Source organism: Acomys minous (genome assembly GCF_964271855.1).
Source record: "Acomys minous genome assembly, chromosome: 14".
NCBI classification, from domain to species: domain Eukaryota; kingdom Metazoa; phylum Chordata; class Mammalia; order Rodentia; family Muridae; genus Acomys; species Acomys minous.
Window position 1 is genome coordinate 49,739,586 of NC_140496.1, and position 140,300 is coordinate 49,879,885.

A 140,300-nucleotide genomic window follows, 5' to 3' on the forward strand; every position below is an offset into this window, starting at 1 on the left:
AGATAGATAGATACATACATACATACATAAAAACAATAACAACAAAAACCAAAGAAGATTTTTTCCACTCAGATTGCTTTTTAAGAGAGGTTGAGATAGGTGTCTTCCCAAGTTTCTTAGCCTCAAGCAATCCTCTTGCTCCAGCCCCCGAAGTAACTAGGGGGACAAGCATACCCCCCATTCTAGCTTCTTCTCTCTCCTCCTCCTCCTTCTTCTTCTGGGCTGGTGGGGGTTTTGAGACAGGCTTTCTCTGTGTTAGCCTTGGCTGTCCTCAAACTCACTTTGTAGACAAGGCTGGCCTCGAACTCACAGATCCTCCTCCCTCTGCCTCCCAACTGCTGGGATTAAAGGTGTGCGCCACCACTGCCTGGCTGTGACAAGCCCTTTCTATCTTGCTCTTGCAAGCATGTTAGAACTGATAAGAAGCTCCTGGGAAACTCCAAAATACGGCTCAGCCCAGCCTCCTGACCTGGCAAAGACTAAAGGACCTAAACCCCTGACAGCACATGAGGAATCTTCTTCCTATTTGCAAAGTATGATGTGTAAGAATGATCGTCAAGCAGGTGTCAAGCAGGTGTGGTGGCGCACACCTTTAATCCCAGCACTTGGAGGCAGAGGCAGGGGGATCACTGTGAGTTCAAGGCCAGCCTGGTCTACAAAGTGAGCCTAGGACAGCCAGGGCTACACAGAGAAACCCTGTCTTGAAAAACCAACCAATCAAACAAACAAACAAAGCAATCTAGCTATAACATAATTTTTTAGTTTCCTACTGTTACACATTTAGACTATTTCCAATTTTTGTTTGTTTTGAATTTTAAGTGATTTATTTTATTGTCATCATCGTCATTATCATTATCATCATCATTGAGACAAGGGCCCTGACTGGCCTGGAACTGCTATGTCAAGAGCAGGTTAGGGCTAGAGAGATGGCTCAGTGGTTAAGAGCACTTGATTGCTCTTCCAGAGGTCCTGAGTTCAATTCCCAGCAAGCACATGGTGGCTCATAACCATCTGCAATAGGATCTGATCAACTTTTCTGGTGTTCATGAAGACAGACAGAGTACTCATACATAAAATGCATGAATAAATAAATCTTTTTTTTTAAAAGAGTACAGCCAAGTACAGAGATAACAGAGAGTGTAAGTGGAGTGTAGCCACGTGTGGAGATCACAGAGCATAAACTATGACACCATTAAGTCACAGTAAAATACAAGGTTAGCTTTGACCCTCTGGCAGGTCTGTTAGTATCAGTTATGAATAACTCTTTCTAGGAAGCAGAGTTGAAAAATGTTGAACTTAACTTCACCTTATGAACAAAGATGGGTAGAAAATGGCTTCAGCTGTGTAACAAAGAGCAGGCCTCAACACTGGCGAACCAGCTGGGCATGGTGGCTCACACCTTTAATCCCAACACTCGGGAGGCAGAGGCAGGCGGATTGCTGTGAGTTCGAGGCCAGCCTGGTCTACACAGAGAAACCCTGTCTCAGGGGAAAAAAAAAAACAAAACAACAACAATAACAACAAAAAACACTGGTGAACCACCTGATGTGGGTGCTGGCAATCAACTTAGGTCCTGTGTGAGAGCAGCAATTGCTCATAATTGCTGGCCCATCTCTCCAGCCCCTTGTTTTGGAATCTTTGAGACGGGGTTTCCTGTAGCTCAGGCTGGCCTGACCTTGCTATATAGGTGAGGTTGGCATTAAAATCCTGACCCTACATCTACCCCTGGAGTGCTGGGATTGGAGGCATGTGACACTGTGTGTGGCCTTCGTGCTGTTCTTGGAAGCGTGCGGTGTTCTCATTGGTTCTTGGAAGGGTGGACATACAGAGGTGAGTCACTCATTCTTGGTTATGTTTCCGGTCATCCCTGTCCACGAACTCTGTTCACTGTCCACCTGTCTCAAATGCTACTGGACAAGTTGGAAATTCAGACTAGGGGCCTAGCCAACTCATCCAAGCTTATTTTATTTATGTTTATATGTATGAGTGTTTGCCTACATATATGTCTGTTACACCAACACATGTATGCAGTGCCCCTTGGGGTTCAGAGGAGGGAGTTGGATGCCCTGGGTCAGGAGTTACAGGAGGCTGTGAGCCACCACGTGGGCCCTGAGGCTCAAACTTTGTTCCTCTGGAAGAGCAGCCAATGTTTTTTAACTGCTAAGCCATCTCTCCAGCCCCCAAATCTTTTGGTTATGACCATTATGGTGACATTTCGTTTAAAAATGAAAACTCTACAGGGGAATGATAAAAAAATACTAGGAATGTCCCCCTGGATGGGGAGGCCTGGTGGCACTCAGAAGAAGAATAGCAGGCTGCCAAGAAGAGACTTGACACCCTATGAGCATATTCAGGGGGAGGAGGTCCCCTCAGTCACAGTCATAGGGGAGGGGAATGAGAGGAAAATGGGAGGGAGGGAGAAATGGGAGGATACAAGGGATGGGATAACCATTGAGATGTAATATGAATAAATTAATAAAATTTATGTTAAAAAACAAAAAAGAATACTAGGAATAAAGCAGCTGAACTCTAGGCAGAAGGGAAGGACGATCTGGCTGCTTAGAGTGAGTGATCATGGTGAGTGACAGCTGGGTCCTGGTTTCTGTGTCATACCCATAGGTCCCGAGGGGCTCCTCTCACAATACAGATAGAATATCGCTCCGTTTTGCTATGTTTATAGCAAGATAACCAATTGAAAATGCCTTAAGTTTTCCCTGAAGTATACTATTTCCCTAAAGTATATCTATTGATATACTTCAGTTGCAAGGTAAAAGCCACAGATTTTGAGGCCAGGCATGGGGTGCACGCCTTTAATCTCAGCACTCAGGAGGCAGTGACAGGTGGATCTCTGTCACAAAACAAAAAACAAACAAAGACATAGATTCTGGTCACTAAAGCAGAAAGACCGTTTTTATTCAGTTTGTGAGGGGCTAAGGAAGCTTTTGGAGCGGAGCCTGCCTGGAGGAGGCAGCCCGGGAAGAAGCAGGTCTTTCTTTTTCTTGTCTTTTCTTTTCTTTCTTCTTTTTTTAAAATTAATTTATTTTTATTTTATGTGCATTGTATGTCTACAGGTGTCAGATTTTGGAGTTACAGACAGTTGTGAGCTGCCATGTGGGTGCTGGAAATTGAACCAGGGTCCTCTGGAAGAACAGTCAGTGCTCCCAACCGCTAAGCCATCGCTCCAGCCCATCTTATCTTTCTTTCTTTCTTTTTTTTTTTTTTTTTGGTTTTTCGAGACAGGGTGTCTCTGTGTAGCCTTGACTATCCTGGACTCGCTTTGTAGACCACGCTAGCCTCGATCTCACAGTGATCCACCTGTCTCTGCCTCCCGAGTGCTGGGATTGAAGGCGTTTGCCACCACCGCCCGGCTAGGGCTTTCTTTTTCAACACGCTTGGCTGGAGTACACGAACTTTGCCTCTCTGCCAGGCTTGTATTAGGTTCAGAAGTCAAAGTCTTGGGAATGCAGGGCTGGTTCGCTCAGGTTAGGTCACACTCCCAGAGCCTGGCTGTGGCACAACTCAGAGCAAGACTCACAGCAAAAGAGTCTCCAGAGAGCTATTTAGATCTCCAGCTGGAGGCGGGCACGGTGTCTGAGAAAATAGATACCGGGTGGAAACCAGGTTGCTGTTGGGAAGTGGAAATGACGTGGAGCGCACAGCAAATGCCAGCATCCCCCGCTGAGAGCAAGGAGTGGGAATTCCATTGGATCCTTGTGAGTGTTGGTGGGTGCAGGTTGGTTTAGGGCTTTTCAAATGTTAGGTGGTGGCAGCCACCTCCTTCTGTCTTTCCTCCCTTTTCTGCCTCCTCTTCCCTCATGTGTTTCTCCTCTTAAGTATACACACTAAAAACACTGTTCCACTAGACAAAGTGCAGATCTGAAGTTAATCCTCTTCGCGTGACCGAAGGCCGAGAGTACAAGTGCTTATTCTTTTTCTGTTTTCTGTTTCCCGGAAGTGCCAAGTGGCTCTCAGAACATGCCTTCAATTGCTGGAGGTTGACTTCCAGGGTGTGGTAATTTGCCCATTTGAAGGTCTCGCTACGGAAACCTCTCTAGGTCATACCAGCGACACTTTGGGTGCTGGGGAACGCATTCTTTGCAGACGCCTTCTTTTTCCTTTCTGACGAGCATATGCATATAACCTTAGTTATATGCCCATTGTTAGAAATCCCTGCTGTTAGTAATATCTGGACAAACAAACTCCAAGGTCACCTCTTAGGCTAGTTCATTCCTGTGTCACAGGAAAGAGGGCAGCATTCGCCTGGGGCAGGGGGGTGTCTGTGGGCATCGGAGGAATGGTTGCTGATTTATTGTTCAGACAGTTTTATGACGTGCCTAGCGAGTGCCCTCTCCTACCTTCCTAGTCTTTCTCAAAGCCCGGCATGGGTGGAGGAGCCATACCTATTCTAATGACAGGGGCCTCCGCCTGGGGAGGGAAGGTGCTAGTGTGTGCGCCTTGACCTACATCTCCTTCTGCCAGGTTCTTGTATATTCAAATTTGAACAGGTCAGGAGTACCAGATTTTTTTTTTCAGAGGATATGAATTTAAGTGTGGGTGGGGTGAGAAAGTCTGGCTCCCTTCACCCAGCTCGTTTCTCCACCCCACCCGTCAGCTTCCTTAGGAGCGGTCACTTTTTAAGCCAGGCTGCCAGGCTACCAGGCTGGTAGAGCAAGCAGCAGTGTGCTGTTTACCCATGGGGCAGCTTGTTCCTCCTGGTTCAAGTGTACCAGATGGTACTTCCAACCAGCTAGGGACTTTGTGGTGCTATGGTGCTTTGCCTGCTTCATGTCCTTAGTATGTGCTGGCTTCATTGTTTTCAGGGTCCCAAGCTCTCTGAAGCTGTGATGTCTGGGAGTTGTGGAAAAAGCACTCTAGATTGCTAGAAACAATCAGGGCAGCTTGAAACCCACGCTCCACTTCTTCTGGAAAGCAACAAGCCTGATGCAAAGCACATGGGCTGTGCCGCCCCCTTGTGCCACTTGCTCTTGAGTCCCTCCTCAGCCTACAGTGCTCCAGCCACAAGGCCCTTTCCAAAGCTGACTCCTCCGTGTGAGTGTTTGTCTCCATGTAACATCTGCAATTCGCCCGCTAACTGCAATCCTACAGGCCTCCTGAGGCTGACCGATCTGTCACATAATCACTGATGTCTCTGCATAGCACAAAGTCCCCTCCGTAGCACCATATTCAGTCTCTCAGCTCTACTCGGAGTTTCACTTAACATTTGCTCAGTTTATTTATTTATTTATTTTTTAAAAAAATTTTTAATTCGAGACAGGGTTTCTCTGTGTAGCCCTGATTGTCCCGGGACTTGCTCTGGAGACCAGGCTGGCGTCAAACTCAGGAGATCTGCCTGCCTCTGCCTCCTGAGTTCCGGGATCAAAGCGTATGCCACCACCATCTGGCTTTCACTTACACTTATACTCGAGGTTGCTTGACTGCTCTTTTTTGTATGTTGAAGGTTATTGGCCCATGAAGGTGGGAGCCATGCTTGCTTGGCTCACTGTTGCCATTGAGAACTCACACAGTGTCTCTCAAGTCCTAGGTCGTCAGGCACTTCTGGCAGCAAGAACAGCAGCGCTGCATGTTTCATGGTGCCGCCTCTGCAATCCTGGAGGTCCAGAGACTGGGGAACAGTGCCTTGAAATAACACTTAGCCCAGCATTATGCTTTCAGCACAGTCTTTCTCAAGCTGAGGTCACAAACTCTAATTAGTATTTGGTGAAGAAATACAGATGTAATGAGGATTGCTAACAGTAGTTATGTGTAGGGAGGAGAGGTGGGGGGCGGTCCCTCAATCTCCCCTCACTATACTTTTCTTTATGTTTATAAGATAAACGTAACAAAGTGTACCACCTCTAATGATTTGTAGGTATGCAGTTCAGCGCAGTTAAGTATATTTACATCCTGTGCAAGCATCACCTTTTTATTGAATGGTGATAATAATTCAGTGCTGCACACGTTGGGGGGGGTTAACCTGTCCTCTGGCCACATAATGGCTCCAGAGTGTCGGCTGTCAACACTGTCTCAGGGCCTGAGGTTTTCAGTGCTGCGCTCCACTGATTTACCCAGAAGCCACTTTGGCATTTTCTTCATTGCTGTTGTCCGTCTTGTGAGAAGCCGCCTCAGGTAGATTGACCGATACCCAGCAATCACACCTTCATCTCTTCCTGCTCTATCGCTTCTTTTTGGCATGGTTGTCGCTTAAGTACGTCACTCAAAAAAAGTGTCAGCCTGTGTTAGAGACTGTTGTTTTTATTCAATATTTATCTTCCCTTACCTTTCTGTGGCCATCTAACTGATAAAGCCACATTTTTTTCCCCATTGCAGCAAAATATGTTGTCTATATGACTAAGTTCTGGCCAAAGACATAAAAAGGAAAAACCTTTTTTATGATATGCACAGGAATGCTGAGAAGCTGGCCCGGGGTGGCTGGGGCTGAGGTCCTTTGGTCTTTTCACCTTTTTCCCTCCGGAGGCTCTTTGGGAGCCATGTTACACTGTAAGGTCGTATAAGGTGGAACAACACTTCCCAAGGCATCATGGCATCCTGTTAAGGCTGTTGTCTTCTGGACTAGAGAGGGAAGGATAGGGGGACCTTTCCCGGCTGCCTTACAGAGAAATTCTTTTGGCTAAAACCATTCTTCATTTGGATTTTCTGCTAGTTTATCTGAGTCTAGTTCCGACTCCCAGCCTGAAACCCTGTGTGCAGTCCAGGAGCACTTGCATTTGGCTTTACGGTGGCGGCAGTTCTGGGCCTCAACCTGGGATACGCAGTCTGTACTGGAATCAGCACAGAGGTAAGGGCTCCGTCCTAGTTAACCTCTCTCACCCCGGCTGGAACCTGAGCAGGTTGAGTCTGTAACTAACCAGGCACCCAGCAAAGCCTAGCAACTCTGTTCTAGATCGTGTCATTGTCCTCACATGCTGCAATCTTCTCAGATGCCTCTGAGTCACAGTCATGTTCTGACGCTGGCCCTGTCCTCTCCAGGTACCACCGCTCTCACTGGCACACTGCTTTCAGTAAGTAACATTTCCATCCACCTATCCTGACAATTTTGCCGGGAACTTGGGTTTTTTTTTTTTTTTAAAGATTTATTTATTGTATATGAGTGCTTTATCTGCAGAAGAGGGCATCAGATAACATTATAGATGGTTGTGAGCCACCATGTGGTTGCTGGGAACTGAACTCAGGACCTTTGGAAGAGCAGGCAGTGCCCTTAACCACTGAGCCATTTCTCCAGCCCAGAGCTTGGGTTCTTTTTTGACACTTTCCTCACTTCCAATGTCCAGACAATTCTCAAGTCCCAGAAACTCCCTGTAAGACCTAGCTGTGTCTTCAGTGTCACCTTGGAGAGCTCGGTTATGCCATTTCTTTTCTAATGGCTTTCCTACAGGACTCTCCTCCTCCACACAGCTAAGAGAGACATCTCAATCAAGCCAGACCATACTCCTACCACGCCTTTACGGCTTGTACTAGCGTGGAGATGAGACCGCCAATGCTAACACAGCCTAGGAGGCTCTTTATATCTGGGCCCTGTCCACACTTCTCCACAACTGTGAATGCACTCCCTGTCTCTGGGGGTTTTTTCTGTTCTGGGCATGCCATATGAATGGATGATATCACATGTGGCCTTTGTCACTGCCCTCTTGGCATCATGAGTTCAGAGTTCATTGTTCTGCAGGGCATGTTGTCCTGCCTTCTTTCTCATGGTAGCTTAATTTGCACTGTGCTTACTTTCTCAACTACGGGTGGTTATTGGGTTGACTCATTTTAGGGTGTTATAGAGAATGCTGCTATGAACATTCATGCACAAGCATGCTGTGGGTGCATGTTTTTATTCTTTATTTACCTTCTCTTGGAAGTATCTATGTCCAACATATAATATATATGTATAAATATATAAATATACATATATATTTATATATTTATGTTGGATTCTTTGTGGAAGCCTCCACAACCTCTCTTTTGGAGGGTATTCTCAGTTTATTTTTAAAAAAGTATTTCTCGTGTCTCTGTGTGTGTGTGTGTGTGTGTGTGTGTGTGTGTGTGAGAATGCGTGCGTGTGTATACGAGTGCATATAGGCATGCGTGTGAATGAAGGTCAGAGGACAACTTTCCGGAGTGGTTTTTCTTTCCACTCCCATGGGTCCTGGGCATTGAACTCAGGTCATCTGGCTTGGAGGCAGGCATTATTTCTACTGAGCAATCTACCTGGCTGTCTTGGTCATGGTTCTACTGCTGTGACACCCATTTGATCGGGGGTGGGGGTGGGGGTGTTTACAGTTTCAGAGGGTCAGTCCAGGTCCGTGTCAGAGGGTTATCATGGTGGCAGGCAAGCATGGTGCCAGAGCAGTAGATGGACAGCTCACATCTTACTTCACAAGCATGGGGCAGAAAAAGAGAGACTGGGACAGGTTTGGAATTTTGAAACCTCAAAGCCCACCTCCTGCCGTAAGCCACGCCTCCTAATCCCTCCCAAACAGTTCCACACTGGAAATCAAGCATTCAACTGTATGAGCCTCTGGGGGGGGGGGGGTCATTCTCATTCAAGGCAATTCACTGCCCTTGCTTCGCTTGTGAGGCAGGATCTTGCTATGAAGCCCTGCCTGGCCTCTCACCAGGCTGTCCAGGTTGGCCTTAAACACTCAATCCTCTTGCCTCAGCTTATGGGATTCTGGGATTATGGAGGCTCAGGCACTATGTCTGGCTGTGGTGCTACAGTGTTTGGCTTTAATTCAATCTCCAGTTTTTCCTCCCCTTTGCCTTTCTCTCCCTCCAGTGTAGACTCCCTTGCTGAGTAGGGAGTTCAGTAGGTAGTGAACCTTTCAAAGTGCCTAGAAGTTATTTGGAAAGGCTTTTGAACCCAGAGGATGGATACTGAAACAATGTTTACCTCTGGGTTAGGCACGCAAATGGTGCCATTTCTAACAGGAGCACTTACAGATTTAGTTAGCTGTTCCCAGGGGGTTAGCTTACAGCTTTCAGGCCAAACAGTCTCTTAATTACTGCACTCAGTCTGAACGTTTTAAAGAATCACTTTTAAGTTTCCCGGTGGTACTACAACCATCATTAAGCCTTTACATGTAAACATGTGTTGTGAGTTTGCATGCCATGTGTGCACATTGTAATTGCTTTATAAACTGTTGGTTGATGAAAGTGTCTCCCAAGTGTATGATCTGCTGTACACATGGGGGAGATACTGAGTTCTGCTTTAGAACGCATGGAATAGGAAAGGATTTCTGTGGGCGCCCGGACACGAATTCACACTTGTCTTTGCCGCCTCCCTCCCATCAGGTGAAAAAAAAACCACTTAAAGTCTGGCATCTACTTAAGGCGGCGGCCTATTTTTAGAATAAAGGTCGCCTCCTCTACCCGTGTAAATTTAATCTGCGGAACAGGACAGAAACAGGGTCAACGCGCTTTAGCTACACGCTCCCTTGCCCTAAGTCATTCGGCACAGAGAGGATGAACAATGTTCTAGAAGCTGCCAAGATAACACCGAGGTGGAGATGTTGAGCGCTCGGGCGCAGGCGGCGGGTGGGATGAGGAGAGCGAGCGCCCGGCGTGCGAGCCCTTGCACCGCGAGGCGCCCTCCCTGGGTACACAGATAAGTGAGTCAATCATTTCCGCCCGCCCGCCCGCCAGTCCGTCCTGACTTAAGACGTCTGACCGCGGGGACCGAGGCCTGCTATTAAGACTCCTTCCCGTTCGGTCCAGAGCCCACTTCGAGGATCCGCTTGAGTCACCTGGATCGGGCGAGCCGAGACCAGGGAGGCGCAGGCGCCCGAGGGTGGAGGGCACCGACTACGTTCTCCACGGCGGCCGCCTCGGAAGGAAGAGGAGGGGCAACAGCGCGTGGAGAAGAGAAGGAAGAGGCGTCCGGGGAAGGGCAGGGAGGAGAGCCGAAGGCGCTGGGGAGGGAGAGCAGGGGCGTGGGGGCGGGGGCGGGGCGGGCGCGCCCGGGGCGGGGCGGGGCGGCGGGCTCTGCAGCTGCTGGGGGCTGCCGGGATTGGGGATCCGCGCCGCGGTGCAGTCGCCTGGCTCGCTGGGCTCGGCGGGACATGAGCGAACTGCTGTCGCCGCGCGCTCAGCCCAGCTAGCCGCCCGCCCGCCCGCCCGCCTCCTCGGAGCCCCGCACCTTGCCGCCGCCTCGGAGCCCAAGCTCGGCCTGCGCCCGTGCGCTCCGCCGCAGTCATGGGGCTGCAGCCCCTGGAGTTCAGCGACTGCTACCTCGACCGCCCGTGGTTCCGGGAGAGGATCCGCGCGCACGAAGCGGAGCTCGAGAGGACCAACAAGTTCATCAAAGAGCTCATCAAGGACGGCAAGAACCTTATCGCTGCCACCAAAAGTAAGCGGGGCCCTCTCGCGTTCGGGCTGCGGCGTGGCGGGGGAGGCGGGGAGGAGCGTCTTCCCGGCCCGTGTGGGATGGCTCTGTGCCCCTAGACCAGAGTAATTGGAGATTCCTTAGGGGGAGAAGCTCCAGGACATTCCTCTCCTTAGGCGCTTCGGGCGCGTCCTCCTTCCCGCCCCGGCCCCTCGGTGGCGCGGGAGCCAGGAGCGGTGCGTGGGAGCTGCCCCGGGGCTCCCGCCTGGCCGGGCGGAGCACGCCTAGGCGCCGGCAGGACCCAGAGGAGACTCGGCCGGAGTCAGGCTTTAGTGCGCCCTAACGTTGCCCCCAGCCTCCGGCAAATCCGAGACATCAATCAGCTAAGACAGTTTTGTCTTGTAACCTTTCCAAGGAACTTTCTAGGAGATTCTTGGGAGACCCTGCTTGTAACTGAGTTCTTCAAAAGTTCCTGAAGTTACACTTAACTCTTAGATATCCCTTTTCTACCCCGTGCGACTGTCCCGACCTGAGTCCCTCATGTGCTAAACCAGAAAGTCTACTTGGCTTTGTGCTGCCTTGTGCACATTCCTTCTGTACTGTGCTGAAGCGAGTTCAAAGATTGGGGATTGAAAGGGTCAGTGGGCAGACCGCCCCCTGCTTCTAGCCGGCAGTGCCTGTGAGTAAGTAGGAAATTCCACTCTCTTCAGGCTTGATGCCTTCCACCACAGTCCAGTATTCAAACAGACAAGCAAGCAAGCAAGCAAACAAACAAACAATCCAACAACCCAACAAGCCACCTCTGAAGACAGCAACAGAAAGAGCAGTGTTTTGGAGTCCTAATGAGTCTAGGAGTAGAGGCCGGTGCAGAAACAGTTGTAATGCTCCACAGACGGGGAGAAATTAGTTTTCCAGGGCCAGGCACTGGCATCCAGGCCACGCTGGAACCCCAAGTCCCTTTCTTGAGTCACTGTGAGCACCCTGTTTCCCCTTAAAACACCTGAGCGGGCAGGAGCCAAGCCCCAGGGGTACTACTCCCCAGCCCCTCGGGTAGATGGTGCTTAGGTTTCCTGGTTCAGTAGTCGCCGCCATCCTCGGGAATTTATTCCGTGTGCTTGTAGACACGTACACTCTCACCACACCGTTTTTGCATCTAGGAAGATGAAAACGTACTGAGGCTTCCTTCCATCCACCCGGTCAAGTGCCTGGCCCAGTTAATATGCACTTAATGAATGAGTTGAAATGTTTTTTAATGGGAAGAATTTAGTGGAGCCATCCCTGTAATTTGGGAAGCAAGTCACTCAACTTCCCTGGACCTTCTCCAAGGCACCTTTGGGTCTGTGACCTCTTAGTGTTGCGGAGCTGGCTTGGGAAGCCCTTTGGGATGAATGGGTCATGTGCCGGGTGGCCGTGCAGGCCTTTGCCTTTGAGTTTTTCCGTGCTAGGCGGGACACGGGAGGAAAGTCTGTAAACAGGGAGCAATGACCACAGACAGTGAGAGGGGTGGGGAACACCAATGGCCTGTGACGTCTTCGTGTTCCGGTTTCTGTGGCCCACTGTTAAGTAGCATCACTACATGGGGACATACGTGTACCTTTTCAAAAAGGTGTTTGTGTGCTCCTGTACCATTGTGCACGTGTGAGGTCAGAGGTCAGAGGTTAGGTCTGTGGAGCTGAATCTCCCTTTCTGTGTTTATGTGGGCTCTGGGGTTCAGGGTTTGGTCATCTCTATCCAGCTTGGTTTGTTGGCTAGTAGGGACACGAGGAGAGGGGCAGATGGCAGAGTCAGTTTGGCCATGGGTAGGAAGCTATTTCTGTGACTGTAAGCTGCTCCGCTGGCAGGAAGCATGCCTCATGTTCCTGAGGCAGCCAGTGTGTGTGTGTGTGTGTGTGTGTGTGTGTGTGTGTGTGTGTGTGTGTGTATGTGTGTGTGTATGTGTATTAGCTTGCCTCCTCAGAAGGGAGACCCTCTGGAAATTGTGGCTTGCTGTCTTAATCCTTGTGCTTGGGGTCAAAGGTGAGAAACAAAATGGATGATCATTGTCTTTAAGAGGGCAGCTAGACAGTAGTGTCTTTTTATCCTCATCCATAACCTTAGGTTCTTTCCCACAATAAAAGCTTTAGAGGATGCTCTTTTTGGCAAGTTGGAAGGACCCTGGCCTTTTCCCACTTGGCCCATGAAAGTGGTCCTCTCGTTCTTAGCAGAGATTAAGAGGGCAGAGCATAAGTAAGGACACCTGGTTTGGGCTTCTCTCTATGGGGTCTGGCTGGGTTGGGTGGGTCATGCAGCTCTTGCCCCGCCTCCCGCACTGCACCACTTGGCAGCATCAGTCAAGTTCCCTAGCATTTGGAAACATGCCGATGAGGTCAGGTAACCAGTTGTCTTTCCGTAACTTTGGATTCTAGGGATGCAAGGAAGACTATTAAGGGGAAGGAAGGGTCTGCAGAGCAGTCATTGAGCTGGTCAAGACTGCCAGTTTGCCTCAGTTTCTTTCTGTTCTATATATCGGTTTGCAGAACAAGGCCTTTTGTGCTTTTCTTTGGAATTTGTGTTTAAATGATTTCTGTTCTTCATTGTCTTGCAAGAAGACATCTTGTCTTGACTTTTGAGTATCTCGAACCATTTTTTCAAGATTCATTTGTTTATTTATTAATTATGTATACAGTGTACCTTAGGTCATATTATAGATGGTTGTGAACCATAATGTAGTTGCTGGGAATTGAACTCGGAACCTCTGGAAGAGCAGACAGTGCTCTTAACCACTGAGCCATCTCTCCAGCCCCTCGAACCATTTTTGAATCCTTCTATAAATGTTCCAGGAAGTTGGAGGCCCAAAGGCTTCTTGGTGAGTTCTCTTCCATGGCTGCAACAGGAAGTAATACTGTAGTTTAATGCTGTGTGGGCACCCCAGAGAAGTCCTGGCCTTGCTTGTACTTTCTGCAGCGAATTCACTCCAGTCTGAGGGACATTTTTGCATTATTTGTACTCTGCTGAGTTATTCAAATAAAGGATACGAAATAAGACAAGTGGCAGTGCCCTGCTGCCATCCTAGTGGTCTGGAGGCTGATGCAGGAGGATTGCAAATTTGAGCTCACTTTGGGTTACAAAGTGAGACCCTATCTTAAAAAGCTAAACCGTGGAAGGCCTGGAGAGCTGGGTCAGCAGGTAAGAGCAGCACACACTGCCCTTCCAGAGGACCAGACTTCAGTTCCTAGCACCTCTATCAGATGGCTCGCAAGCACCTGTAACTCCAGCTCCTAGGGGATCTGACACCTCTGGCCTCTGTGGCACCTGGATTTGCCTGCACGTACATTCCCCCTCCCCCCAGACACATACGCATAAGTTAAAAAAAAAAAGAAGCTGAAGGGAGTAAAAAGAATAAGTGGCAGTAAATACCCTGACGTTTGTTCCCAGAACAAGTTTGTGGCAGGGCACAGCAGGGGAAAGACTGCTAGAAGTGTTAGAACTCATCGGTGTTTTATATAAGGAAGAGAACCATGTCGGATTGGAAACAGCTGAGAAGAAACCGAAACATCTGCAGTGGGGGAAGAATGAGGTGGCCAGTTTGACTGACAGGAATGAGAAGGTCAGCGTCTGATTGCAGATCAAGGTGGGGATGGGAGTGCTCCCCCCGGAAAGCCAAGGTGGGGATGGGAGTGCTCCCCTGGAAAGCCACAGATGGGGATGGGAGTGCTCCCCACCCCCCCCCCGTAAGCCACAGGCGAGGATGGGAGTGCTCCCCTGGAAAGCCACAGGTGGGGATAAGAGTGCTCCCCTGGAAAGCCATAGGTGGGGATGGGAGTGCTCCCCCCGGAAAGCCACAGGTGGGGATGGGAGTGCTCCCCTGGAAAGCCACAGGTGGGGATGGGAGTGCTCCTCCCAGAAAGCCACAGGTGGGGATGGGAGTGCTCCCCCCGGAAAGCCACAGGCCTTTGACAGAAGCGCTGCATAAGGGGAGAGATGGTTAGAGTAGGGGCATGTGGTGTGTGTGTGTGTGTGTGTGTGTGTGTGTGTGTGTGTGTGGTGGGGGAGAGACTTGGACACAGCATGGGGGGTGGGCTGGAGGAGCTCCAGAGAGTCAGTGACTTATGTGGGAGATCAGGAGATCATCCACTCACTTCAATGGACTCTTTGTTCCAATGGCTTTTTAGTTCTTGCTTTTGTCATTCCTCCCCTCGTGTAGCGTGACCAGTGTCCTCTTTCAGAGCACTGTAAAGGACCGTGAGCTTTCCAGGCAGTGCCTGGTTTTAGGTGCTTGTAACACTTACGTTCCTGTGTGTTTAATGGAGAGTGCCTGGCCTGTAGGGAGAACAGCATCAGCCAGCAGCCCCAAGGCATTGGTGAGGTGCTCCGCAGCAAGCTCGGATGGTCTGGTTCAGTGTGAGCTGCCCACCCCCACTGTGTACAACGGGTCTGCCTGGGCTGGCATCTTTCTTTCTGTGTGCTGGGTTGGGGAAATCTCTTATGTTGCCCGTACATGTTATGCTGAGATTTGAGAGATTGGAAAGACAGTCAGCTCTCTGTGTGCACGTGAGTGTCAGTGGATCGCAGGAGGCTGACTGAAGTGGCGTGGAAGGTGCTGGAGCCCATGAGGTGCTTGTGCAGAGGCTCCCACTGACCCAGGAGACACTTTCCCCTCCACTGGTCCCGATTTTGTCCAGGTGACTCAGACATAGGAACTTAGGGGATGGTTTTGGTTGATGTCACTTGCTTCTGGCTCAGTCCCGGCCCTAGGACATAGGCAGGAGAGGCCGGGCTTGTGGAAACCGAGAGCAGGCTGAGGAGCGCCATCCATTCTCTTGGTCTGGCAAGTTGTCTTATTGTTGAGCATTCCAAGGGCTGGGGATGTAGTTTAGTCCGTAGAGTGAGGTTTTGTCCCCAACACCAGTGAGTCAAGCTTAGTGGCATAGGCCGTAATCCCAGCACTTAAAAGATATAGGTAGGTGGATCAAAAGTTCCTGGTCATTCCCTGCTACACAGCAGGTTTTAGGCCAATGTGAGACACATAAAAGGGTGGGGATTCCAATTCTGGTGCAGGTGACTGACAGGAAGCCTGCTCGGGTGGGGGTGGCGGGTAGGAGGTTGCCTTTTGTCAAGAGGACCAAAAAGCCACTTTGGACCATGAGTGGAACCCATCTGAGAGTACTGAACTAATTACATCTGCGTTCATGGTGCAGTCAGTGTGGGCCATGGATTGTTTTAGGCCTGAGGCCACATCTGAATATTTGTTAAATCCTAGTAGGACAGTTTGTGTTGGTGTTCTCCTGTTTGTTTTGTCGGGATTGGTTTTGTAGATTTGTGCTAATGCGGCTACTAAGTGGAAATGAGAGCAGTATAGAAGTAAAGTATTTGAAAAGCTCATAAAATTACAAGTTATGCCAGGCGTCGTTATGCACGCCTTTAATCCCAGCCCTCGGGAGGCAGAGGCAAGTGGATCACTGTGAGTTGGAGGCTAGGCTGGTCTACAAAGCCAGTCCAGGATAGCCGAGGCTACACAGAGAAACCCTTGTCTCGAAAAAGAAAAGAAAGAAAGAAAAGAAAAAAAAGTTTAACTTTTCCCTGAATAGAAAAATGTTCATGCATGGTTTTTGTCCTGAAGGAAGAACTCACCAAGGACCCCCCCACCCCACCCCCATTTCGCACTGTGGTCAGGGCCTCGCCTGGGATAAGCCTTCAGCTTGCCCTGCCCTTGGAGTCTATTTCAGCAGCCTGGTCCATTGTAGGAAAGTAGGGTGGCTGGGAAAATAATTAGGATGGGGTTTGAGCTGGGAGAAGGGCAGACTGGCTAGGAAGGCTGTTCTCATCACAGGTGGTCTTTGATTCCTTTTAGAGTGGGTCCACCAGTGGCAGGGCATTGCTCCCTGGGAGTGTGGGCTGTTCGGTGAGCTGATGTCCTTGTGCTTTTGTGAACCGGCCACTCATCAGTCCCATTCCCTGGGGCTTCTTTACCTTTGCTTGTTTATTTGAGACGCAGTCAAGGTGAGCAGCCTGGCTGGCCTCTAGGCTATGACCTTTCCCCCAGCCTTGTGAGTGCTGGCTCCTCACAGGCTTTCCTCTGATGACCATGGCAGGGAGGGAGGGAGGGAGGGAGGACCTTGCTTTGCTTTTTGGTGTTTATTCTTTTTTTTTTTCTTTATTTTATTTTTTTAAATTTATGTGTGCTGGTGTGAGGGTATCAGATCTTGGAGTTACAGACAGTTGTGAGCTGCCATGTGGGTGCTGGGAATTGAACCCGGGTCCTTTAGAAGAGCAGGCAATGCTCTTAACAACTGACCCATCTCTCCAGCCCCCTTGGTGTTTATTCTTTAAAGCAGCTGTTGAGCCAGGTGTTGGTGCTGCTGTGCTTTTCTTCCCAGCGCTCAGGAGGCAAGATTGACTCAGGTGACCCTTGAGTTTGAGGCCAGCCTGGCCTTCTTAGAGAGTTCCAGGACAGCTGGGGTTACCCTGTCTCAAAACAAAACAAAAGTAACCAGAACCGGCTGAAAGAATCAAACACAGACAGTGTGGCCTGTCAGTCCCGGTCCAAATGAAGCCACCTGGTAACAGCGGGCCCGGGTCCAGCTCAGTATAGTTGTGAACGTGTTTCATTAGGTTACTACAGGGGCTGGGTTGACACATGCAGAAGTGTTCAGAATAAACTCGAAGATAAAAACCAGGTTATATCATCTATAGGGCCTTTTTCTTCGGGTAAAGAGGAGCACTTAGCTAACTTTTTGGTACTCACTACTCCTAAACAATGTGTTTGCCCAAATCACTGTTACTGCTTAACAAGAACATAGAACTGTCAGACTCTGGAAGGAACCACATTCTGACAATGCTGGAACGTTCTAGAAATAAAATAAGTAAAGCTCACTGATGCCTTGTGGGAACCCGATTCACAGTGATGTGAGTGTCAAGTCGGAGATGTCACAAAGGCTGTGGTTAGACCCCGAATGGACCGTGCACAGCCGAGGTGCCAGCAGCCAGGTAGGGCTGTCCCCAGCTGCTGAAGGTTGAGATGGTGACACCAGTGACCAGAACATTAGATACTTCACATCACTGGGCTGTGCTTGGGGACATTAAGTCATTCTCTCTCATGCTGGAAGACCATAGCCCATTAGTGGCAGTATTTGTCTTTGCTAAAGGAATTTCACAGAGGAGAGAGAGCTGGAGACTTCTGGGAGAGAGCTTGTCCTGGGAGCTGTTGGGCAAGCCTGGCCTGCACCAGGTGTGTGCTCTTACTGTAAATCAAGGTTTGAATGAGTGCGGATGTGACCTTGTATAGATTCATCAACTTTACATCTGACCACACTTTAAGGTAACAGTGTCTTTTGTCATGTCCGAAGTCTCTTGTTAGAAATTTAAATGTGAAGACTGTGTCTTCTGGCATTCAGTGTCCTTCAACTTCGCCTTTGATTTTCTAAAAGCTTTTTTTTGTTGTTGTTTTTTAAAGGAAAATTGCTAAGTTGGCTTTTGTTTCAATTTTGGAGGAGGAGTGTTGAACTGCCCGGATTATTCTGAGTAAAAGTGTCTTGAATGTCTTACTTGATTCCTTTACAAATGAAACCTCGGGGACAAGGTTTATTTTTATTTATTTATTTATTTTTAAAGATTTATTTATTATGTATACAGATCTCATTATAGATGGTTGTGAGCCAACATATGGTTGCTGGGATTTGAACTCATGACCTTTGGAAGAGCAGTCAGTGCTCCTAACCTCTGAGCCATCTCTCCAGTCCCGACAAGGTTTATTTAAATGTACACTTAAAAAACTTTTCCTTGGGCTCAGTAGAACACATGTGACTTTTTGCAGAGGACGCAGGCTAGGTTCCCAGCGCCCACATGGTGGCTCACAACCATCTGAAACCTCAGTTCCAAGGGATCTAACATCGTCTTTTGATCTATGTGCACACCAGGCATGCACACGGCACACATATACACACAAAGACACACTCATACATTAAAACAAAAGAAAATCTAAAAAATCCAAACATTTCTTATTTAAATGTGCATGGTAATAGCTAATGGTTACTTATTGACTATCTGCTGTACTTGATGCTAACTCGTGACTATTATATATTAACACTTGTGCTGTGTTGTCATGACTTAGAGGCTAGGAAACAGTTTAGAGAGGTTTAGCTGCATATCCAAATGACAGTTGCGTGGAGGTGGGATGTAGCCGTGGCTTTGTCTGATTTCCCCAGCCCAGACCACAATTAACAAGGCATCCCAAAATAAGGGGATGTAACTCGTGTGTAACTGTGGTCTTTAGCAGGGAATGTTACAGTGATAAACCCTGGTTATCTGAAAGTGCACATTTAATAATCTATAGAATATCCTTATTAGCTCAGTACAGTGACGATGTAAATTTCAAATTGTGACCATTGTGGTCATTGTTGTAAATAAAATTGACAGTTTATAAGTGTAGATATTCAGAAATTATTTTGGTTCAAGATCCATTGCAAAGCACAGACTTCCACTCAAAATTCTTTTTTCTTCTCTTTATTTGCATCTTTTCCCTTTTTGTTCCTTCCTCTTTTTTTTATTTTTTATTTTTTATTTTTTTTTTTGAGACAGGAATATCTTCTTTTTAGACAGAATTTCTATTATCTAGCCTTGGCTGTGCTGGAGCTCATTCTGTAGACCAGGCTGACCTCGAATCCACAGAGATCTGCTTGCCTCTGTCTTCCAAGTGCTGGGACTAAAGCCTTGCACAACCATAGCCAGATCCTCCTGTTTCTTATTTTACCTTTTAGTTGAGAAAATTTTAACACTTTTTTTTTTTTTAACTTCAAAATTTCAAAATAGACCCAAGGACATGGCTTTTTGGCAAAGTGCTACCTGGTGTGCGTGAGGTCCAGGGTTTAATCCCCAGCACTGGAAATAAAAGTTCAAAATGTTCCCGAAGTATAAAAAGACAAAGAACTTTATAATTGCCACCATATATTTGTCTTCCAGCTTCAAAAATAAATAAATAAACAGACGAATATATAAATAGGGGTTGGGGATTTAGCTCAGTGGTAGAGCATTTGACTAGCAAGCTCAAGGCCCTGGGTTTGGTCCTCGGCTCTGGGAAAAAAAAAAGATAAAATAAATAAATACCAGCTGGTATTTATCTCCCTGAAAAGCAGAAACTAGCCAGGCGTGGTGGTGCATGCCTTTAATCCCAGCACTTGGGAGGCAGAGGCAGTTGGATCGCTGTGAGTTTGAGGCTAGCCTGGTCTACAAAGCAGTCCAGGATGGCCAAGATAACGTAGAGAAACCCCAGACGGGGACTCTCCATGCAGCTGTGGATGGCCTGAAGCGTTCTTTGTAGAGGAAGTTGTCCTTGAACTCACAGAGGTCCTCCTGCCTCTGCCTCCTGATCAAAGGTCGACACACTATGCTGGCCGCTAGACCTTTAGTAGTTTAATACCGCAATTCCGTCATACTTGCGTGATGGTCTTATACATAGATTCCATTTGGGAGATTTAGCTTACTGATAGTTTTGTTGTATTTTTGAACAATGAACAACATTCATACAGTTTTACTGTTTTTGCATCCTGTATCTGCTTTATATTTATGTATCCCAGCCCCAGGCCTTTACCTGTAGAGAACGTTCATTACAAAAGCCTTAGTGTGAGAAATTGCAAACACTACCTTTGCAAATGATCTGTAACTAATGAATCCATGGAGTTCTTAAGACTTTTGAGGCGGTCAGGCTCAGACCCTGGGCCTGTGTGTGTGCGCAGGGCTAGTGCTGTACTACTTAGGCACAGCTCTAGGACTAAATTGTGTTTTCCATATTTTGAGTTATTAGCCCAGTGCTATAAGCAGAGAAAACCAGTGTACATTTCATGACTTAAGAAATGACTGACTGGTCTGAACCAACAATAAAAAACCTTGAGAACTTTTTTTAAAAATTGAACTTGGACTTTGAGCATTAGAATGTAAAGGCAAAATGATAGTTGTGTTTCTTTTTTTTTCTATATTTATTTATTTACTTATTATGTATACAGTGCTCTGCCTCCATGTACACCTGCAGGCCAGAAGAGATCATCAGATCACATTATAGATGCTTGTGAGCCACCATGTGGGTGCTGGGAATTGAACTCAGGACCTCTGGAAGAGCAGTCAGTGCCCTTAACCTCTGAGCCATCTCTCCAGCCCCTGTTAGTTGTGTTTCTAAACACCTTGTACATGAAAAACTTTAGCTTAGGTGGAAGGCGTGTGAGGGTGAGTCGCTCAGGTGGGAGGTGCGTGAGTGGGAGGCGAGTACAAACAGAAGCCAAGTAGAGAGCCAGGAAGATGACGGAGACAGGAGAAGGAAAAGGAGCCCCTCACCTGGAGCCCAGCTCAAGTCTCTTGCCTGCAGCAAAGCAAGAATTGCACGTAGCACAAGATAGAGGGTCTGTCTCCCTTCTTAGCTGTGAACCTGGAGCCCCTGTACGGCCTCAGTGCCTCCTGCGTCACGACATACCTAGTTTATCTCACTTATATATAATTTATCTTAAGGGAAAAAAAAAAAAAGAAGGGAGAAAGGGTTCCTCTGCACCTTTTTGAGATGTAACCTGAGAGTCACCAGAGTGGCACACGTAAATGGCTAGTATTGAGAGAGTTAATAAATTGCTTATCCGTGCCTCCTCCCCCTCGTTTTCTGTTCCCCACCTTTCTGCAGTCTCGTTTTCTGCAGTTCTCTTGGAGAAGCCCACACCCTTGCCAACCTTCTGTCCCCGAGTCACGTCTTAAGGCTTGGCGGGCGGCACATTACAGTAGTTCTACTGAGTCCCGCCTCTGCTTCGTAACCTCTCCACGGGCCTGCAATTTTTTTCCATGTTGAAGTCATGAGTCAGGGTCACTGCATGACTAGAGACGACCCTCAGGCTGCTGGAAATGGCTGCCGGGAGCCGCATCCCCTCACGGCTGATAGACCCATGTCCTACTCAGCTTGGTATTCCAAATGTGGAAACATAGTTCCTCGACTGGCCACAAGACTGCTTCTGCATCAGCGCCCTTGTTCCTGAACAACCAGACAGAAACTTCCGGATGCTCACCTTCTGAGAAACAACCGGACAGAAACTTCGGATGCTCACCTTCCGAGGCAGGAGCCACGCCCATCTCAGCTGCCTCTGACCTAGCTAGGTTGGCCTCCCCGGTCCAACTAGAATTTCTTCCCTGTTTCCTGAGGAAGATAACTAATCCTGAGCCACTCGGTATTTCATCTCGGAGTGTGGTTCCTCCTCACTCACTGATTTGCTCACCCACAGGCACCTCTGCCCTTGGGTGCTGAAGCAATGCTGTCTGGGAGCAAGTGGTGTTGAGGTGGGTAGCTGGAGGAACTTGATTAGCTGGGGCGGTGTCCCCTCAGGCCTGCATGCAGGGTGTGTAATGGTTTCTAGACAATTGAGTGCTTTTTACTCAGGCTGTGAAGTTGGCGTCATCACATAGCAGCTGGTACTTAACTTAAGCCCTCAGCACCTAAGGTTTTTTTATTAGTCAGAACTCTCATTGGTTGGTCATTCATTCATTCATTCATTGATTCGCTGGCACTCACTGTGTGGGTCAGGCTGGCCTCATCGGTCCCCCTGCCTAAGCCCCCTCACTACCTTGGCTGCAGGGGGCCCTTCTGAGCCTGGTGAGTGGTAGTATTTAGCGCTCACATCAAACATTTAAAAAAAAAAACTTTGGGTAACTGTTTATAATCATTATTAAGAGAACTCGGTCTAGCCAAGTGTGGTGGTGTAAGCCTTTATTTAATTCCAGGACTTGGGTGGCAGAGGCGGGAGGATCACTTCGATGAAGAGGCTGGTCTGGTCTACACTGTGAGTTCCAGGCCAGCCAGAGATGCATAGTGAGACCCCAGCTCAACAACAACAAACTGTCCTAAATTACCAACAAAGATGATGACATGGTCATGGGCTTGTTTTTTCTTTTAAGCTGACAACGTTTTGAAGTGTAGAGCTGAATACAGGCCTCTCATTGATTAAATAGGAAAGCCCAGCTGAAGGGATTTCTGCCTAGTCACAGGTGAAGGTCACACACTGAACCCCCTGTATAGCGCCAGCGCCTTCTGGTTTTCAGATTATATGGTCGCTGCAGCCTGTCTAGCAGCCACTGTACAATCTCGTTCTATCAAAGGGAGGAGAAGAAAAAAAAACCAAAACCAAAAAAGAACTTGGAGTGGGGCATGGTGGCGCACGCCTTTAATCCCAGCACTCGGGAGGCAGAGGCAGGCGGATTGCTGTAAGTTCGAGGCCAGCCTGGTCTACAAAGTGAATCCAGGATAGTCAAGGCTACACAGAGAAACCCTGTCTCGAAAAACCAAAAAAAACAAAAACAAAAACAAAAAACCAACCCCCCCCAAAAAAAAAAAAAAAAGGAAAAAAAGAACTTGCAAGATTTGAGGATAAAGCCTAAAGTGCCTGGGAATGGAGTACCATGGGCATGTTAATATAATTATTTGAGAATCTGACCGATAGTACTTTTGTCACTGTGACAGATGGCTTTGCTGTGTTTTGTGACATTCAGGTCAAAGGCAGCAGAGGTATTAAGTCACAAGTCACAGTGACAGAAGCCAGCTTTGCTCGCTGTGTGGCCTCAGGCAAGTTGCCTGGTCTTCCTCTTCTGTAGTATACGGACGGTAGGTAAAGTGAACGGATTCGATCCGTGCAGCGTTTTAGTCTTCTTTTTTAACTTTTGGGAAAAGTAGTGAACTTGGTATGTGTTGCCAGTATAAAAAAGTTTAAGGGTCGGGCGTGGTGGCGCACGCCTTAATCCCAGCACTTGGGAGGCAGAGGCAGGCAGATCGCTGTGAGTTCGAGGCCAGCTTGGTCTACAAAGCGAGACCAGGACAGCTAAGGCTACACAGAGAAACCCTGTCTCAAAAACCCAAAAAAGTTTAAAAGCGGGCTAGAGAGATGGCTCAGAGGTTAAGAGCACTGCCTGTTCTTCCAAAGGTCCTGAGTTCAATTCCCAGCAACCACATGGTGACTCACAGCTATCTATAATGAGATCTGGTGCTCTCTTCTGGTGTGCAGGGGTACGTGCAAGCAAAAAAACTGTAAACTTAATAAATAAATAAATCTTTTTTAAAAAGTTTAAAAGCTCGTTTATCCTATGTATTTGTGTCGATAGGGGAGAGGTGTCACCTGGCGTTGCTGAGGCCTGCTGGTGCCACCTCCTTGCTAGAGGAGACTTTACACACAAGGTAGAGTTCCAGTGATGCTTACTGAAATTATCTAAAAGGTCACTTCATTTATGTTGAAGTATAGAATGCTCTGCCGTAGTTAACAGGACTGATTGGTTCCAGGGCATGAAAGGAGACAGCAGAGACACAGAGCTTCCTAACCAGAATCTGGATCCTGAAATATTTAGAGTGCTGACAAGGTTCCAAGTGGAAAATTCTACATTATGAAACTTTTTTTTCTGCATAAAATTATTTAAAATTGTCTTCTGCACACATGCATAGGTTTTTTGTTTTTGTTTTTTTAAATATGGAACTAATGAATTTGGTGTATTTTTTTTAAAGATTTATTTATTTATTATGTATACAATGCACATCAGATCACATTATAGATGGTTGTGAGCCACCATGTGGTTGCTGGGAATTGAACTCATGACCTGTGGAAGAGCAGTCAGTGCTCTTAACCTCTGAGCCATCTCTCCAGCCCCGAATTTGGTGTTTTGAGTTGGGTCTCAACCCAAATCTAAAAATCCTGAAACATTTTTGGTCCTATTTATTTATTTATTTATTTATTATTTAGAGACACAGTTTCTCTGTCCTGGAACTTTCTTTGTAGACCAAGCGTTTTGAACAGGGCCACCCACTCATTCTGCAGTAACTCAGAAGACCAGAGGAGGGCTAGGGGGTTCTGCTGAGTGGGGAAGAGGAATTCTTCAGGTAAAGGGCGAGTGTGGCTGCCTGTTCCTGAGTGGCTGTGGGAGCGAGGCTGCAGACAGGTCAGGGCGTCTGTGAGGGCATGTGGGGTAGGTGAAGGCAGAGGGAAGTTTTGAGCAGGGCACTGACAACGTATGCATTCAGTCCTCTGTCTGTGAGACCAAGGATGGAGTTTGGCTGGAGGTCAAACCTGGGACAGGATTAGTGGCAGGAGGAGTGCCCCAGTTTAGGGGTTGGTGACTGGGTGTGGGGATCCAGGCGAGGTGAGGTCTTTGGTTCCGGGCTGTGGGCGGCGAGTTCTGGCTGCTGGCAGAGGAACAGTCTTGGCAGGAAGGATGGTGGGTTTTAGTTGTTTTGTGTTGAGATGGTTGTGTGTTTCGGGGAGAGAGAGCAGAGCTAATGAGTCTAGAGATACTAGAGTTGGAGACAGGAAATGATGCTGGGAGCCTACCGCGGAATCTGGGAGAACGACAGTATTGGTTCAGGGCAGACCCTGAGGCCCCTGCCTTGAGTGTTGTAGCTATTTTATCATCGCCGTGAAAAAAAACTCTGACAAAAGCAACTTACAGGAGAAAGGGTTTATTTTGGGTCACAGTTCCAGAGGGACCCAGTCCGTCAGGGTCAGGAAGACATGGCAGCAGGCAGTAGGGAGCAGGAGGCTGGCCGGCCATGTTACATCTATATTACATCTATACTTAGGGACAGAGTGAAGAAGTGCGACAGGCTGTAAAGTCTCAAGGGCCATCCCAGTGGCTTTGTTCAGCAAGGCCCTTTTATTTATTTATTTATTTATTTACTTATTTACTTATTTATTTTTATTTTTATTTTTTTAGCAAGGCCCTTTTATTTATTTATTTATTTATATTTTTATTTTTTTAGCAAGGCCCTTTTAAAGGTACCTCAGCCTTGGCAAATGGTGTCAGTAGTTTGGGAGCAAGTGTTCAGACCCTGTGGAGGACATCATGCATTTAAACTACATTATCGTAGGAGGAAGTTTAGGAAGGGCAATAGAGGGGTCACACTTAGAGACAATGGGGTGAAGAGTAAATGAATAGGAATGAGGAAGCAGATGAATTTGGAGAGAGTCACAGACGCCAGGCGAGAACAGCCAAGGCCGGACTTCAGAGTTCAGGTGTCATTTCACTAGTAAGATGGGGACTTTTGGGGAGTCTAGGTGAGCCTAGGTGCCTGAGCAGGAGTGGAGAGCAGGATTCTTGGAGACAAGGACATCAGGTATCCTGACATACTGCTCTTTGCCACACCCCCTCAAGGCAAAGTCTCTCCTTGAGATAACAGTGCTCTTCCTGTCTCTGCTCCCCGTAGTCCCCATGACAGGCATGTGGTGCCACATCTGGCTTTTTACAAGGGTATGGGGGATTCGAACTCAGGTCCCCATGTTCTCACAGACAGCCTTCTACCCACCGAGCAAGTCGTTACGTCATCTCTCCATCCCCCGAAGGCAACTTATAACGAGGAAAGGTTTGTTAAGGCTTATGGTTTCAGTCCATAGCCACTAGCCCTGAGGTAGGAGTGTGAGGGGGAGGAGCCTTCCTCCTTTTCTCCTGAGGTCATGCTGCCGTCTTTTGAGAATCCTTTCATCAGCTTTCGTGTTGAGTGTGCTGCGTGGCATCTGAAGTGAGGACTGGGGAGAACGGAGAGCCCGAATAGCTGTTATGTAAACTCTGGGCTCCTTTAAGGTTGCCACTTGTCGTCATGGCTGTCTAAAGGGCTTGTATGGCTACGCAGCTTAGCCACACGTGAAGAGACCGGATATACCCTGTAGCCACAGTTAACAGGGCTTTGTTTGCTGTAACACTGTTGAGTGCCTTTTTGGCAAGTGCCTACCTGCTTTATCCCGACCCTTGTAAAACCAAAAAGGATCTAAAGAAATGCTTTGGTGTCTAGAAAACAGAGGCGAGCTTGCGAAAGAATTTTGAATTGTTGTGGTTTGAAATTTAAGTTCCAAACCTTAAGACTGAGTGTCATTTTGAGTGGAAACACCTAAGTTTAATACACGAAGTGAGGACAGAGTGGGGAGTTGGTACCACAGTGGAAGGCAGCGCAAGCGTCGCTGTGCATGCGACAGTGCAGGAGGGTCGGTGACAGTGAAAGGCGCTGTGCATGCGACAGTGCAGGAGGGTCGGTGGCAGTGAAAGGCGCTGTGCGTGCGACAGTGCAGGAGGGTCGGTGACAGTGAAAGGCGCTGTGCATGCGACAGTGCAGGAGGGTCGGTGACAGTGAAAGGCGCTGTGCATGCGACAGTGCAGGAGGGTCGGTGACAGTGAAAGGCGCTGTGCATGCGACAGTGCAGGAGGGTCGGTGACAGTGAAAGGCGCTGTGCATGCGACAGTGCAGGAGGGTCGGTGACAGTGAAAGGCGCTGTGCATGCGACAGTGCAGGAGGGTCGGTGACAGTGAAAGGCGCTGTGCATGCGACAGTGCAGGAGGGTCGGTGACAGTGAAAGGCGCTGTGCATGCGACAGTGCAGGAGGGTCGGTGACAGTGAAAGGCGCTGTGCATGCGACAGTGCAGGAGGGTCGGTGACAGTGAAAGGCGCGGGTCGGCTTGGCCAGCTTGTGGCCTCTGTTTGATAAGTATGCTCGGACTTTTCAAGTTTATATTAGAAAGAAAAGTTAGAATAACATGGAACCCATGGGTGCTATCGACGGCCTTCACTGGAAGGCTGCTCGTCTAGCGTTCACTGTGTCCAGCACTTCATGAAAAATAGGATGTGTTGGCATTCCAGAGCTGAGGTTGCGGGGGCGGCGGTCAGAAGTTCAAGGTCAGCCTTGTCTGTGTAGTACATTTGAGACCAGGCTGGGCTGCTTTTAAAGTCAAGACAGGATTCCTCAATGTAGCCTTGGCTGTCCTGAACTTGCTTTGTCGAACAGGCTGGCCTTGAACTCAGAGATCCACCTGCCTCTGCCTCTCTGAATGCTGGGATTACAGGCATGTGTCACTGCACCTGGCTCATAAATCATTGTTTATACAGGTATAGAATAAAAATAAGCAATACTGTGTAGTGTATGTGTACGCAGAATTCTGCCCCAAATAGCTGCTTTCTAGTTCATTCATTCTCGGAATAAGAGTTTTAAAAAGTTAGCCAGTGATGGAAGCAGTGAGGAGTTGGGATGTTTTTTTTTTTTTTTGGTTTTTCGAGACAGGGTTTCTCTGTGTAGCCTTGACTGTCCTGGACTCACTTTGTAGACCAGGCTGGCCTCGAACTCACAGCGATCCGCCTGCCTCTGCCTCCCGAGTGCTGGGATTAAAGGCGTGCGCCACCACGCCCGGCGAGTTGGGATGTTTTAGGGTAAGTATTATTCCTAATATTTTTGGCTTTCCTGCTCTTGGCTGGATCCCCTCTCTTTGGCATGCTGAGCTCATCCTCATCCTCTTTCCTGCCCAGTGAGGCTGACTTTGGCCCCCAGCAGCAGGTTCCCTCATCCTCCGGCTTCTGCAGGGCAGGAGTGGGTGGGAAAGGGGGGAGAATTAACTGTCTCCACTCCCCCTGGAGGGCGTGTCCACGTACAGCTCTGTGCTGACGGTCTTGCCCACAGCCTGTCTAACTCCACAGTCTAGAGACTCATTACAGAATTATCCCAAACGGCTTCTGTGCTCCTCATTGACACCTGCTGTAAGTGGTCCCTCTGTTGAACTCTTCCTTGACGCACTTGACTTAATTTATCATGTGTTTTTAGCGAAACCCTGGCTAGATTAGTCAGAAATCATGCTTGATGCTGTGTGGCAACCAGTGTTCACTCAAAAACTGTTGTTTGGCAGTAACAAAAAAGTGTGACTGTTTGTCTTTACCCTGCAGATACCCTGAGAAGCCTGAGAGGACTGTGCCTCTGGTGTCTCTAGACTCTTCTTTAAGGCTATGTGGCCTCAGTTTTATTAATGAGGAATGGAGAGAAAGCAAGCAACTCTGACAGATTGGCTCAAGTTGGCCCTGTATCCTCCAACTGTGGTGTGGAAGGGGAGGGGGGATTGGAGAGGGAGTCGGAGAGAGATGCAAGTAAGTCTGGTTTTCTTTCTTTCTTTCTGTCTTTCTTTCTTTCTTTCTTTCTTTCTTTCTTTCTTTCTTCCTCCGAGACAGGGTTTCTCTGTGTAGCCCTAGCTGTCCTAGAACTCTCTTTGCAGACCAGGCTGGCCTTGAACTCACACAGATCCGACTGCCTCTACCTCCTGAGTACTGGAATTAAAGGTGTGTGCCACCACGCCTGTCTGTAGTCTGGTTTTCGAGTTTAATATTTTAGCTCACGCCAGGCGGTGGTGGCGCATGCCTTTAATCCCAGCACTCGGGAGGCACAGGCAGGTGGATCGCTGTGAGTTCAAGGCCAGCCTGGTCTACACAGTGGGTTCTGGGACAGCCGGAGCTGTTACACAGAGAAACCCTGTCTCCAAAAACAAAAACAAAACAAAATATTTTAGCTCACAAATTACAAGATGGATTGGACAGACCCATAAAATTTAGGGCCTCTGGCATTCCTATCAAAACAACCTCACCAGGATGCACAGGGCGCAGAGAACAGTTGGTGTCGTGGCCGAGAAGCAAAAGACAAAGAGGAAGGGGACGCTTGAGAGCACGCCCCAGAGACCCGAGGACCAGCCGCCATTCCCAGTGGAACCATCCTAGAGGCCAAGGCCTTCAACACACAGGCCTTCGGGGTGCGTTCACCACTCAGCTATCCTGGCTTACACACAGGGCCAAGTCCGCCCCAGACTAATGGAGTCCTTTGACTATTTTCCGTGCTGAACTTGGGTCATTTTGTATCATGTCTGTTGCCTTTGTGCCACTGTAACCACTTTTCCTCTTTCAGTAGCAGCTACAACCACAAGAAGTGGCCCCGAAAGCAGTACAGAAGCAGTAACACTTCTTTTACGAATGCTTTTCTCTGGCACCACTTAGGGAAATAAAGCTTAGAGGGGAGTTGGATGCCTCTCTAAGCAACACGTGAAAAATCCACTCCCACGCCCCTCCCTTCTAAGTCTCTTGAGTTCTTTGCTCTAGAGCTCCCAGTAACCACACAGCAGCTCACCACCATTCATAACTGCAGTTCCAGGGACTCCGATACCCATGGGCAGCAGGCACAGGCAGGATGCACAACAGTCATGCAGACAACACACCCCCACACATAAGAAATAAAATCAAATAACTCCTCCCCTCTACGTTACGTGAAGGAAATGTCAGGTCTTGACTTTCCATGCGGAGACACCTGCTCCAGTTAGCGTGGCTTGCTGGAGTCAGGGAAGAGGGTACTGGGAGGGTCAATTGGTTATTGTCACATGGCTGTGACCACGAAGCCTGCTGGAACTGAGGTCAGGAGGAAAGGCTTACTTTGGTTCATGAGGGTTTCTCTCCATCCGGGTACAGAAGGCATGGTAGGATAGTTTAGTTTTTGGCATCAGAAATGTGTGGTGGGAACCCCAAAATGCAGGCAGAAGTCAGCATTGGGTAAAACCTTCAAAGACCCTCCCCTGTGACCTGCTTTTACCGGGGAGACTCTACTTCCTACAGGCTCCACGAGTTCCCAACAAATACCGCCACCAGCCAGGAGCCAAACACCCAAAACTGACATCAGACTCAAAGCAGGACAGAGGCTTACACCTGCAATGGAATACTTTAGCCTGAGGTAACACCTGCCATTTGCACTAGATCCAGTGGCCTGAACCGCACAGCACAGCACAGTCCCTTCGGGAAAGAACCGCATATTCTGGGAAACCGCACCTGGGGTGATTGGATGTACAGGAGCACAAGGAGTGGCGCTACTAGGAGGTGTGGCCTTGTTGGAGTAGGTGTGGCCTTGTTGGAGGAAGTGTGTCACTAGGGGGTGGGTATCAGAAGCTCAAGCCGGTTTTCTCCTCACTGCCTGCCCTCACAGGTAGAACTCTCAGCTCCCTCTCAGGCACCACGTCTGCCTGCACGCTACAATACTTCCTGTTATGACAATTATGGACTAAACCTCTGAAACTGTGAACCAGCCCTCAATTAAATGTTTTCTTTTATAAGAGTTGCCCGTGAGAGCTAGACATGGTGGTACACACCTTTAATCTCAGCACTTGGGAAGGCAGAGGCAGGCGGATCGCTGTGAGTTTGGGGCCAGCCTGGTCTACAAAACGAGTCCAGGACAGTCGGGGCTACACAGAGAAATCCTGTCTCAAAAAAAAAAAAAAAAAAGTTGCCATGGTTATGGTGTTTCCTCGCAGCACCTATGAAAGGTGGAGCTGCGCAGTGACAAAGGGCCACAGTATCACAGATACTCACGGACCCTGTCGGGGAGCACAGAGTTCCTGGGGCATGCCACCTGGAGGATTGGAACAGCCACGGTTTATGCTCTTCGGCTGTTTCTTTTTCTCTCTTCCAGCTTGTATGTAATGTCAGCCTGCAGTGACTGACATTTTAAGTCAGTCTGTATCAGTTCCCAACAAGTCACAAGTTTATTCATTTGCTTGCGCGTTGTTATATGCTACTTTTTGGGTCTGCCAGGGTTGCCCTATAATGAAATGTTGGTGAGTGTGCCCAGTTGTATGGTTTAGTTACCATAAAAGCACTGTTTATAATGGGCAGTTCAGGATGCCTAATCACTTATTGTCCCCAAGTCTGATGTTTCCCTTCTCTCGGGACCCAGCAGTGAAGTTAAGGACAGCTTTTCAAATAAGAATAGTGACAATGTGGCCTTCTTCCAAGCCTGCTCCCAAAGCCAGCAGTGCTTTCTCTGTGGTTTGGCAGTCTACAAGCAGCACTTATGCAGCATGCACACCCACTGAACTTACGTGGGCTGGGTCAGACACTACAGTGTCTCTTTGCGTCAGGGCTCATTGAAAGCAGGCCTGTCATGTGGCTTTATAGCTCAGTGCAAAGCACCCAAGCTGATGAGAACGTGGTCTCTGTTCTGAAGCCCGCCACCTGCTATATCTCTTTATGGTAGATTGTGGGAGGTGCTGCTACTTGCCTTTCTCCATAGAAAGGATTTCCCAGGGTTCCCCAGACTACTGGACTCCTGGAAACATCCGAGAGGTCGGGCCCTGGGCTTTTATAGCATTTATTTCCTATCATCTTTAAGTGTTGTTATTATTGCTATTCTAATTATGGTCATATGTGCACATGAGTTGCCCACAGAGTCCAGAAGAGAGAGTTAGTTCTTCTGTCGCTGGAATTATTAAGCTGGGGACTGAACTCTGGCCTCTGCAAGAGCATGCACTCTTAAGCACTGAGTCACCTGTCACGTGCCAGGCCCATCAGTCTTTTACTGTTTGAACAGCACATTCTAAGCAGATGCAGGTGTCACCCTCCCTGCTGGCAAGGCTTTACAGCAGCAGCAATTACTACAACACAAACATTTTGGGGCTTTCTGAACTGAACTGCTGGAGGTGTGATCTACACACACTGCTTGGATTAGCAGTATCAGCAGAGCGGAACATTCTGCCGCACAACAAGAATTGTATAGTTGGACCCAGGTACAGTTCCCAGCACCCACACAGCAGCCCACAACTGTCCGTAACTCCAGTTCCAGACTGGGTCTGACACCTCTCACAGACATAAATGTAGACAAAACATCAGTTCACATGAAATCAAAATAAATACAAATTTAAAAAAAAAAAAAAAGAATGGCCTGGTGGGTTTTGTGGCCTTTTGGCTCCCACAGGTGGCTGGGGTCAGGCCCTTGCATCTCATTGTGCTTTTTGGCATCCAGGCTGCTGGTCCACTAGGTGTCAGGAACTCTTCTTCTAGCTTTCTGGACTCCAGCAATGAGAAGAAGCCCAAAGAGTCTACACCAAGAATCCTCACCAACACATGGAGACTTCCTGATGCTCAAGCTTGCTGTAGGCTGCACCTCTGGAGACTAGCAGGTCACTGCCGCATGGTGCACTTGAATCCCGATGGGATTTGCCTTTATTTGCCTGTCCTTTCCAGTCTCACAGTTCATCTGTCTGGGCAGAGTGAGAGCCCTGCAGAGTACACAGAGTACACAGTTCCTTAATGCTCTTGTCTGTGTAGCTGCCACCAAACACAGAGGAAGAAGCCTTTCTCCACAGGCCCGTATTGGCTAGCTCAATCCATCCATCCGTCGTATGGAAGGATTTTTAAAGGCCCTGGGACATGGCGTTCCTTTCAGAGTACCCGTCCCTCCCTTCATTACTGAAATCTCTTGGGTGACACAAGACACTCTGTTGCTTTTCTTGTGAGGAAACTGGAGAACCTGAGAATCATCAACTGGATGACTCTGGTAACACATCTTTGCGAATAAGAGTAAGGGCGATTGAAATATTCATGTAAATGTTGATCTCAGTGGTTTAAATGAGGATCTTATAAAGTGAACCCATTGATCCCTCCCTCCTCCCCCCACCTGATCCCTCCTGCTCTCATCCCCACCCCCATCCATTCTATTTCCCCTTCACAGTGATTCTCATGTGGCCTTCCTTGTTACTTAGCTTCTTCGGGTCTATGGATTATAGCATGGTTGTCCTGTACTTCATGGCTAATAGCCACTTAGAAGTGAGCATATATCAAGCGTGTCTTTCTGGGTCTGGGATATTTCATTCAGGATGATCTTTTCTAGTTCCACCTATTTGCTGGCCAATTTCATAATGTCCTTGTTTTTAACAGCTGAGTTCTATTCCATTGTGTAAATGTACCACAGCTTCTTTATCCATTCTTGGGTTGAGGGACGCGTAGGAACCTACCTTTGACACTGCCTGGAGGGCCAAGAACCAGAGGCTAGATAGCCCAGAGACCTAGGATAGCACCAAATACAACTGGGGGAGGGGGAAGGGAAGGAAAAGACAAGATAAGAAAGACATTTCTTTGCTGAGGATATTGAGGGGGAAATGAGAATTTCTCCATTAGGAACTTGCTAAGCAGAGGCAAAGATGTAGCTACCCAGGAGAGAGTTAGAAGAGTTCACGGAAAGCAGAAGAGAACAAAGGCAAGGCCAGGACCTCCAGCCTCTGTGGACCTAGTGACACAAGTGAGGTCTTCATCTTCATCCTTTGGCTTTCCAGACCCTTGTTCTCTCTCTGGATTCACTGCAGAGCCCTTTAAACTCAGTGGATCTTGCTTTTAAACCATCAACTGTGGGGTACACAGCTTTAATGCTAGCACTGGGGAGGCAGAGACAGGTGGATGCCTGTGAGTTCCAATCGGATCTTGACAGGGAGACTCTGTCAAGAAAGAAAAGGAAGCAAGGAAGAAAGGAAGAAAGGAATTGAAGGAGGGAAGGAAGGAAGGGAAGGGAATGAAGGAGGGAAAGGGAGGAAGGGAAGGAGGGAAGATAGGACAGAAGGAAGGAAGGAAAGAAGGAAGGCAGGGAGGAAAGGAGGGAAGAAAGGAAGTGAAGGAATGAAGGAAAGGAGGAAAGGAAGAAAGGAAAGAATGAAGGAGGGAAAGAAGGAAGGGAAGAAGGGAAGGAAGAAAGGAGAGAAGTAGGACATCTTCAAAATAAAGCAGCATCTTTATGAGTGAACAAGTTTAAATGAAAAACTCACTGTTTCTAATTTCTCTGTGTAGAAGTTTCATCAAAAATGAATTCCAGCTCACAAACATGTGCAGTCATGTCTGCATTTGACTTGTCTTTTCATTGCCTTCATAATACTATTTTTTGTTGTTTCTTTTGGTTTTATTTTTTTTTAAGACAGGGGTCTCTCTGTGTAGCCTTGGCTGTTCTGGACTTGCTTTCTAGACCAGGTTGACCTTGAACTCACAGAGATCCACCTGCCTCTGCCTCCTGAGTGCTGAGAATACAGGCACGCACCACCACTGCCCAGCTAATAGTGGTTCTTAATGGTTCAAGGATTTTAGTTTTTTCTGGGGGAACTCACAGTATAAGAAATACAAACAAACATTCAGGTTAATGGCAATAGCGAAACATAAAGGATGGTGCTACTAGAGTACCAAAATAGATTTCAGAAATTAAGTCAAGACTGGTTTCCTATGAGAAAGAATAGGGAAGACAGCTGTAGGCAACAATAAGAGCGTGGCTGGACACGCAGAAACAAGCCATGCTAGACAGCCTGTTTAAAAAGACTGTTGTTGGCCAAGAAATAGTGATATGGTGATATCTAGTTGTAAAGCAGGAGTTTTCTCTTGTTCTCTGAACTTTAACAGTATGCCAGGATACGCATATGCCAGGATAGTGGTCAGGAATTTCCCTAAGACCAATTATCTTAATTTAAAGTTGGCATAGACCAAACAAAAGTCCTACAACCTCTTTAAGGAAAGTTGCAAAACGGAGATCAGGACAGCATGGGGCAAAGACTGCAGACATCAGAGTCCACGCTCGGGGTTACAGAGGAAAACAATATATGATTCGTCTGATCTCAGTGAGACTCTGGCCCATGCCTTGGCCCACCTGCCTTATAGGCAGAATTCCCCTGGTTGAAGGTAATGGCAAATATTTCAACAACCAAGCAGAGTCCATGGTCAGAGAACACAATTGTGTTGCTTAGTAGGCCAATATTTGAGTGAATTAATCACTTGAAGTTTTTCTCATCTGTGAAATTTTTCTCATCTGTTGAGTTTTCAGTACTTTTAAGTTAAGTGTTACTTCAGAAAATCACAATATAGTCCCTGTTCGTGTGTTTAATCGGGACACAGATGTTTGCTTGCTCCCTTGATTTAGAAACACTTTAAGGTTCCATTTGCCACTTGTTTGATCTGTAAACCTTTACAGCTAAAAGCATTCCGAGTCAGAAAGCTGGCCTTTTGAAACTTAAATCATTAACGCTTTTCCCCCCAAATGTGAACATTTCATATTGTCACTTTCAAATAAGCTATTTTTAGAACGATTCTTCTGCCGGGTCCAGAAATTATGCAAAGAAATCCCTCCGTAAGGCCCTAAACTCTAGCAACTGACTGACATCTAATCGGAGGTTTCCTGTTCTATCTTTTTCCAGCTGGCTTCCAATTCCAGCCATAAAGACAAGTGAGGAGCATTCTAAGAAAAAGGCTGTTTTGAGTTCCGCTCCACATCGATTGCCCCTCACTAAGACTTTAGGTAGAATGTAGCAGGTGTTTTTGAAACGTGCCCAGTTCCTCCAACTTCCAGAACCCTTCTCCGAGACGCTAAGACTAGGTAAGTTAGCGCGGCCAGCAATCCTGAAGTCTCCATTTCCCTCGCCACGCCCCCTGAGTAACCTAGGTTACAGACACACCCATCCTCCGTAGCTGACCAATCACAAAGGTGAGCATTGCCGGACAAGGTTTGCCCAGCGTGAACCTCGCTGCAAATCATTCGCTTCCTGGACCTGAACGGAAACGGAAGTGAGCTCCTATATTTTGAAGATGAGTTCCTCTAGCGAGGAAGATTTGAATAAGTGAGTGAGGAAGTGCGGGACCGGGTCTTCCGGGGGGCGGAGACTCGCCTGCCAGAGCAGGAGGGAGGGAACCGGCCGGCTACCCGCCGCAGGTCAGAATCCCCGGGTCACCCCGCTGTCCTCGGAAGCATGGTGCAGCCGAGACTCTGGGTGACCCCCAGGTGAGGCGGCGACTCCGCCACGGCAGCACCGAGTGCACGCGGGTTGGCCGGCGAGGATGCAGCCCGCACCTGCGAGCATCCCGAGCGGCCACCGCTGCGGCAGTCGGCAGCACAGTGCGACCCGAGGACGGGGCGCCAGCGGCTGGTAAATTTTTCTTTATAGTGAGTCAGTTCAAGAAACAACCGAAGAACCGAACCAGCAAAGATCTTGGTTTAGTTCGTTTACTCAGCTGTTGAAAGCTGGTTTGTTTATGAAAAAGCCTTGCGCATGCAACCGGAACAACTGGAGGAGATGGATCCGACCCCTGTTAGTACTTATTTACGGAGTTTCCATCTTGATAGCCATTCCTGTATGTGTTTGGGAACTAAAGAAATTGAAGGTAAGAGGGTCCAGCACCTCTCCTCTTTCTTAACGCTGCTTGACAGAGTCCCTTTGTCCGCCTTCTTGGTGGTCTGCGAAACATTTCGTCTTTGGTCTGATTTTATTCTGCCGCTACAAGTGGAGTTACCTCCTGGTGGAGAAAATAGTTAAGGCAGCTGCTCAGAATGGACTGAAAGAACTTTATTCCTGAAATAGTAGCTGCTGTGCAGACATTGGGGCTTGACCAGATCAAATAAACTACCTTGGAAGTTACGTTCTGGGTTTTATAAGCTTTTAGCCCGCCTCCTGTAACTAAAGGATTCCTGTTCATTTGACTTTGTTAATTGTTTTTACGTTTGAGGTTACATCTTTTTCTTTGTTTCTTTCTTTAATGAGATAAAGTCTCTAATGTAGATGCTTTGTAACCTAGAATGGTCCTCCTCCGTCTACATTCCGAGCGCTGGGCTTATAGATGTAGCCATCATTCTGTTTGTTTAGTGCTGGGGTTGAACCCGGGGCTTTGTGCATTTGAGGCAGGCAAGCACTCTACCAACTGAGCTACATTTCCAGACCTGAAGTTACTCCCTAATCGAAGCACACGTTTTTACAAAGTCTCTCCGGTCTGTCTCTTGTCTTTCTCTCAGTCTCTCTCCCTCTCTCTCCTCCCTTCCCCTCTCACCCCCCCCCCCATCTCTCCCTGTCTCTGTCTCTCTCTCTCTCCTTCCTTTTCTCCCTCCCTCCTTCATTTCTTTCTTTCTTTCTTTCTTGTAACTCACTCTGTAGACCAGGCTGACCTCCACTCACAGCAATCTGCCTGCCTCTGCTTCCCTGAGTGCTGCCATTAAAGGCATGTACCACCACAGCCAGTTGTATTTCTTTCCTTACTTAAAAAAAAAAAGTATTCGTTGCTGTGTTCATGGGATGGCCCAGTTGTGGAGGGACAACTTAGGGGAGTTGCTTCTGTGTTCCCAGGATGAGGAGTGCGGAGGATGGAGCTCAAGTCGCCAGTGTTGGAGGCGAGCACCTTACCCGCTGAACCCTCTCTGGCCCACTTTCTACTGTTTGTTGACGTCATGTGACAGTAGTGAAGTATTACAAACTGAATAACTACCATAAATCTACAATCTATGCATAAAGTGAATTTGGATTTATCAATTAATAATAACCAGAAATACTTTTATTGAGAAACACTTTATCTCAGAAGAGTTATGACCATGCCGATGGCCCCCTTTTTGATTGTGGAAAATATTTTAAACAATGTGTCAGACATTTGTAGGATCCTTTTAATCACTAAATTTTTTGTTGGCTTTTTTAATAATTATAGGTTTTTAGGTTATTTGAAATTTGTCCACCCAAACTTGGGTATAGCAATCTTAACATAAATATAATGTCCTCACTTAGTGTTCCTTAGGATATAGTATAGAAAGGTAAATGAAATGTGTATCATTTCTGCTTAAGAATTCCCTTAATTGTGAGCTTCAACTGTAGTTTTAAAAAACCATTTCTAATCTTCAGTGTGAACTGCTAACATCCCAAGCCCCTCACTTTCTGATAAGGATATTTAATGGGGCGTGCAAATAAACCAAAGTAATGCATTTGCCAAGTCTAGACCTCAGAACAACTTAAACTGCAGAGACAGGTATGAGAGTATTGCTTAATGTACTTTCTCTGCCATAAGAAAATGCCACGCTTTAGCTGAAGAAAGGGTTCAGTGGTAAAGCAGTACGCACGCAAGCCTGACCACCTGAGTTCCATCTCTGACCCTCGTGAGTGGTGTCTAGGCAAGATGGAAGGCAGGAACAGAACTGTCTGCACGCTAGCCGGCCAGCTGGCCTGCTGTGTGACATGTAACAGCAGAAGCTGCAGAGACCGTGCCTCACAAGATGGAAGGAGAACAGACTCCACGCATGTGCACCTGGGCTCACACACATAGAAGAACACATTTAAGTATACATAAAATAAACTGAGGGCCTTCAACAAGACTTTTTTTTTTTTTCACAGTGTTGAAAACTATTTTGGAGTCAAATATCATGGGGGGGGGGACACCCGCGGGGTGGCAGTCTAGGGAAGGTCCTCTCACGTTGCAGGAGGCCATGCTCTTGAGCCCTCAGATGGCTGACAGACAATTCTGAGACCACCAGGGCTGTGAGATTATGACCTCATTTCACCTACGTCATTTCCCATCAGCCTTTTCTCCAAATATGGCCATTTGCATTAGGGGTTAAGTTTCAGCAAATGAGGAGAGAACAACCTAGTAACTAGTGGTCAAACTTCAGACAGGCTCCACAGTTAAAAGAATGCTTGAAGCCAGGTGTGTTGTCGCACACCTGTAATTTCAGCTCTTGGGTAGCAGAGGCCGGCAGATCTCTGAATTCAAGGCTATCCTGTCTAGGAGGGCCAAGGCTACACAGAGAAACCCTGTCTCAAAAAAGCTTTAAAAAAAAAAAAAAACCCAACCAACCAAACAAAAACAAAAAGAACTTGAGACTAAGGATACAATAGCAAAAGACCCAGCACCTGTATTTCACAGGGATTTACAAAGAGGGCAGATAATGACCTCCCTGGAAAGAGGGTTTCAGGGGAAACATTTTGAAGAGTGTTCACTGTTGCCACCTGGTCAGTCACTTTTCACAAGTAGGAAGGTCATTGGGGAGCTTAGTGAGCGCACTGGAGGGGGACAGAATTGTTTAAGTAGGAGTGTGTGGGGGAAACATAGGCTCAGGAGAATAGATGAGGGTTTTTTGGTTTTTGGTTTTTGGTTTTGGTTTGGTTTGGTTTTTCGAGACAGGGTTTCTCTGTGTAGCTTTGACTGTCCTGGACTCACTCTGTAGACCAGGCTGGCCTCGAACTCACAGAGATCTGCCTGACTCCACCTACCAAGTGCTGGGATTAAAGGCGTGCGCCACCACTACCCGGCTGAATAGATGAGTTTTGAAGATTTTGACTCTGAAGGAGGCTGGGAAGTGATAGCACATAGGTAGAGAGGACTGGGAGACAAGGAAAGATTTTGATCTTATGTCATTTCCTATTAAGGTTAGAGGCATTAACTAGAGCACATTCCTAAAATGGCTTTATTTTTTTTAATGTAACTATAATTTTACTTAATTCTTTAGAAAGGCATAATAGAGCAAAGTCCCTCTTCATACAGATGAGGGGACATTGAAGCAGAGAGACAAGTGGCCATGGGGATATGACTACAGGAGTGAGTCATTTTTCTGGTCACTTTATGAACGACTGAAATGAAACTCCCCCACAGCACCATGTGAGGATACATGGCCTTCATGAGTTGTCAGCACTAGGCCCCCACTTCACAAGAATCAGAGAGAGAAAGAAGTAACAGGCTAGGAATGGGTGAAGGCACTACGGAAATGTCTCGGGTTTTGTTTCGTTTTTGGTTTGTTTGTTTGTTTGGTTTTGGTTTTTCGAGACAGGGTTTCTCTGTGTAGCCTTGGCTGTCCTGGACTTTGTAGACCAGGCCGGCCTTGAACTCACAATGACCCGCCTGCCTCTGCCTACCAAGTGCAGGGATTAAAGGCGTGCGCCACCACCGCCCGGCTCTTGTTTCGTTTTTGAAGAGGGTTCATTCTTTTGTGAGGCAGGGTCTCATATATGTAGCCTGGGCTGTCCTGGAACTCATCGTAATCCACCTGCCTCTACCTCCAAGAAATCTAGTACCCACTTCTGACCTCACACCCACACATGCACATATCCACACACAGACACATACAAAAAAAATTTTTTTTTTGAGACTTGGCTGTCCTGGACTCACTTTGTAGGCCAAGCTGGCCTCGAACTCACAATGATCCACCTGCCTCTGTCTTCAGAGTCCTGGGATTACAGGTGTGTGCCACCATGCTCGACGACATAATTTTTAAGTAAATATTTTTTTAAATTGTTACTAATTATTTGGAAAATACCAAGCAGTGCTAATAATCAAATGAAAATAAAACAAATGTTGATTTTTATAGTCATAACATGAGAGTCTAAGCTCACACGTTCTTTTCTCTTCTAAGGTTGGGATCCACACCAAAGCTTGGTTTATTGCTGGAATATTCCTGCTGATGACCATACCTGTGTCCGTGTGGGGGATTATCCAACATCTAGTGCATTATACACAGCCCGAACTTCAAAAACCCATCATAAGGTCACTTCCTCACACATCTCTATTACTAGTATTGACTGACTTAACTCATAAACATCACATTAAATGGTTTTTATGTTTTACTCTCCATAGGATTCTTTGGATGGTTCCGATATACAGTTTGGATAGTGTAAGTATATTTTGTTGTATTCTGTTAAGAATTCTTTTATGACACTTAACTATGTTTACTAGAGAATGCTTAATAAGGTAAAGAGCACACAGTATTGACAAGGAGAGATTAATAGTAAAAATGTTTCACCTTTTTTTTTTTTTAAACAGGGTTTCTCTGTTGTAGCCCTGGCTGTCCTGCTGTAACTCACTCTGTAGACCAGGCTGGCCTTGAACTCAGACATCCACCTGCCTCTGCCTCCCAGTGCTGGGATTAAAGATGTACACACTTCCATGCCCCCCTACTGAAGACTTCTTTTTTCCTTTTTGGGTTTTGTTTTGTTTTGTTTTGTTAAAATAGAGTCTATGTAACCCTGGCTGTTCTTGAATTTACCATGTGGACCAGATTAGTATCCAGCTCACAGAGTTCCATCTGAGGGCAGGGATTAAAGGCATGCACCACCACCACACCTGGTTTTTTTGGTTTTTCGAGACATGGTTTCTCTGTGTAGCCTTGGCTGTCCTGGACTTACTTTGTGGACCAGGCTGGCCTCGAACTCACAGAGATCCGCCTGCCTCTGCCTCCCGAGTGCAGGGATTAAAGGCATGCACCACCACGCCCGGCTAGACATTTTCTTTGTCTAATTATCACAGTAGTTGTATTCTCTGTGGAAAGTGTCTGTCTGTGCATCCACCCTACTTTCCTGCATTTCTTCTTTTTCTTTCTTTCTTTTTTTTTTTTGGTACTTGATAACTAAAATGTGTGATAGTGAGCAATCTGCATCCTTATCAAAATCTGCGCCCATGGGTTCAGCCAAGCCTGGAGCAGATCTATTTTAAACAAGCCCCGACCCCAGGTTTGCACTCTGGATATCCCATCAGGTGTCATAAGCCGTCTGGAGATGACTAAGTCTAGGAGAGCTGCACTTGGGTCGTGTGTTGCACCTGGTCTGTGCTGATGCTGCCCCTTCTGTATAAGGGACCTGGTGGCAGCAGTCTGTGCCTGGGGTGGCCCATCCCTTAGAGATGAGGGTAACTTACAGTATTACAGTCTTTAACAGGTGAAAAGCCACTAATCTGAGAATGTAAGCAGCCAAGCAAGGAGAGTAACTACACACTAAAAATGTTCCAAATATCTGCATTTGTCATTACAGTCATATTTTGTCTTAACAACATTAAAAAACAAGTGTAGTGGTACACATGCCTTTAATCCTAGCACCTAGGAGACAGAGGCAGGAGGCTCTCTATGAGTTCTGGGTCAACCTGGTCTACATAGTGAATTCCAGGATAGCCAGAACTACATAATGAGACCCTGTCTCAAAAAATACAAAATATCCAGGCTTTAGTGGCCTTTAATTCCAGCAGAGACCAGCCTGGTCTACAAAGCAAGTTCTGGACAGCCAAGGCTACACAGAGAAACTGTGTTAGGAAATAAAACGTCTTCAGTAACATTTTTTTCTGATCATATTTTTTTCTTAATTTCAAATTATATTTGAGAACTCACTAACTTTCTTTTTTATGTTCATCACTTCCCCAAACACTTGCCCTTCTGTTTACCTGTATCAGAGAAGTTCGTTGCATTTTAAAGCATGCTTTGCAGAGGCTAGGATGTAGCTCAGTGGTGGACTTGCACTGTTTAATCCTCAGCAGTCCCTGCCTCCCTCCTCGTAAATCCACTCAGAGTACTTCAGAGAGTTTGCTGCAAGTCTGTGACGGGATCCCCAGGTTCTGTGTTATTGTCCTGTGAATCTGAGCAGTAATTCATTTTCCTCAGGCTACAACTCTTCTTTAATGTCTGTGCTTTTCCATAGTGGATAGCTTTGAAATTTCCCAAAATTGCCATCTACGTGGACACCTGGAGGGAGTGCTACGAAGCGTATGTCATCTATAACTTTATGATCTTCCTTACCAACTATCTCACCATCCGATTCCCAAACTTGATGCTGCACCTAGAAGCTAAAGACCAGCAGAACCACCTCGTTCCACTCTGCTGCTGCCCGCCATGGGCAATGGGGGAGTAAGTAAATCGGGTTTTCATGTGTCTGTTTGGGTTTTACAGAAGCAGAATTATTCAGTTTGGGCCAGCTCTCTGCAAGACAGTTCTGTAAACAGAAACAATAAGTAGACTTTAGCATGGAGTACAGTTTGAAAGACAACAAAATACATTTTTGTTTGTTTTTGTTTTTGAAGACAAGGTTCTCTGTGTAGCCCTGGCTGTCCTGGAATCGCTCTGTAGACCTGGCTGTCCTTGAACTCACAGAGATTCACCTGCCTCTGCCTCCCCAAGTCTGGGATTGCATTCATGTGTCACCATGCTCAGCTAACAAAATACATGTTTTGTTTTTTGTTTTCGAGACAGGGTGTCTCTAGCCTTGGTTGTCCTGCATTCTGTACACCAGGCTGGCCTCACCTTGATAAACTTTTTATTGGGTGAGCAATGTAAAAATGAAACAAAAACAAAAAAAACCCACAACATCTATATTTTAAAAATGTATTGCCTTTAATCCTAGCACTCTGGAGGCAGAGGCAGGGGGATCCCTGTGAGTTCCAGGCCAGCCTGGTCTATAAAGTGAGTCTAGAACAGCAAGGGATACACAGAGAAACCCTGTCTCGAAAAACAAAAACAAAAAGCAAAGACCCAGGTTGATTTCCTAGCCATTCCAGCCATCCAAAACCCCAGTTCCAGGGGATCCAACAGGCACATGTGTGGTGCACACACATATATGCAGGCAAAACATTCATACACATAAAGGAAAATAAATGAGCCCTTTTTAAGTGGGATTTTTTGTTGGGTGAGGTGGTAACAAGCCTGTGGTCCCATCACTCAGGCAGGGGCAAGTGGATCTCTGAGTTCGAGGCCACCCTGGTCTACAAAGCAAGTCCAGGACAGCCAAGGCTGCAAAGAGAAACCCTGTCTCAAAAAAAAAAAAAAAAAAAGTAGGATTTGTTTGTTTGTTTTGCTTTTTCTCCCCCTTTTCATTTTGGTTTTTCAAGACAGTGTAGCTTTGGCTGTCCTGGAACTCACTCTGTAGACCAGGCTGGCTTCAGACTCACAGAGATCCACGTTGCCTCTGTTTTCTGAGTCTTTTATATATATATATATATACATTTATTTTATTACACATGTATAAAACAAACTACATACAGCACAGAGAACCATGTGACAATCGTGAGAATAATGAGTTCTATACATGTTACATTCATAGTGAATTGGCCATCTGCATTCATCTAGTTTGAAGTAAATGTAAAAAAAAAAAAAGTCTTTAAAGAGTTAAGATTGCATATTTTACCCAAAGAACTTTAGTTACTTTTCTCACTACTGTGATAAAATAACTGACAAAAGCAACTTAAGAAACAAAGGGTTTATTTGGCTCACAGACTCATTTCACTTGGTCCTGTCGATTTGAGGTGAGCATGGCAGGAAGCCCCAGTTCCCAATACTGTTCTGTGCTGTGCTTCAGTGGAGCTAGGCAGGGGTGTCTTTCAGAGATAAAGTTACTAAATAACTTCAGGGGCTGGAGAGAGGGCTCAGAGCACTGTCTGTTCCGAAAAGGTCCTGAGGTCAATTCCTAGCAACCACATGGTGGCTCACAACCATCTATACTGAGATCGGGTGCCCTCTTCTGGCCTGCAGGTGTATATGCAGGCAGAGCACTGTCTAAGTAATACATAAATAAGTCTTTAAATAATTTCAAAGTGGGCTTTAGATTTCCTTGCTGCCATCCACACTCTTATCCACCTGTCATTTAGGACAAAATTGGCTGAATGAATATAGTTGTCATCTGACCGAGTCATTTCCATTTGGAGGCTTTGAGATGTTTTGATGCCACTGAATAGCTAAGATGGTCTCTTTCTTTTGCAGAATGCTGCTCTTTAGATGCAAACTAGGAGTGTTACAGTATACTGTGGTCAGACCAATCACCACTGTTACTGCTTTGTAAGTATGACTCTCCTTTATTTTTTTTATTGTTTCAAATCTTCATGCTACATGCCTGGGAATGTAGCTCAGTTTGGTAACTGCTTTGTATGAACAAAGCCCCGTGTTTAATCCCCAGCCCCTCAGAAGGCAAGTGTAGTCGTTCATGAGAAATAATCCAAGCACTTGCAAGGTAGAGGCAGGAGAATTGAGAATTTAAGGCCACCTGGGGCCCTGTCTTTAAAGATCTGTGTTCTTACATGGGAAAGCAAGTAGGAAAAGGGTATTGATTAATAGCGTAAGTCTAGCCTGCTACAAAACCACATATATAAAAGCTGGGTTCCGTAACAACAAACAGTGCAAGGCATTGCCACAAGATTCACATCCTTTTGAGAGCAGACATGAGAAAAATCATCAGAGGAAAACACTACTTTAGTTGGGTTAATCACACAGATTTTATGTGTGTGTGTGTGTGTGTGTGTGTGTGTTGTTAATTTAAGAGTTTATTAATACTGTTTTAAACAGGTGCAGGTCTTTAATCCCAGCACTGAGGAGGCAGAGCCAAGTAGATCTCGTTCAAGGCCTGCCTGGTTTACATAGAGAGACTACATCTCTCTCTCACACACACAAACTGTGATGCCAAAATATTAAAGTTTCAATAAAAATTCCAAAATGTGAGTTTCTGCAGACCACAGCGTAGAATCAAGCCATGTAACAATACTTCTTATCCTGCCTGTGCCAGAAATACTTATAGAAGTATGTTTTATTGCTTTGCTGCTTAGAAACTAGGTGAGCATATAACTTAATACTTGTATTAGAATTTACTCGGGGGATCTGAATCTTCAAATATTTACCGCTAAGTTAATTTAGAGGGAAAGTGAGCTGTAGTCATGTTTATCAACCAAGCTTTCCAAAATGAGGAAAGTCATGATTGTTCTGTGGTTTAATGGTTGTTTATAATTTAAGTTAAAAGTAACGATCATACCATGTATTTCTAGAAAGATGTGACTCGTGTCAGCTTTTCAACCATCTGTGACCAAAGGCAAGTGGTCGTCCTTAGGCTTTCTGAGATAAACTGGTTATAGATTTTAAGTTTTACTACCGCTGTGCCCTAAGTGTGTGTATTCAGGGCTGGAAGGTGTTTGGTGATTGAGAGCGCTTGGTGCTTTTGCAGAGATGTGGTTCCTAGAACCACCATTGCTGCTCACAACAATCTGTTAATTCCAGTTCCAATTCCAGAGTATCCAGTGTCCCCCTCTGGCCTCCAGGGACACTGAATGCACATCACGCCAGGCGTACATGCAAGCAAAACACTCAGACGTAAAAATATAAATCTCTAAAGGATATATATTAAGATACAGGTCTCCTTGGTTCGTCATAAAGTTGCCTGACTTTTGTCACTTTTCAGGGTATGTGAGCTCGTTGGAGTATATGATGAGGGAAACTTTAGCTTCTCCAATGCTTGGACCTACCTGGTTATAATAAATAATTTGTCACAACTGGTGAGTAAATACTCTTTTGTTTGTTTGTTTTGTTTTTTGAGACAGGGTTTCTCTGTGTAGCCCTGGTTGTCCTGGACTCACTTTATAGACCACGCTCAGAGAGATCTGCCAGCCTTTGCCTCCCGAGTGCTGGAAGTGAAGTGTGTGTATGTGCCACCACATCCTGCAATAATCATCTTAATTGTACTGAATCAGTTTCTGTTACTAAATATTATCAGGCACTATTTCTTAAGAACAAATATTACCTTTTAATTTGTACATGGAATCTGAGGCAGCTTTAATGTATAGTTTTATACAATATAAACATATAGTAGTATGTTTATGAATGATTTAGTGACTTACACACAGACCTGTTGTTTGCTGTCGTTTCTGCATGGCTGTGAGTATATGCATTGTGTGCCTCCTAAATAAACAAAAGGTACAGAGACTTACTCCGTAAGAAGAAAAGGTCTAATTGGCATATTGATAGGATAGTTTCTAAGTAAAGGAAGAATTTTCTGGTTGTGGCACACACTTTTAATCCCAGCACTTGGGAGGCAAAGGCATGAAGATCTGCGTTTGAGGCCAGTCTTGTCTACAGAGCAAGTTCCAAGACAGCCAAGGTTACATAGTGAGACTCTGTCTTGCAAAAAACAATTAATTGTTTGTTTTTCAAGACAGGGTTTCTCTGTGTAGCCTTGGCTGTCCTGAGCTCACTTTGCAGACCAGGCTGGCCTCGAACTCGCAGCGATCCACCTGCCTCTGCCTCTTGAGTGCTGGGATTAAAGGCTTGCACCACCTGGCATTAGTTAAATAAATTAAATAAACTGTGTGGTATAAATGTTACGCAAGAGACTAGCTTATAAAAGTAGTAGTGATTTGTCTTTAAAAGCATAATAGATGTGTTTGCTTTTATTTGACTGAAGGAAACCTTTTGTCCCATTCATATCATTTGTATATTGCTTTAGTTCCAGTAAGTGAACATGTAGAAACATATTTAGGGGAAACATTACATATCTCCCTTGCGAAATTCCACTTCTGTGCATCTGCAGCAAAACACTAAAAGCCTGTTGTTAATCTAAACCACTGGCCGAGTAGCACTCAGCTGTGCCTGGAGCGCCACTGTAGAGCAGGCTCTGGTTTCGGCTTCAAGAGTTCTGCTACTGTCTTCTACTGCAGAATGTTAACTGTTGCTTTTGTTTCCAGTTTGCCATGTACTGCCTTCTGCTGTTTTATCAAGTGCTAAAAGAAGAGCTCAGCCCTATAGAACCTGTGGGCAAATTTCTCTGTGTGAAACTTGTTGTTTTCGTTTCCTTTTGGTAAGTATTGCTTTCTCTTACGAGAATATTTCAATATTAAATGCTAATTAAACTGTTGGTTAAGAGAGTTTGAGAGGCACGACTACCAGTTCAAGGCCAGCCTGAGCTATGAAGCTACAAACTACAAGTGTTAATATAGGAGGAGAACTAAAATGCTATTACTCACACTTTTAAAAGCTAGCCCTATGTCAGGGTAGTGGTGGCACACACCTTTAATCCCAGCACACAGGAGCAGAGGCAGGTGGATCTCTGAGTTCAAGGCCAGCCTGGTCTGCATAGGTTCCAGAACAACAGAAGCTACACAGAAACCCTGTCTTAAAAAACAAAATCAACAAAAGCTAGTCCTTAGGGCTAGAGAAATAGCGTTTCAGAGACTTTGCTACATATCCAGAGGTCCACAGCACCCGGCTCACATCCAAGGAATCTGGAACTTTCTCCTAGCCTCTGGGGCACATGCACATATTCAGATTATCAGACACACACATACACATAAATAAGAAAATCTTTTTGTCTTCTTTTGTTTTGTTTGTTTGTTTGTTTCTGAGACAAGGTTTCTCTGTGTAGCCCTGACTATCCTGGACTCACTTTGTAGACCAGGCTAGCCTCAAACTCACAGAGATCTGTCTGCCTCCCCTTCCCTAGTGCTGGGATTACAGGTGTGCGCCATGTCTCTCAGCTAAGGAAAAACTTTTTTTTTTTTAAATTTGTCTTTTGTAAGATTTATAATAACAGGACTGGGAAGGTGATTCGGCAGATAAGAGCTCCTTTTGCAGAGGACCTGGATTTAGTTTCCAGCACCCACAAGGTTGGTGGCTCAGGACCTTGTGTAACTCCAATTCCAGGTGGTTCTAATGCCCCTCTGACATCTGCAAATACTGCACATGTGTCATAGATGCAGGCAAAGCTCACACACATAAAAATAAATGTTACCATTTAAAAAGATTTACAAAAACAAATATTCTTAGCCATGTGTTGGTGGTACGTACCTGTAGTTGTGGCACTCGGCAAGAGTATCTCAAATTATGAGTGTGAGGACATCCTGGGCTATATAACAAGTTCTAATCTATGTGATCTTGTATCTGATCAATCAAAGAGAGAGTCAGATGATGGCTGACATTTAAAAGATGAAGATCATTTGAGATAGCCTAAATATCTTGATAGTATCATTAAAATGAAGGTTCTGCTAGTTGTGGTGTTTTTAATTCCAGCACTCCCACGGAGACAGAAGCAGGCAGATCTTTGTGAGTTGAAGGCTAGCATGGTCTATAATAGCAAGTTTGAGGCCAGCCAGAGACCCTACCTCAAAATGAAAACGTTACTTAATATTATGATTCTGCCGTAAATAAAATAGTATCAATTTGGGAGAACATTTAATGATGTGAGGAAATGTTTATCAGTGAGTAAGCACAAGGAGATACAGCCTTGAGGTAGAGTGTGTGTTTGCAGTGTTACAGGCCCTACTGTCTGTCCTCAGTGTCACAAAGCAGAACTAGACATGGCCTTAGGTTAGTGACAGGGTAGGTAACAAGTTATGTATATTTAGCTTAGCAAAGCAGTCAGGAGAAAAAAGAATTCATGAAACTGCACTGCCAGAAGTTATGTTAGCATCTGGGGGCACACATCATACACAGTCCTCTATAGAAGTAGCTCATATTATAACAATTTCTGGGACTCAGCAGTATTATAGTTCAGATAATCTGTGCCTGGCAGGATAGCTCAGCAGGGAAAGGCACTTGCCCTGCAACCTAATTAACTGAGTTTGATGCCCAGAGCCCATGTAAAGAAGTAAGGTTTTAAAAGGGGCAGAGGAAAACAATGGCGCCCATGAGGTGGCTCAGTAGGGAAAGATGCCTGCTGTCACCAAGTGTCAACAATTAGAGTTCCATCTCAGAGCCCACATGGTCAATGAAAACTACTGACTCCCACAGGCTGTCCTCTGACCTACATACACACACACAAAGACATGTTACATGTGTGCACGTAAACAGCCGAAAATTAATTTCTTTGAACCTAATTATCTAGATATGGTGGCACACACCCTTAATCTCAGCAGTTGGGAAGTGGAGGCAGTCATATCTCTGAGTTTGAGGCCAGCCTGGTCAGCATAGCAAGTTCTATGAGCAACCAGAGCTATATAGAAAAGCCCTGTCTCAAAATAAGTAAATGAATAAATAAATAATAAAATAAAAATCCTAGTAATTGATACACGTGTAAACATACTGGAGTATCAGGCTGAGAGACTGACAAGCTGTTAGAACTTGGAATCTGATTCTTTGTACATGGTTCCAAAGTGGGAGGAAGGGTAAATAAACTAAATAATGTAGTTCCAAGAACATATCATGGAAGTTAATACATTTGTAAGGCAAGGTGAGTATACTTAACATAAACACAACTGGGAGTATGCCCTGAAGGCAGGATAATGGGGAGTCCTAGGGTGCAGTGAGGCATTAGCTGTTTTAAATCTTTTTTGTATGATATGTGTTTATTGTGTGAGTGGCAGCATGTACATGCTGTCTGTGCTTGTGGAGGTCCGAGGACAACTCTGGGGGTCAGTCCTTGCCTTTCATTTGAGACAGGGTTGTAGTGAGAATCCAGGAATTTTGGGTTCCTTTGAAACAGAGAAATATTATAAGAATATGTTCTCGTTTAGCCCCAGGTGTGGGGTATGGGGCTGCTTCTCAGCAGCGGACTCATGTGTCTGGTGCGCTGGCGACAGACTTCACTTTGCCAACTGCAGATAGTGTCTGTGATTGTGTGACCTTTGGAATTCTAGGGGCTTTTCAGAGGATATATAAATGCTGGGGGTGGGGATGGGGGTGCTAGTCGCTGTTGGTGTGAAAAGAAACAAGAAGAAATTAGATATCCTGATGGCAAAGACCAAATTGCCCCAAGGAGCTCAAAGCCCCTAATCAGCAGGCAGTCGTCTAATGATAATGCCGCCCCCTTTCCAGCCCTTGGCTTTATTCACGGGTTTCTTCCTTTCCTCTCCCTCCTCCCTTCTTCCTAGTGTTAGGGGTTGAAAGGGAAGAAGGAAAGGGGTGGAGAAGGGTGGCAGAAAGAAGCAGCCACAAAGTAGCAAACACAGGTCTCCTACACAGGTCTCCTAAGTGTTCATCTGCAGACATACATCAGGCTTGCTGGCCTGCGGCCGGCCTGGGAGCCTCTCTGCTACTTCCCAGCTCAACATGAGGAGCACTGGGATTGCAGATGTGTGCTACCACAGCCTTACCTGGGTTCTGACACCTCCCGGCCCCTAGTTGCCTATTTTTAGAACACTTGGTCGTTTCATTATTTAGATTTGACACTGACCTTTTCTTGACATACAGGCAAGCAGTAGTTATTGCTCTGTTGGTTAAAGTTGGCGTTATTTCAGAAACGCGTACCTGGGAATGGCAAAGCCCAGAAGCTGTGGCCACAGGACTGCAGGTAAGTAGTGTTGTTTCTGAAACTCAAGGAATTTTACTGTGAAGGCATTTGATGCAGTATTGCCCCTGAGCGGGCCAACGTGCAAACAATGGGGGCAGGAAACTGAGAGAAATGAGCTATAGGTACTGACTGGTAATTATTCTGTTCCTGGTTCACTTATAACTGCATGTTACCTTGCAGCTGTTGGGTAACAGATTGAAAAATACTTGAGCGGGGCTGGAGAGGTGGCTCAGAGGTTAAGAGCACTGCATGCTCTTCCAGAGGTCCTGAATTCATTTCCCAGCAACTACATGGTGGCTCACAGCCATCTGTAATGAGATATGATGCCCTCTTCTGGTGCGCAGGTGTACATGCAGGCAGAGCACTGTATACTTAAATAAATCTTTTTTAAAAACAGAAGAAGAAAAAATACTTGACTGAGAAAATGCAAGAGGTATAAATCTTGGCTTGTCATACTTTGAAGAAATGAAAAAATGTTTGAAAAATGAATATAATCTGAAACTTTTAAAAGAAATTTATACCCTAAATAACATTGAAGAAGTTCGTAGTTTGGAAAACTAGATTTAATCCCAAAGATGCCTGGTGTGCTTGTTACTGTTTGCAGGACTTTATAATCTGCGTAGAAATGTTCTTAGCAGCCATCGCCCATCACTACTCGTTTTCTTATAAACCGTACGTGCACGAAGCAGAGGAGGGCTCCTGCTTCGACTCCTTCCTCGCTATGTGGGATGTGTCGGATATCAGACATGACATCTCTGAACAAGTGAGACGTGTGGGTAAGTAACAGCGATTCAACTTCTGTTAGTGTGAGGCGGGGGCGCGGCAGGCATGGGCCTCGAGCAGGGCTCCTCAGGAGCTGTTCAGCTTGGATTTTAGAACAGGGTCTGGCTGGCCAGGGAGCCTCAGGGACCCTCCTGTCTAACCACACCACAAAGCCAGGCCAAGCTTCTTACTTGTGCTGAGGAGGAAACTCAGGTGCTTCGTGTTTGTGTGGCAAGCTCTTTACAGACTGCAGTGTTACCCCTGCCCAAATATGCAGGTTTTGTACGTCTCCTGCTGTGGCCGTTCAGTAGTTAAAGTAGTAGTATCATTGTGCAGGCTCTTCAAACTCGGGGAAGACAAAGGGGAAAGGCGGAGCTTTTTAAAGAACCATATGTTTAGAATAGAAAAAATAACTTTTGGCTAATAAAATTATATTGTCTTAAAGGGAGGACAATGCGAGGTTATCCGAAAAAAAAACTTTTCCCTGGCGACCCGGACCATACAGAGCATTCAAGTCTTCTTCCTTCCTCCCCGCAAGATAGAGTTTCTAGTAGTTCAAGAGCATCCTCGCCAGTGGGCCAGTACCAAGGCTTCGGACATACAATTACATCACCACGTCCACTTTCTATAGACCGCCTATATGAAGATTTCATGAGTGATATCCAAGAAAAGAACAGAAAGGCTCTTGCAGCAGGCATCAGGATTAACATGCCTGAAGAGGACCAGTCTGAACAGGACTCAGACTCTGACACGGACTCGTCACTGGTCATACTTGTTCCAGCCAAGCCAAGTCACCACATTATCTTAGACATGTCAGAAGATCTGTCGGCACCTTCTGAATCATCCACAGACCCTTAAACCTGCCACAATACTTTTTTCAAAATACGAGCAAAACCAGTATAACTACTATATATAATATACAACTATAACACTAATACATACAGGTTTTACTAATACATATATGTTTTCTATATCACAACATTTAAATTTCTTAGCTTTAGCTTTCTTAAACTTTTAAGAATATCATCTATTCAAATAGTAGGTAACAACTTTAGCAAAATTCTCTTGAATTTCTCAAAAGTACAGACTTAAAAAAACAAACAAAAAAAGAAAGAAAAAAAAAAAAAGAAAATCAGTGCTTCTTGCCACTGCATGAATGCAATGCTCTGGACTGAAAATGTAAATATAAAATTCAGATTAATTGAATTTAATGTAATCCTAACCATGTGCCATTTAAGTTTATGTAATTATACTTTCAAAAATCTAAAACTCTTAACGTGTCTTGCTCTTTTGTTTTCTCCCATCACCACCCCCCACCCCCTGCCAAGACAGGGTTTGTAGCTCTGGTTGTCCTGGACCCACTTTGTACACCAGGTTGGCCCCAAACTCAGAGATCCACCTGCCTCTGCCTCCGCCATGCTGGGACTAAAGGTGTGCACCACCATCATCTAGCTGTGTCTTACTCTGGTGTGTGTGTGTGTCTTATTCCTTAAACAAACTAAATCTTAATACTTTAACAAAAATAGCTTGATTAGAAATCCAACAAAAATTTTAAAAAGATTTGAACTAGACTTAGTGGTGTATACTACCTTTATACCCAGCACTCAGGATGTAGAGGCAGGCAGATCTCAATGTGTTTCAGGCCAACCTGGTCTAGGCAAAAAACAGAATCAGGAAACACTGATCAAAAAAACAGAAAATGAAAATAAATGAAAGGATGTCCTGTGAATCAGAATCAATCATTTTATTAGAATGTTCAGACTACTCATATGAATATATAGACATCAGAATCCTAGTGGCATTATTTAGATAAAGGACAATCCTAAATTCATATAGAAATATAAAAGAATGGCCAAATCACTTCTGAGGAAATGCTGGACCACTGCCTCATTTGAAATACAAGCTGGGTGCAATCCCAGCTTATGAGGCACAGGCACAAGAGTCATTTGAGCCCAAAAGTTTGAGATCAGCCTAAGCAACAGAGAACCCTCTGCCTTAAGAAAAAACTGATTACAATATGGCAGGCTGGAAAGTCAGCTCAGCATTTAAGAACACTAGCTGCTCTTCAAGAGGACCCAGAATTGATTCCCAGCACATGATAGTTCACAACCCTCTGTAACTCCAGGTCTGGGAAATGTCCTCTTTCGACCTTAGGCACCAGGAATGCACACTGGTGCACAGACATACACATAGGCAAATCACCCAACCAAATAATAAAAACTGAATATTTTAAGGGAAAAAAGTGTGGTGCTAACAAAAATAAAGGTACAGAATGGGAAATTCAGAATCGTTGACCAGAGTACCAAGTGGGCATACTAATGCAACTAATAAACTTCCATTGCAAATAGGGCTCAAACAAATTTGAAGTCCCCAAGACTTTCCTGGATGAGTGACATTCTGGTTGGCAAGTTGAGACATGAATGCTGGGCAAGGTATCCCAGGACAGTTGAGCAAACCAATGAGAACAGGATAAGTGCACCACAAAGACATGTCCCCAGCAAAGTCCCCTATCCCTGAACCCAATTGGTGGAAAATGTAACTAACCTGGCACAGATGACTGTGGCTTTTGTGACGTCTGTGCTTAAAGGCTCTACAGCAGTCTGGCTTGGGGTCACAGTTTGGCTACTGAGTCTGTTCTGCATGTGATCCACTAGTGGCTTGATTACAATAAACTTTTATTTTCTGCATTGATTTGGTGTTTGAGTTGTGTTGGATCCAAGCGGACCCCAGAACACTAAGAAAAAGCAGCTTGCAACAAGAGAATTATCCCAGGAAATCTGAATTCCACATACCAAAACATGGAACTTGACCCCTATTTTACACCAGACACCAAAATCAACTCACTGCGCAAGAGACACAAATGGGAAATCGAGAAGAGAAGCCCTTGGACCACTGGCCTTGGCAGTGACTTTCAGACTATCACACAACCAGAAGGCACCATGCAAGCTTCCAAAGTCCTACACAGTTAGGACAGAACTACATCACTAGCTAGCATGCCAGGATAGCCCAAAGGGTGCAATGGTGGCATGCACACCTTGGCGGTAACCAACAGCTCTCTAATTAGACTTAAGACCTGCTCAACAAGAGGAAAACCTACCTTGGACTGGAAACCTAACTAACTGCTTAGTGCTCGGGATTCTTGGAGGAGAATCTACACTAATTTACTAAGCCATCATATTCCCTAAAAAAAAATAAAAAATAAAAAAATATATATATATATAAAATATATATATATATATAAAAACTTTCTCTTTACACCCATAGATCAGGGTCCTTTTTACCTCTCAAGGAAACTTCTCTCCAATTGACAGAGACAATTACAGAAAACCATAACCAATCAAAATGCAGAGCTGTAGAGCCCAGTCCCAAAGGATATATCTACAAAACACCTAAGGCTCAGGGAACATAGTAGAATTGTGAAGCAGAGACTGTAGGAAGCAGAGGACCGGGGAGTTCACTGTGCGATTGTGTCTCCTAATAAGTGATGTCAAGTCTCATCAGCTTGACTGCCCGAACATGAATTGAGCAACAACAGACAAAACTGGACAAGGAAAAGCCCATAAGGCCTCAATCCTACACAAAGAACTAACTACAAGCAGCGGAGGCAAGCTGGGACTGGGGCTGGTCTAACGCAATAAGCATGCTGCACACTGGATAGACAAGAACAGGGTCAATATTGGCAACCAGGTTCCCGAAGGCTTGACCAGAGCATCTGTAACCCAGCCTGCAAAAGGGACGCCCAGAAGCAAGAGCAGCACTCCAAACAAGATCCCCGCGGGTGAGGGTGGGGGTGGAGGGCAACACGCAGGCCTGTGGCCAACAGCTAGGACTTAGCAGTGAAAGGACGCAGGAGCGCAGCAGGCTTCTGCAAACAGGACAGAAATGCCTAGACGAGACTGGATCCAGCCAACGGGACAGATGGCGTTCATCCATCCTCTGCCCCCATCGCGCACCGCACCATTTATCACTTCCTGCCAACTCTGCTGTTGTTCTGCATCTACTCCTTCCCCCTTCCTATGTATTTTCCCTTCTCACAGCACGGCCTGAGCAGGTTTGTGGGGCCTCTGTGTCGGCCTCCTAAGAGCTGGGGTTGTCCTGTTACCTCATACAAACCTTGTCATCTCCCCCTTCTTGTTCTCATCACCCTCTCCCCTACCTCTACTGACCCAAATCTCAACACTACTCTTGCTCTTTTCCGCCCGCTTCATACTGATGGTAGCAAATATCCGTGCCGCTCTACTTCATAAAATGGCGTTTAAGGGATGGTTGGTTCTTATTTGGCTGTTACAGTATTTTCACAGTTGGCCTACCCCTTGATAGCCATTACTGTAGACACTATTGTCAGAGGACTACTCTGGGGAGCAGGCCAGCAACAGCAATCTAGCAGAAAAAGATAGCACCTAGCTTTTGTTCGTTTGTTTGTTTTTGAGACAGGCTTTCTCTGTGTAGCCTTGGCTATCCTGAAACTCACTCTATAGACCAGGCTGGCCTCAAACTGCCTGCCTGTGCCTCCTGAGTGCTGGGAGTAAATGTGTGAATCACCACACCCAGATAAAGACATAATTTTAAAAAACTTAAGCTTATTTTTATGACGGTACATATGACTGTGCACCACCTGTGTGCCTGGTGCTTGATCTGATGAGGGGGTCAGATCCCCTGGAACCTAGAGTTACAGATGGTTGTGAGGCACGTGTGGGTGCTGGGAACCAAACTCAGGTCTTCTACAAGAACAGCACATGTTACTGCAAAGCTGTCTCTCCAGTCGTACTTTTTATTTTATGTATATGGACATTTCACCTGCATGTAAATCTAAGCACATGCACGTGCCTGGTGCCCACAGAAGCCAGAAGATGACATCAGATCCTCGGGAACTGGAATTTCAGACTGTTGTGAGCTGCATGTAGGTTCTAGGATTGGAACCAAAGTCCTCTGCAAGAACCCCAGTGCTGTTAACTGCTGGACCATGTCTCCAGCGCAAAGGCAATACCAAAAAAGGAAAAGATCAGCCAACCACCTAACAACAGTGGTTTAGGTTCAGGCAAAAGCACAGGAAACTGGAATACAAGGCAATAAAGCTATGTAAAAACTACCAAACCTACAGTAACTGCACCTAGTGAGAGCACATTAACTGAAACCTCAAAGAACTCAAATGAATAATTACAAATACATTATCAAAAAACAAAAAACAAAACAAAAAACAAAACAAAACGGAAGACACAAATTCCTGAATTCCGAGAAAACAGTGAGTGAAAGAAGGTCAGTATAAGCTATGAAAATGGAACCTAGTAAACAGAAACAGTGAAAAAACCCAAACAACAGAAATGAAAATGTCAGTAACTGAAATAAAGAGACTTGTGGAAAGAGCAATACAAAGGGCCATGCAGTGGTAACAATATCAGGTCCTGAGGACAATGAGGAACTGGACATTCATTTAGTAACAAAGATACATTAATTTTTAAAATGTACGTGGGGGACTGGAGAGATGGCTCAGCGGTTAAGAGCACTATCTGATCTTCCAGAGGTCCTAAGTTCAATTCCTGGCAACTACATGGTAGCTCACAACCACCTGTAATGTGATCTAATGCCCTCTTCTGGCATGAAAGTGTATATGCAAAAGCAGCACTCATATATATATATAAAAAATAAATAAAATCTTTTTTTTTAACGTGTCTAGGCTGGGCAGTGTTGGCCCATGTCTTCAATCCCTGCCCTCTAATCCTAGCATATGGGAGGCAGAAGCAGGCAGATCTCTTTGAGTTCAAGGTCAGCCTGCCCTCCAATGATAGTTCCAGAACAGCCAAGGCTACCTAGGAGAAACTGTCTCGAAAAAATATATATAAACTTCTCACATATATATGTGTGTATGTGTGTGTGTGTGTGTATATATGTATATGTGTGTATGTATGTATGTGTATATGTAATGTATGTAATGTGTGTATGTATGTAAGTGTATATATATGTAATGTATGTATGTGTGTATATATACGTATATGTGTGTGTGTATGAATGTATGTATGTATGCCTGAGACACTCAGGATGGTGAACTATGAAAAGACCAAATCTATAAATCATGGACACTGAGTAGTTTTCATGGCCAGGCAAGGTGGCATGCACGCCTTTAATCTCAGCTCTCAAGAGGCAGAGGCAGGAGGATTTCTGTGAGTTAAAGGCAAGCCTGGTCTATAAACCGAGTCCAAGATAGCCAGGTCTGTCTCAAAAAACAGTTTCATGTCAAAGGCACAGGAAAATATTTTTCATAAAATTATAGCAAGAAACTACACCACATCTAAGGAAAGATGTTCATACAAGTACTAAAGGCATTAGAATACCAAACTTCCTATGTTATAGTCAAAACACTAAATATAAGCTGGGCGTGGTGGCGCACGCCTTTAATCCCAGCACTCGGGAGGCAGAGGCAGGCGGATCGCTGTGAGTTCGAGGCCAGCCTGGTCTACAAAGTGAGTCCAGGACAGCCAAGGCTACACAGAGAAACCCTGTCTCAAAAAAAAAAAAAAAAAAAAAAAAAAAAAAAAAAACACTAAATATACCCAAGGGAAATATATCTACAGCTGAGAAAAAAAAAGAAGAAGAAAAAAAGAAAAGAAAAAATTCATATTATAAGGCTGGCTCATTAAATTAGCATATTTCTTAACAAAAGTTTAAAAGAGAAAAGTTAGGAATAAAGTTTTCAGTGTCTGAAAGACAATACTCTCCATCTCAGACTACTATTCCCAGTGTGCTAATATGAAGGAAGATGTCCCCACAGGCTCGTGGGAACGGCATGATTTGAAAGGATAAGGATGTATGTGGCCTTGTGGAGGCAGGTGCCATCTGACAGGACGAAGTGTGTCGCTGGGGGTCGCTGAGGTCTCAGAAGCCCAAGTCAGGCCCAGTGGCTCACTCTCTTCCTGCTGCCTTTGGATAAAAATATAGGACTCTCAACTCCTTCTCCAGCACCATGCCTGCCTGTGTGCCACTGTGCTTCCTGCCATGTCAATAACGGACTAAGCCTCTGAACTATAAGCCAGCCCCAATTAAACGGTTTTCTTTATAAGAGTTGCCATGGTCATGGCATCTCCAGCAATAGAAACCCTAAGTAAGACACCCAGCAAACTGCTGCTGCTGAAGAGGGGCAGGGGAGAGACCCAACTTCCCCAAGACTGCTAAGCCATGTTAACAGAAGACACTGGGGAGAATTTTTTTGTATTGAGGAAAACAAAGACCCCCCCAAGAGGCTATGGGAAAACTGTATGCTGCAGCTGTAGTCAAATAAGATTTGGAAAACACCAGCCAGTTCAAAGTGATAGGACCAGTGTGTCTTCTCAATAATTCTGAATAGTAAGGCTCCCAATTCCCCCATCAACACACAGATGAGCAGTTTGTCTCCAAGAAATGTGCCTCCACTATAAACAGATGGTACCATAGGGTGAAAGGAAAGAAAAGGCATTCCAAACAAGCGGGACTGGAAGCAAGCCAAGTGCCATTGTTCTGATGCCTGATAGAATCAGACAGTCAAAAGGCGTAAGGCATAAGGCATTAAACTGTAGACTTCTATGCACCCAGCTGACATGTGCACCCACTCCACAAACAAACATTGCAAAGGGTAAAGTCAAGAATTAGGTGATACAAAGAAGGCAGAGCGGATAAAACACTTGCCATACAGGGAGCAGGACTGAAGCACGGAAGCCGAGTACTGACATCAAGCCAGTCAGATGTGCTGCTTGCCTGTAATCCCAGCACTCTGGAGGCAGAGTCAGGATCCCCAACACACATTGGCTAGACAGATTAGACGTAACTGGTGCTCTCTGGATTCAGCAAAAGAACAAACCTCAGTAAGTGAAGAGTGAGGGATTGAAAAAGACCAGTATCAATTTCAGGGTCCAGCATGCATGTGTATGTATGTGAGCGCACGCTAGCACATACATACCCCTGACACACAAACCACATGGAAATAAACATTTTAAGTCAAATAAATAAAAAGTCACAAATTAACCCCAACACATAGTGGGTGACTTCACTATCCATTCTCACCAACAGACAGGCCATCTTGGCAAATATAAACACTTGCGCTAAATGACATCAAACATCAATAGACCTCCCAGAAACCTACAAGAACAGTCCATCAAAACACTTCAGAATAGACATTCTCAGAAACCTGTAGAACTGACTCTAAAACAGGCCATAATAGGTCATATAATAGCACAGAAAACCTTGACAAACATAGGGAAATTTAAATAACTTATTTTATTTTGATCACAATGCTAAAAGCTGAAAATCAACAGCAAGGGCAGACTACAGAGCATCCATACTTGTGGGAATTCAGCAACATACCACTAATAACACACAGTCAGTGAAGAAATCAAGAAGACAACAAAAGATTGGTAAAATCAAAGCAAAAGAAGATAGAACATACTAATACCAATGAGACATAACAAAAGCCATTTCTTTTTGGGGGGCAGTTGGTTTTTCAAGACAGGGTTTCTCTGTGTAGCCCTGGTGGGCCTGGAATTCACTCTGTAGACTAAGACAGCTTCAGGCTCATAGAGATCTGCCTGCCTCTGTCTCCCGAGTGTTGGGATTAAAGGCATGTGCCACCATTGCCCAGCTAACAAAAGCATTTGTAAGAGTAAAGTTGTTGCTAAACATGCCCGTATTAAAAACAACAGAGGATCTCAAATAAATAACAGTACACCCTAAGTCTTGAAGGAATAAAAACAAACCAAACCCAAAAGTAGTGGTTGGAAAGAAGTAACTTAATGAAATAGGACGACTCAGTGACGCTGAGATGGCTCTCTGCGAGGATGAACAGGAGATGGGGCGCAGCATGCCCACAGCACTGAGCTTGGTCCCCAGCAGCGCATAAAGCAGGTATGGTGGAACACACCTGTACCCTCAGCATTTAGGAAATAGATAGGAGATGCAGAAAGGAAAGGTCACCTTCAGATACACAGCTAATTTGAGACTAGCCTGGGGTATATAGGTCCCTGTCCAAAGAAAAGAAAAAATGAAGGAAGGAGGGAACAAAGAAAGAAAGAAAGGAAAGGAGAGAGAGGAGAAAAGAGAGGAAAGAGGAGAGGAGAGAAGGGAGAGGAAAGCAGGACAGAAAGAGAGCGGAGACAGAGAGGAACAGGATCAAAACACTCAGCAAAAATCAAAAGCAGGGGAAGCAGTTCGAGATGCAGACACAGACGAGGAGTCCCTGAGGAGCCCTCGGGCTGCTCAGAAAGTAACACCAGCAATTAAAGATGGGATCCCATGGAGTCACAGAGCTTTGCAACAGAGCACTCAAATCAAAACTTAGAGAAATTCTGCGTTAGCATTTTTAAGTGTTTGTTTGCCACCAGCGTTTAATCTTCTTGCCCAAGTAGAGAAGGGAAAAATGCCTATGGCGGACATTTCTTCCGAAGCCCTTTGCTCTTTAATATCTAACAGAAGCAAGGCCTGGCTCACAGCCACTGCTGTCAGTCTGCACTGGAATCCTAGATGTTGCCCCACTGTAAGATAAGATCTCTAAGTCTTAACTGACACGGCAAGAAGGCAGACATCTTTTAAGTCCCTATGAAGTCCAACAAAATGGCTTCTTAATCTGAAGAAACCAAAGAGGTATCCTTTTCCAGAGGGCAAAGCCTACACTTTAGAATAACGCTCCACTTTAAGCCCTTTACCGAGTGCTTTATTAAGGCCACCCTTAGACATGCTGGACCATTCGAGGAGCTTGTACATCCATTTCATGACTGGAGTCTCACTGCTTCACTGTGATACTGACGTTGCTTTTGTGATGCTCAACACTGAGAACAAGTTCCTCCCCCGCTTGCACTTGGATGGGATTATCCAGAACCACCGCAGCCTGCTTCCAGTGGGAGGCTTCGCCTGAGGTGTCCAGCCTGACATCATCATCAAGGCACAAATGAAACCAAAACGGAACAGCAGTTACTCGTCCAGACCTACAAGCACGGACCTGCAGAAAGTGAATTTTGAACATTTCATCGAGGAAAGTAAGTCTTCTCTTTTGAATCAATTTGAACACAGGAACTAGAAATACATTTAACCATGCATTCAAATTTAGTAACTAGTTGTAGACTCTAATGTTTATCTAACCTATTTTTGTATGTTGTCTAGAAATTCAGATTTAAATCTTCAAAGGAAATGACAGACCATGTAAGTATAGTGCCCGTCATTTCAGTTCCATGTTTTGCATGGGAAGAGTGACCCCCTGTAGCTGTCCTTACCTTGACTTCTCTCCTGGAAGTGTTCAAATATGGAGTCATCAGGTCTAATCTAAGGAGCTCCACTGGCTGGCTTAAAGGGGTACATGGCAACGAAGATAAATCCAAACACACACGAATAGGCACCTGAAGAAAGAGGGAACATTCGCTTTTATTGTTTTCACAGTGAGGGTTCCCTCTGTACTCGACTTATAATTAGCTCCTTATGACAAAACTTTTTATCCTTTACTTTATGCATCAACCTAAGGCATGAAGCTTCATGGCCAGGTTTTCAGGAGGAATGAATGAGCTAACTTTGCTGTGGTCGTGACCAGGTTTTCAGGAGGAATGAACTAGCTCGTGCACTGGGTTCTTACCTACAGGCCTTTCTCTTGGATGAAAACACATCAACTTTTAAGTGGCCAAACAATTCCAAAACCATTTGTACCTAGAATGTGTGAGCTAGCAAGCAGACAGTCTAACAGTAAGTACTACTGTGCTTCATCAGAGGCACCAAACTCAGCCGGACACGGTGGCACACACTCTCATTTAAAATAAAACGACAGGGCTGCTTAGAAGATGCTCTCCTTCTGGGTTCAATCTTCATGGTGAGACTGGCCACAGACAGGGCCAGCTTTCCTAGGCATTCACTCCCTCTTCCTCACTGTGCCATCTGCTCCTGTTTACGCTGGTAACTGAGAACCCTCCATTGCCACTTCTCAATGCCTGGGACAGGAATCCTCTTACAGACAGATCTACAGATCTACTCACACCTTACAGACTGTTCCCACTTTTGTTTCTCAGCCAAACCTCCTGGCCTGGCCTGTCACCGTCAATCTAGAGCTCATAGCCTTTCAAGTTCTCTGAACTCAGGTCTCAAGCCATGTTCTGCACACCCCTACCGTTCCGTCTGCCTGTGGTTTTAAATGCTGTCTATATGATACTGACTGCCCAATTCACATGCTCAGCCTAGAGCTTTGAGCCTTATCCAGCTGCTCAACAACCCCTCCTGACACCTACACAGCACAGCTGAGCACACCAACAAATGATAAGTGTCCTTCCTGGTCCTCTCTTACATTCTACATCCAATCTATAAAACTCCGCCTTATGAACCTGACTGTAGAGCGGGGATGTTGGAGTTGAAGGTCTTGCCCCTTTCTGCCACGGCACAGCTGGTTGACTAAGAAGTCTGTAGTCCCTGTGGAGGCCCTGAGCCTGAAGACGAACAAGGAGAGGTGCTGGACAGGGACTCTTTGGACTCAGAAGATGAGAAGATGTCTGGTGAAGGGCCTTCTCCCGTTTAATCTTGCACTCGAAAGCAGAGACGATGGACATACGGCTTTTTCAAGGAGCTGACAATAACTGATGTGCCCATGGGCTCCCACCATTTTTGTTGTTGTTGCTGTTCCTTGATGACCTGAATCAGTCTACCAACCCCCCTCGTAGTCAGAGACTACAGGTTCCTACTCATTGCAGGCCAATCGGTGCTGCCGACTGCCATCTCTGTTAAGAGCAGTAATTTCCGCAAACTTCGCTGTTGGGCTCACACAGTTTTAAGTGGTCTTCTCATTGGCTATAAAAGTGTTTTGCATGGATGTGTATTCTCTCTTGGAACCTCCCTGCCTGGCTGTCTATGTCAATGGCCAGAGTTAACCTGATGTCCGGGTTGGCTGCCAACCTGCTGAAGGCTGACCACGCTGGCCATGCTCCTACTCCCTGTCCATAGAGAGACCCTGCTCCCATCATGCACCCTTGGTTTATACTGGGATACCTGTTTCACACAGAGATGGCAACAACGTACATGGAGACAGCAATTCTGGTTCAAGCCTCCTGTGAGGGAGATATTCCTGACCCAATCAAAGGTGGCATGCTGCATACATGGGGCAGTAGGCCTGTCGTTTAAGGAAGCATGACTCACTCTCCCTGGAAGGAGTGTAGCATAGGGAAGGATTTCAGGCTGCCTGTTTACTTGACTTGCAGCACCCATGGGGGCTCAGGCTTCCTTCTAGCCATGCCTGCACTGGGGTTAACTGGTACTGGGAAAGGCACCGTAGTCTGACTGCCTGGACCTGCAGCCATAGCTCCATGAAATTTTCTGCCATGGTGGACTGTGTTCCTCAAACTTTAAGATTCCTTTTTCAGGTATTTTGTTGTAGCAACTAGTAACTAATACATACACCTAACTTGGGAATGTCTCTAATTCTAGGCCTGGGAAGATGGAAACAGGGGGATCAGGAGGTCAAGGTTCTCCCTGGCTACATACTGAAGCCCTCTGGGCTACATCAGACCCTATCTCCAAACAAACAAACAACAAACAAACAGTTCGTGTAGTAGGTGCTCAATAAACACTTGTTAAATGATTTTTAATGAACTATATTCTTTTAACAACTTCTGCTTTTGTTTCATTGGTTCACGCACTTATCAAGTAGTTTACCATTGTAAGAGAGGAGACAATACCTAAGGCAAAGAATAAAAAGACTATAAAATATAAAACTGCCAAGAAAGGTTACGGGGTCTCTTTAGATAAGCAGCCATCAACTAAAGTGAGAGCACGGCATTAAGGGTCATCTGTAGGGTGTTACATAGAAACACAGAGGGTGGGGCTTAGCCAGGACAGGATCACCCAAGAACAACGGGGGACGGAGGGTAATCCTTCAATTATATGAAAACAGACAGACTATAAGGCTCTACGCTGTTAAGGACAGAGTGGCCATGAAACAGGCAGTACAGTGAAAGGGCAGCATGGCCCGGGGAGACTCTGCTCACACTGAAGAACTGCCGGAGCCAGGACCAAGTGGGAATGAAAGAGCAAGACAGGCAGGGGATGGAGAGACACCCAGCAGCCAAGAGTGCTCGCTGCTCTGCCAGAGGCCTGGGCTCAGTTCCCAGCACCCATGCAGGGTCACAACCACCTGCCACTCTAGCTCCACATCTGATATCCTCTTCTAGACTCTGTGAGCAACGCACACACAAAACACACATGCATAAACCAAACTAAGTCATTCTCTTAAAAGTTACACTAGAAGCCGGGCAGTGGTGGCGCACGCCTTTAATCCCAGCACTCAGGAGGCAGAGGCAGGCGGATCGCTGTGAGTTCGAGGCCAGCCTGGTCTACAAAGCGAGTCTAGGACAGCCAAGGATACACAGAGACACCCTGTCTCGAAAAACAAAACAAAACAAAAAAATTACACTGGAAAGATAGCTGGTGGCCTTTTGGAAACATGAACAGACACAGCTTAAGCATCTCTATCTTGTGATAAATATGCTCTCTTTATTAAGTCTTCACAAGAGAGATATTCAGCTAACTAAAACCCTGGTTAGCCAACCGCCTCCAAAAGCAGTTAATCAATTTATTCCTCAGTTGGCTCTGTCACAGAACTCCTACCAGCATCCTAAGAGCTTACTAATTATACCTTCAGGCATCATTTCAACTGCTACTCAGTATCCCGCTTTTCAGAATTCTGCTTTGGCTTGTATGGTAGTATCCGCTCCACCCCATCTTCAGCCACACGTGGCTTCCCTGGCACTCTGTCTAAACACACGTTAAACTCACGCACGGGTGTGCTCGTCGTTCCTAGCACCTGGGACATTTCCACTCTCTCTCTAAATCCTAACTCCTTGTTTCTTAACCTGAAACTCACCTCCCTGTCTTGAGCTCCACATGTCCCTGCTGCCTACAGACAGACGGCCTAGACCTGGGCTTCAGCTGCCCAGGCCAATCCTTAGTCACCTGAGGTCTCACTACAGAACCGCAAGCTTAGGACACAGGCTTCTGGGGGCTTCTTTGTTACACAAGTACAGCCCTTTCTCAAAGTCTAAGAGCTCTGGTTTTATTTTCAATCTGGAACAGGGATTCAGAGGAAAGTGATAAACTTTAGTCTGCATTCATGACAAAGTCCTTGGTTATTCTAACCCTCAGGCTGATTTTCATCTGTGATGTGGTCCTTTACTCCAGGAGACCGGCTGCCTTTCTAACCCAGCTAAACCCACTCACTAGGTAAAACCTCAAGGGCGGAGGGAGACAGTGACATCTTGGCTGACCAGCTCTCTGACACTTACCTGAAACTGGTTAATAAAAGGTGCTATGTTTAACCCAAGAGTGTGTTCTGTTCCTTGGACAGCACTCTCTTCTACCAGTGTCTGGGACTCCAGCAGCATCCCAAACATCAGCACGTACTGGGGGAAGATCTTGCCTCCAGACTGCAGTAAACACCTGAAGAAGGGCAAATGTCTTTAAAAGCCTTTTAATTCCCTGTTTTATAACTATAAATAAGCAAGCATCATGAATTAGTGAAGTGTAAATGATATGTAGTCATTATTGGCTAATAGCTCAAATTTTAAATCACATGAAATAGTTGCCCAAGAAGTCAAATTTGGACTGTTAACTCAGGAGCCAGACTAAGGTAAATTTTTAGTTATAGGCTGCAATCATTAACAGTGAGTGAACCCTCCCTACATAAAGATCCAAATATTCCAAAATCCAGTACTTTTTGAACAGTTATACAATATATGGAAAATTCTATATATGACTTCATGAATAGGTTTCCATAAAAATATGAATGCACTAAAAATCCTGTACAGCTACTTTAAGACTGTGTAAGATGCATATGAAATAGTAATAAACCTCATGTGTAGACAAGCTTCCTCCACCAGTGATCATTATGTGTAAGGAGCTGCAACACTGATGGTCCTAAGCAGTTCAGGCAAGGTGAAAGTTGGACGGCTAACAGGATAGTCTCACACCATCACCACTATGAATGGTTTAGTATATGAGGGTACAGAGCATTTGGTCAGTTCTCTGAACTATTCTGTAACTTCTCTGGGAAGTCTGAAATGATTCACTGTGAAGGATTAAACCTTCCAAATGCAAATATACACGCAAACTGAAATATTCTAGGAAGCAAAGCAAGACAAAGGTTAACAAAACCCTTTCTCGTGCAACTGCACATTCATCTTCATTCTCCCCTGAGTCCCACAAAATGGTATTAACAACTCTGCATATGGTTATTAGAAAGTATCTTAAGTAGGCTGTACCTGGAAAGAGAATTATGAGCAGAAATTAAGTGCCTGGTGGGACGCTGGCATTCCCTGCATGTGGGTACCAGGTGTTCCTGTACCAAGAATTCGGAGGCTTTAGTTAAGGGCACTAAAACTACCATGGGTATTGTTTTTCATACCTGAGCCATAAAAGGAAGCAGAAATTGTTATATAACGTTTATTCTCCTAGTTATAATTGTTGTATCAGGCTTACTGCCTCTGTCTGCTAACCACGGCCTAGAGCTGGAAGCGTCTCACCTCCACACAATCCTATCTAGGTCTAGAATGTTTCATCCTCTGAGACTTAGTGCTGAATAAGCTCACCCTTTCTAGTTCTTTCTGAACTCTGGCTGGCTGGCTCAACTCAGCTGTTCTGGCTCAAACTCCTCTCACAGCTGACTGATTCAACCTAGCTTCTCTGTTTCTCACTGAATTGCTCTGCTTGGCCTCAAACTAACTCTAGCAATCTTTTTCTAATCTTCTGGCTTCTTCTCATTCTCTGGCTCATTCTGTCTTCACCTGTGTCTTCAACCTCTCTCTGTAAAACTCTCCCGGTAAAAACCACCACTGAATTCCACAAACTGAACTGCCACAAACTCCACTGCACTGCTTCTCAATTGACTGACGCAACCGAACGACCTGAACAGCACTGACTAGAACTCAGATCTGCATGCCTCTCTCTCTTGAGTTCTGGGATTAAAGGCACATTCCACCATGCCTGGACCTAAGTTTTTCTCTAGCCAAAACTTGCTCTATACCAGGCTGGCCTTGAACACAGAGATATGCTTGCCTCTGTCTCCAGGAATTAAAGGCGTGTCTTTATTCCAGCCAGATCACACAGACCTAGAAAGTCTTTGGCTGTGATCTCTTGCCAGAGCAGTCATGTTTACAATTTAAATCGCTCTACAAGAAATAGAAGAGTAAGGTTTCTAAGACCAAATGAAACCATTCCTTATCTGTCACATTTTCAAACATCAAACCTTGTTCTTACTGAGTTTTTTGGAATATCTTTTAATTAAACTTCCAGAGCAGGGACTACAGAAAGGTGGGCAATGTACCATATTGAGCATCTCTCACAGTAAATTTTATACCCAAGTTAAAGACGTAAGGATCTACTTTTTAAAAACTGCAGACTAGCCATCTGACCAGTTTGTACATATCTGAAAGATTATATGCGTGTTTAAATTTTTCCTACGTAACTTCCCTAAATAGATTGTTAAGACTTAGGGGCCGTGAAGACAAGCGAGTGGATAAAGTCCTTGCAGTCCAAATGGAGGTGCAGAGCTTAGTGTGCAGCACACAGGTACAGCAGCAGCCTGCCTGCAGAGCTGGCACTCACGGAGGGGCAGGGGCGCAGCGCTCAAGCCAAGCTCAAGAGCTAGATTAACCAGATGAGCACACTTTGTGTTTATCTACAGAGCCTTCACAGCAGAGGAAGGTGCAAATGAGGAAGACACTCAGCACGTGCTATTAGAAACAGAATAGCAAGGGCAAGTGATGGAAGCACCCATTCCCAGGTGGAACCACGTACACAGGGCTGACTCCAGGCTTAATCGTTGAGTAGAGAGGACCTAGCCTGGTTCAGGGTCGTGACTTACCCTTACCAGTCTGACACTCTACATCTAGGAGGCATCTGGGACCTGCTGGCCCTATGCTCATCCTACACTCTTCTGAACAACTTGTTTGAGTTCGAGGGAGAGTCTGTAGTCAACCTCAGTTACTCACCTCTTAAAGAGGCATGGCTCTCAACAAAGCCCTTCCTATTAGCTTGTGAGCTATAATGAAATTACCCTTGTTAATTTTCTTGTTAAATTTCTGCCAATTTACTTTTTTTTTTTTTTTTTTAATTTCCCAAATTTGGAAGCTCAAGAAAAGTTCTAAGAATGGTAACAATGCACTCTGGGCTGGAGAGATGGCTCAGAGGTTAAGAGCACTGGCTCTTCTTCCAAAGATCCTGAGTTCAATTCCCAGCAACATATGGTGGCTCACAACCATCTATAATGAGATCTGGTGACCTCTTCTGGCCTGCAGGCACACAAGCAGGCAGAATACTGTACAATACATAAATTAATTAATTTTAAAAAAAAACAGTGCACTCTAACTTGGGTTTTGACTGTTATTAAATGGGCCATTTAGCAGGCACTGACATCATACTAGGTTTCTCTTTGTAGTGTGTGGATAGCAGAGCAGCTCACCACTGCTGAACTTGACTTTTACCTTAAGAAGCGCTTTCCCTTATTTATTAAAACTTCTCACACCAAACTGGAAAGAGGATTTCTCCCAAACGCAGGCAAGTAATTAGTTCTCCAAATCAGCAGAGTACCTTATGATTCCAGTCACTTCTAACACGATGTACCCATGTCACACAGTTAAAGACTTCAGTGCCGTGTGAGTGGCTCACTTCAGATGCCGCCACTAAAGCCCAGGTGTCTGGAACAGTGCAACCGTCACTAATACACATGCGGTATTCGCACAACTCCCTCTCTGAGGGAAGCTTCTGATAATCTGCTAAGGTGGCTCACAGAACTAAGGAAAACACATTACCTCTATGTACTGGCTCACTACAAAGGCCAGCACGCAGAAATGGGATGCTGGAGACAGAGCTCAGCTGTTAGGAGCATTTGCTGCTCTTGCAGAGGACCCGAATTCAATTCCCAGCACCCACATGGTGGTTCACAACCATCTGTAACTCCAGCTCCAGGGGACCCCATGTCCTCTTCTGATCTCTCCAAGCATTAGGCATGCATGTGGTCCACATACAAACCTAAGACATTTAAAATACATAAATCTAAAAAAAAAAAATTTAAAGACAAACTCACTCACTCAGAAATGGCCAAACAGAAGACACATAGGGCGATCATGACTTATACTAACATTGTGTTTGATCTGTATCTTGGCTTTCTGCTGTTTTGTTGGTTTTAGCACAAAACTCTTAAAACAGGAGGCTTCTCAGAGTCAAGGAAATGCTAAGAATATCTTCTGTATATCAAGGCCATTCCAGGGGCTAGGGACTACCAGAGGCTCAGGTTTGTTCTCCAGAAAGAACAAGTGACTAGGGGGTTGGGCCTTTGTCCTCTTCCCCTGCCTGGTCTCAACGCCAGGTTAAATTATCACTAACACCCAGTGCTGCCCATACAGAATGAAGCCATGCCACTCCAAAGGGACAGAGTTGAGGGCTCCTGTGCAGCTCAGCGTGTCCGGGCAGACACCGACACTCTGCACACTCCCACGCAGCACTCCTTCGGCTCCTCGTCGGCACCCTCTATAGGTTCATCTACGCCAGGCACTTTCCTAGGTCCTGTGAGCTGCTATACAAACCCAACCAAATCTGAAGGGGTTTTACAAACTGAAGGGAACCTTCAACTTGTACTGGTGGTTTAGAAGTAGAGACGACACCCTACACTGTGCACCTGACTTTTGACGTCCGTGACGCCCTCTAGGTTCGGCCTGTACCTTGCAGAACCACACTGAATTTAAGAACTAGCTGCTGTGTGGGGTAAATCCCTGTAGAGCTGTCACCAGGAATACTGTGGCAAACGGTGGATCAGAGGAAGAAACAGCTCTTTCTGAGAGGACACTCAGAGCTCCTCGCAGTCTTGAGGCACGTTACTCTCCCACGGTTTGACGTGCTCGCCCGCTCTGGAAAGCTTGTGAACTTCTCATTCACAGCTTTTGTGAAGATTCATTTACTTATTGGTGATTAACTGAGTTTTAGTAGAGGAAAGGTCTAAGTTGTCAACCAGGCTATCCTGGCAACCTCCAGCCTCTACCCCAAACCTGCCTAGATGCCATCATCAGAATAAACTCTGCTGTCAGGTACGGTTAGATAGTAAGATATCAGCTCACCCCTATTGTGTACAAAATTAAAAAACAAAACAACAACAACAACAAACCCTGGTGAATTTTTTAACTCAAGTTTATGTTTTTTGTTTTACCTGGATATTGCCGCTTTTTCCATTATTTCCTGCTGAATGAGCCCAGACGGCTCAATGACATCTAATATAATTATGCTCCACAATTTGTCTGATTTGGGCCTTTGCAACACAGCAGCTTCATCCTCTATGTGTCTCAGCCAAAACTCAAGTGTGTCCTTAGGGAAGTGATTGGCTTCAGATATGAGGTCCAAAGCGAGACAATGCTGGTCTTTCTCCACAGAACTGTAGGGCTTAACCTGACCGAGTGTTCCAGCAAGGATGGGCAAAAGAGAGAAGCCTTCAGACACGTCTAACACGTAGAAGGGGTCAGAGGTGCTCGGCACACTGTCACTCTGTCCACTCCCAGAGTTCATCTCAATATCCTGACAGTGAGTATCCATGGGCTGGCACGGCTGCTCTGGAGCCAGTGAAGACAACACCTTCCTCATCGCCGTCTTGAAGCCCTCGTGATATGGGATGTTGTTAAGCAAAGCAATCTCTGTGGGCTCTAACACACAGGCCTGCTCCAGAACGTCTGGTCTACTGGTCTGAAGGTTAGCCAGGGCGCTGCAGAGCTCCGCCTCATTTCCTAGAGAGAACAGGTCTTTACTCTTGGTAAAACTCTTCATAACTTCCATTTCATGCTCCAGACGCAAGATGCTGATACTCTGGATTCTTAGGTAACAATCTTGACAAGATGCTTCCATTGTCACACTGTCCCCAGGCTTTATCCAGTAGTCTTTATTAGTAGAAAAGGATTGAGAGAAAAAGAAAAAAATATATATGTATATATAACTGATTGTCTTAGTCAAAAGCAAGCTGGGGAGGAAAGGGTTTATTTGGTTTACACTTTCACATCATAGTCCATCATTAAAGGAAGTGAAGGCAGGAACCTGAAGCAGGAGCTATGGACGGGTGCTGCTTACTGGCTGGCTCCTCCTGGCTTCCTCAAGCAACCTTGGAGACTGGGTTTCCTTGTGTAGGCCTGGCTATCCTGAACTAGCTCTGTAGACCCGCCTGTCTCTGCCTCCCAACCGTGCACCACCACCAGCCAGCTTAATTACTTTCTTGCAGAACCCAGAACCACCGGCCCAAGAGATTGCACCACCCACAGTAGGCTGGGCCCTCCCCCATCAATTACTAATTATGAAAATGCTCTACGGGCTGGCCCACAGCCCCATCTTATGGAGGCAGTTTCTAATTAAGAAGTTTCCTTTCAGATGACTTTAGCTTCTGTCAAGCTGACACAAAACTAGCCGGCACAACTGATCCCTAGTCAATTTAAGCTGAGTCCCGGTCCACTCCACAGCTGCTGCTGGTCTTGGCAGTTATTCCCACGGTACTGGCATCTCCAGAACGCTGAGGTCTCTTGCTGCAACTGGGCTGCACTTGCAAGTGGCTAAAGCTGGCCTGAACTGCTGATTCTCCTTCCTCTACCCCGCAAGTGTTGGAATTACAGACATACCACAAAACTTCATGTTGACTTTGTTTTTATTACAATCAGTAGATGTGCTGCCAAACTAAGGAAGATGTGGGGATAAAAAGAGGCTTTGTCTAGATGCAAAGGCAGATGAAATTCAGGGAGCAAGCCTCATTGTAGCTTCAACAGACACTCTTTTCTCTGAAGGTAATTTCCAAAAGAACAAAAGCACAACACAATAGTATCTAATATTCCTTAAGCATCTGGAAACCTGCTTGTTTAGGGACATCACAGGTTCAGGGAAGAGTATGCCCTGCAGCCAAGGACTATACTGTGCTCCTCTCCAGACTCCCTGTGTGTAACTGTCATATTCCTATTGGTTCTAGGACCAGATAAAAATACAATCTATACCTAAGTGTGGTGGTACATGGCTGTACTACCAAACAGTGGGAAGCTGAGGCAGGCAGATCGCTTGAGGCCACAAAGTTTGCTTCATAACCCTAACTGAGCTCAGTCCCTAGAAACCAAGTAAAGAAAAAAAGGGATAGTTGTAACCCGACCACACGCATGCCACGGGATGTACGTTCCTCCAAGAAACATCTCACACATCACACAAGACAGGCAGGCACACAAAGGAAATAGATGTCTGTGTAGTTCCCTGATCTGATTTGCCGAGGCCTGTACGCTGACCTGAAGCTCTGGCCCTGTTGTGACTGACTCTGCTGGCCTTGCTGTAAGGTCTCAGAGCTCTTACTGGGCCATGCCTGAGAACAGGCTGATGCAGTGTACCCTTACAGTCTTGTAGGAATGAGAAGATACACAGGGAAAAAAGCTTCGCTCTCAGCAAGCCACGTTTGAAAATCTTTGTTCATCATTTTTGTTTTCTTATACTGATTTAATGTCTCTGAAGCGTTCTCAGGGAGACCATTTTAAATGCACACAGTGGCAGCAAGCAAGCGCATCTACCCACTGCGCCATCTCTCCAGCCCTGCTACACACGTTCTTATGACCTGGGCTCTACAGCGTCATCAGGGTCCCTATGGCTAAGTACTCATGCATTTAATACTTTTCTAACCCCTTTTTTTAAAAAGCAGCAGTGCTCACTTCAGAAGGAGTTGTACTAAAATTAGAACAATAGGGCTGGAGAGATGGCTCAGCGGTTAAGAGCACGGACTGCTCTTCCAGAGGTCCTGAGTTCAATTCCCAGCAACCACATGGTGGCTCACAACCATCTGTAATGTGATCTGATGTGCACAGTATACATAATAAATAAACAAAAAATATTTTAAAAAAACAAAATAAAATTAGAACAATAGTGAGAGGATTAGCATTGCTTCTGAGCAAGTGAAGTGTTTCATTTTTACATTGTTTAAAAAGATTTATTTATTTATTTAATGTATATGAGTGTCTATGTATATGCATGTTTACTCGATGCCAGAAGAGGGCATCAGATGCCAGTATAGAGGGTTGAGCCACCATGTGGTTGTTGAGAATTGAATTCAAGATCTCTAGAAGAGCAGCCAGTGCTCTTAACCACTGAGGTATCTCTCTAGCCCATCATTTTTACTTTTTTTTTAAAGCAGCATTTCTTTTGTCTACTGATAACTAATAATTGAAACTATCAAATGAGTAATGAGAGTTGTAACTGAGAAGCATGGAGTAATTTTTAAATTTTTATTTAAAATTTAATATATAAATATTTTAAATTTTTATTTAAAATTTAATTCACTATGTAACCTTGGTTGGCCCCCAAACTGCTTCCAGAGTGCTGGGATTAAAGGTATGTGACACTGTAGGCAGGTTTTGTTTCTAATAAATACTTTAATGTACACTTGTGACAATTCATACACACAAACACCACATCTTTATCATGTGTGTACTCTCAATCTCACCCCCAGGAACTTTTAAGTCCTCTCTCTCACTTTCCAGAGGAATGATTTTATCTCTCTTATTATTTTTTGAGACTGGGTCTCAATATATAGGTCTGGTCTGTCTAGCTTTTGCTATATAAACCAGGCTATCTTTGAATTCCCAGAGATTAGCCTACCTCCTGATGCCTTGACAGTGCTGTGCTTAGCTGCACACAACACCACAGCTGGCTTTAATCTCTCTTCCAAACTCTACGTTCGCTATTTAAATTTACTTTTGAACAAAGAAAATTGTAATTCTGAAATATTTAAGTAATACCTCTTTTGCTAAAAACTTCATCTCCAAAGTATTTGCTTTTTCTTTTTGGCCACTAACATTTACTTGATAAAAGCAACTAACTTTGATTTGGTGTTGAGGTTTGATTTAAATGTTTTAGAGATTTATTTATTTATGCATTTTTAAATGTACCGATGTTTTGTCGGCATATGTTTGCACTTTAGGAGATGCCATTGGACCCCTGGGGCTATGGGTATAGCCGGTGCTGAGCTGCAGTGTGTGTGCAGAGAACTGAGCCTGGTCCTCTGGAAGAGCAGGTATTTCCTGAGGAGACAACGCTCACCTGCAAGGGCCTGCACTGGGTAAACAGCTTGCTCCCAGCACGTCTCCTCAGCGGGGCCTGTGCACAGACTGTGCTCGTCATCAAGCTGGAGAACAAACCAAACCACGATGGCATCCAGCACGCCTTCCTTAACAGCGGGGACAGCAAGAGGCTGCGGCTTTCTAGTTGCAAGACTTTTCAACTCCTGAAAAGAAATGTAAAAAGGATGAGAAAACCGAGGTTAGGAAACTAGTAAGGAGCCAAAACAATTTAAATAATAAAAAAGAATGAGAAGGCTTTATACACTGACTGTGCCGCCCCCTCAGTGTCACACAGCTCCTCTCTGCAGCTCACCGTCCTTTCCTGCACAGTTAGGGAATCACAGAATACCATGTGTACTAAACAGACAGGAGACTCTTACCGGTGAGTACTGGGGGGTGGGGGGAGAGACGGGATGGGGTGGTTAAAATTAAACTTCTTGTTTTTACCTGAAGACTGTTGAAATCAACTTTTATAATCTGGAAGCAGTCTGTCAAAGGCAGATATCCTCCAGGAATCCGACTCATCTTCTCAGTGGTGTATGGTTCAACTGTTTCTTCAGTATCTACCGAAGAATAGGCTGGGCTCTGAAATTTCACATTTGTTGGCAAATGGATACCAGCAATGTCCTTAGCACCCACCCTAGTAAGAGTTCAAAGAAAAGGTAAGGTATAACACAGATTTTGTAAATTATCAAATATCATCTAATACTCAAGAAAATATAAACATAAAGATGAAATAAAATCCCATGGCCATAGATTTCTTAATTATATCCATAATCACATGAAGAAAAAAATTAAAATAAGTCTATATTCAAATTAACAAGTTTGAGCCAGGTGCAGTGGCACATGACTGTTATCCCAGCACTCAGGGAGGCAGAGGCAGGCAGATCTCTGAGTTCAGGGCCAGCCTGGTCTCTAAAGCAAATACAGTACAGCCAAGGCTACCCAAAGAAACCCTGTCTCAAAAAAAAAAAAATTAACAACTCTGTGGTTAAGCATGCTTGCTGTTGTTGCAGAGGCCTTGAGTTCAGTTGTTCCAACACACGTCAGCCATCTCACAACCACATACAACTCCAGCTGCAGGGGATGCAACACCCTCCTAGGGACTCCACAGATACCACATACACATGGCACACATTTACACAAACACACATGCAGAAATAAACATTTGAAAAGTACACAAAGCGGGCTGGAGAGATGGCTCAGTGGTTAAGAGCACTGCCTGTTCTTCCAAAGGTCCTGAGTTCAATTCCCAGCAACCACATGGTGGCTCCCAGCCATCTATAGTAAGATCTGGTGCCCTCTTCTGGCATGCAGGCAGAACATGGTATACTTAATAAATAAATAAATCTTTTTGTAAAAAAGGTATACAAAGAAAATATTTAGAACATATAGTCAACAAATGATTCATATTCAAAATGTACTTTTGGATTCCAGCAAGTTAACAGAAGACAAACAAGACAGAGAAGACACCTAGCTGCTTCGCCACAGGGATAGCCAAGTAAAATATGAATGTGAGCGATCATAAAGCAGTGAGGTGAAAACAGGACAGTCAACAGCAAGGGTTGGAGAGAATCCTGTCCCACACGACTGTATTTATTGGTATACTTTAACCAATTAAAATACCACAGAGACATTTATATACGTAGAGCTGAGAGCCAACCAGTGCGGTCTCATTCACCAACTAGGCACCTGAGGCCCATGTGTCTGGCGGGTAGCCTGAGCCTACCCTGCGCCTACCAGCATCTAAACACTTTTACTATCACCCGGTCACATGAAACAAAAAGATAAATGAACAATTCACAGCAAAGACAAGAAGTAGGTATTTACTGGTGGTTAGTTCATTTTATTTTTTTCTTTTATTCATCAATACTTGCAAACACTATTTTTATGTTGTCTCTATACAGGAAGGAGAGTTCTCTGAATGATTTAAAATTGCATCTGCCCAATCACTGCATTAATGAAGTTAACAAGAAAAACAATACTAAGTTGGGCGTGGTGGCGCACGCCTTTAATCCCAGCACTCCAGAGGTAGAGACAGGCAGATCACTGTGAGTTTGAGGCCAGCCTGGTCTACAAAGCAAGTCCAGGAGAGCCAAGGTTAACACAGAGAAACCCTGTCTCAATAAACAAAAAGAAAAACAAACAAACAACAACAACAACAAAAAAGCAATAGTAAAATTTATCTTCACATTGGAAATCCTTTTTTTTTTTTTTTAATTTATTTTGTACAGAGTGTTCTGGACACCAGAAGAGGGGCATCACATCTCATTACAGGTGGTCATGAGCCACCATGTGGTTACTGGGAATTGAACTCAGGACCTTTGGAAGAGCAGCCAGTGCTCTTAATCTCCGAGCCCTCTCTCCAGCCCCACATTGGAAATCCTTACTTGAACTTCAATTAAAATCAATCTGAACTTAAATTTTTTCTGCACAACTTCTCACACAAGTTGTATGAAAATAAAGCTGGCTTTGATCCTAGAGTTCTACTTAAAATAAATAAGACTAAGCATTACAAGCATGCACTAAGCTGTGAAATAGTGTTCTTATTTTGGGGGTGTCGGGGTGGGAGGGATTTTCGAGACAGAGTTTTTCTGTGTAGCCCTGGCTGTCCTGGAACCTGCTCTGTAAACCATGCCTCAAACTCAAGAGATCTGGCTGCCTCTGCCCCGCCTCCCCACCCAATGTGTCACCACCGCCTGGCTTAGTGTCTCTCTAACCACTTACTTACCTGTGATGTCTTCGTATTTCTGCACACTCTACTGCCATCCCAAATATAACAGCACTTGCTGGTATAACTTTCCCATACTTTCCACAATTTCCATTTTCTCCTTTGGTCTGAAAATATAATAAAGTCACATCACTACATGTACAAATAAGTATGTGCGTAAGTGTGTTTATATACAGGCTAAGGAGTTTTTCCTTTAAAAAGTATTTTCACTGGTGTGTGTGCGTCTGTGTGTGTGTGTGTGTGTCTAGACAACCAAGGCTACACAGAGAAACCTTGTCATGAAAAACAAAAAACACCAACCAACCAAATAAATATAAATGTAATTTAATGTTTAGAATACAAGCACAAAAAGAAAAGAAAGGAGTATAAAGCTATGTCAATTTAAAATATGATTTAATAAAAAACAAAAAACAAAACAAAAAGGAAAAGTACTGAAGAGATGGATCAGAGGTTAAGAGGACTGGCTACTCTTGCAAAGGACCCAGGTTCGACTCCCAGCACCCACAAGCAGCTCATAACCCTCTCTAACTCCAGTCCCACAGGGTGAGATGCCTTCTTCCGACTTCCACAAGCCCTGCACACATGTGAGTCTCACACACACATCCCCAACAGGCAACCACACACATGCATGCAGGCAGAACTCTCAAACACATAAAACAAAAGTAAAGATAATTAAATGGTTTTGTTGTTGTTGTTGTTGTTTTGTTTTGTTTTTTTAGTTTTATTTTATGTGCATTGGTATGTAGGTATCAGATCCCCTGGAGCTGGAGTTAGAGACAGCTGTGAGCTGCCATGTGTGTGCTAGGGATTGAACTCAGGTCCTTTGGAAGAGCAGACAGTGCTCTTAACCACTGAGCCATCTCTCCAGCCCCCAAAATAATTAAATCTTTAAAAACAGAAAGAAAATAAAACCAGGCATGAAATGTAGCTCCACAGTAGTGTACTGGTCATGTGTAAGGCACCAAGGTCATCTCTAGAACTGGAAAAAAGTCAACTTGAAAAATAAACAACTCTTCTATGTTCCATACATATCATCTTCTGTAATCACTGGATTTTACCACAGTGCATTAACACATACAGTAAATTAACTACAATATACACACGGCTACAGGAGAGGTCAGTGTGCTGTCTAGGAGCCTGAGTTCAGTGAGTACCTGAAAACTCCACTGAACTAACATTACTACCCTTTTCCTAGAGATTTGCCAAAATTCCACGCATTGACTGCTGGGAGATTCAAAGCACATCTCTCTTCTACAACTATAGTCAAGAATTTAGTCAGCACTTCCACATGTAAGCTCATCCGGAGTCCCTCCTTCCTGTAGTGGTGTGTGCAGTACTGTCAAGTGCTTTCCCTTGTGAACTGGACTGGTGTGTACAGTGCACATCGTGTTACACTGCTGTCAAGTGCTTTCCCTTGTGAACTGGACTGGTGTGTGCAGTGCACATCGTGTTACACTGCTGTCAAGTGCTTTCCCTTGTGAACTGGACTGGTGTGTGCAGTGCACATCGTGTTACACTGCTGTCAAGTGCTTTCCCTTGTGAACTGGACTGGTGTGTGCAGTGCACATCGTGTTACACTGCTGTCAAGTGCTTTCCCTTGTGAACTGGACTGGTGTGTGCAGTGCACATCGTGTTACACTGCTGTCAAGTGCTTTCCCTTGTGAACTGGACTGGTGTGTGCAGTGCACATCGTGTTACACTGCTGTCAAGTGCTTTCTCTTATCTTTCACACCTTGCACACACTCTCGGGACTCAGTGAACCCCTTGGAATAATGACTACACGCTCGAGTTTAAGTGCTTGCAGGCTGCTTACCTTTGGCTGAAGAAGTAAATTCTCCCACGCATGAATTAAACTCTCCACAATTCCTTCTCCAAATACACCTGCATCGACAGTTTCTGTTACAACTAGGGACACTCTATAGAACGATGTTTTAAAGATACATGTAAGTAAACTGACATGCTGTTGATATAAACTGTCAAAGCTCAGACAAAAGGGCAAATATGTTATAGAAAATCTCTACGTAAAATGTTCTAATACATTTCAGTATCTTTCCCGCCTCTCTTGATCATGAACTCTTTTTCCTTGCTCTGGGTACAGAAGGGTTACTTTCCCAGGCTCTGTTCACTGCCTAAGTCCTTAAGGGTAAGTCATGCCCACATTAAACACTGAGCATCTAACTCTCACTCTATAAAATGTTTCTCTCCCAGCCTGGAATGGTGGTTTCTATCTCTAGACCCAGAACCTGGGACCTGAAAGCACACTGACCAGGCAGAAGTTAAAAGTCATCTTTGACTACATAGTGGGTTTGAAGCTAGCCTGGGCTACATGAAACCCTGCATTAAAAAGCAAAAACCAGGGACTGGAGAAATGGCTCAGTAGTTAGAGCACTGGCTGTTCTTCCAAAGGACCCGGGCTCATATCCCAGCACCCACATACCAGCTCACAACTGTCTGTAACTCCAGCTCTAGGGGATCTGACACCCTCACATATATGCCTATACGCAAGCAGGCAGAGCACCAATGTACGTAACATTTTTTAATTTTTAAAAGTTTCTTCTTTTAAAAAAAAAGCAGAACCCAACCAGGGAAGGAATACAGCCACAGATTCTCCACCATCAATGATCCTTATTTCTTTTTGTTGTTTTGTTCATTTTTTTCCAGACAGGGCCTCTCTGTTAGTCCTGGATCTAGCCACCACCTGGCATGAATTTCCTTTTCAGGTGTCTTTAAGAACAAATTGTTTGTTTTGTGTATGAATATGTGTGTGCACTATTTGTGTGCGTACAGGCATGCCACGGTGCACATGTGGGTGTCAGACACTACTCTCCCTCTACCTTGTGGTTGCAGGGACTGAACTCAGGTCACCAGGCTTGGCAAACGTCTTTACCCACTGGCCACGCTGCCAGGCCAGTTTTGAATCTGACCAGAAGCTTCGCTCTCAAAAGTTCTCTTAGTACCTTCTGTGACACTGCACGTACCCGCGTCTCTCTTACCACCTGTCAGGTCTTTGCAAACACCTCCTCCATGGCACTGCTTTCATTCATTCATCCTGCCTAGACAACTCAAAGACACTCCCTTTGCTCCTTCTCTGAATTCCTTTCACTTTCACTGTCAGCACTGTAGTCTAAAGATATACCAAAATTTCATAAATATTCCTTATGCCCCTCTCCAGACTTGTAAGTATCTGAAGGGTAGGATGACTTGCATGTCCTCCATAGTGCCCTGACCCAATTATATCTATGCACAGAAAACATTCAGCATTTATGGCCACACGCCCTTAGAATATTTCAAATTGTCTAGTCTCACAACTTAGTCCAGAAATCTGCTTATGGCCAAAGTGAATGAATAATAGTCTAAGTTGAAACACTTATTTCAGCTTGCTTCAAGAGCAGTCTATGAGAAAATTACAAGTTAAAGTAACCTCTGAGCCGGGCGTGGTGGTGCACGCCTTTAATCCCAGCACTCGGGAGGCAGAGGCAGACGGATCACTGTGAGTTCGAGGCCAGCCTGGTCTACAAAGTGAGTCCAGGACGGCCAAGGATACACAGAAAGACCCTGTCTTGAAAAACCCAAAAAATAAAAAGTAACCTCTGATTCGTGCTACTCCAAATCATATGCTGAAGCCCTAACCCTAACAGCACTGTATTTGGAGACAGAGCTCTTAGGAGGCCATTAGTTCAATAAGGTCACCAACATGAAGTCCTAATCCAACAGAGGCAAGGTCACATGAGGACACAAAGAGCAGGTAGCCAACTGCAGCCAGGAGAATGCCTGCCTGAAAATGATGTGCCTGTAGTTTAAATTCTGTGACCTTTAATATTTTGTTATTATAACATGTAAACTAAGGCAACTTTGTTTTTTTATAAAATGAGTACACACCTGCATAAGGATCTGATAAACCTCCTCACCAACAAAGACCACTGAAGGGTAAATACCATGCACTCATTATTAAAACTGGAAGATCTAAAAATCAGAGTTCAAATAATAACAGAACACCAAATAAGTTCTTCACGTATGAACTACACTTAAGTGAGACAGAAGACAGACGGCATCGGCAGCTATACAAGTATTACATTAGGAAAGGGAAAGTGGGGTTGGAGAGATGGCTCAGAGGTTAAGAGCACTGTCTGCTCTTCCAAAGGTCCTGAGTTCAATTCCCAGCAACCACATGGCGGCCCACAGCCATCTATAATGAGATCTGGTGCCTACTTCTGGTGTGCAGGCATACATTTGGGCAGAATACTGTATACATAATAAATAAATCTTTAATTTTAAAAAGGGGACAGTGCTTGAAAAGATAGACAGACACTTTCTAAATGCCTTCTAGTTCTGAGAACCCACTGCTCTCCTGCCCACAGTGAGACTGCAGATACAAACATGGCTTCTATAATGGTGCTTTCATTGTTTTCAGGACACAGGACAAAGCATTCTGTCAACTGGCACTTCCAAATGCTCATTTTAATCAAGGACGCCAATGAAAACATGTTGTCTGCTGAGGGTGAACGGCTCACATTGTAAGCACAGTTATTTAACACTGTTGACCTACAGGAAGTCAGTCTACTTTTATGGACAAAGACATTTGAGTTTAGCCAGGTATGTTGGCGCATACCTTTAGTCCCACCCAGTACTTGGGAGGCAGAGGCAAGAGGATCTCTGAGTTCCTGGCCAGCCTGGTCTACAGAATGAGCTCTGGAACAGCCAGGGCTACACAGAGAACCCTATCTCACAGTGACATGCTAAAGAATGGTTTGTTACTATCAATTTTTCTTGAGTTCTTTATTACTGTTTAAAAAGCACATGTGACTATAAAGACCTGCACTTTTCTTAAGCTAGGTGATAGCCACATCTCCACAAAACAAGGATATTGTTAGTGCTGTTGTTAACCCAAGAAACTGGAAAGGTATATTAATGGTTTTGGTGAATTATAAACATACCTTTCAGGAATGTGTTTTGGAATTTCTATATCGAGTGACTTCATGTGTAGGAGCTTTATCCCAATCTCCATCTTGTTTGCAGCCACTACATCACACGCAAGTTCATACATGGTCTTGGATAACTCACAGGCATATACTGAGTGTGCACCAGCTTTTTTAGCAAACATGCTGTAAAAGAAGAAAAATCCATTATATCTTTTTCCAATTTTAATAAAATTATGATGCTTCAAACATTTTTCCATTCTTTAATATAACCATCATTTGTTCTGCATTAAAAAAGCTTGAGGCTAGCGAGTTGGCTCAATGGGTAAGCATTTGCTATGCAAGTCTGACGCTCACAGTCCAATCCCTGCAGCCCACAGTGGGAGGAGAAAACTGATTCCTGAAAACTAGTTAACTTCTGACTTCGCATACTGTGGTGAGCAAGCAGGCTTGCAGGTGATATATGTACACGTACACAGAAAGTAATAATAATAATCTAATTAAGAGGTAAGATAAGGCCAAGTATGGTGGTTATGTGCCTTTAATCCCAACACTTGGGAGGCAGAAGCATATCTTGGGAGGATATCTCTGTGATACCCAGGCCAGCCTAGTCTACACAGCAAGCTCCAAGGACTACACTGAGAAACTCTGTCTCAAAATAATAATAATAACAATAGCAATAAATAAAAAGAATGAACTAATATACTTGTTTAAAAACAAATCATTTGCCAGGCGTAGTGGTGCATGCCTTTAATGCCAGCACTATAGGAGGCAGAGGCAGGCAGATCTCTGTGAGTTCAAGGCCAGCCTGGTCTACATAGTGAGTCCAGGACAGCCAAGGCTACACAGAGAAACCCTGTCTCGAAAAACCAAAACCAAAACAAAACAAATCACTTGCCAAGCACGGTGGAGCACACCTTTAATCCCAGCACTCGGGAGGCAGAGGCAGGTGGATCGCTGTGAGTTCATTCAAAGGCAGCCTGGTCTACAAAGTGAGTCCAGGACAGCCAAGGCTATATGGAGAAACCTTGTCTTGAAAAAAACAAAACAAAATCTAAAATTTATTATGCAGAATTTCAGTAATCCCAAGTTGCTCTTAGTTTTCTTGAACTTTTTTTTTTTTTGGTTTGAACTTTTGATTAGTAAAATCATAGAAAAAAAGTATAAAATTAACAGTTCTATCAATAACACTAACAATATTATGAGAAACAATTACTATTTTTACAAACCAATGTTAGAGTTTGTTTGTTTGTTTGTTTTTCGAGACAGGGTCTCTCTGTGTAGCCTTGGCTGGCCTCAAACTCACAGCGATCCACCTGCCTCTGCCTCCCGAGTACTGGGATTAAAGGCGTGCGCCACCATGCCCAGCTCAATGTCAGAATTTTGGTATCTAACAAACCTGTTTAATTCATGTAAATATAATAAAAGTAATAATTACAACAAACCTCAGTATTCCAGTTCCTGTGCCAATATCCAAAACACTTGTGGACCCCGAGCCCACCGCCTTCTGGATCGCTGCATTGTAAATCCTATTCCTCCTGGTGTCGTTAAGCATGACGTAGTGCCAACGTTCCACCAACCAGTTTGCAACGCGATAAAAGTTCTCCTTGGCGTCACTGAAATCAGGGTTTAGCTTCACCGCTCTATGAAAATACCCAGCTGCCTCATCTCGAAAGCCCATTCTAGATGAGGAAGAGACAGAGTACGTTCACCTCCGTGTGACCAACGGTGGCGCCCCTGTTGGTGCACTAACCCAGCCTGAGCATCCTCACCGCTGCCCCCAAGCCCACAGCAGTCCACCTCCTCTGCAGGTCATGAGCACGGCACGCTCCTGACTTCTTTTCTGAGTTTCTGCCTGTGCATCTCAGATGTCCTAGGGCACCCCTAGGTGGAGTGGAGGCGTCCAAGGCATTGACTTGTACTGAGCTGAATATGAGCAGATTAAAAAAATAAGACAAAGAAGAAATACTACAAGTCATCTGAGCGCTGCTTCTCAGAAGTGATGAAGAACTCCCTGTCACGGTTTAAGAGTTAATCGTAGGCTGACTGCACTGCCCACGACCAGAGTGCATCTCACACACCACCAGACTCAGCAGCTTCCAAACTGGTCTGGACTTTGCTCAGCCTACTTACCCACTCCCTGACCAGAGACATAAATTTCTACAAATATCAAGTTCCATACACAGCTGTTGTCATAAACCAGCAATTTACGGGCCACACAGTCAATACAGCAGAACAAATGGAATTCTTCTCCCTCTCACTTTAGGCACCATCCATTCTAAAGAAACTTAATCAGACGATTCATTCTGAACGTGGTTACGACAAATGAACCATCTAACAAAAGGGCAGTGCGATGTTAAATTGTAAGTGCTCGTGTTTTAGTTTAAAATGAAAACATTAAGGTCAGTATATGTTATTTCTTTGTTACCCTGAAGGCAGAGATATCTTGTTTATATGCTGGAACTGCCCAGGACACATGATAGTAGAAAATACATGGTGTTAATGTAAACAAGCCTCACCATGCTAGACCAAAGTGTGTAAGGAGGACGATGGCTGCTCAGTTCCTTTACCTTGTCACAACTCTACACTGTACACACTCCTTCCCCAGAGCCATGGCTCTGCCCCGTCCTGAGTCAAGTAAGGGCCCTTGGGAGTAGGAGACAAACTACTAGGTTGATTATCAACAGCCAATAGACTCCAGATACATTTAAGAGAAATTCTGTGGTCACTTACACTTTGTGGTTCATTACTAATAACATTAATGATTTGAGAGAAAACAACAACGCATGAGAACAGCTAGAAGCAATATATAAAATGAGATTCATTTATTAAATTCCTTAAAGTTGAAAGTACAACTTGCCAATCTGGCAGAACAATGCTCTTTCCCCATTACTTTAAAACTTTCTAACTCAAAAGCAATGCTGGCCTTTGGCTGTGGTTCCTGTAATTCCTTGGCAATGCTTATGGCTTGTGATGGTGTGCATAAGAGCTCACGTGGCAAGCCTGACTGGGATCTCTTGAGACGCCTGCTGACATGTGGGTACTCACACTGGGAAGGGTTTTGCCTGCCTTAACTGACGATGAGTGCTTCCACGCGCCTCAGTGTTTGTATAAGCAATGTGATTGCGCTGGACAGGACTTTTATTCTAGAGTCTAGCATTTGGGTATGCATCATATGGAGGTGGTACCTGAGTATACCGCCTCCAATAAAAACACCGTGTACTAGGCCTCAGAGGAGCTTTCCAGATTATAAACATATGACTCAGAGTAAAGGTGGAAATGTGCACTGTGACATCAGAGAGGACCTTGAGGACTGCTCTTGGATTCTCTCCAACGTTGCCAGTGTTCTCTTTCCTTTTGCTGGTTTTGCGTTCCAATCAAACTAAGACAATCTGTTAATGACTTACTACCAACCTCGCCCATTTTGTCTGCTGTGCAAAAAACTTACACGGCCTTCTAACAGTTTCCCAGTTGCTAAGAAGACACTGCAGGAGGGAAGTTTTGCCTTCTAGTGCCACTATAGGCAGGGTTTCTCCAGAATCACACGCCCTGTGTTCATGGAAGGCAACAGTGTTCCAGCGCATGGCACCAGAGCATGCAGTGATGGGCAGCTACTCTAGAACTCTAGCCTAGTGGAGAGCTCCTTAACAGTATGCTCCAAAGTTTATACTTCCCCATTAAGCTTTCTCTGGCACCCCAAAAGGAAAAATTCTAGCATTTTCCAAAGAAGAGATTCACCAGCTTTCTGGCATCCTGTGAACCACAGCTATGCCTTTTCAAACAAGGACTGGATCTGAGCCCAGTAAGGAAAACTCTCCCTTGAATATGTCCTCAAGCTAGGGGTGTGACTCATATAATATACTATAAAATTGCCATGGACCAGCAAGACGGCTCAGCAGGCAAGGGTTCTTGTCACTAAGCCTGAAAACCTCAGTTCAATCCCCAAGACCTAGCTCATGGAAGGAGAAAACCAACTCTCTCTGACATCCACAGGCACATCTTGGCACATGAACCCACAACACAGGTATCCGTACACATGTACCCACATGTACCCAAATAAACCTGATTTTTAAATTGCCAGATTACATACCATATTCACATATCATTCCTATATTCTTTTTGAGTCTCACTCACGTTGCTTATATTACATTTCCCTATTCAAAGGACTGTACGCACAGGCAGAGTCGGGCAGAGATGTAATCTCCAGCTGAAATATCACCTAAGCCCACAGGTTAAAGACCAGACTGAGCTCGTGGTAAGCCTCCATCTCAAAACCAAACAAAGTAAGTTACTGCATAACTTACACTCGCCTTGGACTGGTAAAAAAAAAAAAAAAAACAAGCCTCATTGTAGTGAGGTCACTACAAACCTGAAGAGATGCTCTCCCATGCTATTGCAAATCACTTCATCATCGGGAAACAGCTCCAAGGCCTGCTCATAGCAGCCAAGTAAGTCTTGTACTCTACTGAGTGCATCAAGCTCTTCAGCCCACTTGAAAAGTGTATACTGAAAAGTTTCCTTCACAAACAAGAAAAAAAAATTACAAATTAGTAAACAAGAAAGAATTCATAACTCTAGCTGAAGATTCCAACAAATGGAACTATAAATGGAACGATGACCTGAAATTGCTAATTTTTAGTAAGTACAGTTTGCCAAATGTGGTGGTTTGAGTAAGGACAGCCCCACGGGCTCATACGTGTGAGTGATGGTGATACAGCTGTCTCTAAGTCACTGCTGTTCCTGTAAGTAACCCCAATAAAACTCACTGGTTCACCAAGTTGGACTTTGGTGGGATCCATATTTTGGTCTGTCATGGGGTCCCTATCTAGAGTGAGTATGTATGTGTTTCGTCCCCCAAGTTTGGTCAAAAAAAAAAAACATATCCTAACTGCACTATCTTTAAATCAACACCTCCTGACAATCCATACTGTTACGGCTTAACCTGACCGTTACAGTCACTTGGTACAATGCACCAACTTCCTCCTCACTGCCAACCTAGCCCGTCTCATTTCCCTCTAACGGTTTGCCACGACACTGAACTATGGAAAGAAGGCAGGCTCACACATTCCAGCTTCAAGTCAACGAACTTTACACACAAGAGTCAACACCTGGAACTGAATTATAACAGTTTATTAGAAAGATAAGGATAACGAAGGAGATTCTTTTCTTACATGGTAGATAGTCTAGATACCTAGGTCTTACACGAACAGCTCAACAGTTCTTCCATATGTTAGTAGAATGGGGAGCTAGGAACACTGGTCAGTAGCTGAGCACTTTCCTGGGATGCCTATGGCCCTCAGTTTCGACTCCGGTAACAAGAAAAATGAGTAAATAATACAACAGCTAAGGGGATGAGGAGATGGCTCAGCAGGTAAGAGCAGTGCTTGCTGCCCTTGCAGAGGACCCAGGTTCAGTTCCCAGCACTCAGCTGCTTACAACTGCCTATAATTCTAGTCCCAGGAAATCGAGCCGGGCGGTAGTGGCGCACGCCTTTAATCCCAGCACTCGGGAGGCAGAGGCAGGCGGATCACTGTGAGTTCGAGGCCAGCCTGGTCTACAAAGTGAGTCCAGGACAGCCAAGGCTACACAGAGAAACTCTGTCTCAAAAAACCAAAAAAAAAAAAAAAAAAAAAAAAAAAGGAAGAAATCGAATGCCCTCTTTTGGTCTTAGATACACGCACACATGTAGAATGTGTGTATATATACATACACACACACATGTACACACATATATACACACACATATACATACACACATACATATACATGCAAATATGCTTACATATTAAATTTATTGATTTATTTTTGGTTTTTCAAAACAAAGTTTCTCTGTGTAGCCTCGCTGTCCTGGAACTCACTCTGTAGACCAGGTTGGCCTCAAACTCAGAGGCCTGCCTCTGCCTCCTGAGTGCTGGGATTAAAGCTGTGTGCCACTACTGCCTGGCTATGTACTAAATTTAAATTTTTTTAAACGCAAGTTTAGTGACTCAGTGTGACTGAAGTGTGGGTGTAGGCAGCAGAGAGAATATCAAGAAAGCAAACAGAAGCTTGAGGCTTTTGCAAAGAAATATGAATTTGGTTTCCTATAAAAGGAAACCAGAAGCCAGGCGTGGTGACGCATACCTTTAATCCCAGCGCTTGGGAGGCAGAGGCAGGTGGATCGCTTCGAGTTCGAGGCCAGCCTGGTCTACAAAGTGAGTCTAGGACAGCCAAGGCTACACAGTGAAACCCTGTCTGGAGAAAAACAAACAAACAAGCCAGTTGCTAAGTCCTACTGAATGCTGGTTATTACGTTTGTTTGTTTGTTTGTTTGTTTTTTAAAAAATAGGACAAGGGCTCACACAACCCAGGGTAACCTCAAACTCATTGTGTAGCTGAACTTCTGAGCCCCCCTGCCTCTACCACGCACATGCTGGGATTACAGCTTATCCTTGCCACACTAGGTTTAGCCCTCGTGCACAATTCTACCAACTGAGCTACATCTCTGGCCATACACCTAAGTTTTACGTAATTATTTTTTCTGTGTTGGGACTGGAACTCAGAGCCTCACACCCAGGGCCATTCTAAGGTAAGCTGTTGTCCAGGTCTATCCTCCAAGCCAAACAACTGCCACGTTGGGGGGGGGGGGGGCGGGAGATAGCTGTGCCACCTGCAAAAGATCACACCAGATGGACCTGTTGACCTTTTCAATCCCTCCCAGAACGGCAGGCTGGGTCACATGACACTCTCCTGCTGTTCCATACCACCTGTTTTTGTTTTTTTAAAGATTTACTTATTTATTTATTTATTTATTACATATACATTGCTCTGCCTGCTTGTACCCCTGCAGGCCAGAAGAGGGGACCAGATCACATTCTAGATGGTTGTGAGCCACCATGTGGTTGCTGGGAATTGAACTCAAGACCTCTGGAAGAGCAGTCAGTGTTCTTAACCACTGAGCCATCCCTCCAGCCCCCTCCATACCACCTGTTCTGAGCAATACTATCCTAACTGCACGGCTTAGGGTACAGTCTAGAGCAGTGGTTCTCAACCTTCCTAATGCTGTGACTCTTTAATACAGTTCTTCATGCTGTGGGGACCCCAACCACAAATTATATTCATCGCTACTTCATAATGATAATTTTACTACTGTTTCAATTGTAATGAAATACCTGATATGCAACCCTGTGACCAGGTCCTGACATTTCTACGAGTTACAAAAGCCTAATGCTACTGGGGCAGAGGACGGACCAAGGAAGACAGTATACCTTCTGCACACGATAACGCAAAACCTCCAGCGCAGGGCTAATTTAAATTAGATACTGAAGGAGAGAAAGAATTACCCTGCCTCGTTCGCATTTACGGGGCCTTTGAAATCTTAAGTGAGGCAGAAATTTTGAAAGAGGTGTGTGACAACTCTTGACTTTTGTTGTTAAAACATCGCTGTATTGAGAGGGGCTGCAGAGAGCCTCAGTCTATCTCTGTCTCTCTCTGTCTCTCTGACACACACACACACACACACACACACACACACACACACACACACACACACACACACACACACACACACACACACACACACACACACACACACACACACACACACACACACACACACACACACACACACACACACACACACACACACACACACACACACACACACACACACACACACACACACACACACACACACACACACACACACACACACACACCCCCACCCTGTTGTCGCTGTCAAGATCGCAGGGTTTGGCAGCCACCGGGAAGGAAGGCCTCACCTTCACGTCGTCTTTGAGCTCTGGCGCCAGGCTGAGCACTAGGAGGTAGTGGGCATAAGCAGTGCCGAAGTCCTGGGCGCCCAAACAGTGCTCAGCGCTCTGCAAGGATCGCGCCACCAGCCGGTCCCGGCCGGCCGCACCTGCGCCACCACCCCCTGCTCCCCGGCGGGACCTGGGCCTCGAGTTCGGCATGGCTGAGTCTCCGCTCGGAAGCCCACGAGGAAGACGCCCTTGTCCGGAAAAGAGTCTCCAAGCCCAGGACCCAAGGAAGCAAGAGAACACACAGAGGTTGGAGGAGATCACCTCCACAGAGTGGGGAGCTCCGCCTTCTCAGCAGCGGACGGAGCTGCGCGCGCACCGGGCGGCGGCGCGCTGTGATGACGTCACCCGGCGAGCCGCGCGCGCTCTCGGGGAAAGCGCCGGCACTGCTAACGCCGAGGAGTACATGGGATGTAAGCCCCTTCTGCTCCGCTGTCACGTTGCTTTGGCCGGCCAGGTTTCCCACCTTGTACAGTGTGCCGCTGCGAGTCTCAGGACTCTGCTCGCGTCAGGCGTGCGCGATGCTCCAGGCCTCTGGATCTCAGCGCACCACTCGTACTTGTGCAAAACGAAGTAAAAAACTCATTAAATTTGGCCATGGTGTAGTCTCTTAGCGTCAAGTATTCTCACAAGACCCAATGAGGCGGAACTTTGGATCACGCTCCATAAACGCGATCTCTCTGAGAACTACTTCAAGGTTGCACAAGTCACTGGGATGGGTACAGCGGAATCCGAATTTCCTAATCCCTGTTACATTAGTCAAGTGTTTCTCCTGCTCTTTAGTTTTGCTTGTGTGCTTTCCAAGCTATTCATATCCTCCTTATTTGGTGCTTTCTGAACTAAGCAATGTAGAATTTAACTATACAGCATTTCTCTAATAAGATGGAAAAACACAGAGAAAGCCTCTACACCTAATGGGACTGAGTAGAACATAAAGACCAGTAGACTTGGGGTAAGGGTTTTATTGTTCCAGCCCATGCTTTTCCTCTTTATCTAGCAATTCTTCCATAAGACATTGAGACAGACCCAAATGAAAGCATCAGACAAACTCCATTTTTAAAACGAAACTCCATTTTGTGTTAAACCTAGCCAAGGGCTGAATCCAGATTCCAGAAAAACCACAAAGTAGTCTTAGACAGAAAAATGTTCCCTAGCAACACAATCAGCTCACCTTGGGACAGTCCAAATATACTCTCTGCTGGTCAAACTGACCAGCAAGTGGTCTGGCACATAGCAACAACCAATTAGGAGAAGCCAGGCCAAAGTTCCTAATGCCCCTGTGACTACTTCAACCAATCTTTTCTATAGGCCAACTTGCCCCTACACCTATTACCCAACCATGAAATGCCAAGGCTTGTAACTCCCTGCTTGCAGCTTTTCTGCCCAAGTGCCATCCAATCATGTACTGTAAAACCCATTTCTGTGTCTAAAACCTATAAAAACCCCTCTCAACTGAGAGTTGAGGCTGCTTCCCTGCATCTGCTGTGTCAGTGCATTGGTGGGTGGCCCGGGGATTCGAACCTGCATTAAAGACTTCTTTGCCACTACATTTGGACTCAGCTCTTGGGTGGTCTGTTCGGGGAGTCTCAAATTTTGGGCATAACACCAATAATGTTCTCTTCCTGTCATAAGTCATGAGGTTGTTCTAACTATGCAATGAGATAGTTATAAAAACATTTTTACTTATACCTAGTTAATGCAATTCATTGTTACCATTATCTAGAATCATTTTGAAATTATCTGAAATTTTCAAAAAGTTATTACACCTGTAAACATTCAACCAAATATTTATGAAATTATTTGCATGATGGAAAAGCCAGAGGTGACAGACTGGGGCTGAGGGGGGCGGGCATCTCAGTCCTGCTTCCCAGGGACATCTGGGGCCATGCTGCCAGTGTTAATTTTCAACTTAACAATCCAGAATCACCTGGGAGACTGACTGGCCTTTGGTCATGTCTGCGGGTGGTTATCTCCAGCTGCGGTGGGTAACGCCGTTCTCCAGCTGAGCCCCTGGACTGTGTAACTGGAGAAAGGAAATGAGCCACAGTGTGTGTTCATCAGTCCCTGCCTCCTGACCGGGACAATGGAAGGACCAGCTACTGCATGCTGCTGCCGCCCAGCTTCCCTGCAGTCTTTCTCCCTTACATTGCTTTTGGCAGAGTCTTTGTTTTGTTTTGTTTTTTTAAGATTTATTTATTTTATTTATTGCATATGAGTGCTTTTTATCTGCCAAAGAGGGTATCAGATTACATTATAGATGGTTGTGAGCCACCATGTGGTTGCTGGAAACTGAACCCAGGACCTCTGGAAGAGCAGGCGGCGCTCTTGACCACTGAGCCATCTCTCCAGCCCCTTGGCAGAGTCTTTTATCACAGCAATGGGAAAAGAAACTGAGACAGTGAGCGGTGTTTGTTTGAACATTTGGTTCCTAGCCAGTGGTGCTGTTTGGGAAGATGGCGAAGCTTCCGGAGAGCAACTGGGCCACTGAGGTCCGGCCTTGGGGTTTCACAGGCTAGCCCCACTTGCCCTTCTTCTTGGCAATTCATGGAGATCAACTGCCTCTTGTTCTTGCCACCCTGCCTCCCTGGCTATAAAGGATCATGTTCCCTAAAACCGTATGCAGAAACGAACCCCTGCTCCCATAAGGTGCTTATGGTCAGGTGTTTCCATGACAACAAGACAAGTAAGTGATACAGGGAAGATCCGTCATTCTATTAGCACATGAGTCTCTGCTTACCTGAATTGCTTGACTTTGCAAACTATCTTGTCTTGTGGGCATGCTCTCCCCTTCCATGGGCAAGGTTTCTTACATTTGTTTTTGTATCTGCTGGGTTCCAATGGCATGATCCAAGTACCTAAAACAACTACAGTACATGAATGATACTCAGAGAGGACACGTTTCCATGACAGAAACAGGGAAAGAACAATTTAATTTTCTGCAGGAAATGTTCCACTGCCACTTTTTCTCAGCCGTAGAATTTATTCCATATGTCCCACAAAGTACACTGGTTACTTTTTTTTTTTTTTTATCATCAATGTTGGCTAAGAGTGGGAGGAGCAGGACTGGAGAGAGACGGCTCAGTGGTTTAGAGAGTGTACTCCTCTTTCAGTGGACAAGGGCAGTTTCCAAAATCCACGTTGGATGGTTTACAAACTCCTCTGAGTCTGGCTCTAGGGATGTGCTGGTTTAACTAGGAATGGCTCCATTGACTCATGTGTTTGATGCTTGGCACTACTAGGAGGTGTGGCCTTGTTGGAGGAAGTGTGTCACTGTGGGCTTCGAGGTCTCTTAAGCTGAAGCTTTGCTCAGTGTGGCAGTGTCCGAGAATCCAGATGCAGAACTCTCAGCCCCTCCTCCAGCACCATGTCTGCCTGCTGCTGCCACGCTTCCCACCATGAGGATAATCAACTAAACTGTATGCCAGCCCCAATTAAATGTTTTCCTTGTAAGAGTTTCCGTGGGCATGGTGTCTCTACACAGCAATAAAACCCTAAAGAAGACAGGAGATCTGGGGCTCTGTCTCCATGAACAGACATCCACATAGCTAAAAGTAACAAAACTAAATCTTTTAAAAGAGAAACATGGAGCTGGGCAGTGGTGGTGCACGTCTTTAATCCCAGCACTCAGGAGGCAGAGGCAAGTGGATCTCTGAGTTTCAGGCCAGCCTGGTCTACAAAGCAAGTCTTGGACAGCCAAGGCTACACAGAGAAACCCTATTTCGAAAAACCAAAACAAACAAAAATCCAAAACAAGAGAGAGAGAGAGAGAGAGAGAGAGAGAGAGAGAGAGAGAGATGGAGAAGAGACTAGGCAGGCAGTACAGAAAGGACAGAAAAAAATTAAAGAAGCCAGGTTTGGTTCTTTTTGGGGGGCATTGGTTTTTCGAGACAGGGTTTCTCTGTGTAGCCTTGGCTTTCCTGGACTCACTTTGTAGACCAGGCTGGCCTCAAACTCACAGCAATCTGTCTGCCTCTGCCTCAAACTCACAGACATCTGCCTGCCTCTGCCTCCTGAGTGCTAGGATTAAAGACAAGCACCACCACCGCTGGCCAGGTTTGGTCCTTTTTCTCATCACCTTTCAAATAAAGCTGTCAACAAAAAGGAAAATGATAGCCTTCCTGTTGCTTCTAAATTACTCAGATAACATGGGCTACCAGTTCTTACTACAGTAAGATATAAGTAAAATAAGTGTACCACAGATCATTTGTGCATCTTTATATAATACAGTTTGCAGGTACTATCTGAGGTCTTTTGCCAAAATAGGACTAACAAGGTAGAATGAATGCCTGGTTATCTAAGAAACCACAATGGAACTGAACATGGTGGTGTGCTCAGGATGTGAAGGAAAACAGGCCTCTGGGATCCAGGCCAGCCTAGTCTGCAGAGAAAGTTCCAGGACAACCAAGGCTACACAGAGAAACCCTGTCTCAAAAGAAAAGAAACCCCCCCAAAAAAAAAGAAAAAAGAAAAGAAACCCAAATAAAAAAATAAATTTGACTACTCTATTGTGCGTTTATTCCGTTCTGTCTTGTTTTGTTTTTGTTTTAAACGTTTTCTCTGGGTAGCCTTGGCTGTCCTAGAACTCACTTTGTAGACCAGGCTGGCCTCAAATTCACTGAGATACACCTGTCTCTGTCTGTCCTGGGATTAAAGGCGTGCGCCACTACACCTGGCTGCAAGGTAACTTTTAATGTAGTTGTACTATTCTGCTGCAGATTTGAAGTGCAATTATGAGTGCTTCCTTAGTATACATAAGTCCCCAGGTTCAATCCCCAGTGACACCAATATATACATACCATATGTGTAATGTGTATGTATATGTGCATGTGTATATGTATATTATGTTATAATATATACCATATGTATGTATTATAATATAAAATGTATATATTATATGTATTATTAGTTGTTGTATATAATACAATATTACATATTATATATCATCATATATAACACAACATTGTTTATATAATATATACATATTATGTATATATGCCTTTCACTGCTTCTAAGAACCCTTTGATTGTATGTTCTTTTTCACTCTTTTAGGGTCTAGAACAAAAGCCTCCACTGTTGACACTAAGGCTGGATTAATGTGGTTGTCTTTCACCATATTCTGGTCAGTTTTTCAATGAACCACACAAGGTAAACAAAGAAATTAAGCCAGCTGAATAGTTCTTTTTTACAAAATATTTATTTATTTATTTATTTATTTATTTATTATGTATACAGTGCTCTGCCTGCATGTACACCTGCATGCCAGAAGAGGGCATCAGATCACATTGTAGATGGTTGTGTGGGGCAGTGGTGGCGCATGCCTTTGATCCCAGCACTCGGGAAGCAGAGGCAGGTGGATTGCTGTGAGTTTGAGGCCAGCCTGGTCTACAAAGTGAGTCCAGGACAGCCAAGGCTACACAGAGAAATCCTGTCTCAAAAAACCAAAATAAATAAATACATTATAGATGGTTATGAGGCACCACGTGGGTGCTAGGAATTGAACTCAGGTCCTCTTGAAGAGCAGTCAGTCCTCTTAACCGCTGAGCCATTTCTCCTGCTCCCAGTTTAAAAGTTCAAAGTCAATGTTGGAATGTGGATAGGGAAGGCGGGACAGACGTACGCATGTACAGACAGACGTTTCAAATGGGAAAGAGAGCTGTCATCAGAACTGGACTAGAAGCTAACCAGCTTTGTTCTGATAAAGAGTTTCTCTATTTTCTTATTTGTCTCCTGAGGTGTAGTAGCTTGGATGAGATGTCCCCTGTAATCTTGGACAGTTAAATGCCGGATCTCCAGTTGGTGGCGCTGTTTGCAGAGGCTTAGGAAGTGTGGCCTTGCTCCAAGAGTACACTACAGGAGGTGAGCGCTGAGAGCTTAAAACTTACGTTAATTCAAGATTGTTCTCTCTGTTTCCTGCTTAGCTTCCTACTCAAGTCACCATGCCTGTTGCCAGCTGCCTCCGTTTCATCACCACAGACTTTTTTTTTTTTAATGCTCATTGGTGTTTGGCTGCATGCATGTCTGTGTGAGGATGTCATGTCCCCTGGAGCTGGACTTACATACATGTGTGAGCTGCCATGTGGGTGCTGGCAATTGAACCCGGATCCTCTGGAAGAGCAGCCAGTGCTCTCAACCGCTGAGCCATCTCTCCAGCCCCTCATCATCATGGACTTTACTCCTCTGAAACAGTAAACCCAAATAAACTTTCTTCTCCAAATCCCCTTGCTCATGGTGTTTTATAAAAGCAATAAAAAATGAACTAATACATGAGGCATGGGCAGCAGAGCGAAGTGGCACACACCTGTAATCCCAGCACTCAGGAGGCAGAGGCAGGTGGATCACTGTGAGTTCAGGGCCAGCCTGGTGAGTCCAAGACACCCAAGGCTACACAGAGAAACCCTGTCTAGAAAAAACAAAAATAAAAAAATAAGTAAATTCATTGTGTCAATATGCCTGCTTATTTTGAGAAAGGATCTTACGTGTTCCTGGCTGACTTAAAATGTACTGTGATCTTGAGCTTCGGGTCCCTCTGCATCTACCTCCCGAGTGCTGAGTACCTCCATAGGCTTCTAACCAGCGCAGGGGAGTCAAAGGCAGGGTTCTGTGTGTACTCTACCAGTGGAGCTGCATTATCATCATTTTGTTGTTATTGTTGTTGTTTTGGTTTCCTTATGGCAGGGTTTCTCTGTGTAGCCCTGGCTGTCCTAGACTCACTTTCTAGATCAGGCTGGCCTCGAACTCACAGCAATCCCCCTGCCTCTGCCTCCCGAGTGCTGGGATTAAAGGCGTGTGCCACCACAACCGGCTGGCTTCTACATCCTTAATCTCCTTGTAATGAAGAGTGTGCTAGACTAGCATCTCCCTTAAACTCACCCTGGAAGCTTAAAAACATGCCTAGAAGGGCTGGAGAGATGGCTCAGAGGTTAAGAGCACTGGCGGCTCTTTCCAAGGTCCTGAGTTCAATTCCCAGCACCCACCTATCTATAGTGAGATCTAGCCAGGTGTGGTGGCATAGGCCTTTAATCCCAGCACTCTGGAAAAAAAAATCTGGTATCTTCTGGTGGGCAGGCACACACGCAGGCAGAACATTGTAAACATAATAAATAAATAAATCTGAACAAACAAACATGCTAAGAAGACACAACCCCAAGTCCATTAAACAGCGCCTCTGGGATAGATTCCCAAGCACTGGTATTTAAGTGCTCCACAAATGATCTGAAATGCAAAGTTGAAAATAAGGCTCCAGTAGCCTAGAGTGGTGGTGCACACCTTTAATCCCAACACCCAAGGAGGCAGAGGCCTCTGGGATACTTTCTAGGGACTTGGGGAGATTGGAGGACCACATTTTGAGAACTGCAGACATGGAATGTGAGCTCTCTGAGAATGACGTGTTTGGTTTGTCCCATCACTGCTGTTGCTCCTCTCACGAGCCATCTGTGCTGGGTATACAATGCAATTAGGAAATTCAGCTTTTAGAGGTAAGTGGATAAGTCCTGGGACAGCACTGTATAGTGACAAGGATGGGACAAGAGACAAGGAACGACCCAGCCAAGGAGAATGCTTCTGCTACATTTTGTTTTGTGTTTTGTGTTTTGTTGAGACAGGGTTTTGCTGTGTAGCCTTGGCTGTCCTGGACTTGCTTTGTAGACCAGGCTGGCCTCGAACTCACAGTGATCCACCTGCCTCTGCCTCCCGAGTGCTGGGATTAAAGGCATGTGCCACCACGTCTGGGGCTTCTGGTACTCTTGTACCATTGGCACTTTGTATAGAAGTGTTCTGCAAACTGTAGGATAATTACCATCCCTGTACTCCACCGGCACCAAATCCTTGACACTATGACTCCTGAAAAGAACCCGAACATCTCTCAGTGCCCACCAGAGGGCGCTCATTGCTGTGTCGTACATATTTGCTAAGAGGCACACTTTCTGATATGTGGTAGGACTTACTACAGAGATCAGGGTTTGAGAATCTGTGGTTAAACTCCCTTATCACATATGGGATCAAGAGCATTATTGCTTCTGGGTGAGGGTGGCAAGCCAAGAACAGACAACTGCATTGCTCAGAGAAATGTTACACTTAGAGCTAGCAAAATGGCTCAGTGGACAAATGCTGATGACTAGATTTCAATACTTGGGACCCACAGAGTGAAAGGAGAGAAAGAACTCCTGTACTTTGTTTCTGACCCCCACGCTTGTACATTGACATAGTCTACCCCACAAGTAAAGAAATGAATAAATAAGTGTTTAAAAATGTTAATAGCCAGGTGCGGTGGCTCATGTCTATAATCCCAGAACTCTGGGAGGCAGAAGCAGGCTATCTCTGTGAGTTTGAGGTTAGCCCAGTCTACAAAGTGATTCCAAGACAGCCAAGGCTACACAGAGAAACCCTGTCTCAAAAACCAAAACCTACCAAATGAATATGTTAAGCCTGGCAGTGGTGGGATACACCTTTAATCCCAGCACTTGGGAGACAGAGGCAGGCTGATCTTTGTGAGTTCAAGGCCAGCCTGGTCAACAAAGCAAGTTCCAGGACAGCCAGGGCTACACAGAGAAACCCTGTCTTGAAAATTAACAACAGCCAGGTGTGGTGGCACACACATTTAATCCCAGCACTCAGGAGGCAGAGGCAGGAGCATCACTGTGAGTTCGAGATCAGCCTGGTCTACAAAGAGAGTCTAGGAGAGCTAGGGCTGCACAGAGAAACCCTGTCTTGAAAACAAAACAAAACAAAACAAAAACAAAAACAAAAACAAAAGAAAGAAAGAAAAAGAAAATTAACAACAACAAAAATTAAACTCAAAGATGCAACTGAAAGCTTTTTTTTTTAAAAAAAAATAAGGACCGCATTTGTTTTTATTTTGTTTTGAAAGAGGTAATGGAGAGGGTCTTGTTTTGTGCAGGCTGGCAGTTAGAGCGTTCATGGTTATCAAAAAAGGAAATAAAGGTCCAACCTGCTGCAAAGAGGAAGAAGAGAATCCAAGGTCACGTGCTTAGAATTTAGGTGCCCAAGAAAGGGTGGTGCCCCTGCCTACTGTCCAGTCAACTGAAAGGACAGCAGGTTTCACCAGAGACAACTGAGGAAAGTGACTAGGACAATCTCCTGCCCTGCCGGACGTTTCATTCCAAGGTTTCCTGGATCTGACAAAGTGACACCAAAGTAATGGAAAGACAGGCAGCAGATGGGAGGGGCCAAAGACCAGAAGAGACCAGCAGACTGAGGCAGCCCTGGGGAGCAGGGACAGGGGCTGACCTCCAAAGTCCGAAGGGAGGTGCCCGCCAGTCCACTGTTTCCTACAGTGACAATAAACCAGCAGCCGTCCCTCCTTGGTTGAGCCCATGACATTTTCAGGAGGTGCCCAGCGGCTCTCTATAGGCTGTTTGGCATGTACAGAGTTAATTATTTGAGTAGTTTGGAGGTCCATGTGTTGACAAACAAGTGCCCATTGTTTGGGTTTTGTTTGTTTGTTTGTGGGCAGGGTCTCTCTATAGACCTGGCTGTCCTGAAACTTCTTGGAGACCAGGTCGGCCTTGAACTGAAAGACTCCCCCTCCCTCTCCCTCCCGTCCCCTCCTTTCCCCTCCTTCCCCCTGCCCCCTCTATGTGGGTGGGTGTGTGCTCCAATGAGAAGGAGAGCTCTGTAGTGTATGTTAAGAAAGGAGCTCCAGGGGCTGGAGAGATGGCTCAGCGGTTAAGAGCACTGATTGCTCTTCCAGAGGTCATGAGTTCAATTCCCAGCAACTACATGGTGGCTCACAACCATCTATGATGTGATCTGATACTCTTCTGGCCTGCAAGTGTACATGCAGGCAGAGCTCTGTATACATAATAATAAATAAATAATTAAAAAAAAAAAACAAAAAAAAACAAAAAAAGAAAGAAAGAAAGAAAGAAGCTCCAGGTCCTGGTGCACACCTTTAATCCCAGCACTTGGGAGGCAGAGGCAGGCAGATCGGATCACTGTGAGTTCGAGGCCAGCCGGTCTACAAAGCGAGTTCAGGACAACCAAGGCCACACAGAGAAAAGGCCCTGTTTGGAAAAATGGGGGGTGGGGGTGGGGGAGAAGTTCCACCTTAGCCTTGACAGAATATTTAGTAACAAATGATTTTCTTTTTATTTGTACTCTTATTCATATAGGTGTTTGTTTGAATTTAGATGTCATTAACAGTCAGGTTTTTAATGTGATAAATATGCACATCTTTGGAGATCAACTAAATTCTGGTAAGAATCTTTTTTTTTTTTTTTTTTTTACGAGAGTGATTAGGTTGGGGGAGGAGGCGTGGCTGTGTGGTCCAGGTGGTCTTAATCTCCTAAATCTTAGATATTCATTTTTTAGGTTGGTTATTTCCACTTTCCTCTTCTGTTCCACCCTGGTCTTGTTCTGAAAGAACACCAAAGCAGCTGAAAAACTCGAGAGCACCAGGACATGGCACACACAGGAGAATCTTGAGCTGTCTGGTGTCTGGTCTTTTTTCAGTTAATTCTGTTGAATTTACAAACAGGCAATGTGGCTGCATTCTAACACACTTCTACCTTCGCAACCGAAGTCCTATAAATGTCAGGCTCCTGTTATCAATGTGTGGGTATTTCACCTCCTTGCCTTATGTCAAATCTAAGTGGATGGATGAAACACAGTCTTGGGCTGCAGATGAGGATGATCTGGTTTGTTGTGTTCCTGAACCCTTCGGCTGTTCACATTGGTCACTAGATTTGGGCAAAAACAAACAAACGCACAAACAAAACAAAAACAAAACACGAGACCGACAGCCCTGTTTGCCAGGTGGTTTGAGCAGCTTTGCAGTTCGTTCCCCTCGTTGGTAGCTTTGTATTCTGCTTGTTTAACTTCTTTAGAAAACATGAGCTGGTAGTTCAGGATGTCTGTGCTTTCAGGAACAAAGAAGACAGTAGGGCATTGGCTGCAAACGCCTTTAATCCCAGCGCTTGGGAGGCAGGGGCAGGCAGGGGCAGGCAGGGGCAGGCAGGGGCAGGCAGATTGCTGTGAGTTCAAGGCCAGGAAAACCAGGGCTGCACAGAGAAACCCTGTCTCGAAAAACCCAAAAATAAGTAAATGGATAGATAGATAGATAGATAGATACATACATACATACATACATACATACATACATACATACATAAAAACAATAACAACAAAAACCAAAGAAGATTTCCTCCACTCAGAATGCTTTTTAAGAGAGGTTGAGATAGGTGTCTTCCCAAGTTTCTTAGCCTCAAGCAATCCTCTTGCTCCAGGCCCCGAAGTAACTAGGGGGACAAGCATACGCCCCATTCTAGCTTCTTCTCTCTCCTCCTCCTCCTCCTCCTCCTCCTCCTTCTTCTGGGCTGGTGGGGGTTTTGAGACAGGCTTTCTCTGTGTTAGCCTTGGCTGTCCTCAAACTCACTTTGTAGACAAGGCTGGCCTCGAACTCACAGATCCTCCTCCCTCTGCCTCCCAACTGCTGGGATTAAAGGTGTGCGCCACCACTGCCTGGCTGTGACAAGCCCTTTCTATCTTGCTCTTGCAAGCATGTTAGAACTGATAAGAAGCTCCTGGGAAACTCCAAAATACGGCTCAGCCCAGCATCCTGACCTGGCAAAGACTAAAGGACCTGAACCCCTGACAGCACATGAGGAATCTTCTTCCTATTTGCAAAGTATGATGTGTAAGAATGATCGTCAAGCAGGTGTCAAGCAGGTGTGGTGGCGCACACCTTTAATCCCAGCACTTGGAGGCAGAGGCAGGGGGATCACTGTGAGTTCAAGGCCAGCCTGGTCTACAAAGTGAGCCTAGGACAGCCAGGGCTACACAGAGAAACCCTGTCTTGAAAAACCAACCAATCAAACAAACAAACAAATAAAGCAATCTAGCTATAACATAATTTTTTAGTTTCCTACTGTTACACATTTAGACTATTTCCAATTTTTGTTTGTTTTGAATTTTAAGTGATTTATTTTATTGTCATCATCGCCATTATCATTATCATCATCATTGAGACAAGGGCCCTGACTGGCCTGGAACTGCTATGTCAAGAGCAGGTTAGGGCTAGAGAGATGGCTCAGCGGTTAAGAGCACTTGATTGCTCTTCCAGAGGTCCTGAGTTCAATTCCCAGCAAGCACGTGGTGGCTCACAACCATCTGCAATAGGATCCGATCAACTTTTCTGGTGTTCATGAAGACAGACAGAGCACTCATACATAAAATGCATGAATAAATAAATTTTTTTTAAAAAGAGCAGGTTAATTCCAACTGCTTTGAGACCTTAGCAGTTGGAAAGATAATGTTGACATTAATTTACAGGGAAAGGGTGGATATTGAACAAGCTTAGAAGCAAAGACCAGGGATTAGGTTTGTAGAAGGTAAATCCTGTTAAGTATACAGAGATATGCATTGAGCAATGGATGTGAGTCTAGAAGTCTGGACTGTTGCAAATATGTATTGGGGGTTCTTTAGCCTATAACTCATTTTTAAATCCAGGAGAATGAGTTACATCCCAAAGGGAATCAGTATAGCCAAAGGAGGACTGAAGACTTGGGGGAGCACTCCAGCATGGTGAGCAGTGACTATGTACTAGCTCCTGCTCTTCACTCTCTTCTTTTTTGGAGGGTAGCCTTGGCTGTCCTGGAACTCACTTTGTAGACCAGGCTGGCCTCAAACTCAGAGATCCATCTGCCTTTGCCTCCTGAGTGCTGGGATTAAAGGTGTGAGCCACCACCACCCAGCTTTCTTTTCTTTTTCGTTTCCATGTTTGTTTTGGTTTAGAATGCTTTTAAAGGTTTGTTTTTAATTTATGTTATGTATGTGTGTGTTGGAGTTTGTGTGTGTGCCCACATGCATTCGTGTATGTGTGTGTGTGTATGTGTGTGTGTGTGTGTGTGTGTGTGTGTGTGAGAGAGAGAGAGAGAGAGAGAGAGAGAGAGAGAGAGAGAGAGAGAGAGAGAGAGAGGGCCAGCGTCTCTGGATCTGCTGGAGCTGGTCTTACAAGCCTTTGTTATTGTAGTCCTAGAAAAGCTACACAAACCACTCAGACCCCAGTCTCAGTCAGATACGGATGGTTTATTGAACACCTGATCCAACCTGATTGCCCTCAGGGCCACAGAAAGGACTCGGGAGCCGAACTGTGGCATTGACCTATTCTTAGAGGGCAGTCTTTCTTACAGGAAAACCAAGTGAAAGAAAACAAGGGTGTGTGTGTGTGTAACACATTTTGGCCAACTGGACAAACTGTTATCAGCTAACCTTGAAGCTGATTGGTCCCAAGTGAGGTAAATGAGGTGGTAGTTAGGGTCTTCCAGAGTACAGCCAAGTGCAGAGATAACAGAGTGTAAGCAGAGTGTAGCCACGTGTGGAGATCACAGAGCATAAACTATGACACCATTAAGTCACAGTAAAATACAAGGTTAGCTGGACCCTCTGGCAGGTCTGTTAGTATCAGTTATGAAAAACTCTTTCCAGGAAGCAGAGTTTAAAAATGTTGAACTTAACTTCACCTTACGAACAAAGATGGGTAGAAAATGGCTTCAGCTGTGTAACAAAGAGCAGGCCTCAACACTGGCAAACCAGCTGGGCATGGTGGCTCACACCTTTAATCCCAGCACTCGGGAGGCAGAGGCAGGCGGATTGCTGTGAGTTCGAGGCCAGCCTGGTCTACACAGAGAAACCCTGTCTCAGGGGGGAAAAAAAACCAAAACAACAACAATAACAACAAAAAACACTGGTGAACCACCTGATGTGGGTGCTGGCAATCAACTTAGGTCCTGTGTGAGAGCAGCAAGGGCTCATAATTGCTGGCCCATCTCTCCAGCCCCTTGTTTTGGAATCTTTGAGACGGGGTTTCCTGTAGCTCAGGCTGGCCTGACCTTGCTATATAGGTGAGGTTGGCATTAAAATCCTGACCCTACATCTACCCCTGGAGTGCTGGGATTGGAGGCATGTGACACTGTGTGTGGCCTTCATGCTGTTCTTGGAAGCGTGCGGTGTTCTCATTGGTTCTTGGAAGCGTGGACATACAGAGGTGAGTCACTCATTCTTGGTTATGTTTCCGGTCATCCCTGTCCACGAACTCTGTTCACTGTCCACCTGTCTCAAATGCTACTGGACAAGTTGGAAATTTAGACTAGGGGCCTAGCCAACTCATCCAAGCTTATTTTATTTATGTTTATATGTATGAGTGTTTGCCTACATATATGTCTGTTACACCAACACATGTATGCAGTGCCCCTTGGGGTTCAGAAGAGGGAGTTGGATGCCCTGGGTCAGGAGTTACAGGAGGCTGTGAGCCACCACGTGGGCCCTGAGGCTCAAACTTTGTTCCTCTGGCAGAGCAGCCAGTGTTTTTTAACTGCTAAGCCATCTCTCCAGCCCCCAAATCTTTTGGTTATGACCATTATGGTGACATTTCGTTTAAAAATGAAAACTCTACAGGGGAATGATAAAAAAATATTAGGAATGTCCCCCTGGATAGGGAGGCCTGGTGGCACTCAGAGGAAGGATAGCAGGCTACCAAGAAGAGACTTGATACCCTATGAGCATATACAGGGGGAGGAGGACCCCCTCAGTCACAGTCATAGGGGAGGGGAATAAGGGGAAAATGAGAGGGAGGGAGAAATGGGAGAATACAAGGGATGGGATAACCATTGAGATGTAATATGAATAAATTAATAAAATATATGTTAAAAAACAAAAAAGAATACTAGGAATAAAGCAGCCGAACTCTAGGCAGAAGGGAAGGACGATCTGGCTGCTGAGAGTGAGTGATCATGGTGAGTGACAGCTGGGTCCTGGTTTCTGTGTCATACCCATAGGTCCCGAGGGGCTCCTCTCACAATACAGATAGAATATCGCTCCGTTTTGCTATGTTTATAGCGAGATAACCAATTGAAAATGCCTTAAGTTTTCCCTGAAGTATACTATTTCCCTAAAGTATATCTATTGATATACTTCAGTTGCAAGGTAAAAACCACAGATTTTGAGGCCAGGCATGGGGTGCACGCCTTTAATCTCAGCACTCAGGAGGCAGTGACAGGTGGATCTCTGTCACAAAACAAAAAACAAACAAAGACATAGATTCTGGTCACTAAAGCAGAAAGACCTTTTTTATTCAGTTTGTGAGGGGCTAAGGAAGCTTATAGAGCGGAGCCTGCCTGGAGGAGGCAGCCCGGGAAGAAGCAGGTCTTTCTTTTTCCTTTCTTTCTTTTTTTAAAAATTAATTTATTTTTATTTTATGTGCATTGTATGTCTACAGGTGTCAGATTTTGGAGTTACAGACAGTTGTGAGCTGCCATGTGGGTGCTGGGAATTGAACCAGGGTCCTCTGGAAGAACAGTCAGTGCTCCCAACCGCTAAGCCATCGCTCCAGCCCATCTTTTCTCTCTCTTTTTTTTTTTTTTTTTTTTTTTTTTTGGTTTTTCGAGACAGGGTGTCTCTGTGTAGCCTTGACTATCCTGGACTCGCTTTGTAGACCAGGCTAGCCTCAAACTCACAGTGATCCGCCTGCCTCTGCCTCCCGAGTGCTGGGATTAAAAGAGTGAGCCACCACCGCCCGGCTAGGGCTTGCTTTTTCAACACGCTTGGCTGGAGTACACGAACTTTGCCTCTCTGCCAGGCTTGTATTAGGTTCAGAAGTCAAAGTCTTGGGAATGCAGGGCTGGTTCGCTCAGGTTAGGTCACACGCCCAGAGCCTGGCTGTGGCACAACTCAGAGGAAGACTCACAGCAAAAGAGTCTCCAGAGAGCTATTTAGATCTCCAGCTGGAGGCGGGCACGGGAATTTTCCTGGGTCCGCATGGGCACGGTGTCTGAGAAAATAGATACCGGGTGGAAACCAGGTTGATGTTGGGAAGTGGAAATGACGTGGAGCGCACAGCAAATGCCAGCATCCCCCGCTGAGAGCAAGGAGTGGGAATTCCATTGGATCCTTGTGAGTGTTGGTGGGTGCAGGTTGGTTTAGGGCTTTTCAAATGTTAGGTGGTGGCAGCCACCTCCTTCTGTCTTTCCTCCCTTTTCTGCCTCCTCTTCCCTCATGTGTTTCTCCTCTTAAGTATACACACTAAAAACACTGTTCCACTGGACAAAGTGCAGATCTGAAGTTAATCCTCCTTCGCGTGACCGAAGGCCGAGAGTACAAGTGCTTATTCTTTTTCTGCTTTCTGTTTCCCGGAAGTGCCAAGTGGCTCTCAGAACATGCCTTCAATTGCTGGAGGTTGACTTCCAGGGTGTGGTAATTTGCCCATTTGAAGGTCTCGCTACGGAAACCTCTCTAGGTCATACCAGCGACACTTTGGGTGCTGGGGAACGCATTCTTTGCAGACGCCTTCTTTTTCCTTTCTGACGAGCATATGCATATAACCTTAGTTATATGCCCATTGTTAGAAATCCCTGCTGTTAGTAATATCTGGACAAACAAACTCCAAGGTCACCTCTTAGGCTAGTTCATTCCTGTGTCACAGGAAAGAGGGCAGCATTCGCCTGGGGCAGGGGGGGGTGTCTGTGGGCATCGGGGGAATGGTTGCTGATTTATTGTTCAGACAGTTTTATGACCTGCCTAGCGAGTGCCCTCTCCTACCTTCCTAGTCTTTCTCAAAGCCCGGCATGGGTGGAGGAGCGGTACCTATTCTAATGACAGGGGCCTCCGCCTGGGGAGGGAAGGTGCTAGTATGTGCGCCTTGACCTACATCTCCTTCGGCCAGGTTCTTGTATATTCAAATTTGAATAGGTCGGGAGTACCAGATTTTTTTTTTTCAGAGGATATGAATTTAAGTGTGGGTGGGGTGAGAAAGTCTGGCTCCCTTCACCCAGCTCATTTCTCCACCCCACCCGTCAGCTTCCTTAGGAGCGGTCACTTTTTAAGCCAGGCTGCCAGGCTACCAGGCTGGTAGAGCAAGCAGCAGTGTGCTGTTTACCCATGGGGCAGCTTGTTCCTCCTGGTTCAAGTGTACCAGATGGTACTTCCAACCAGCTAGGGACTTTGTGGTGCTATGGTGCTTTGCCTGCTTCATGTCCTTAGTATGTGCTGGCTTCATTGTTTTCAGGGTCCCAAGCTCTCTGAAGCTGTGATGTCTGGGAGTTGTGGAAAAAGCACTCTAGATTGCTAGAAACAATCAGGGCAGCTTGAAACCCACGCTCCACTTCTGCTGGAAAGCAACAAGCCTGATGCAAAGCACATGGGCTGTGCCGCCCCCTTGTGCCACTTGCTCTTGAGTCCCTCCTCAGCCTACAGTGCTCCAGCCACAAGGCCCTTTCCAAAGCTGACTCCTCTGTGTGAGTGGTTGTCTCCATGTAACATCTGCAATTCTGCCCGCTAACTGCAATCCTACAGGCCTCCTGAGACTGACAGATCTGTCACATACTCATTGATGTCTCTGCATAGCACAAAGTCCCCTCCGTAGCACCATATTCAGTCTCTCAGCTCTACTCGGAGTTTCACTTAACATTTGCTCTGTTTATTTATTTATTTATTTATTTTAAAAAAATTTTTTAATTCGAGACAGGGTTTCTCTGTGTAGCCCTGATTGTCCCGGGACTTGCTCTGGAGACCAGGCTGGTATCAACCTCAGGAGATCTGCCTGCCTCTGCCTCCTGAGTTCCGGGATCAAAGCGTATGCCACCACCATCTGGATTTCACTTACACTTATACTCGAGGTTGCTTGACTGCTCTTTTTTGTATGTTGAAGGTTATTGGCCCATGAAGGTGGGAGCCATGCTTGCTTGGCTCACTGTTGCCATTGAGAACTCACACAGTGTCTCTCAAGTCCTAGGTCGTCAGGCACTTCTGGCAGCAAGAACAGCAGCGCTGCATGTTTCATGGTGCCGCCTCTGCAATCCTGGAGGTCCAGAGACTGGGGAAGAGTGCCTTGAAATAGCACTTAGCCCAGCATTATGCTTTCAGCACAGTCTTTCTCAAGCTGAGGTCACAAACTCTAATTAGTATTTGGTGAAGAAATACAGATGTAATGAGGATTGCTAACAGTAGTTATGTGTAGGGAGGAGAGGTGGGGGGCGGTCCCTCAATCTCCCCTCACTATACTTTTCTTTATGTTTATAAGATAAATGTAACAAAATGTACCACCTCTAATGATTTGTAGGTATGCAGTTCAGCGCAGTTAAGTATATTTACATCCTGTGCAAGCATCACCTTTTTATTGAATGCTGATAATAATTCAGTGCTGCACACGTTGGGGGGGGTTAACCTGTCCTCTGGCCACATAATGGCTCCAGAGTGTCGGCTGTCAACACTGTTTCAGGGCCTGAGGTTTTCAGTGCTGCGCTCCACTGATTTACCCAGAAGCCACTTGGGCATTTTCTTCATTGCTGTTGTCCGTCTTGTGAGAAGCCGCCTCAGGTAGATTGACCGATACCCAGCGATCACACCTTCATCTCTTCCTGCTCTATCGCTTCTTTTTGGCATGGTTGTCGCTTAAGTACGTCACTCAAAAAAAGTGTCAGCCTGTGTTAGAGACTGTTGTTTTTATTCAATATTTATCTTCCCTTACCTTTCTGTGGCCATCTAACTGATAAAGCCACATTTTTTTCCCCATTGCAGCAAAATATGTTGTCTATATGACTAAGTTCTGGCCAAAGACATAAAAAGGAAAAACCTTTTTTATGATATGCACAGGAATGCTGAGAAGCTGGCCCAGGGTGGCTGGGCTGAGGTCCTTTGGTCTTTTCACCTTTTTCCCTCCGGAGGCTTTTTGGGAGCCATGTTACACTGTAAGGTCGTATAAGGTGGAACAACACTTCCCAAGGCATCATGGCATCCTGTTAAGGCTGTTGTCTTTTCGACTAGAGAGGGAAGGATAGGGGGACCTTTCCCGGCTGCCTTACAGAGAAATTCTTTTGGCTAAAACCATTCTTCATTTGGATTTTCTGCTAGTTTATCTGAGTCTAGTTCCGACTCCCAGCCTGAAACCCTGCGTGCAGTCCAGGAGCACTTGCATTTGGCTTTACGGTGGCAGCAGTTCTGGGCTTCAACCTGGGATACGCTGTCTGTATTGGAATCAGCACAGCGGTAGGGGCTCCGTCCCAGTTAACCTCTCTCACCCCGGCTGGAACCTGAGCAGGTTGAGTCTGTAACTAACCAGGAACCCAGCAAAGCCTAGCAACTCTGTTCTAGATCGTGTCATTGTCCTCACATGCTGCAATCTTCTCAGATGCCTCTGAGTCACAGTCATGTTCTGACGCTGGCCCTGTCCTCCCCAGGTACCACCGCTCTCACTGGCACACTGTTTTGTTTTGTTTTTTCAGTAAGTAACATTTCCATCCACCTATCCTGACAATTTTGCCGGGAACTTGGGTTTTTTTTTTTTAAAGATTTATTTATTGTATATGAGTGCTTTATCTGCAGAAGAGGGCATCAGATAACATTATAGATGGCTGTGAGCCACCATGTGGTTGCTGGGAACTGAACTCAGGACCTTTGGAAGAGCAGGCAGTGCCCTTAACCACTGAGCCATTTCTCCAGCCCAGAGCTTGGGTTCTTTTTTGACACTTTCCTCACTTCCAATGTCCAGACAATTCTCAAGTGCCAGAAACTCCCTGTAAGACTTAGCTGTGTCTTCAGTGTCACCTTGGAGAGCTCGGTTATGCCATTTCTTTTCTAACGGCTTTCCTACAGGACTCTCCTCCTCCACGCAGCTAAGAGAAACATCACAATCAAGCCAGACCATACTCCTACCACGCCTTTACGGCTTGTACTAGCGTGGAGATGAGACCGCCAATGCTAACACAGCCTAGGCGCTCTTTATATCAGGGCCCTGTCCACACTTCTCCACAACTGTGAATGCACTCCCTGTCTCTGGGGGGTTTTTCTGTTCTGGGCATGCCATATGAATGGATGATATCACATGTGGCCTTTGTCACTGCCCTCTTGGCATCATGAGTTCAGAGTTCATTGTTCTGCAGGGCATGTTGTCCTGCCTTCTTTCTCATGGTAGCTTAATTTGCACTGTGCTTACTTTCTCAACTATGGGTGGTTATTTGGGTTGACTCACTTTAGGGTGTTATAGAGAATGCTGCTATGAACATTCATGCACAAGCATGCTGTGGGTGCATGTTTTTATTCTTTATTTACCTTCTCTTGGAAGTATCTATGTCCAACATATAATATATATGTATAAATATATAAATATATATATGTATAAATGTATATATATATATTTATATATTTATGTTGGATTCTTTGTGGAAGCCTCCACAACCTCTCTTTTGGAGGGTATTCTCAGTTTGTTTTTAAAAAAGTATTTCTCCTGTCTCTGTGTGTGTGTGTGTGTGTGTGTGTGTGTGTGTGTGTGTGTGTGAGAATGCGTGCGTGTGTATATGAGTGCATATAGGCATGAGTGTGAATGAAGGTCAGAGGACAACTTTCTGGAGTGGTTTTTCTTTCCACTCCCATGGGTCCTGGGCATTGAACTCAGGTCATCTGGCTTGGAGGCAGGCATTATTTCTACTGAGCAATCTACCTGGCTGTCTTGGTCATGGTTCTACTGCTGTGACACCCATTTGATCGGGGGTGGGGGTGGGGGTGTTTACAGTTTCAGAGGGTCAGTCCAGGTCCATGTCAGAGGGTTATCATGGTGGCAGGCAAGCATGGTGCCAGAGCAGTAGATGGACAGCTCACATCTTACTTCACAAGCATGGGGCAGAAAAAGAGAGACTGGGACAGGTTTGGAATTTTGAAACCTCAAAGCCCACCTCCTGCCGTAAGGCCACGCCTCCTAATCCCTCCCAAACAGTTCCACACTGGAAATCAAGCAGTCAACTGTATGAGCCTCTGGGGGGGTGGGTCATTCTCATTCAAGGCAATTCACTGCCCTTGCTTCGCTTGTGAGGCAGGATCTTGCTATGAAGCCCTGCCTGGCCTCTCACCAGGCTGTCCAGGTTGGCCTTAAACACTCAATCCTCTTGCCTCAGCTTATGGGATTCTGGGATTATGGCGGCTCAGGCACTATGTCTGGCTATGGTGCTACAGTGTTTGGCTTTAATTCAATCTCCAGTTTTTCCTCCCCTTTGCCTTTCTCTCGCTCCAGTGTAGACTCCCTTGCCTCAGTAGGGAGTTCAGTAGGAAGTGAACCTTTCAAAGTGCCTAGAAGTTATTTGGAAAGGCTTTTGAACCCAGAGGATGGACACTGAAACAATGTTTACCTCTGGGTTAGGCATGCAAATGGTGCCATTTCTAACAGGAGCGCTTACAGATTTAGTTAGCTGTTCCCAGAGGGTTAGCTTACAGCTTTCAGGTCAAACAGTCTCTTAATTACTGCACTCAGTCTGAACGTTTTAAAGAATCACTTTTAAGTTTCCCGGTGGTACTACAACCATCATTAAGCCTTTACATGTAAACATGTGTTGTGAGTTTGTCAAAAATGCATGCCATGTGTGCACATTGTAATTGCTTTATAAACTGTTGGTTGATGAAAGTGTCTCCCAAGTGTATGATCTGCTGTACACATTTGGGGGAGGTACTGAGTTCTGCTTTAGAACGCATGGAATAGGAAAGGATTTCTGTGGGCGCCCGGACACGAATTCACACTTGTGTTTGCCGCCTCCCTCCCATCAGGTGAAAAAAAAACCACTTAAAGTCTGGCATCTACTTAAGGCGGCGGCCTATTTTTAGAATAAAGGTCGCCTCCTCTACCCGTGTAAATTTAATCTGCGGAACAGGACAGAAACAGGGTCAACGCGCTTTAGCTACACGCTCCCTTGCCCTAAGTCATTCGGCACAGAGAGGATGAACAATGTTCTAGAAGCTGCCAAGACAACACCGAGGTGGAGATGTTGAGCGCTCGGGCGCAGGCGGCGGGTGGGATGAGGAGAGCGAGCGCCCGGCGTGCGAGCCCTTGCACCGCGAGGCGCCCTCCCTGGGTACACAGATAAGTGAGTCAATCATTTCCGCCCGCCCGCCCGCCAGTCCGTCCTGACTTAAGTCGTCTGACCGCGGGGACCGAGGCCTGCTATTAAGACTCCTTCCCGTTCGGTCCGGAGCCCACTTCGAGGATCCGCTTGAGTCACCTGGATCGGGCGAGCCGAGACCAGGGAGGCGCAGGCGCCCGAGGGTGGAGGGCACCGACTACGTTCTCCACGGCGGCCGCCTCGGAAGGAAGAGGAGGGGCAACTGCGCGTGGAGAAGAGAAGGAAGAGGCGTCCGGGGAAGGGCAGGGAGGAGAGCCGAAGGCGCTGGGGAGGGAGAGCAGGGGCGTGGGGGCGGGGGCGGGGCGGGCGCGCCCGGGGCGGGGCGGGGCGGAGGGCTCTGCAGCTGCTGGGGGCTGCCGGGATTGGGGATCCGCGCCGCGGTGCAGTCGCCTGGCTCGCTGGGCTCGGCGGGACATGAGCGAACTGCTGTCGCCGCGCGCTCAGCCCAGCTAGCCGCCTGCCCGCCCGCCCGCCTCCTCGGAGCCCCGCACCTTGCCGCCGCCTCCTCAGAGCCCAAGCTCGGCCTGCGCCCGTGCGCTCCGCCGCAGTCATGGGGCTGCAGCCCCTGGAGTTCAGCGACTGCTACCTCGACAGCCCGTGGTTCCGGGAGAGGATCCGCGCGCACGAAGCGGAGCTCGAGAGGACCAACAAGTTCATCAAAGAGCTCATCAAGGACGGCAAGAACCTTATCGCTGCCACCAAAAGTAAGCGGGGCCCTCTCGCGTTCGGGCTGCGGCGTGGCGAGGGAGGCGGGGAGGAGCGTCTTCCCGGCCCGTGTGGGATGGCTCTGTGCCCCTAGACCGGAGTAATTGGAGATTCCTTAGGGGGAGAAGCTCCAGGACATTCCTCTCCTTAGGCGCTTCGGGCGCGTCCTCCTTCCCGCCCCGGCCCCTCGGTGGCGCGGGAGCCAGGAGCGGTGCGTGGGAGCTGCCCCGGGGCTCCCGCCTGGCCGGGCGGAACACGCCTAGGCGCCGGCAGGACCCAGAGGAGACTCGGCCGGAGTCAGGCTTTAGTGCGCCCTAACGTTGCCCCCAGCCTCCGGCAAATCCGAGACATCAATCAGCTAAGACAGTTTTGTCTTGTAACCTTTCCAAGGAACTTTCTAGGAGATTCTTGGGAGACCCTGCTTGTAACTGAGTTCTTCAAAAGTTCCTGAAGTTACACTTAACTCTTAGATATCCCTTTTCTACCCCGCGCGACTGTCCCGACCTGAGTCCCTCATGTGCTAAACCAGAAAGTCTACCTGGCTTTGTGCTGCCTTGTGCACATTCCTTCTGTACTGTGCTGAAGCGAGTTCAAAGATTGGGGATTGAAAGGGTCAGTGGGCAGACCGCCCCCTGCTTCTAGCCGGCAGTGCCTGTGAGTAAGTAGGAAATTCCACTCTCTTCAGGCTTGATGCCTTCCACCACAGTCCAGTATTCAAACAGACAAGCAAGCAAGCAAACAAACAAACAATCCAACAACCCAACAAGCCACCTCTGAAGACAGCAACAGAAAGAGCAGTGTTTTGGAGTCCTAATGAGTCTAGGAGTAGAGGCAGGTGCAGAAACAGTTGTAATGCTCCACAAACGGGGAGAAATTAGTTTTCCAGGGCCAGGCACTGGCATCCAGGCCACGCTGGAACCCCAAGTCCCTTTCTTGAGTCACTGTGAGCACCCTGTTTCCCCTTAAAACACCTGAGCGGGCAGGAGCCAAGCACCAGGGGTACTACTCCCCAGCCCCTCGGGTAGATGGTGCTTAGGTTTCCTGGTTCAGTAGTCGCCGCCATCCTCGGGAATTTATTCCGTGTGCTTGTAGACACGTACACTCTCACTACACCGTTTTTGCACCTAGGAAGATGAAAACGTACTGAGGCTTCCTTCCATCCACCCGGTCAAGTGCCTGGCCCAGTTAATATGCACTTAATGAATGAGTTGAAATGTTTTTTAATGGGAAGAATTTAGTGGAGCCATCCCTGTAATTTGGGAAGCAAGTCACTCAACTTCCCTGGACCTTCTCCAAGGCACCTTTGGGTCTGTGACCTCTTCAGTGTTGCGGAGCTGGCTTGGGAATCCCTTTGGGATGAATGGGTCATGTGCCGGGTGGCCGTGCAGGCCTTTGCCTTTGAGTTTTTCCGTGCTAGGCGGGACACGGGAGGAAAGTCTGTAAACAGGGAGCAATGACCACAGACAGTGAGAGGGGTGGGGAACACCAATGGCCTGTGACGTCTTCGTGTTCCGGTTTCTGTGGCCCACTGTTAAGTAGCATCACTACATGGGGACATACGTGTACCTTTTCAAAAAGATGTTTGTGTGCTCCTGTACCATTGTGCACGTGTGAGGTCAGAGGTCAGAGGTCAGAGGTTAGGTCTGTGGAGCTGAATCTCCCTTTCTGGGTTTATGTGGGCTCTGGGGTTCAGGGTTTGGTCATCTCTATCCAGCTTGATTTGTTGGCTAGTAGGGACACGAGGAGAGGGGCAGATGGCAGAGTCAGTTTGGCCATGGGTAGGAAGCTATTTCTGTGACTGTAAGCTGCTCCGCTGGCAGGAAGCATGCCTCATGTTCCTGAGGCAGCCAGTGTGTGTGTGTGTGTGTGTGTGTTAGCTTGCCTCCTCAGAAGGGAGACCCTCTGGAAATTGTGGCTTGCTGTCTTAATCCTTGTGCTTGGGGTCAAAGGTGAGAAAAAAAATGGATGATCATCGTCTTTAAGAGGGCATCTAGACAGTAGTGTCTTTTTATCCTCATTCATAACCTTAGGTTCTTTCCCACAATAAAAGCTTTAGAGGATGCTCTTTTTGGCAAGTTGGAAGGACCCTGGCCTTTTCCCACTTGGCCCATGAAAGTGGTCCTCTCGTTCTTAGCAGAGATTAAGAGGGCAGAGCTTAAGTAAGGAGACCTGGTTTGGGCTTCTCTCTATGGGGTCTGGCTGGGTTGGGTGGGTCATGCAGCTCTTGCCCCGCCTCCCGCACTGCACCACTTGGCAGCATCAGTCAAGTTCCCTAGCATTTGGAAACATGCCGATGAGGTCACTTAACCAGTTGTCTTTCCGTAACTTTGCATTCTGGGGATCCAAGGAAGACTATTAAGGGGAAGGAAGGGTCTGCAGAGCAGTCATTGAGCTGGTCAAGACTGCCAGTTTGCCTCAGTTTCTTTCTGTTCTATATATCGGTTTGCAGAACAAGGCCTTTTGTGCTTTTCTTTGGAATTTGTGTTTAAATGATTTCTGTTCTTCATTGTCTTGCAAGAAGACATCTTGTCTTGACTTTTGAGTATCTCGAACCATTTTTTCAAGATTTATTTGTTTATTTATTAATTATGTATACAGTGTACCTTAGGTCATATTATAGATGGTTGTGAACCATAATGTAGTTGCTGGGAATTGAACTCGGAACCTCTGGAAGAGCAGACAGTGCTCTTAACCACTGAGCCATCTCTCCAGCCCCTCAAACCATTTTTGAATCCTTCTATAAGTGTTCCAGGAAGTTGGAGGCCCAAAGGCTTCCTGGTGAGTTCTCTTCCATGGCTGCAACAGGAAGTAATACTGTAGTTTAATGCTGTGTGGGCACCCCAGAGAAGTCCTGGCCTTGCCTGTACTTTCTGCAGGGAATTCACTCCAGTCTGAGGGACATTTTTGCATTATCTGTACTCTGCTGAGTTATTCAAATAAAGGATACGAAATAAGACAAGTGGCAGTGCCCTGCTGCCATCCTAGTGGTCTGGAGGCTGATGCAGGAGGATTGCAAATTTGAGCTCACTTTGGGTTACAAAGTGAGACCCTATCTTAAAAAGCTAAACCGTGGAAGGCCTGGAGAGCTGGGTCAGCAGGTAAGAGCAGCACACACTGCCCTTCCAGAGGACCAGACTTCAGTTCCTAGCACCTCTATCAGATGGCTCGCAAGCACCTGTAACTCCAGCTCCTAGGGGATCTGACACCTCTGGCCTCTGTGCCACCTGGATTTGCCTGCACGTACATTCCCCCTCCCCCCAGACACATACGCATAAGTTAAAAAAAAAAAAGCTGAAGGGAGTAAAAAGAATAAGTGGCAGTAAATACCCTGACGTATGTTCCCAGAACGAGTTTGTGGCAGGGCACAGCAGGGGAAAGACTGCTAGAAGTGTTAGAACTTATCGGTGTTTTATATAAGGAAGAGAACCATGTCGGATTGGAAACAGCTGAGAAGAAACCGGAACATCTGCAGTGGGGGAAGAATGAGGTGGCCAGTTTGACTGACAGGAATAAGAAGGTCAGCGTCTGATTGCAGATCAAAATGGGGATTGGAGTGCTCCCCCCGGAAAGCCACAGGTGGGGATGGGAGTGCTCCCCTGGAAAGCCACAGGTGGGGATGAGAGTGCTCCCATGGAAAGACATAGGTGAGGATGGGAGTGCTCCCCCTGGAAAGCCACAGGTGGGGATGGGAGTGCTCCCCTGGAAAGCCACAGGTGGGGATGGGAGTGCTCCCCCCGGAAAGCCACAGGTGAGGATGGGAGTGCTCCCCCCCGGAAAGCCACAGGCCTTTGACAGAAGCGCTGCATAAGGGGAGAGATGGTTAGAGTAGGGGCATGTGGTGTGTGTGTGTGTGTGTGCGTGTGTGTGTGTGTGTGTGTGGCGGGGGAGAGACTTGGACAGAGCATGGGGGCCGGGCTGGAGGAGCTCCAGAGAGTCAGTGACTTATGTGGGAGATCAGGAGATCATCCACTCACTTCAATGGACTCTTTGTTCCAATGGCTTTTTAGTCCTTGCTTTTGTCATTCCTCCCCTCGTGTAGCGTGACCAGTGTCCTCTTTCAGAGCACTGTAAAGGACCGTGAGCTTTCCAGGCAGTGCCTGGTTTTATGTGCTTGTGATCGGTACGGATTTCATACTTGTAACACTTAGGTTCCTGTGTGTTTAATGGAGAGTGCCTGGGCTGTAGGGAGAACAGCATCAGCCAGCAGCCCCCAGGCATTGATGAGGTGCTCCGGAGCAAGCTCGGATGGTCTGGTTCAGTGTGAGCCGCCCACCCCCACTGTGTACAACGGGTCTGCCTGGGCTGGAATCTGCTATTTCTAGGTCTCTCTGACTTAGTGCCTTATGCTTTGTTTCAGTGAGGTAAACACGAAAACCCTCTTTCTTTCTGTGTGCTGGGTTGGGGAAATCTCTTATGTTGCCCGTACATGTTATGCTGAGATTTGAGAGATTGGAAAGACAGTCAGCTCTCTGTGTGCACGTGAGTGTCAGTGGATCGCAGGAGGCTGACTGAAGTGGCGTGGAAGGTGCTGGAGCCCGTGAGGTGCTTGTGCAGAGGCTCCCACTGACCCAGGAGACACTTTCCCCTCCACTGGTCCCGATTTTGTCCAGGTGACTCAGACATAGGAACTTAGGGGATGGTTTTGGTTGATGTCACTTGCTTCTGGCTCAGTCCTAGCCCTAGGACATAGGCAGGAGAGGCCGGGCTTGTGGAAACCGAGAGCAGGCTGAGGAGCGCCATCCATTCTCTTGGTCTGGCAAGTTGTCTTATTGTTGAGCATTCCAAGGGCTGGGGATGTAGTTTAGTCCGTAGAGTGAGGTTTTGTTTCCAACACTAGTGAGTCAAGCTTAGTGGCATAGGCCGTAATCCCAGCACTTAAAAGATATAGGTAGGTGGATCAAAAGTTCCTGGTCATTCCCTGCTACACAGCAGGTTTTAGGCCAATGTGAGACACATAAAAGGGTGGGGATTCCAATTCTGGTGCAGATGACTGACAGGAAGCCTGCTCGGGTGGGGGTGGCGGGTAGGAGGTTGCCTTTTGTCAAGAGGACCAAAAAGCCACTTTGGACCATGAGTGGAACCCATCTGAGAGTACTGAACTAATTACATCTGCGTTCATGGTGCAGTCAGTGTGGGCCATGGATTGTTTTAGGCCTGAGGCCACATCTGAATATTTGTTAAATCCTAGTAGGACAGTTTGTGTTGGTGTTCTCCTGTTTGTTTTGTCGGGATTGGTTTTGTAGATTTGTGCTAATGCGGCTACTAAGTGGAAATGAGAGCAGTATAGAAAGTAAAGTATTTGAAAAGCTCATAAAATTACAAGTTATGCCAGGCGTCGTTATGCACGCCTTTAATCCCAGCCCTCGGGAGGCAGAGGCAGGTGGATTACTGTGAGTTGGAGGCTAGGCTGGTCTACAAAGCCAGTCCAGGATAGCCGAGGCTACACAGAGAAACCCTTGTCTCGAAAAAGAAAAGAAAGAAAGAAAAGAAAAAAGTTTAACTTTTCCCTGAATAGAAAAATGTTCATGCATGGTTTTTGTCCTGAAGGAAGAACTCACCAAGGACCACCCCCACCCCCACCCCCACCCCCATTTCGCACTGTGGTCAGGGCCTCGCCTGGGATAAGCCTTCAGCTTGCCCTGCCCTTGGAGTCTATTTCAGCAGCCTGGTCCATTGTAGGAAAGTAGGGTGGCTGGGAAAATAATTAGGATGGGGTTTGAGCTGGGAGAAGGGCAGACTGGCTAGGAAGGCTGTTCTCATCACAGGTGGTCTTTGATTCCTTTTAGAGTGGGTCCACCAGTGGCAGGGCATTGCTCCCTGGGAGTGTGGGCTGTTCGGTGAGCTGATGTCCTTGTGCTTTTGTGAACCGGCCACTCATCAGTCCCATTCCCTGGGGCTTCTTTACCTTTGCTTGTTTATTTGAGACGCAGTCAAGGTGAGCAGCCTGGCTGGCCTCTAGGCTATGACCTTTCCCCCAGCCTTGTGAGTGCTGGCTCCTCACAGGCTTTCCTCTGATGACCATGGCAGGGAGGGAGGGAGGGAGGGAGGACCTTGCTTTGCTTTTTGGTGTTTATTCTTTTTTTTTTTCTTTATTTTATTTTTTTAAATTTATGTGTGCTGGTGTGAGGGTATCAGATCTTGGAGTTACAGACAGTTGTGAGCTGCCATGTGGGTGCTGGGAATTGAACCCGGGTCCTTTAGAAGAGCAGGCAATGCTCTTAACAACTGACCCATCTCTCCAGCCCCCTTGGTGTTTATTCTTTAAAGCAGCTGTTGAGCCAGGTGTTGGTGCTGCTGTGCTTTTCTTCCCAGCGCTCAGGAGGCAAGATTGACTCAGGTGACCCTTGAGTTTGAGGCCAGCCTGGCCTTCTTAGAGAGTTCCAGGACAGCTGGGGTTACCCTGTCTCAAAACAAAACAAAAGTAACCAGAACCGGCTGAAAGAATCAAACACAGACAGTGTGGCCTGTCAGTCCCGGTCCAAATGAAGCCACCTGGTAACAGCGGGCCCGGGTCCAGCTCAGTATAGTTGTGAACGTGTTTCATTAGGTTACTACAGGGGCTGGGTTGACACATGCAGAAGTGTTCAGAATAAACTCGAAGATAAAAACCAGGTTATATCATCTATAGGGCCTTTTTCTTCGGGTAAAGAGGAGCACTTAGCTAACTTTTTGGTACTCACTACTCCTAAACAATGTGTTTGCCCAAATCACTGTTACTGCTTAGCAAGAACATAGAACTGTCAGACTCTGGAAGGAACCACATTCTGACAATGCTGGAACGTTCTAGAAATAAAATAAGTAAAGCTCACTGATGCCTTGTGGGAACCCGATTCACAGTGATGTGAGTGTCAAGTCGGAGATGTCACAAAGGCTGTGGTTAGACCCCGAATGGACCGTGCCCAGCCGAGGTGCCAGCAGCCAGGTAGGGCTGTCCCCAGCTGCTGAAGGTTGAGATGGTGACACCAGTGACCAGAACATTAGATACTTCACATCACTGGGCTGTGCTTGGGGACATTAAGTCATTCTCTCTCATGCTGGAAGACCATAGCCCATTAGTGGCAGTATTTGTCTTTGCTAAAGGAATTTCACAGAGGAGAGAGAGCTGGAGACTTCTGGGAGAGAGCTTGTCCTGGGAGCTGTTGGGCAAGCCTGGCCTGCACCAGGTGTGTGCTCTTACTGTAAATCAAGGTTTGAATGAGTGCGGATGTGACCTTGTATAGATTCATCAACTTTACATCTGACCACACTTTAAGGTAACAGTGTCTTTTGTCATGTCCGAAGTCTCTTGTTAGAAATTTAAATGTGAAGACTGTGTCTTCTGTCATTCAGTGTCCTTCAACTTCGCCTTTGATTTTCTAAAAGCTTTTTTTTGTTGTTTTTTAAAGGAAAATTGCTAAGTTGGCTTTTGTTTCAATTTTGGAGGAGGAGTGTTGAACTGCCCAGATTATTCTGAGTAAAAGTGTCTTGAATGTCTTACTTGATTTCTTTACAAATGAAACCTCGGGGACAAGGTTTATTTTTATTTATTTATTTATTTTTAAAGATTTATTTATTATGTATACAGATCTCATTATAGATGGTTGTGAGCCAATATGTGGTTGCTGGGATTTGAACTCATGACCTTTGGAAGAGCAGTCAGTGCTCCTAACCTCTGAGCCATCTCTCCAGTCCCGACAAGGTTTATTTAAATGTACACTTAAAAAACTTTTCCTTGGGCTCAGTAGAACACATGTGACTTTTTGCAGAGGACGCAGGCTAGGTTCCCAGCGCCCACATGGTGGCTCACAACCATCTGAAACCTCAGTTCCAAGGGATCTAACATCGTCTTTTGATCTATGTGCACACCAGGCATGCACACGGCACACATATACACACAAAGACACACTCATACATTAAAACAAAAGAAAATCTAAAAAATCCAAACATTTCTTATTTAAATGTGCATGGTAATAGCTAATGGTTACTTATTGACTATCTGCTGTACTTGATGCTAACCCGTGACTATTATATATTAACACTTGTGCTGTGTTGTCATGACTTAGAGGCTAGGAAACAGTTTAGAGAGGTTTCGTTGCATATCCAAATGACAGTTGCGTGGAGGTGGGATGTAGCCGTGGCTTTGTCTGATTTCCCCAGCCCAGACCACAATTAATAAGCCATCCCAAAATAAGGGGATGTAACTCCTGTAACTGTGGTCTTTAGCAGGGAATGTTACAGTGATAAACCCTGGTTATCTGAAAGTGCACATTTAATAATTTATAGAATATCCTTATTAGCTCAGTACAGTGACGATGTAAATTTCAAATTGTGACCATTGTGGTCATTGTTGTAAATAAAATTGACAGTTTATAAGTGTAGATATTCAGAAATTATTTTGGTTCAAGATCCATTGCAAAGCACAGACTTCCACTCAAAATTCTTTTTTCTTCTCTTTCTTTATTTGCGTCTTTTCCCTTTTTGTTCCTTCCTCTTTTTTTTATTTTTTATTTTTTATTTTTTTTTTGAGACAGGAATATCTTCTTTTTAGACAGAATTTCTATTATCTAGCCTTGGCTGTGCTGGAGCTCATTCTGTAGAGGAGGCTGACCTCGAACCCACAGAGATCTGCTTGCCTGTGCCTTCCAAGTGCTGGGACTAAAGCCTTGCACAACCATAGCCAGATCCTCCTGTTTCTTATTTTACCTTTTAGTTGAGAAATTTTTAATACTTTTTTTTTTAACTTCAAAATTTCAAAATAGACCCAAGGACATGGCTTTTTGGCAAAGTGCTACCTGGTGTGCATGAGGTCCAGGGTTTAATCCCCAGCACTGAAAATAAAAGTCCAAAATGTTCCCGAAGTATAAAAAGACAAAGAACTTTATAATTGCCACCATGTATTTGTCTTCCAGCTTCAAAAATAAATAAATAAACAGACGAATATATAAATAGGGGTTGGGGATTTAGCTCAGTGGTAGAGCATTTGACTAGCAAGCTCAAGGCCCTGGGTTTGGTCCTCAGCTCTGGGAAAAAAAAAAAAAAGATAAAATAAATAAATACCAGCTGGTATTTATCTCCCTGAAAAGCAGAAACTAGCCAGGCGTGGTGGTGCATGCCTTTAATCCCAGCACTTGGGAGGCAGAGGCAGTTGGATCGCTGTGAGTTTGAGGCTAGCCTGGTCTACAAAGCAGTCCAGGATGGCCAAGATAACATAGAGAAACCCCAGACGGGGACTCTCCATGCAGCTGTGGATGGCCTGAAGCGTTCTTTGTAGAGGAAGTTGTCCTTGAACTCACAGAGGTCCTCCTGCCTCTGCCTCCTGATCAAAGGTCGACACACTATGCTGGCCGCTAGACCTTTAGTAGTTTAATACCACAATTCCGTCATACTTGCGTGATGGTCTTATACATAGATTCCATTTGGGAGATTTAGCTTACTGATAGTTTTGTTGTATTTTTGAACAATGAACAACATTCATACAGTTTTACTGTTTTTGCATCTTGTATCTGCTTTATATTATGTATCCCAGCCCCAGGCTGGGAGGTGTGTGAGTGTGAGCCGCTCAGGTGGGAGGTGTGTGAGTGTGAGCCGCTCAGGTAGGAAGTGTGTGAGTGTGAGTCGCTCAGGTGGGAGGTGTGTGAGAGTGAGCCGCTCAGGTGGGAGGTGTGTGAGTGTGAGCCGCTCAGGTGGGAAGTGTGTGAGTGTGAGTCGCTCAGGTAGGAAGTGTGTGAGTGTGAGCCGCTCAGGTAGGAAGTGTGTGAGTGTGAGCCGCTCAGGTGGGAGGTGTGTGAATGTGAGCCGCTCAGGTGGGAAGTGTGTGAGTGTGAGTCGCTCAGGTGGGAAGTGTGTGAGTGTGAGCCGCTCAGGTGGGAAGTGTGTGAGTGTGAGCCGCTCAGGTAGGAAGTGTGTGAGTGTGAGCCGCTCAGGTAGGAAGTGTGTGAGTGTGAGCCGCTCAGGTGGGAAGTGTGTGAGTGTGAGCCGCTCAGGTAGGAAGTGTGTGAGTGTGAGCCGCTCAGGTAGGAGATGTGTGAGTGTGAGCCGCTCAGGTGGGAAGTGTGTGAGTGTGAGCCGCTCAGGTAGGAAGTGTGTGAGTGTGAGCCGCTCAGGTAGGAAGTGTGTGAGTGTGAGCCGCTCAGGTAGGAAGTGTGTGAGTGTGAGCCACTCAGGTAGGAAGTGCGTGAGTGTGAGTCGCTCAGTTAGGAGGTGTGTGAGTGTGAGCCGCTCAGGTAGGAAGTGTGTGAGTGTGAGCCGCTCAGGTAGGAGGTGTGTGAGTGTGAGCCACTCAGGTAGGAAGTGCGTGAGTGTGAGTCGCTCAGTTAGGAGGTGCGTGAGTGTGAGCCGCTCAGGTAGGAGGTGTGTGAGTGTGAGTCGCTCAGGTGGGAGGTGTGTGAGTGTGAGCCGCTCAGGTAGGAGGTGTGTGAGTGTGAGTCGCTCAGTTAGGAGGTGTGTGAGTGTGAGCCGCTCAGGTGGGAGGTGTGTGAGTGTGAGCCGCTCAGGTAGGATGTGTGTGAGTGTGAGCCGCTCAGGTAGGAAGTGTGTGAGTGTGAGCCGCTCAGGTAGGAAGTGCGTGAGTGTGAGTCGCTCAGTTAGGAGGTGCGTGAGTGTGAGCCGCTCAGGTAGGAGGTGTGTGAGTGTGAGTCGCTCAGTTAGGAGGTGTGTGAGTGTGAGCCGCTCAGGTGGGAGGTGTGTGAGTGTGAGCCGCTCAGGTAGGAAGTGTGTGAGTGTGAGCCGCTCAGGTAGGAAGTGTGTGAGTGTGAGCCGCTCAGGTAGGAAGTGTGTGAGTGTGAGCCACTCAGGTAGGAAGTGCGTGAGTGTGAGTCGCTCAGTTAGGAGGTGCGCGAGTGTGAGCCGCTCAGGTAGGAGGTGTGTGAGTGTGAGCCGCTCAGTTAGGAGGTGTGTGAGTGTGAGCCGCTCAGGTGGGAGGTGTGTGAGTGTGAGCCGCTCAGGTGGGAGGTGTGTGAGTGTGAGCCGCTCAGGTGGGAGGTGCGTGAGTGGGAGGCGAGTACAAACAGAAGCCAAGTAGAGAGCCAGGAAGATGACGGAGACAGGAGAAGGAAAAGGAGCCCCTCACCTGGAGCCCAGCTCAAGTCTCTTGCCTGCAGCAAAGCAAGAATTGCACGTAGCACAAGATAGAGGGTCTGTCTCCCTTCTTAGCTGTGAACCTGGAGCCCCTGTACGGCCTCAGTGCCTCCTGTGTCACGACATACCTAGTTTATCTCACTTATATATAATTTATCTTAAGGGAAAAAAAAAAAAAGAAGGGAGAAAGGGTTCCTCTGCACCTTTTTGAGATGTAACCTGAGAGTCACCAGAGTGGCACACGTAAATGGCTAGTATTGAGAGAGTTAATAAATTGCTTATCCGTGCCTCCTCCCCCTCGTTTTCTGTTCCCCACCTTTCTGCAGTCTCGTTTTCTGCAGTTCTCTTGGAGAAGCCCACACCCTTGCCAACCTTCTGTCCCCGAGTCACGTCTTAAGGCTTGGCGGGCGGCACATTACAGTAGTTCTACTGAGTCCCGCCTCTGCTTCGTAACCTCTCCACGGGCCTGCAATTTTTTTCCATGTTGAAGTCATGAGTCAGGGTCACTGCATGACTAGAGACGACCCTCAGGCTGCTGGAAATGGCTGCCGGGAGCCGCATCCCCTCACGGCTGATAGACCCATGGCCTACTCAGCTTGGTATTCCAAATGTGGAAACATAGTTCCTCGACTGGCCACAAGACTGCTTCTGCATCAGCGCCCTTGTTCCTGAACAACCAGACAGAAACTTCTGGATGCTCACCTTCTGAGAAACAACCGGACAGAAACTTCGGATGCTCACCTTCCGAGGCAGGAGCCACGCCCATCTCAGCTGCCTCTGACCTAGCTAGGTTGGCCTCCCCGGTCCAACTAGGATTTCTTCCCTGTTTCCTGAGGAAGATAACTAATCCTGAGCCACTCGGTATTTCATCTCGGAGTGTGGTTCCTCCTCACTCACTGATTTGCTCACCCACAGGCACCTCTGCCCTTGGGTGCTGAAGCAATGCTGTCTGGGAGCAAGTGGTGTTGAGGTGGGTAGCTGGAGGAACTTGATTAGCTGGGGCGGTGTCCCCTCAGGCCTGCATGCAGGGTGTGTAATGGTTTCTAGACAATTGAGTGCTTTTTACTCAGGCTGTGAAGTTGGCGTCATCACATAGCAGCTGGTACTTAACTTAAGCCCTCAGCACCTAAGGTTTTTTTATTAGTCAGAACTCTCATTGGTTGGTCATTCATTCATTCATTCATTGATTCGCTGGCACTCACTGTGTGGGTCAGGCTGGCCTCATCGGTCCCCCTGCCTAAGCCCCCTCACTACCTTGGCTGCAGGGGGCCCTTCTGAGCCTGGTGAGTGGTAGTATTTAGTGCTCACATCAAACATTTAAAAAAAAAAACTTTGGGTAACTGTTTATAATCATTATTAAGAGAACTCGGTCTAGCCAAGTGTGGTGGTGTAAGCCTTTATTTAATTCCAGGACTTGGATGGCAGAGGCGGGAGGATCACTTCGATGAAGAGGCTGGTCTGGTCTACACTGTGAGTTCCAGGCCAGCCAGAGATGCATAGTGAGACCCCAGCTCAACAACAACAAACTGTCCTAAATTACCAACAAAGACGATGACATGGTCATGGGCTTGTTTTTTCTTTTAAGCTGACAATGTTTTGAAGTGTAGAGCTGAATACAGGCCTCTCATTGATTAAATAGGAAAGCCCAGCTGAAGGAATTTCTGCCTAGTCACAGGTGAAGGTCACACACTGAACCCCCTGTATAGCGCCAGCGCCTTCTGGTTTTCAGATTATATGGTCGCTGCAGCCTGTCTAGCAGCCACTGTACAATCTCGTTCTATCAAAGGGAGGAGAAGAAAAAAAAACCAAAACCAAAAAAGAACTTGGAGTGGGGCATGGTGGCGCACACCTTTAATCCCAGCACTCGGGAGGCAGAGGTAGGCGGATCGCTGTAAGTTCGAGGCCAGCCTGGTCTACAAAGTGAATCCAGGATAGTCAAGGCTACACAGAGAAACCCTGTCTCGAGAAAACCAAAAAAAAAAAAAAAGAAAAAAAAAAAAAGAAAGAAAGAAAAAAGAAAGAACTTGCAAGATTTGAGGATAAAGCCTAAAGTGCCTGAGAATGGAGTACCACGGGCATGTTAATATAATTATTTGAGAATCTGACCAATAGTACATTTGTCACTGTGACAGATGGCTTTGCTGTGTTTTGTGACATTCAGGTCAAAGGCAGCAGAGGTATTAAGTCACAAGTCACAGTGACAGAAGCCAGCTTTGCTCGCTGTGTGGCCTCAGGCGAGTTGCCTGGTCTTCCTCTTCTGTAGTATACGGATGGTAGGTAAAGTGAACGGATTCGATCCGTGCAGCGTTTTAGTCTTCTTTTTTAAATTTTGGGAAAAGTAGTGAAGTTGGTATGTGTTGCCAGTATAAAAAAGTTTAAGGGTCGGGCGTGGTGGCGCACGCCTTTAATCCCAGTACTCGGGAGGCAGAGGCAGGCAGATCGCTGTGAGTTCGAGGCCAGCTTGGTCTACAAAGCGAGACCAGGACAGCTAAGGCTACACAGAGCAACCCTGTCTCAAAAACCCAAAAAAGTTTAAAAGCGGGCTAGAGAGATGGCTCAGAGGTTAAGAGCACTGCCTGCTCTTCCAAAGGTCCTGAGTTCAATTCCCAGCAACCACATGGTGGCTCACAGCCATCTATAATGAGATCTGGTGCTCTCTTCTGGTGTGCAGGGGTACGTGCAAGCAAAAAAATTGTATACTTATTAAATAAATAAATCTTTTTTAAAAAGTTTAAAAGCTTGTTTATCCTATGTATTTGTGTCGATAGGGGAGAGGTGTCACCTGGCGTTGCTGAGGCCTGCTGGTGCCACCTCCTTGCTAGAGGAGACTTTACACACAAGGTAGAGTTCCAGTGATGCTTACTTAAATTATCTAAAAGGTCACTTCATTTATGTTGAAGTATAGAATGCTCTGCTGTAGTTAACAGGACTGATTGGTTCCAGGGCATGAAAGGAGATAGCAGAGACACAGAGCTTCCTAACCAGAATCTGGATCCTGAAATATTTAGAGTGCTGACAAGGTTCCAGGTGGAAAATTCTACACTATGAAACTTTTTTTTCTGCATAAAATTATTTAAAATTGTCTTCTGCACACATGCATAGGTTTTTTGTTTTTGTTTTTTTAAATATGGAACTAATGAATTTGGTGTTTTTTTAAAAGATTTATTTATTTATTATGTATACAATGCACATCAGATCACATTATAGATGGTTGTGAGCCACCATGTGGTTGCTGGGAATTGAACTCATGACCTGTGGAAGAGCAGTCAGTGCTCTTAACCTCTGAGCCATCTCTCTAGTCCTGAATTTGGTGTTTTGAGTTGGGTCTCAACCCAAATCTAAAAATCCTGAAACACTTTTGGTCCTATTTATTTATTTATTTATTTATTTATTTATTTATTTATTTATAATTTAGAGACACAGTTTCTCTGTCCTGGAACTTTCTTTGTAGACCAGCCTGGCCTCGAACTCACAGAGGTCGCCTGCCTCTGTATCCTGAGTGCTGGGATTACAGGTGTGCGCTACCACGCCTAGCTGGTCCCAAGCGTTTTGAACAGGGCCACCCACTTATTCTGCAGTAACTCAGAAGACCAGAGGAGGGCTAGGGGGTTCTGCTGAGTGGGGAAGAGGAATTCTTCAGGTAAAGGGCGAGTGTGGCTGCCTGTTCCTGAGTGGCTGTGGGAGCGAGGCTGCAGACAGGTCAGGGCGTCTGTGAGGGCATGTGGGGTAGGTGAAGGCAGAGGGAAGTTTTGAGCAGGGCACTGACAACGTATGCATTCAGTCCTCTGTCTGTGAGACCAAGGATGGAGTTTGGCTGGAGGTCAAACCTGGGACAGGATTAGTGGCAAGAGGAGTGCCCCAGTTTAGGGGTTGGTGACTGGGTGTGGGGATCCAGGCGAGGTGAGGTCTTTGCTTCCTGGCTGTGGGCGGCGAGTTCTGGCTGCTGGCAGAGGAACAGTCTTGGCAGGAAGGATGGTGGGTTTTAGTTGTTTTGTGTTGAGATGGTTGTGTGTTTCGGGGAGAGAGAGCAGAGCTAATGAGTCTAGAGATACTAGAGTTGGAGACAGGAAATGATGCTGGGAGCCTACCGCGGAATCTGGGAGAACGACAGTATTGGTTCAGGGCAGACCCTGAGGCCCCTGCCTTGAGTGTTGTAGCTATTTTATCATCGCCGTGAAAAAAGACTCTGACAAAAGCAACTTACAGGAGAAAGGGTTTATTTTGGGTCACAGTTCCAGAGGGACGCAGTCCGTCAGGGTCAGGAAGACATGGCAGCAGGCAGTAGGGAGCAGGAGGCTGGCCGGCCATGTTACATCTATACTTAGGGACAGAGTGAAGAAGAAGTGCGACAGGCTGTAAAGTCTCAAGGGCCATCCCAGTGGCTTTGTTCAGCAAGGCCCTTTTATTTATTTATTTATTTATTTACTTATTTATTTTTAATTTTTATTTTTTTAGCAAGGCCCTTTTAAAGGTACCTCAGCCTTGGCAAATGGTGTCAGTAGTTTGGGAGCAAGTGTTCAGACATATGACCCTGTGGAGGACATCATGCATTTAAACTACATTATCGTAGGAGGAAGTTTAGGAAGGGCAATAGAGGGGTCACACTTAGAGACAATGGGGTGAAGAGTAAATGAATAGGAATGAGGAAGCAGATGAATTTGGAGAGAGTCACAGACGCCAGGCGAGAACAGCCAAGGCCGGACTTCAGAGTTCAGGTGTCATTTCACTAGTAAGATGGGGACTTTTGGGGAGTCTAGGTGAGCCTAGGTGCCTGAGCAAGAGTGGAGAGCAGGATTCTTGGAGACAAGGACATCAGGTATCCTGACATACTGCTCTTTGCCACACCCCCTCAAGGCAAAGTCTCTCCTTGAGATAACAGTGCTCTTCCTGTCTCTGCTCCCCGTAGTCCCCATGACAGGCATGTGGTGCCACATCTGGCTTTTTACAAGGGTATGGGGGATTCGAACTCAGGTCCCCATGTTCTCACAGACAGCCTTCTACCCACCGAGCAAGTCGTTACGTCATCTCTCCATCCCCCAAAGGCAACTTATAACGAGGGAAGGTTTGTTAAGGCTTATGGTTTCAGTCCATAGCCACTAGCCCTGAGGTAGGAGTGTGAGGGGGAGGAGCCTTCCTTCTTTTCTCCTGAGGTCATGCTGCTGTCTTTTGAGAATCCTTTCATCAGCTTTCGTGTTGAGTGTGCTGTGTGGCATCTGAAGTGAGGACTGGGGAGAACGGAGAGCCCGAATAGCTGTTATGTAAACTCTGGGCTCCTTTAAGGTTGCCACTTGTCGTCATGGCTGTCTAAAGGGCTTGTATGGCTACGCAGCTTAGCCACACGTGAAGAGACCGGATGTACCCTGTAGCCACAGTTAACAGGGCTTTGTTTGCTGTAACACTGTTGAGTGCCTTTTTGGCAAGTGCCTACCTGCTTTATCCCGACCCTTGTAAAACCAAAAAGGATCTAAAGAAATGCTTTGGTGTCTAGAAAACAGAGGTGAGTTTGTGAAAGAATTTTGAATTGTTGTGGTTTGAAATTTAAGTTCCAAACCTTAAGACTGAGTGTCATTTTGAGTGGAAACACCTAAGTTTAATACACGAAGTAAGGACAGAATGGGGAGTTGGTACCGCCGTGGAAGGCAGCGCAAGCATCGCTGTGCATGCGACAGTGCAGGAGGGTCGGTGACAGTGAAAGGCGCGGGTCGGCTTGGCCAGCTTGTGGCCTCTGTTTGATAAGTATGCTTGGACTTTTCAAGTTTATATTAGAAAGAGAAATGAGAATAACATGGAACCCATGGGTGCTATTGACGGCCTTCACTGGAAGGCTGCTCGGCTAGCATTCACTGTTTCCAGCACTTCATGAAAAATAGGATGTATTGGCATTCCAGAGCTCAGGTGGGGGGTGGGGGGGCGGCGGTCAGAAGTTCAAAGTCAGCCTTGTCTGTGTAGTACATTTGAGACCAGGCTGGGCTGCTTAAAGTCTGTCTCTCTCAATCAGTAAATAAATAAATGAAATTACGGGCATTCAGCTTGGTGGACATGTACTGTGTATGAAGTCACAACGTAGTTGTAGTATCAGAGCACCGTTGAAGAAGGGCTTTATAGGCAAAAGCCACTACCCACCTGCTTTTGTTGGTGTGATTTTTTACATTCTGGCTTTGTTTAAACAAAGATACATATAAGTATCTTTAACTTTCAGCCAACAATGAGTACATTACTGCTGCTCAGAGACACTAAGTTTCACTTCATCTGGTAGTCTTTGGTTTGCAGCAGTTGGTAAACATTGTGTGTGCTGTGCTGAAACAGTTGCTAGTGGTAGCAGGGTTGTAGTTGTGGCTGACAATAGGTGTCTGCATCTCCAATCATGTACTCTGTCTCAGGGATCTGTGCATTTCTCACAACAGTCCTGTGCTATAGGGTTTTTGTTGTTGTTGCTACTGAGACAGGGTCTCACTGTGTATCTCCAGCTGGCCTTGGAACTTCGACCAAGTTTGACCTCAACTCACAGAGATTCACCTGTCTCTGTCTCCTGAGTGCTGGGATTAAGATGTGAAACATTACCTGTCACCATAGTTACTACTCTTTAGCTTAGTTTTGTTTTGTTAGTTACTACTATTAAATACCAGTTTGCAACTCATGAACTTGGGTTTGAAGAGGAGCATCACTGATCAGGAGTGCTGAGCTCAGGCTCCGGTAGGTGGTACCCTTTTCAGAGCTCTCAGATATCTAGGGGAGCACACCTTCTCACCTTTATGTATGTTTGGTGTTTGTCATACATATGTGTCAGGGTGAGAGTCTGATCCACTGGAATTTTAGTTACAGACCAGACAGTTGTAAACTGCCACGTGGGTACTGGGAATTGAACCAGGGTTCTCTGGAAGAGCAACCATTGCTCTTAACGGCTGAGCCATCTCTCCAGTCCCTCAAAAATATTTTCAACAAGACATTTCCTTTAAGCTGCTGTGGCGGTTTGAATAAGAGTGGGCCCTATAGGTTCATATATTTGAATGCTTAGTCACCAGAGAGTGGATCTGTTTCAGAGGATTAGAAGGATTAGGAGGTGTGGCCTTATTGGAGTAGGCGTGGCCTTGTTGGAGGAAGTGTGCTGGGGGTGGGATTTGTGGTTTCAATCTCGTGCCAGGCCCAGTCTCTCTGCCTGTTGCCTCCTGATCAGAATGTAAAGCTCTTTAGCTCCCTGCCTGCAGTGTGCAGCCGCCATGCTGTCTCTGTGGTGATAATGGACTAGCCATCTGAAACTGGAAGCCAGCCCCCAGTTAAATGCTTTCTTTTATGAGTGTTGCCTTGTTCCCGGTGTCTCTTCACAGCGATAGGACAGTGACTAAGACGGTCGCTAAGAGTCACAGGAAAAACAGTCATTCTCAGATGATCTGAACTGTGCCTATCCCATTATGTCCGTCATGAAGAAGGCCCGCTGTTTGCCTTTAACCAAAACAAGATTTCAAAAGCAATGCCATTGTTAATGATCTAGGGGACATGCAGAGCCACTGGCAGCCCGATACTGACACTTATGCCCCGGTAGTTTACCTCTGGCAGGCAAAGGCCTGTGTTGGTATTCTCCTAAAGAATTTTCTTTCGTTTTGTTTTTGCTCCCGCCCCCCAGCCCCTGCCACCACATACATTGTGCCTAAGTTGGTAGAGTGCTTGCCTAGGCTGTAGGACGCACTGCACGGTGGTGGTGGTGGTGATGGTGACGCCATGCTCTCTTGAACTCTCATCCCTGTAGGAGGGATGTACAAGATTGTGTCTAACAACTCAAGGCCTCTCAAGGCCCCACCCCTCCCTGAGAATTTATAGATAGTTACAAGGGTTTCTGGTACAGGGCCTCAAAGCCTCTCAACCCCCAGAATTTACAGTCATGTAACAGTTGCTGGTGGGAGGGCCTCCCCATGATGGTTCTGATCTTCCTCAAGGCGGTGTACACAAGTAGCAGTTGCTGGGAGGGAGTTTGTCTTTATTGGGTAGCTGCCTGTGCTGCTGTGAGGACCTCCTCCATTTCACTAGAGGTGGGTGGAAACCTTTGCTTCAGCCATCCTTCCTCTGCCTCCTGGGCTGTGGTGCAGTGAGTAGCTCCTGCCTGGAGTTTCTTTGGGAAGAAGCTTTGTACCATAGGTGCAAATTCCTGATGTAAGCCTGATGAAAAGAGAATCAGAAAGCCTGGGAGGTCTGGGGGTAGGGGGTCAGGGGTTGGGGTGGAGGTGTGGAGTTCCTGTGGTGGTCACAATTGGGATGCAAGGCCAAAGCTTCCCAGAGCTCCCTACACTGTCATGCAAAGGGCAGCTCAGCAGGGGCCAGTTGGTTGAGTTTCTCTTGCCATTTCTAGTGGCTTCTTGCATTTAACATACTGAACAGTGTGTGCATTTTCAATTCCACCATCTAGTGGAGACAGTTGAAAAAAATTTTTTTTTGTTATGTGTGAGGAAAGTTAGTGTGCTAGTGTTTGTGTCAGGTAAAGAAGAAATGGCAGGAAAGACAAAATAAATAATAACTTTGCTGCCAGAGAGGTTGTTTATACTTTTGTTAAATTTATAATAGAAAAAAGTCTACTGAGGAACACAAATGATTCAAAAAGACCATTTAAAAATTTCCAATGATAATTGTAAAAGTAAGTTTGTTCCTTAGGCAAAACAAAAGCTGTAACATTAGACAGTCTTATTATTTTTAGAACAGAAATGACATTTTGTTTTCTCATGGTGTATTATTTTGTTCTTATTTAAATTTTTTACTTACCAGGTTTATTTTACTTACTAAAACTTTGCCTTGCAGAGCCAGTTCTGTGATAAACAGTCTAATGGCCTTTGTTCATGGCATCTTGTTCCATTTAATTTCTTCCTGAAAGAGTAAAGCAGCAGCATTCCATTGCATCTCCCTGCTTGTTGCAGCCAGGAAGGAACTCCACTGTAAGACCACCAGTACTGCTGTAGGACCACCAATGCCACTGTAGGACCACCAATGCCACTGTAGGACCACCAATGCCACTGTAGGACCACCAATACTGCCATAGGACCACCAGTACCCCTGTAGGACCACCAATACCCCTGTAGGACCACCAATACCGCATTGTCTGGAAGAATCAGGCTCCTTCTGAAGACACTGTCCTCCCTGGCGGTGCCTTAGAGAGCTGCTGACACTAGAGTCTTTTCCTATGTGATGCTTCTCTGTAGAAAATGGGCCATCACCAGTGGCTGAGTCCTGTGGTTGCTGGGCCATGCGCTGTGAGCAAGTCTCCAGGACAGCAGTTCATCAGTACTGATGGCCGCCTGCGGCAGAAGAGCCCGTCTAACTGATCCAGGCCCAGTTGGTCTTAGGCCGTTGCCGGCTGATGCCAAGGTTGAGGATTCCAAGACCGGTTGCCCACCTTGTGCCTTGTGCTTGCAAGATGGTCTACATATCACACCCAGTTTTTTGAAGGGTGGAAAAGAAAGAAAGAAAGAAAGGAAAGAAAGAAAGAAAGAAGGAAAAGAAAGAAAAGAAAGAAAGAAAGGAAGAAATGAAGAAATGAAGGAGGGTGGTCTGTATCAGAAACATTCCTAGACTTGCCAGTAAGTTCTGCTTAGATCTTGTAGACTACAGTTTTTTCATGGCTTCCTTCAACTTCTAAGTAGGTGTGGGGAGCCAGGCACAGTGGCTGGGAGATCTCCCAACTCCCAGATCTCCAGTGAAAATTCTAGAGGGGACCATCTCTGTTTCTCCAGCCATCAGTTAGTCATCAGGTCACTGAGCTGTTGACAAGAGCCATGATACGTATTGGTTTTAGGGTATCAGAGAGAGGTTCTCAAAGATCTTTTATCTAACTAGGAAGTCCAGTGTTACGGGCCTAAAAGACAGGGCAGGCTGTGAAATTGAATGCCACGCTGGCTTCTTCATCAGAAGAGGGCATTCTTGGTGTTAGTGTCCCGTCACCATGACAGGACAGCTGGGTGTCAGTATAAAGAGGGGAAGGGTTGCCTGAGCTCAGTCCCAGAGCCTTCAGCCCGGAGTCGGTCAGTCCCACTGCCTTTGCTGTGGTGGGGAGCACATGCCGCCGAGAGCACTTCTTCTTACAGGGATGCTGCTAGGAACAGAGAGGAGGGTGGCCTAGGAATCTTACCTCTTATTAAACACCTTCTACAAGGGTCCTTTAAGGTTCTACCTCTGTCCAATAGTGCCAAGCTAAGGGCGAGCATTTAATGGACGGGATCTTAGGGGCCATTTACGACCCAAACTGTGGCAGCTGGACACCCGATGCAGTGAAGGCAGCTCACCGGAAGGAGAGGGGCCCTGGGCTGGTCAGGGCTGGTGGTATAGTTGCAGTGAGAAGAGGGAGAGAGGGAGGGATTGAGGGAAGAAGAGGACTGTGTCTGGGGGGAAATGACTGTTGCCAAAGGGGAGAGTTAGCATGGCACAGTGGCTTCTTTAGGTTGGTTGAAAAATCTAATGTTCTCAGCTTGTAACTAGAAAGTCCCTGGGAGCCGGGCGTGGTAGCGCACGCCTTTAATCCCAGCTCTGGGAGGGAGAGGCAAAGGCAGAGGCAGGTGGATCTCTGTGAGTTTGAGGCCAGCCTGGTCTACAAAATGAGTCCAGGACAGCAAGGGTGACACAGAGAAACCCTGTTTCAAAAAAAAAAAAAGAAAGAAAGAAAGAAAGAAAAAAAAGAAAAAAGTAACTGGGACCCAGCGTTGTCTAGTTTTGGCCTAGTTGGTGTGCCCAGTCTTGGATGTTCGGTGCTAGTCATCTTGGCTTCTCTTCATCTGCTGTGATGTTCATGGCTTCTCTCCTGTCATAACTTCTGCTTCCTTGAGCTGTGCGCGTGGGTCTTCACCAGTCTTAGGTGATGCTGTTTCCCCTGTGTAGATCCTCATTCTTCTGTCTTGTTCCTTAGGGAGGTGGACTGGCCTAGCCACATTGTGTGTGTGTGTGTGTGTGTGTGTGTGTGTGTGTGTGTGTGTGTGTGTGTGTGAAGAGTGGCCACGGCTGGCTCTTGCTGGTCCTTCCTAGCCTTGTCTGTTTGCTGTTTCCGGACATCGAGCCTGCTCCTGTTTAGTGCTCGGTGTGAAATTGCCACCTCAGCAGGGTTCAGAAGAACAGGGCCAGGTGGACTGAGAGGCCTGGCACGGGACAGACATATGGCTAACAGTTGTGCTATATTTCGCCGTGTGTCTGTTAGCCTGCAAATGCTGTATTTATTAAGCTGTGTTCTCCCTCATTCTGTAAAGGCTTGAGTGCATTGCACATATGTCTACAGATTTATGACTAGTGTTTTTTGGATCCATTTTTTTTTGAGATGCAAACTAGACATCCCATGATCCATTCGTCTAAAACATAATTTGATGGCCTTTTTTGGTTTTATTTTTATTTATTTTTTATTGTTTGATGACTTTTTCTAAGTCAGCTGGGATCGTAATCAGCTTTAGAATATTTTCTTCACCTTCCTGAGAAACTCCGTATCTGTTGGCTGTTTTGATGCTGATAACACATAAGAGTATAGTATGGAGTTAACTTGTCTTGTTGCCAAAGAATCTTTAGAATAATAAAAACATCTTTAAATGCCATATTCTATAGGTCTCTGAGGTTTTTGAAGACCTTATTTAACTATTTACCTCATATATCTATAGAATCATATCTATCTATCAAACCTAGAGTATATATTCTTGTGATAAAATTAGACTAGCTTTTGACATGAGCATGATTTGCATCAATATACAAAATTCAGTACCATTGAATTAAAAAATAACCTTATTTGTGAGTAACAATTAGGAGTAGATTAAATAATTTACCGATTGTTCTATCCTCCCTCTATATTTCTTTTTTTTTTCTCTTAAAGACTTATTTATTTGTTTATTATGTATATAGTGCTCTGCCTACATGTACACCTGCAGGCCAGAAGAGGGCATCAGATCACATTACAGATGGTTGTAAGCCACCATGTGGTTGCTGGGAATTGAACTCAGGACCTTTGGAAGAGCGGGCGGCGCTCTTAACCACTGAGCCATCTCTCCAGCCCCATCCCTCTGTATTTCTATATCCCCCTTTCTTTTTTTTCCAACTCCTATCTCCTTACCTACAAAAGAAAGATAAAGGAAAAGAGATACGTCCCTGAGTAAAACCTAGTTTCCTCTCTGTAAAAGACCAATAATACTTAAAACGAACTCCCCCAGCCTGCCTCAAAGAAGAAGACCAGCATCAAAGAACCTCCTTATGGAGTTGGCTTCAAATGTGGCAAGCCAGGCACTGAGTAAAATGTCCTGTTTCTGCCTAAACATGGGCAAGTTTAGATGCAGGCAGAGTCAGTGGCCAAGCTCTGCCAAGACAGGGTTAAGCACGTCCTCAATAGTTCCTGCCTCACAAATATGTCTGTCAGAGATATTGGGCCAGAAGGCTGAAGATGATGCTCCAATGTTACAGACAGTGTGGGGTGACTGTTCAGGCTGTAAACTGTCTCAGTTTCCTCCCCCCCCCCCCCCATTTTGGAAGCTGCTAACCTGCACTCCGGGTTCACTCAAGTATGTAAGTTTTAAACCCTTCTCAAGTCTCTGATGGGTTTGAAGACTAGATAGCTTAATCTGTCAATTAAGTTTAGTAGGTTAGGGGTTAAGGTGTTTTCAGATCAAGATAGATGTATTAAGTTAATAGAGATGAGATATGAAAAATATTAATCTCCATTCAGAAATTTAGACCCTAAAAGATAGGAAAGATGTTTACTTCAAGTTTGCCAAATACAAACCGCCAAATCACTGTGAATGTAACATTTATATAATTCCTGATTGTCTCGTGGTTCTTCCTGCTGTATGTAGTTTATTTTACCCACATGTAATAATATAAATGTATATGTTAAAAAAAGAAACATAATAAAAAAAGAAAAAAGAGTAGCGTACGGCTCATGCTCCAGTGATCTGCTCAGGGAGCCCTTCACCTTTCCTTACACTTTTTCCCCTTGCCTGCCCATTGCAACCTCTAGTGCGTATCTCCTGGTGTGATGTTGTTCCTGTCTCTTTTTCTAAGAATGTCAGTCCTGTGGAGATGGGATGGATGGCCCTGCTAATCTGTAGGATGCACTGTAGAGCTGGTGTCTGGAGCTGGAGAGACTAAGTGCTTGTTTCATACGCCTGCAGACCTGCATTTGATCCCTGAGCCCATGTAAAGGTGGGAGCTGAGAACTGATTCCTCAGATTTATCTTTTTTTTTTAATTTTTATTTTTCCAGATTTATCTTTTGACCTTCAAATGTGTGCCATGCATGACGTGTGCTGCTGTGTTGTCAGTCCCCATCCCGTCCCTTGCTGTCTCCCCCTCTCCCCCATCCGCCCCCTACAAACTTTGAAAGTTTACGAGCTGGTTTCATTTCAGATGGAAACTGAGGCTGAAAGGTTACTGGCAGAGCACATTTATACATCCAAGTGTAGCTCATTGCTTCTATTAAAAATACAACATGAACTATATCATGAAAATGTCTCTAGTAATCCTTAAGAGGAATGTGAAGCTAGTCTGGTCTGTATCAAGTTACTAGGGACTTCGTATCCTGCCCTTTCAGGTAGAATACTGGAGCGCACTGTGTGTCTCTTGCTTACAGTTTATCTTTATGTCCAACCATGCCCCAGTGCTCTCAGTTTGCTAGACTGCTCTGCTGCGTAGCTGAAGTCAGCCTAAGTCTCTGATGTTTCACGTCACCTTCCCTTTCAGTTGGGGACCATAGTGAGCAGTGTCACCACTTGACTGCTTACAAGGTGTCTGCTGCCACATTTGATTTTCCCAGTTAAGTTGGGGGCCGATATTTTAGGCTCTGTTCAGTTAGCTTGTGAATTTTCACATATGATGCCAGAAAGATCTAGGGACCTTAAATAAAGTGACCAAATGTACAAGGTTTTTAACTGCCCAAATCAGAAGTTGAATTCAGCTCATACCTCCTACCTCTGTGTGGACACACACACACAGACACACACACACACACACACACACACACACACACACACGCACACACACACACACACACACACACAGGAGCACACCTGTTAGGCGTGTATCTACCGCAGAGCTGTATTTGTAGGGTCGTATCTTTTAGATTGGATTCGCCTGTCAGTTACTTCTGTGCTGCTGAGAGATCAACTTAAAGCAGGGAGGGTATCTCCCCGACCCCTGCACCCCATTTTTTTTAGGGTAGTGGTTTTCAATACACAATTCCCCAGGCGCTGACTCCCAAACATAAAAATATTTCTACTCCTGCTTCATAATTATAATTTTGCTACTGTTATGAACCATACATCTGTGTTTTCCAATGCCTTAGGTGACCCCTGTGAAAGGGTCATTTGATCCCTAAGGGTTGAAAACTTCCTTCTTAGAGGATTCTCTGCATGGCTGCCTGGGCAGACCATCATGGTTGCGGAAGCATGTGGCCAGCCAGGGCTGTTGACCTCATGGTATAAAGGAAGCTGAGGGGCCAGGGACAAGATCCATCACTCTACCCCCTCACCCCCATCTCCCTGCCCCACCATGGCTTACTTACTTAAGCTAAGAACTTCTGTTTTGTTTTTCATTATGAGTTTCTCCGTGCAGCCTTGGCTGACCTGGACTCTCTTTGTAAATCAGGCTGTCCTGGAACTCACAGAGATCCACCTGCCTCTGTCTCCTATAGTGCTAGGATTACAGATGTTTGCCACCGCACTTAGTCATAGAAGCCTTTAAAAGGGACATGGTAACATTATGCCTCCCTCCCTCAGGTTTTGGAGACTGGGTCTTACAGAAACCTCAAGTTAGCCTTGAGTTCATTATCCAGCCTCCCACCTTTGCCAGGACATAGGTGTGTGCATCACTTTGCCCAATAACAGTTCTTTTAAAGAATTTATTTTTCCATGTTTTCCTTGAAGTTCCATTTCTTGTATGATTTTGTTGTTGTTGTTGTTGTTTTGTTTGTTCTTTTGGTTTTTTGAGACAGGGTTTCTCTGTGTAGCCTTGGCTGTCCTGCAACTCACAGAGATCTGCCTGCCTTCACCTCACAGAGTGCTGGGACTAAAGGTGTATGCTACCCCATCCAGCAATAATGTACTTAAAAAATAAAAAAAGTAAGGCCAAGGCAGTGATGGTGCATGCCCTTAATCTCAGCACTCAGGAAGCAGAGGCCAGCCTGGTCTACAGAACAAGTTCCAGGACGGTCAGTGCTACACAGAGAAACCCTGTCTTGAAAAACAAACCAAAAAAGTAAGAAAAGGAAATCTTGGCCTGCCGATTTGGTTATCTGAGGAGCAGTTAGTTAGAAGTTAGGTGATAGGTCAGATGAGGTGAACTGGATTTTCTCCTTTGGGGCTGGTTTTCTGGAGCCCAGTTGAAGGATGTTACCTTGGTCACCCCTGGGCCCGATTGGAAAGCTCTATGTACTGGGCATAATGGGCAGGGCTTTCACCGACTTGCAAGCTTCTTCAGCCATGTGTGTTGGGACAGAAGGCTGGGTTTGATGTGCCTTGTGTTCCTGTGTGGCTTTGCAGGTATCTTCGGGGTGGGTACCTGGGTAACTGCATGCAGTCTAAACCACAGGAGTGTGCAGTTCTGGTTCCTCACTTGGTACTGGATGTACTCCTCCTGGGAGAAGAGAAGGGATGCTTTTGTTGGGGAGCCAGCAGTGGGCCCAGCCTTTGACTGTATCTTCATAGGGTGTCGCTGTGACCACATGACCACGTACCTGGCAAGAAGCAGCTGAAGTGTTGTGTTGGCTCACTGTTTGAGAGCACACAGTCTTATCAGAATGATGGAGGTGCGTGCATATGGCAGGGCATGCTTCTGCGCTCAGGAAGCAGAGCATGGAGTACTGGTGTTCCTCTGGCTCTCTCTGCTTTCTTCAGTTTGGTTTCCCGGCCTGTGGAGTGGCCCCACTCATGTGTGGGGTGAGTCTTCCTCCTCAGTCACACTTCTCTGACTCTACCCTCACAGTGTGGCCCAGAGGTCATGCCTCTAAAATCCAGCCAAACTGACAACGAGCCTGCTGCCAAATAAACATGAACTTCCATGTTTTGATTAAAATCTGCGTAATGCAAACGAAGCTTTCCAGATGTAGTCAGGGAGGGGTAGGTAGGCGCACCTCAGCGTGCCACATCTATTTTCATCCCCACGGAATGCACTGTGATGTCTGTGTTGTATTGAGTCGTTTGATGTAAGCTGTACTAGGTCATGTAGTGTAGTGGTCCTCAGCGTCTTCTGGGGAAGCTGGTGTCCGTGTGTGTGTGTGTGTGTGTGTGGGGGGGGGGGGAAGTGGCATGCAAATAGGTGGGCAGTCAGGTGTCATTCATGGTGTGTTCCGTGCTGTCTTGGACACCTGCCATGCAGTGATTATATTAAAGGAGGTTCAATGATAAATCTGTTCAGCTTTGTTTAAATTCACCAGTTTCCAAGTTTATTTAACTAGGCCTTCTCAAAACATTCTTTTACTTTTCAAAGGACAAAGATGGGTAAATACTGGATTAGCTTCCATCTGGATGAGCTGCAACGAAGCCTTAGTATATATGGGTGCAGAGCTTTTCTTTAGTTTTAGGTTTTTTTTTTTTTTTTTTTTAGTTTATCAGAGGAGGCTGGAGCGATGGCTGAGCAGTTAAGGGTACTGTCTGGTCTTCTGGCTGGTCTTGCAGAGGATCCATGTTCAGTTCCAGGGCTCATGTCGCAGTGTACCATCACTTGTGACTCTGATTCCAGGGGATTTGATACCCTCTTCCTTCTTTTAGCCTCCGTAGGCATCAGGCACACACATGGTATACATACATACACACTGGCAACACACACACATACACATACATGCACGCATGCACACACACACACAATTAAAAACAAACACACTCATGAAAAAAATTCTGTAGTCCTTCTGTGCTAGAACTTAGTCCAGCTGCATGTGTTGGTGCACGTCTTTAATTCCAGCACTTGGGAGGCAGAGACAGGCAGATCTCTATGAGTTCGAGACCAGTCTGGGTTATAGAGCA

General features: G+C 45.9%; 3 protein-coding genes across 10 annotated transcripts in view; 2 read left to right on the forward strand and 1 right to left on the reverse strand.

Moving 5' to 3' along the window:
* Window positions 1–9,669: 9,669 nt before the first annotated feature.
* LOC311582554 (transmembrane protein 184C-like) lies at window positions 9,670–53,857 on the forward strand. Its single transcript, XM_084755727.1, has 10 exons — window positions 9,670–10,348; window positions 40,027–40,157; window positions 40,248–40,284; window positions 42,074–42,279; window positions 44,125–44,199; window positions 45,587–45,680; window positions 46,866–46,978; window positions 50,305–50,404; window positions 51,009–51,180; window positions 51,612–53,857. Exons 2-10 carry the CDS (start codon window positions 40,075–40,077, stop codon window positions 52,022–52,024), a joined length of 1,293 nt encoding a protein of 430 aa, XP_084611853.1. The 5' UTR covers window positions 9,670–10,348; window positions 40,027–40,074; the 3' UTR covers window positions 52,025–53,857.
* LOC311582544 (protein arginine N-methyltransferase 9-like) lies at window positions 12,979–90,122 on the reverse strand. Of its 4 annotated transcripts, XM_084755695.1 has the most exons (12): window positions 89,658–90,111; window positions 86,267–86,415; window positions 83,343–83,579; window positions 81,916–82,083; window positions 78,795–78,897; window positions 76,982–77,088; window positions 74,698–74,890; window positions 74,231–74,414; window positions 70,344–71,061; window positions 65,431–65,584; window positions 61,396–61,518; window positions 59,392–61,124 (listed from the first exon to the last, which is right to left on the reverse strand). In XM_084755695.1, the coding sequence occupies exons 1-12, from the start codon at window positions 89,847–89,849 to the stop codon at window positions 60,909–60,911; spliced, it is 2,544 nt and encodes an 847-aa protein (XP_084611821.1). In that variant the 5' UTR covers window positions 89,850–90,111; the 3' UTR covers window positions 59,392–60,908. The 4 variants fall into 4 exon arrangements, with proteins under 4 accessions (XP_084611822.1, XP_084611821.1, XP_084611823.1 ...); XM_084755696.1 differs by lacking the exons at window positions 59,392–61,124; window positions 61,396–61,518 and adding an exon at window positions 12,979–13,187 and having other exon boundaries at window positions 89,658–90,122; XM_084755697.1 differs by lacking the exon at window positions 83,343–83,579.
* A 15,224-nt stretch (window positions 90,123–105,346) lies between these two features.
* The window catches only part of ARHGAP10 (Rho GTPase activating protein 10), a 269,421-nt gene continuing 234,467 nt past the window's right edge, over window positions 105,347–140,300 (forward strand). For 2 of the 5 annotated variants that reach the window (XM_084755699.1, XM_084755702.1), the window contains exon 1: window positions 111,923–112,293. In XM_084755699.1, coding sequence (XP_084611825.1) covers window positions 112,140–112,293 — 154 coding nt within the window. In that variant the 5' untranslated portion in view covers window positions 111,923–112,139. Of the gene's footprint in view, window positions 105,613–111,921; window positions 112,294–140,300 lie in introns of those variants that run through there. The other 3 variants (XM_084755701.1, XM_084755703.1, XM_084755700.1) reach the window with 3 other exon arrangements.

Coding starts and splice junctions, on each gene's coding strand:
- LOC311582554 (XM_084755727.1), top strand. CDS start 40,075: ATGACCATACCTGTGTCCGTGTGGGGGATTATCCAACATCTAGTGCAT. Junction 46,979..50,304: donor GTTGTTTTCGTTTCCTTTTG/GTAAGTATTGCT, acceptor CTTGACATACAG/GCAAGCAGTAGTTATTGCTC. Junction 51,181..51,611: donor TGAACAAGTGAGACGTGTGG/GTAAGTAACAGC, acceptor ATTGTCTTAAAG/GGAGGACAATGCGAGGTTAT.
- LOC311582544 (XM_084755695.1), bottom strand. CDS start 89,849: ATGCCGAACTCGAGGCCCAGGTCCCGCCGGGGAGCAGGGGGTGGTGGC. Junction 82,084..83,342: donor ACAGGAACTGGAATACTGAG/GTTTGTTGTAAT, acceptor CTTCTTTTACAG/CATGTTTGCTAAAAAAGCTG. Junction 74,891..76,981: donor GAAATACGAAGACATCACAG/GTAAGTAAGTGG, acceptor AACTCTTACTAG/GGTGGGTGCTAAGGACATTG.